At 53.2% G+C, this 122,958-nt stretch overlaps 2 protein-coding genes and 1 long non-coding RNA gene across 7 annotated transcripts; 2 read left to right on the plus strand and 1 right to left on the minus strand.

Annotated features, from left to right (window-relative positions):
• The first annotated feature begins 1,429 nt into the window (after positions 1 to 1,429).
• Positions 1,430 to 63,575, plus strand: LOC114660482 (Kv channel-interacting protein 1-like). 2 transcript variants are annotated; one of them, XM_051933961.1, is made up of 8 exons: positions 1,430 to 1,795; positions 59,607 to 59,731; positions 59,871 to 59,940; positions 60,015 to 60,085; positions 61,514 to 61,621; positions 61,700 to 61,804; positions 61,892 to 61,954; positions 62,052 to 63,575. In XM_051933961.1, exons 1-8 carry the CDS (start codon positions 1,708 to 1,710, stop codon positions 62,097 to 62,099), a joined length of 678 nt encoding a protein of 225 aa, XP_051789921.1. In that variant the 5' UTR covers positions 1,430 to 1,707; the 3' UTR covers positions 62,100 to 63,575. The 2 variants fall into 2 exon arrangements, with proteins under 2 accessions (XP_051789921.1, XP_051789919.1); XM_051933959.1 differs by lacking the exon at positions 1,430 to 1,795 and adding an exon at positions 54,034 to 54,487.
• Positions 54,735 to 55,694, minus strand: LOC127529660 (uncharacterized). Of its 4 annotated transcripts, none has more exons than XR_007936280.1 (3): positions 55,301 to 55,372; positions 54,955 to 55,020; positions 54,735 to 54,790 (listed from the first exon to the last, which is right to left on the minus strand). It is a non-coding gene; the product is annotated as an uncharacterized LOC127529660 (long non-coding RNA). The 4 variants fall into 4 exon arrangements; XR_007936281.1 differs by lacking the exon at positions 55,301 to 55,372 and adding an exon at positions 55,235 to 55,294; XR_007936282.1 differs by lacking the exons at positions 54,735 to 54,790; positions 55,301 to 55,372 and adding exons at positions 54,817 to 54,921; positions 55,669 to 55,694.
• Positions 63,576 to 64,459: 884 nt separating the features above from the next.
• LOC114661315 (kazal-type serine protease inhibitor domain-containing protein 1-like) lies at positions 64,460 to 74,968 on the plus strand. The gene is made up of 6 exons (XM_051934300.1): positions 64,460 to 64,481; positions 67,032 to 67,183; positions 67,293 to 67,815; positions 69,868 to 70,028; positions 70,113 to 70,260; positions 74,798 to 74,968. Exons 1-6 carry the CDS (start codon positions 64,460 to 64,462, stop codon positions 74,938 to 74,940), a joined length of 1,149 nt encoding a protein of 382 aa, XP_051790260.1. The 3' UTR covers positions 74,941 to 74,968.
• The last annotated feature ends 47,990 nt before the right edge of the window (positions 74,969 to 122,958 follow it).

Genomic DNA, 122,958 nt, shown 5'->3' on the forward strand with positions numbered 1-122,958 from the left:
ATCACAGGGCCACTCTAGCGTCACCAGTCCACCTGACTTACACGTCTAGGACACGGGGAGAACATGTGAGGTGCACACAGGGTGGTCTCAGGATGTGCCATTCCTTTTGTTTCTCCAGTTGGAGCTCAGGCAGGTGATGTGACCTGCTCAGGGTCACACAGTGGGGTCAGTGGTGAGATTTGATCCCACAACCTGGGGGTGTGCAGCCCTAATCCTTACCCACTGTGCCATACTGCCTGCAGTTTATTGTAGGAGTAACGATTGCCTGAAGCATCACGGCCATTGACCATTAGGTCCCAATATGAGAAAAGGTGGCACTGAAAGAGGCTGGCACCTCAGCGGGCCATGTTAAGACCTCTCTGGGCTGAATTGTCACTTCAGTTTGGGCACAGGTCCACCTTGAGCCCCTGGTGTGAGTGGGCAGGCGGGCCGCATAGCAGGAGCCTGCATTTGAAATCTGGCAGCGGCTGATCTCGCTGACCGGGCCTGCAGGCTGGCGTGTCACCTTCAGCTCTGCGCCGGCACCGTTGGTCGCCATCATGAAATATTCACGAAGCTCATGCAGGGCGGGCCGCTAGTTTTCCTTTAACCCGTCACTGCGGTGAATTCCGTTCAAAGCTCAAAGACTCTTTAAGTGTTTCATTCACACCTGCGGGCTGCAAGGAGGGACTCACTGCCCCTTGAAAGTTCACCAGCAGCCAGGAGACTCTTGGGGTCCTCCTCAGTTGAGATCTTCATTGTGGTGGTGGACATTTTCAGATCCTCATGTGTTTCCTTTGACATGTTCATTAAACTGATTCCAGGCTTGTCTGGACTCCTCTTTTGTCTTTGTAAGGCGCTATACTGGGCATCTGCACCACCATTGTTGGCTGTTGGCACCTCCGAGCCTTCCTGTATTTTATTTCCACCGATTAACCCTAAAAAGCCCACCTTACACACGTGCACCCCATTCGGCTCAGGGGTCGCCTCGTCCTTAGAAGCAGCAGCGCGCGTTCTTGTGAAGTCCACGGACACGCGCAGGAGCGCGACTCGGAGGGGTGCCAAAGGCGCACTTGTGTTTATTGATGAATTGATTTGTTTGTTTATTGATTGGCTGATTGATTTGTTTGTTTATTGATTGATTGATTTTTCCCGCGTGGTGTCACATATCCGCTCCACGGGTGAACTGCAGCTGCTCGTATAGCGCCTTCCCGCTGCTTCCAGTCTACCGGCACAGACAGTCGTATAGCGCATGGCCGCCCCTCGGCGTGCCCCTCAACTCCCCTTCGGGCTCTGCGTGGCTTTCGGAGCTCTCCCGGTGTCGAGGAGGACGCAGGCGCCGACAGCCGATAGCACCGCAGCCCCCCCACAACTCCCTCCCCTCACCCGGGCCGGCTCGGGATTCGCTCGTTTCCTCGTTCAGCGGGCACGTGTGTGCCAGGGGGCGGGGCTGACACGTCAGGTGGGAGGCTGGCGGCTGGCGGGAGGAGAGCGAGCGGAGCTGACGGTCAGCGGGACGGCGTCTCCTGTCCTGCCCTGGGCCAATCCGGGCACGCGGACAGATGGACTGGACCTCCGAAGTTTGGTGTCTTCCGCCGGACACGCGCATTGAGGAGACCCCGCTCTAGGAGTTTGTTCTTCTACTTCTTCAGCTTCTTCCAAGTCCACTCCTGGCCGGGCAGAGCAGGTCGGCGGACGCGGGGGGCTTCAGTTCCCGTCCCGGGCAGGATGAGCGGGTGCACGAGACGCTGCAAGCTGGGGGTGGTGATGTTCGCGCGCTCCGTCCATCGATTGGTCACCGGAACCCTCAACAAAGGTAAGACCCGCTGCTTCTCGGTGCCACGGTGCCAGTTTAAGTCCAGCAGGCGGTCGACGTTGGGCTTTGCAAAGTTTTCCTGTGGTGACAGCTGGCTGCGGGATGGCATTTGGGGGCTCGTGAGAATTGAGCTACACGCCGCATAGAGAACTGAGTGTGCCCGTCCGCGAGCGCCCGACATTCGCACCGGGAGGCAGCTAGCATAGAAACACTCGGACTGGGCACGCCACTAATATGTGCCAGTCGGGGTGCCCGCGTCTTTTGTGGCCAGCCAGGAGCTGATCTTTGCTCCTCGGGTCCCCTCATTGGCTCTGCTCTCCAGCCTTGCCATCCTCCCAAGATGCTAAGCCTCCCCCTTTACCTTCTAACCCGCTCAAGCCTGCTAATTGAATCCGTGGGGGGGGGGATGGGGGGGGCTTCGTCACGGCAGCCCCCCTCACACTCGTTCGTCTGCTCTTCTCGTTCTGGCCCCAGTGTGACCACAGAGGCGACTCAGAGAGGCTGCTGCGCGCGATAAGGCGAGGCGGTCGTCGGCGGGGGCAACGCAATTAGCGGAGTGGGCACAGGGGGCACCGGCGACTTAGCTGGAACATGTGAACAAGGAGTGGTGGGGGATGATGGGAGGAGAGGGGCGCTCACTGCATGCGAGCAGGTCTCACAATGAAAGGCACTATATAACCGAGGCCCATTTGGGAGAATGGCCGCAAGCTGACCACACGAACAGGCTTCATGGGTGTTCACCCCCGTGCCTCTGCTGCCCAGCGCCATTCCTGCGAGGTGGGCACGACACCTGGCAAGCCTTCTTGTAGGCTTCACCTGAGAGGGGTCCGTGCCAACTGACAGCACAGGGGCCAGGTCTTTATGTGCCCCTTGGGCAGCGGATCTCAGGGTCAGTCCTGGAGTCCAATGCTTGTGTGGACCCCCGCGTTTAATTGGATTGCGCCCTTCATTGATCTAAGAAGAGGATTTGATGGGCATCATTATAACGTCTTTTATTTGACCGTAAAAACCACAGGATACACAAGTTAATGACGATTACGAAAGGCGCTATAAACTGTTTTTGGATTTACTTAAATGTATTCACCCGCCTTGTATGACGTGAATTAAGAAAGGCGCTGCGTGTGTGTGTGTGTGTGTGTGTCTTCATTTCTGCCAGTTCGATATACTGTAGCGCCTTTTATACGCACCTGTTATAGCGCCTCGCGCATCGATGCTCTGCAGTCTTTCTTTCTTTCTTTCTTTCTTTCTTTCTTTCTTTCTTTCTTTCTTCTCAATTCAGAAATCACAAGCGGTATTGATTATTTTTTAGTGAGCGAAGCAGGAATTTCTTTTATATTTTCCATTTCATTTCTGGTATTTTCTGCCATCATTTCCTATACTAAGCCCACAGGTGCCCTTTGCTCTGGTGGTCTCGTCACTGACTGTCCTGATTGTCGTGCCCTCCGATGGTCACAGTATGCCCGTCTTGCCATTTGATGATTTGGCCGCCCGGCGTTCCCGTTTTCTTTCTCACAGCGCGGAGGTTTGGCGGTCAGAAGAAAAACTTCACAGCTTCGCCGCGAGGGGGGCGTTCCCTTATGCAAATATGCCAACTTTATGCAAATATCGCGCGTTTCATTTCAATATTTGAACCGCGATTGTGTTTTTCTGTTTTGTATTTTTACGGATTTTATTTTATTTTTTTGCTTTCTAACGTGTTCTTATCGCACTCTCAGACCCTTCGCCTTCGCCTCTCATCTTTGGGCACTCCATTCTGATGCCAGTCGCCTGATGTCCTTCACTTTGCTGTCTCGCTGTTCATTTTGCTCAGTTTATTTTTGTATAGCGCCTTTCACCATCACTTGTGTCCGTGCCCGCCCCCTCTGAGGTTCCACCAGTCCACTCTGAACCTTCCTCTTCTCCTGTTGTCCCACCATTCCCAGCCTCATATTTCATTTCCTCATTTTGGTGTTCCGGTTGTGTCCGCAGGTCGCCCCCCCCCCCCCCCCCCCCCCCCCGCTCTTGTGGCCCGCCGATGCGTCAGCACGTGACTCGCTCATTCACTTTTAATTCTTTCTTTCTTTCTTTTCTTTTTTTTTTGCTGATCTCCCGATCGTTAAAGATGCGCAGAGCGGCCGTTGCGCTGATTCTTCACTTTTGGTGCCCACACGGAGTCCCGTTAAATTAATAATTAACCCTCCCAGCTGAACATCCGGGCGCTCGTTGTGAAGCCCCCAGAGGCCAGTCGAGGGGTCCCATCTGTGGACAGTTGTGACCAAATCACTGACTGCTGATGGACGAGCGACAAACAGAGGTCGGACTTCACCTACACGTACAGCTCGAGACCACCAGCGGCCCACCCAAAGCGGTTCAAGACGATATCGACCAGACAAGGAGCGCTGGGAGGCACCTCGGCATTTACCGTTGAACTCCAGGTGGTCTCAGCGTGAGTCTCCCTCCTTGGGCTACTGTGGTGGACTGCAAGCCCTGAGGTTTGGGCTCAGATCCCACTACTGACACCATGTGACTCGGAGCGAGTCACGTCACCTGCCTGAGCTCCAGTCAGTATGACAATAGAAATGGAGACAGTTGTATGTGGCAAGTCAGCTTGGACAAACCCAAGTAAGACATAATAATCTAGAGCAGGTTCTAGGACCACCCAAGACAATCGGAGCAGTGCGCCCCCTGCTGGCCGTACTCCACAAGGTCCATTGTGCCCTCAGCACTCCTTTTACATGCTGCAAGTGGGGTCTGGCCACGCATGGTGGGCTGGTGACATGAACAGTGCCACACAACAGGTGGCACTCGCCCACTCTAGCTGTGCCCAGGAAGGAGACAATAAAATGACAGTAGGAATGACAAGTGTCCCAAAAATGTCTCGAAATGACTGATGTGTTAGGCCTGCGAATCATCACCATCTCTTTAGTGACAATGCTGAGAATGGTAGGGGGCACTCTTGAACCTGACAATGCCAAGGCAGCCAAAGGGGCACAAAAGAAGGACAATGGATTGTAAAATAAAAACAAAAAAGAGCAGAGAGGGACGAGAGAAGGGGGTGGTGGGGCACAAAGTGCCAAACAGATGAACTTCATGGGCTCTGAGCTCTGTGCTAACAGGACCTGCATCCCTGCCATGTGGTGGGGCATCCAGCCCACTTTCCCTTCTTGAACTGGCATCTCTCTCCCTCCTGCCAGTCGACCCTGTGCCTTTGACTTCACTGCCAGCTCCAGGAGTGGGGCGGCTTTACACTGCCAGGCGGGGGCCACTTCTGGGTGACTTGAGGACAAACATCCAGGGCCATGGGGCGAGTGTGAGAGCCATGGAGACACAGGTCCTGAGCGGCCTCTGGTGCCCAACTCTGACTTGCAGTGCAGGTGACATGTCATTCATAACCAGTAGGGGTCCATTAATGACATGCAGGAATTGACTGCCACCTTCTGAAGGACTGGGGACATCAGCTGATTTTCAGGGTCCTTTATGGCTTGGTGATTCATTCCACTGCCCAAGTTTGTTTTTTTTTGCTTAACATCAGGGTACCCTTCCTGCCTAGTTGTGCCCTTTGCTGTAGTCCAATGCCTTAGCCACTAGGGGGCACTGCACTGCCACTTACAGATGGCTTCATTCTGATTGTGACGTCCAAGGACACCTATGGGTGACACCATAGGACTAAAGCACTCTGAAGTCCCTGGTGACATTTTTAATGAGATGGTGGACCCCAAAGATCAGACCACCTTGGAGCGCCATATCTCTCCATGTTGTCTTGTCTCCACCTTCTGTCTGCTCTGTTTGCCTGCCCCCCTGTTAATGCAAACAGCCAATCACGAGGCTCCAGATGTGACCACAGCAGCTTGAGTGATGGTCTGACTGGGGGGATTTTCAAAAATGAGGTGATAAACCAAAAAGCTTTAAGTGACCACTGGTGGAGAGTGGCCAGACTCGGTCAAGTGACAGAAAGGCCACAAATCCCAAACTTAAGAGTGATGGCCACATGGGCATCTCCGACCACACAAGAGGCTGGGCTGTGAAGGAGATGAAGACCATGAAAATGAGGCTGTGGTGGGCAAAGTGACGAGAACTGGATGGCTGAGGGCTGGCGCCGGTCATGTGATGGGGTCTCAGTGTTTTCTTGGCATACCTTAGGCCATGTAATCCCATCTGAGGGTGTTTGGAGGGCCTAAGGTGGTCCTGGGTGTATTGCTTTGTGGCCACAGACTTGCATTTTTGTCACATCTTGTTCAACTGACCCCACAATCATGACGGTGACATCATTTTACTCTGACGCCTCACACAGCCTGTGGGTCTCAGTGCCATCTCAAGATGCCATTGAGTCACCATAGGTCAAAATCCCAAGGGGCACTTCAGGCAGCTGCTTGGAAACACAGAGCAGGGGAACCGAGGCCAGAGGGAGGCTGACCGGCCCGGACAGGGGGGCTTATTGGAGTGGACACCACCTGGGGAGCAACCGTCCATATGCACTGGAGCTGGACATGCTGAGACCCTCCTGAAACAAATTCACAGGCCAAGTGTTAGCATGTTTAGGTGGGGGGGGGGTCCACCACTGAGCCTGGGGGACCGAGTGGCCCACTTGACTTGCAGTCTTCATGAGGGGACTCACAGTTTACAGCCCAGGTCACACCAGCCATGAGATGAACGTCCAAGTAGAGGGTACGGTGACAATTGAGGGGACATTCACTCCAGCTGAGCTCTGACGGTCCACATACAAATGGGGGCCAAACACAGACAGAGGGCCCCCATCTTCAGAATTCTGACAAGAGGTGGCCATTCAGCCCAACAAGCCCACCAACAAGCCCACCAATCCCGTTCATTCAATCTGTCCAAAATGAGACTGAGTTGAGTTTTGGGGTCCACTGCTCTGCATGGTCATATGTCCCATGTGTCCACAGCACTTCCTAACGAGTGTGTGAAATCACCACAAGCAAGTCTCCACCTGTGCCCCCCGTGTTCTTTCGGCTCCATTCCTAAATTTCTCCCCCCTCTGACACCCCCTTACGCAGGTCACTTCTCATTGGTGTTTCCATCCCGCCTGTCCTCCATGTTCTTCAATCAGCCGTGCTGATCTTCTCTGGACCTGCTCTGGTGCTGCTATGGAGATGTCACCAGTGCGTTGCCCACATTAAGCACAAGCACCTTTGACTTGTAAGGGGGCGCCATGTGACCTAACAGACCACTTCAGTCCTGCGGCCTCCTCATCTTCATTCATGTCTGCCCCCCCCCCCCCCCAGTTGCTCTCGGTGGTCCTGACTCGGCCCCCCTGCTCTCCCTTCTCCAGTGCTGTGGTGTCTTTTTTTTCCAATATGGAGACCAGGACTGCACACCACTTAAATAGGACCAGCTTTGGTTTTATATGGCGCCTTTCACGCTGTTCCACATGCCTGATTTTACAAAGATCACCCTGTCACAATGCCCCTCAGTGTAATGGCATGCTGTGTCCTAAATGCGATGAAAGATTATTTTGTGCATGTGGCGCAGGGCACCATGCTGGCCCAGTGGTTGGTGTTGATGCCTCAGGCCCTTGTGGGTTTTTTTTTTTGTTTGTTTGTTTACTCTCACATCCTCAAAGGGGCACCTGGCCACTCACTGGGGTGATTGTGGCACACTGACTGGCACTGCTCTTCATGTGGAGTCTGCATGTTCTCCCCGTGTCAGCGTGTTCACCTTTCTTGGGTTCTCCATTTATCTTTCAACATCCCAAAGATGTGCAGCTTGGACCCACCGTGAACTCCAACTGAGTGTGCAACAGATTGGACCGGTGCCCCCCACAAACAGGTGCCTAATAGCAGCTGGGGGTCTCCTGGAATCTCCCGTTGGTCTCTGACGTTCAGTTCTTTTGTGAATCTGCTTAACCTGACACAGGGTGGCCAAGTCCAAGGTGGCTCCTTCATCCTGATTGGTTTGCAGCCATGAGGTTCCACTGAGGGCATTGTGTCATCTTCAGCATGGCAGCTCATTGATGTTACTCCCCTCCATCAGGCAGTCTGTCAGGCCAGCTGGTAGTGCCAGTCCACATGCTGCCCATCACGTTTCTCTCTTTTCAGATGAACATTTCTGATGACAGCAGAGGCAGGTGCCCTTAAAAATAGGCATCCACCTGACGCCTGGAGTGTCCACCTATGTGACTGAGAACTGAATGTGGCACAATCATTGGTGCAGAGTGTGCCACTCTTCCTCAGCAGCCTGGCCACGCACTGTCTGATCAGAGCTGGCATGTTCTCGTCTTCTTTGACAACCTGCTGACATGTAGGTTAAATCACCTGGTGGCGCTACTCTCTCCCCGTGTCAGTGAGTGTGCCCTGTGATGGACTGGCACTCTGTGGGTACCACACGGATGGCACTCCTGAGCTCTGTTCAACACTGGTAGTCCCTGCCTGTCTCGTCTGACACCATGTGAGGATTTTTTCTGCTCTGTGTATTGTATTGTATTGACCCCCCATTTTCTTTTTGACACCCACTGCACCCCCTACCTGGTAAGGGGTCTCTCTCTCAACTGCCTTTCCCAAAGTTTCTTCCATTTTTTCCCTACAGGTTTTTTTTTAGGAGTTTTTCGTTGTCTTCTTAAAGAGTCGAGGCTGGGGGGGGGGTCGCTGTCAAGAGGGAGGGTCTGTTAAAGCCCATTGTGTCACTTCTTGTGTGATTTTGGGCTCTAAAAACATAAACGGTATTGTATTGTATTGTGTGATGGCAGCAGAGAGGCATCCAGTGGGGGGCGCTGTTAACAGAAATGCAATGAGCGGCGCCATTAGTCCAGTAGAAAGTGCCGGGCGCTTTAATCGGAGGGTCTTTACAGTTTTAAAGATGGGGTCCAGTAATGGAGCCGCCCCGAGCCGTCGGGATAACAAAATAAGAAACAAAAGTAAAAGCCTGAAATGGGCGCGTTGTTTCCGGTGCTCGGTCCGTTATCTCCTGCGGTGAGACTTCGATTTTTATTCTTATTTTTTTTAGTCACATTATGGGCTCTTTGTGGGCATCTCTGTTTTTCTGAGTGTCCCCCATCCTTGTTTGTGCTTACAGCAGTCAGGATGACCCTCAAATGTCACCCGGTCCCCCTAATCTTGACGCCTCCCTGATACCCAATCCGATGTCAGTCGTTTGCAGAGGACGGCGGTGTCGTCCTGTAGGTGGCGCTAGGGTGCAGCATGTGCTGGCCTGCCATTCCTTCATAAACTGGCGCCCGTTTAAGCGGAGTGGCGTGCCGGATAAGACTTCAGACCCCGAGGTTGGGGGTTCAAATGCTGCTGCTGTCACTGTGTGACCCTGAGCACGTCACTTCACCTGCCTGTGCTCCGAATAGAAGACAAAAGACATGATGCAAGTTGCCATGGATCTTAATAATAATAATAATAATAATAATAATAATAATAATAATAGTCCAGTCATGGCCAGCAATCTCTGCATTGGGATGCCAGCGCATCGGAGGACACCCACTGTCACAGCAAACCAAACAAGTCGCAGCCACAGATTGACTTAACTGTGTGAGTTTGTTACGTGGATTGAAGTCACGCTCACGCGAGAACTCCATAGCGAGGCAGCCCGGGGTTCGAGACAGAACTGCAAGATGGTCACTGCGGCCCCGTGTTTTAAAGTAAAACCCTTCGCGAACTTCCACCGTTATAAAGCCTAGCGGGTTCAACGTCACTTTTGAGGAGTGTGGGCTCTGCTTCTTGGGGGTCTCTTCTCACCTTTCCCCCTTCTCTCACACTTGGCACTTCACAATTCAAGTCAGCCTGCCTGTCTGCCTGCCTGCCCGATCGGTCAACGCAAACCCTTCCAATATTGCGAAGTCCATTCATCCATCCATCGATTTTGTTAACCCGCGTATCCCGGGCAGGGCACCGAGCACAACATCCCGGCACGAGAGGCGCACGCCGCGTATTGAGCTGCTACCTCTACTGAGAAAAGGAGCCCACAACGGGGTGGGCGGGGTCGCTTTGGGCACGTGACCTGCACGTACGCGCTTCTCGAGCCTTGGTGGAGGCTGCAGGCTCTCTCGGGGCCTCCGTGGATTGACCTCCGCCTGCAGCTCGCATACATTAACTGGCAAACCAACTTTCGCCCAGTGTGTGTGTGTGTGGCTTGTGCGCGACGGACTGGCGCCCCGTTCTGGGTGGGTTACCGCTAGATAACTGAACGAAGGGGGTCTCAGAGCATTTGGTTTGGTGCAGCGCGCGCGGAGTCCAACTGGGGTACACACGCTGTGTGCCATGGCGGACCTCTTAAGCGTTCTTTGTTGAAATGAGCACCTTGTGACGTGTGAGGGGCACGGAAATGGAGTGGGAAGCGGGGAGGTTGTGGAGCATCAATCGGCAGTCTGTCCACGTCTTATATATTAAGCTGCAGTTGTGCTGCTGAACACGAGGTGGCGGTGTTTCTATTCTTCTCAGGCTCATCCCCATTCACCGCTTCGTTGTCCTGTTTTGCTATTAAAGCCCCTCCGATGACCACCATTAAAGCCCTCAGTCGACCGCCCGTGCGCTTTGGCAAATTTTAAATGTGAATTTCAATAGACGTTAGTGGCTGAGACAAACGGAGAAGGAACGACGAGCTGGCACCGTGAGACCACCACGAGCGACACACAGTGACACGACCACATCCCAGTGCCACGGGATTAGCAAGTGAGGTCACGTGCCTGCCAGGTGTTGCTAAGCGACAGAGAACGCCCGACCGCGGGGCGCGCGGCACGGTAACGCGGGAGCGGCTGAATCCGAACAAGAAGGGAAACGTGACGGCGCCTCCGCGGCCCGCTTTCTTACACAATGGCTCGTTGCCCCCGCATCTCCTCCTGGCATTTGTGGATGCGCCTGTACATGCGGCGTGGGCGCTTTGTTTCGCTGTCCGGTGGCGACTGAGCACACACGCCGAGCTCTACCGCCCCCTGGCGAGGGGCTTTGGTGCAGAGAGGCGCGCGCGCGGGGGCTCATCTCGTACCTTTGGATGCCAGTCATTAAAGAGCTTTGCGGTGGTGATAAGACGCTATAGAATAATAATAATAATAATAATAATAATAATAATAATAATAATAATAATAATACATTTTATGCGGAAACAGAACTTCCCCTCGGGAATTAATACCTGCGCGTACCAACCACCAAACAGACCCAAACGATGATTTGCGAGGAATAATAAAAGACAGCGACTTAAACAAAAAGCCCCCCCACCACACTGTGCTCTGGACCGCAGTCCTCCTCCGTCCACTCGTGCTTTTGTGCTCCTTGTCCACCCTTTGACCCTTTCTGTGTGCTCCTTGCCCGATGGGGACATACTTAAAATGTCACCGAGATCTACGGCCGTGAGAGGACAGGGGACCCCCGACTTAACGGTGACAGGCAGCGTGTCACCCAAAGAGCTCGACTTCTACTACAACAAAAGTCAATGGCGTTGATCGTCGCACAGCAAGATTCTAAAATAGACCCCCACTCCTGTGAAGCTGAGGTGTGAGAACCTCTGGGGGGATTCGAGGGGCCAAGGACAGAGGGACACCAAAACCCCAAACGCCCAATGAGGACAGCCAGCAAAGTCCAAGGCAGGCGACCTGAATGACGCAGAGCCGGAACGTCACCTGAAGCAGCGGGCACCTGGAAGTCTGATGTGACAGGAGTCGGATGGCCTAGCGGTGCAGTGCATAACGCCAGGGTCTGGTGGTCTCACCCTGGAGGTGCCCTCAGAGCTCCTCTCTGCACATCCGCTCTATTGAAAAAGCTGGAGTTCAACTGGTAGACCAATGAGAACATAATGGGGGGGGGGGGGGGGGCATCTAAAGTTTAACAAATGCAAGAAGACCACCGAGTCCATCAGGCTGGTGAGCTCAGCTACCCGGGGCATCAATAACAGAACGGCATGTGTGTCATCTCAGTGGTGTCTCCAGGGGGTGCTCTTGGTCTGTGTGCACATTGCATGTCCTCCCACATTCATCATCTGATTGGTGACTCCAAGCTGGCACCTTGTGAGGGTCAGTGTGTATGTGCTGCCCTCTCTGCACTGGTATCCTGGCATGTGCCCACTGCATGCTGGGATTGACTGTCACTGCCCACAACCTTAGGGATTAGGAAGTGGATGGATGGGCAATTAAAGCTGAGAACCTGAACCTGAACTTGACTTCCATTTTAAAACGGAAGGGCAGTCCAAGTGTGCCACTTTTCAGCGGTGTGCAATAATGAAGGCACCCTCACAAGATGGACACTAATGGCGGTCTAGCTGGCCTCGTACCACTTTAGTCCATGTGGCTTGAAAGATTCCTGAACTGAAAAGTACGAGGCCACTGCACCGGGACAGAGTGGGCGGTCTGCACAGACACCACCAGGTGACTGCACAGTGTGACACCAGACAGGTGACATGTAGCAGGGAATCACGAGAAGGCCACCTCTACACCTATGCATCTGATGAGTCAGAACTGGCCTGGTGGCCCTCATCTCAGGTGGTCCTGATCAAGTGAGGCCCATCTGCATGATGTGCCTGAGACAGGGGGCAGCTCTGTCCTGATGCCCTCTTGATATTATGGAACATCTGAAAGGTGGTGGCCACCCTGCTCTTGACCCACTGAGCCCACTGTCTGTCACTGTCATGCCCTCCTGTGGTCCTCATGTCCTTAAATTGAATTCTCCCTGATGCCACATTTTCCCATTTTCACTGATGTCACCTGTGTCCTGCTCCGCTGAGCTCAGTGACTGTCGCGGGAGCAGGTCTCAGATCATTTGGTCCTCCTGTCATTCCCTGTTGTGGCTTCCCTAATCGGGAGAACTTCCCTGTTGCACTGCAGTCACCTCAGTGTCTGTCACTTGTCACAATCTGTTGTCTGATCCTGTGTAGACCTCCTCCCGTGGTCCTCATGTCGTCTGCTTGAGTTCCCCCTCATCCCCCCTTGCACTGTGGTCACCCATGACCTGCTCCGCTGAGGTCCGTGACAGTCACGGTGACCTGAGTGTTACAGATGAGCCTCGTCTCCCATCATCCTCAGCGACAGTCCAGCTCTGATCGGGTGGGCTCTGTCACTCTGCTCTTTGCCATGCCAGTTGCGTGATGGTGGGAGCGCTACCTGAAATGTTACGCTCGTCTCCCAGTGGCGATGTGGCCGCCCTGCTCAAACGGTGTCATCCCGTGTGCCCTGAGCTCGGTGTCTGTCACTTCAGCGGAGTGTGGCCCCCGTGCTGAGCCCCCACAATTGATCTTCCTGTCGCTCAGATGCTCCCTCCCTCCCTCCCTGTTGTGGCTTCAACGATCACAATCTGGCACTGTGGTCACCTGTCCCCTCAGCGCCTGTCACAATTATCAGTTGACTAGCCCCCCCTCCCGCGGTCCTCGTGCCCCCCGATCCTGCAGCCTGCCGTGGCGCTCCTCCCGTCCAGCTGAGTGGCCAGTGGTGGCCGCCCTGCTCAGGAGCCGTCCCTCTGTCACCGCCCGTGTCGCCCGCTGACCGCCCTGGTCACCCGCCGCGGTAGGGGCCGCCTGTCAGCTCCGCGTGAGCGGCACCGGTTTGGAAGTGCACCGAGTCCCCGCCTCCCTCTCTCTCTCTCTCGCTGTCTCGCCGAGACCCTTTTCGCAGTGCAGACGTCGAGCCGCCGCCGAGAGAACAACGACAGACGGAGCCAGCGCCCCCCGGCCGCCATGGGGATCGTGATGGGGACCTTCTCCATGCAGCCCAAGCAGGGCGGCTTCCGCAAAGGTAAGCGGGGCGGGGTGGGGTGGGGGCCGTGACCCGTCGCGCACGAGCCTGCACGCGCGCCCCGTCGCCCCCTCTCCGCGCCGCTCCACGTGTCGCGCACGCGCGTCTCACTTGGAGGGCTTTTGCTTTTCTTTTGTTTTTGTCTTTCGGGGGCCCCGCTGCGCGGTGTGCGGGGGTGCGTGTGCGTGTGTGACGTGGCCTCGCGTCGTCTGCCTGGACTCGGGGGGCCGGCGGTTATGAAAGCGCATCTGTTCCCTGGTCGGGGCGTGAATCTGTTTGCGGTGCCCAGTGCCCAGTGCCAGTGCCCGTCTGCTCGCCTTCCGCCTCCCTCCGTGTCCAGTTCCCCGTCGGTCTTCGTGAATGCCAGCCAGCTGTCATTTTGGTCACGTCTTGGGGCTCTTTGGTGGCTGTGTGTGAGGGGGGGGGGGGGGGGGCAATCAGGTGCTGCTCTGCTCTTTTACTTGTGCCCATGTAGATGGGCAAACTGTCCAGGTGTCCACTCCTGCTTTATCGATGTCAGGGACCCACCGGCGGACGAGCGGTGTGGTCAAATCATTCGGAGCTCGGGGTCAGCAGCTCGAGGGGCTCCTCTCTCAGCTCTGCCCATGGGCTGCCCAGGGTCCACTCTCAGGTCACCTGCTGACCCCTCCGTCAGCTCTTATGTGCTCTGTGGAATGGTGGACGTGCCCCGCTGGTGGCCGTGGGCGTCTCACAGAGAGTTTGGCTTTAGAGACCCCCGTCTGTGTTTGCTGTTTCATTTTGTAAAAGTTAAAACTTCGAAGGCGCTTTATAAATAAGCTCAGTGCTTGCACCCGGGTTTGAATGTTTCTGTGTGGAGTGGGGATGCTCTGCCTGCCTGTGCACTTGGCTGTCCTCTGTGGGCGCTGGCATCGTAATCAGGATGGGGGGTCCGCCTCGTGCCAGCAGCTCACTGGAGATGAGAATCTGTGACTGTCACCTGTGTCCCCAGAGCCTCTGTTGGTGGTGCTATGTGCAGGCTGATTGCTCCTGTGTCCCTGCTGAGGTGCTTAATAATGGTCCTAATGGTGGCGCTATATAAAGATGTGTTGACCCCTTGTCCCTGTGGGTGGCGCTATATAAAGGCATGTTGACCCCTGTGTCCCTGTGGGTGACGATATATATATAAAGACGTATTGACCCTGTGTCCCTGTGGGTGGCGCTATATAAAGACGTATTGACCCTATGTCCCTGTGGGTGGCGCTATATAAAGACGTATTGACCCTGTGTCCCTGTGGGTGGCGCTATATAAAGGGTATTGTGGGCACAGGGTCAGCCCTGCCAGCTCGCTTGACAAATGTTACCATAGCTGCACTGGTGTTGGTGTCCTAAGTAGCCTCCCGTTCAAGTGACCACCTCTAAGTGATGACAGACCCCTTCTGATGTCACTCTTGGGCGGGGGGGCACAGTGCCTGCCAGTTTCTGCTGTGGCAGACCTCAGTGCTTAAGATGGCGTCTCTTTGTGACATTTCGTCACTCACCCCAGATGCTTGCCCATCAAATGAGAGATGGCAGATCCTGGCCACGGGTGCAAATGGCATTGAACACCTAAGGGGAGCGGCACCTTCCACCTGATCCACTGTGTGCCTCAAATTCAGCAGACAGCTTTAGAGAGGGGGGCCATGTGGGCCATGCTGCCGGAAAAGATGCCAACATTTAATTTTGGTAGATTTCCACAAAGAGGGATGATCAAAGGGAGCACGCCATGAGTAGATTCACCACAAACAAAGGCCTCATAATGGGGGGGCTCACCTCCAAAGCCCACCTCACCAAGTCCTCCTCCTTCTCCTTCTCTGTCTGTCTGTCTCTGCCAACTGTGCCCTCACCTCACCTTCAGAGTTCAATGAGTGGCCACTCTGGGGTTAGCCATGCCTGCTCTAAGTGACCCCAGCAGCTTTAAGCAGGGACGCCTGGCCACCCAGAATGAGTCCAGCCTCTGTGTTGTGGGCAGCCAACTCTGGCACTGGGAGGAGAGTTGGGGTGAAGGCTCAGCAGCCGGGTCAGGGCAGAAGGTCAGAATATGGGCGTGGTGCCTGACCAGGTGGGCAGGGGTTCAGGTCTGTGCCTTCTTCTTCTTCTTCTTCTGTGTGTGTAAATACTAAGCTCATCCATTTTCATGTGTCTAGCTGTCCTGGCATTTTTCTGGGTGTGGAGAGATGCCATGTGGGCAGCTCCCTTCATTCAGGTCTGTTTGGACCTTCTTTGACTGAACTCACTCTGCCTTACCCAGGCCAAGATGGCATCCTGCAGTGAGTCACATGTTCGGCATTGTTGGCACCCAAGCCACTTAATCGACTGGCAGCATAGTCTAACAATGGCATTAAAATACAGGACAGTGGCCTTTTTGGGCCCTTGAGTCACAGTGCCAGCCTACAGTTGTGTGATGGCAGCAAAGGACCAATTTGGGCAACAAGAGGACTGGGTGAAGATGTCAGGCTTGTGCCCATTGGTCTGAATTGGCACAGTGTGCCACTCTGTATTTCAAGGAGCTCTGATTGACATGTTGCTCCAGAGATTGCACACTCGCCAGCCTTCTATGTTTCTTTATAGCGCCTTCCCTCTTTGTTTGGTGTCACTTCTGCCCTTTCCCTCTCCTGCCTGACTTTCTTTTCCACCCGACTTTCCTGTTTCTTGTGTCTGACCCTCACTCTTCTGTCCTGCCTGGCCTGGCAGTGCCCATTTCTCCTATGTGCCCGCTCCTTTGAGCTGGTATTCTCTGCACTTCATTTTCACTGCTCTCTTCTTGATGTAGTGGTGTCAGTTCTCAGGAAGGTGCTGGAACCAACCCAGGATGGGATGCCAGTCCACTGCAGGGCACACTCATGCATTGGCTCAATTGAGCACAATTGGCACCTCTGGAATGTGAGAGGAAAAACAGAGCTTCAGAGAGGACATGCCAACTGCAAACGGGTAGTGAACCCTGGAGCTGTGTGATGGTGCGTATGCCAGTTACCGATGTGCCCCTACCCAGCAGGCACATCTTTTTGTGATTTTTATAATGCATTTCAACAGTGGCACACTGGCACAGTGCCCTGGGGTGCCACCTCACTGGTCCGATGGCCCTGTTGTGGTCTGTGCAGAGTCTACTTGTTAAATCAGACAGGGGGTGGCAGAGTGGGCTCCTGGGTGGGCTCCTGTCCCTGAATTGGGCTAAGCGTCTTTGGGTGTGCCCCTGTGTTTGTCCCCTTATATGGGGGGTCCGGAGAGAAGCCACGCATGTGAAAGGGCAGATGCAGGGACAGCGGCGCCCCCTGAGGTCACTCTGTCACCTTGGCTATTTGTCCCTTGCCGGTCCCTGTCTTTGCTCCTTGTCCCCTTGTCTCTGTTCCCAGAGGTTCCTCACTTCTTTCTCCATTGTCCACATTGTCACCCTGTACTTGTAGCCCCCCGAGTCTTTCCATTTTCTCATACGTCACCTTGGCACCCCGTCGCTTGCTTTTTATTTGGTCCCGCCGGGGATCTTCAGGGCGACACGAGGTCGGAGCTCACGCAGCCCGCCAGCTCTTCAGATGAGTCAATGACGAGACCCCCGCAAGGCACAGAGGAGTCGCAGCACAATGAAGTCTGGGGGCCGCTGGGCACGTGCTGATGGAGATGAATCAGCGAGTGCCCGCCTGCCTGCTCGCCTGCCTGCCTGCTGATAGGACATCAATGGTGCGCTTAATCTGACAAAGTGCGGGAGGACAGGAGGACAGAGGGACAGGGGGACAGGCGCCACTGTTCACTTCATCGCCACCACTGTCACTTTAAGGGCTGCGGTGTGATGAGACAACAATTCAGAAGAAAATGAAAGGCAGCCAGGGTGGCGTAGTGCTTAAGGCTTTGGGTTTAAATCCCCCCTTTGTGACACTGTGTGACCCTGAGCAAGTCACTTCACCTGCCTGAGCTCCAACAGCACCAGTGGGGGGTCCAGAGTAGCCAGTCACAAAGTCACCAAGTCATAACGTCAGGGCACCAGCTTAACTGGCTGCTCTGGCATCACACTGTCCCACGCAATGGCACTTGGCTTCCTCGCAGGTCCAGTACTCAATAAGTGAAGTTGGGGTCTTGAAACGGGGACTGACGTGGACAAAAGAGAAATCTGTCATGTCTGGTAGGCCACGTGGCAGACCAAGAGGAGCCCGTCGGGTTGTGAGCTGTGGGCGCCCGTTGAAGTCGGGTGGCACTTGCACTTCACAAAGCTGCAGGCATTGCCTGTCTGGGGTCCGTCATGGAGCCCACCACAGACCTGAGCAACAAGTGGTCCTCTGACGACGGGCCTTTTGGGGAACAAAAATGAGGCTCCCCCCTTGGCATTGGACTGAAGTACTAGTTTGGCCCCTTCAATGTGCACGGGGAAAGAAAGAAAGAAAGAAAGAAAAGAAAGAAAGAAAGAAAAGAAAAGAAAAGAAAGAAAGAAAGAAAGAAAGAATGCAAAATTCTCTCTCCATTTCTCAAGCTTGACAAAGTGAGAGAAAAGCAATGGCAGCATTTCTGTCCACAGAGGTGGGCACAGGTGGCACTTCTCTTCACTTTGTTAACTCAGTATGTGAACCCACCCACACGGAGTGAAGCCTGTCTGACTTTAGTATTTTATAATAATCAGGACAGAATTGAGGGTCTCGAGGTGATTGGACCACTAGGGTCACGTGACCATCATGTCATGCAGTTCTCAGTGTTTTCTAAGAGCGCAGATGCAAAGAATCAAATTATTAAAACTGTTACGTTGAACTTTGGTGGGGCAAATTTGGAGCAGATGTGGCAAAGTTTAAGGAGGATGGACTGTGATAAGAGAGGTGAAGGGCAGTGGAGCATTTAGTGCAGGGTGGGCACAGACCTCCATTTGGAATTAATAGGAAATGTAAAGAAAACTCAGCAGTGGGTTAATAAAGAGTTAAAAAAGAAGCTGCAAAGGAAAAAACAGACGAATAAAACATTTAAGATGAATAACTTCAAAGTGAATCGTAGAGCGTAGGAGAAGAGGAGGGCAACCATGAAGAAGGACGTCAGGGAGGCTAAAAGACAGTCGGAGAGGAATAAGAAGAGAAGGTGAGAGACGACCTGAGAGATCAGTGAAGGAGGAGGTGAAGAGCATCAGGATCAGTCAGCCACTCATCGTCCAACCCGCTATATCCTAACACAGGGTCACGGGGGTCTGCTGGAGCCAATCCCAGCCAGCACAGGGTGAAATAGCGGACCCTCTAAAGTCACATTTCAATGAGGTCTTCACAGGTGAGCAAGTGGATAACCTCAGAGCAGTAACAGGGACTACTAAGGAGGTGCTGAGGGATTTGGAAATTGTAAAGAGAGAGAAGAGCTGTGATGATTAAATAGGCAGAAATCACACAAATCACCAGGACCAGATCATATGGACCCTCAGAGGTCTTAAGGAGGTCAGCAAGTGCAGATTGAGACCCTTAACGCATATTTATAGGAAGTCACTGCGCACTGGACAGACTCTGAAGGACTGGAAAATGCCAAATATCATCCCATTATATAAAAAGGGTGAGCGGGCAGAGCCAAGTAACTACAGGCCAGTAAGCTTAACAGGCATCACAGGAAAATGAATGGAAGGAATTATTAAGGAGAAGATTGAGCAACAACACCTGGCAAGGACAGGACAGTCAGCATGGGCTCAGAAGAGGGAGGTCGCGTTTGACTAACAGGCTGGAATTCTATGAGGAGGCAACAGAAGGATACGACCAGCGAGGAGGAGATGAGATTATTGATGTGGACCTTCAGAAAGGATTTGATAAGGTGCCCCCTGAGAGGGTGGGCATCAAACTTAAAGAAGTGGAAGTTCAGGGTGTGAAGTGTCAGGAAACACAGGAAGGGTGACGGTGAGAGGAACCAATCAGAATTGGCCGATGTTAACGGTGGTGACCAGCAGGGGGCAGTGCTGGGGCTGCTGCTACTTTTAATATCTAGAAATGATTTAGATAGGAATATAAGGAACAAGCTGGTGAAGTCTGCAGATGATACCAAGATAGGTGGACTGGCAGATCACAGAGAATCCATTAAATCATCTTAGAGGGACTTGGACAGCAGACAGGGGTGGGCAGATTTGTAAACGATGAAGTTCAATGTCAGTAAATGTAAAGAATGAGACGTGTGAGGTCTGAATACACAATGGGAGGTCTGAAAATTGAGAGTCCACACCATGAGAAGGAATTAGCAGTCATAGTGGACTCTACACTGTCACCATCCAGATTGAGTTCAGAAGTCTTTAAGAAGGCTAACAGAATGTCAGGTTATATAGCGCCTTGACATGTGGAGTACAAGTCACAGGAGGTGACGCTTAAGCTTTATAACACACTGGTGAGGCCTCATCTGGAGTCCTGGGTGTAGATTTGGTCTCCATGAAGACATAGCAGCACTAGAGAATGTCCAGTGAAGACGACTCGGCTGATTACTGGGGGCTACAGGGGACGAGTTCTGAAGATTCAAAGAGCTGAGCCTTCTCAGAGATGAAGAGGAGACCTGACTGACTGAAGAGTTTAAGATGATGAAGTGAATGAGTCCAGTGGATCAAGACAGGGACTTTAAAAATGAGATCATCAAGAACATGGGGGGACACCGCTGAAAACTTGTGAAGGGTGAATGTCACACCAACATCAGAAAGAGAAGTACAGACATGTGGACTAAGTGACCACGCAGTGTGGTGGACAGCAGGACTTTAGGAACAAGAAACTCGACTTGATGTTATTTTAGAAGAATGAGGTGGACAGGACTGGTAAGCTTTGGTGGGCCAAATGGTCTCTTCTCGTCTGGATTGTTCTGATGTTCTCAAATCGGTGTTGGTGACAGAGACCCTCACATCAAGAACTATGGCATACTGAGAAGTTGGAGAAAGTGACACTTGAAGGATTTGACCATGAAAAAAAAAAAAAAAAACATCTTACTGTGACAAAAGTGCCACCAGAATCCCACCACACAGACCACACAGACCAGGAGGTCCTGAGCCATATTCACAGACTGCTGGAGCTCACACCTCAGCTTCCCCAACCATACTGTGCCTGCAGTGGGCTCAGGACGTCCCCCCTTTCTTCACACTTCTGACCTGACATGGAGACCCCTGCTCTCCAACCCACAGTCAGTAATCCCCCCATGACAAAGTGAAGACTTAATTGAATCATGAGGTACTGAGACCCTTTGCTGAAGCCCCCTTAACCGCAGTTCCATATTTTTGGCTCTTCTTGGCTGCGTCTCTACAAGCTTTGTAGCCCTGCATTTGGACAGCTCATCCCGTTCTTCCTCTCAGGCCCCATTAGATTGGGTGGGAAGCGTCTGTGAGCTGCCATCTTCAGGTCTCTCCACAGGTGGGTCAAGGGTGGGCTTTGCTTGGGCCCCTTGTCCTGAAGCCACTCTTCTTCACAGACCTGTCAGTGTTTGGCTGCGCTTGTCCTCTTCTCCCTGTCCCCAAGCCTGATGCTGTCCTTCACCGAGGCAGATGAGAAGCGGTGTGTTGTCTTCAGGAGATTCGGCACTTGGAGTTCTGCTCAGAGTCTTCCGTTTTGTCTCATGTGACCCGTCAGACCCTCTCAGAGTCCTTCAGACTGCGGTCAAGAGGGGCTTCTGTCTGGCCACTCCACTAGAAATGCCTGATTGATGGAGCGCAGCAGTGGAGCTCTATTAGAATGACCATTGGGGTCTCGTCAGCACTCGGTTTGGCTGGATGGCCACCTCTAGGAAGTGTCCTGGTGGCTCCAAACTTTCCACAATCCCTGAGGCCACTGAGCTCCTGGGACACCTCAAAGCTTCAGACTTGGATTGAAACTTTTCTGGTCACATGTTGTCACTTTGTCATTGTGGGTTGTTGGGTGTAGATTGATGGGCAGATTTATCAGCTTGAAGTGAAATCACCAACACCATGAAGTGGGCAGAAAGCGAGGGGCCAGAATCCGCACATAACCCACCGACAAAGTGACGAGCACATGAAGATCAGCCTGCAAGGCTCGCCTTAGGAACTTCATCAATGAGCTTCACAGACCACCGGAGGGGACGTTGGGGACAGGAGCCGACTTGGGACGAGACAGCCGTCCATCGCTGGGCACACAGCGGGCACTCGGCCCACAGGGGGTCTCTGAGACGCCTTTATAGTGCCTGACTGGGACTCAGGCTGCCCCCCTTATCCTTAGCCTTCTTGGTGTGTGTGTTGTTTGTTATGACATCATTTTATTGATTGATTGATTGATTGATTGATTGATTGATTGACTGGCTTCTGTAAAAAGCCACATTCTCCCCATGAAGACAAATAAAGATCCAATCAATCAATCAATCAATCAATAAAGTCACAAAGTGATTCATGACTCAGGCATTGTGAGACAATGACACTGCCTGCTGGGTCACCGTGCCACCCTGCATGGGACTAGAAAGGCTGTGGAGAGGAGTGGAGTGTCTTCTATATTTATATAGCGCCTTTCACTCCGTCTTTCTGGTATTTAGCACCTCTCGTGTCTCTCTCACTGTGCGTCTTGTATAGCGCCGTCTCTGTCTGGAGGGGGCGTGGTTACTTCATAGTCCAGTAGCAGTCTAAAATGTGAGAGGTCACCTCATTTGCATAAGCCACACCCCCTGCTGCCATTTCGTGCCACTGCCTCCACGTAGGGCATCTTTCACGGGGGTCTTTCTAAGTTCCTGTTTGGGGAGTGTGGCCTGGTGACACGCTGGGACATGCTGTGATGACAGTACCCTGGATGGTGAGGAGGAGTCAGAGTGGCTTTGATACGCAGTGTTGTTGGTCCATTTGTATCCAGGGTTCAGGCTTGGTTGTGGTCAGAGGGACATTTGCATGTTCTCATCAAGTCCCCCCATGGGTCTTCAGGTGCCCTGCTTTTTCCTCATGTGTGTGTGTGTGCCCTGGCACAGGCTCAGCATGATCTTTACTGGGCATAGAGGACTGGGAATGGCAGGTGTGTGGACGTGGTGTCTTCAGTGCCCACGTTGCTTCTTTAATCCACCAATGAGGTGCTCAAATGTGAAGTCGAATTCCTTTGTCTTTTATTAAAATGTCACATAGAAGTAAGTGGTGGCCCTTCAGCCATCACATTCTGAGCTCACTGGGTGACTCTGGCCTCCTGCAGAGAGCTGTGACCTCAGCATGTTAGTGACGGCCTCCTGCATTTTTGATTTTGTGACATTTAATGTTCTGTTGTTGTCAAGAACCTTATTGTTGTGCTGCATGAAAGGCGCTATATAACATAAAGCTTCCATTGTCTGTAAGAGGCGGTCGTGCACCGCAAAGAACAGGGCGAAGGGTGAGGAACAACAAGAGGTGCCATGGGATGAATGGGTGGCATGAAGTGGGTGCCATGGCGTGCCAAGATGGCACCCCTTTGGTTTTTGTTTTCTCTTTAATTTCACTCACCAGATTAAGTGACGCAGTGAGCTGAACCTCAGGACCAAACTGGGGAGCTTCTGCCTTGAAGTCCGATGGTGCCACTGCCAGGCCAGTCTCCCCTGCCTTTACTTGGCACTCTCGGGGTCTCCAGCCGTGTGATTGTAACCCTCAAGGCTGGCAGTTCAGGGGCTCACCTGACTGAGGCGCTGCGTATGGAAGTGAAGACGAGCCCAGCGTTTGGCTGTGATCATGTGGTCACTGCAGCCCCCTAGTGGTCACCGCGTCCACCTGAGTCTGAGGGGGGACGTGACTCCCACACTTTCCTTTTGCATGAGTTTGGATGGTCAACTGGTAAAGTGACAGTGGATCACATGGTGGAGTGACGGAGGGTCACATGGTGGAGTGACGGAGGGTCATGTCATCCTGATGTTTGGTCGAATCCCACCACTAAGAAGGTGTCGTTAAGTGCAGTTCTAACACAGTGAATGACAGGTGGTCTGTCAAGTGCTAAGGGGGGCACTCAGGACAATCGCAGAGCCTTGACTTGTATCAAGGGGGACCAGGCCGGCTTAACAGGCATGATGGGGAAAGTCATGGAAGAAACGGTTAGGGCAAAGATGGTGGGACGGGCGTTGAGCGCAGGTTCAGACGGGCCATTCGCATGTAACTAAAATGGCGGCCGCAGGAGCAGAAGAGCTGATTGGTCTGGATTGTGATGCGTTCACATCGGAGGCTTCTGATTGGTGGTGAGTGAATCAGCCAGGGTTCAATACGCTTACAGCTTTGCAAACTCGAAACGCACTCAAAGGGGGACCTTGAGGTTTTAAAGACCACCTCCTTCTCATTTGGTGTTTGCCAGCGTTTTTCCACAGTGGTGCGGCGCAGGCAGGTGACCATGTCACTTCTATTTCGGCCCCTCGGTGACACCAGATTTTTATCATGTGACTGCGCACCACATGGGAACCTGCCCCCCGTTACCTAGCAACCACCATTTCCTTTTCCCTGATTCCCACAGAGAAGGTTGAGGGCATGTGGGCGGGTGGCACTGTGGAGCTCTCTGATCTCCAAGTGGCAAAGTGGGCATTGGACGACCAGAACCAACACGTGACAGGAGACGAGTCTGGTGATTTCTCTTTCTTTAAACAGTAAATTACAGGCAGACCCCCCCCCCCCCCCCGAATTAATACAGGGGGACACTTCAGGACAGGAGCCGAGGGGCTTCTTCTTGTGTCAACGTCATGAACTTCACTGGAATTTTGTGAATTTCTCTCTTTTCTTTGAGTTTTCTTACATTGATTTTGTGTGAATCTCTGTGCTCATCTCTGCTTGTGCTCAAACCAAGAGAAGTGGCAACTCAGGGCATGGTGTGGGCACAGGGGGGCAAACACTGGTAAACAGTTATGGGGAGTGGAACTTTAAAATAAACAGGTGGCATTGAAAGTGGTGTCCAGCAGGGGTCAGTGCTGCGCTTCTCAATGTTCCAAAATGATCGGACAAGATTGCCATCAGCGAGGTGGCACTGAACTGGCAGGAAGGGCAGAACAAGCTGAACCATCACAGAAGGGCATGGACAGTACACAGCAGTGGGCAGACACAAAATGCGATGATAATAAAGGACTGTCACCATCCACATCTGGACAGGGCTGGGTACAAGCAGGTGAAAGGTGGCACCGCCACAAAACCCAAAAACGGGATCCGACTGACGGTCTCAAACACCTTTCAGTGTCTCAGCTGTGTCACTGACCCCCTGAACAAAATCCGACCAGCACCCATCATCAGATAATGACATTGGGTGGCACCACAGATACGGCTCTGGACTTGTGGGTTCAAATCCCGCTGCTGACCCTGAGCCACTCGCTTCACCTACCTGGGCTCCAAGAACCGAAATGAAACCCGTGGTGTGCCAAATGTGCAATATGGCCTTGGATAAAGATGCCAGCCTCTTAATCATAACAACAATATGTGACAAACGCCTGGCAATAAGTGCCAGTAGAAAATCAAACAAAACCGTGGAAAGGAAAGTGGCAGCACAATGTCGTAATAAATGAAAAAGCACAAACGTTAAATCAAATCATTTTAAAGGACAAAATGTCCTCTGATGTCACCCATAGACGTGTGCAGCTCTGATCCTCCCTACGCCGTGTGACACGATGGCCACTGGTGAGGCCTCAGCTTACAAAAAAGACAAAGCAGCACAGGAGAAAGTCCACTGAAGAGCAACTGGGCTGATTCTGGATGGCAGGGGTTCGGTTATGAGGACCGATTGAAGGATGCCAGGTTATAAAGCGCCTTGACGTGTGGAGTGGAAGTCACGGGAGGTTCTGCTCAAGCTTTATAACGCACTGGTGAGGCCTCATCTGGAGTCCTGTGTGCAGTTTGAGTCTCCATATTCAGCCCACAGACGAGCCACCAAACAGGAAGGACTTAATGGAGTCTGCCACCCAATGCCACTCATCCTGCGCTCATGGAAGACGGAAGGCGGTAACAACATCTTCATACAAAGGGTTTCAGTGGGGCCAGCAGGGGTCAAAGCTGAAGAACAGCAAACCACACGGAAATGTCCAGGAAGAAATGCCTGGTGTCTCTGTGGCATAACGCAGATGGCAGTCACATTGCTCCTTTCTCCTGCTGTTTTTGATTAAATTTTGTTAAATAAAAACTTCCAGAAGGTCAGAGCAGGGCACCAGTGTGACACACATTCAAATGCGTTGGAGTGTTTGAACTGAAGCCCCACCTCCCATCACTCATTGGTCAGGAGCCCTGTCTTCAATTCAAAAGCTCAAATTCACTTCAATGAGCTTCCCTGATCTTCTGGACTTTGGGGGGCCTTCCGTTATTCTGGAGAAATGAGGAGAAGACGACATGTTGGTCTGAACTGCCCGTCCTCGTCCCTATTGGGCTCTGGAGTAGCGGAGCCGCTGGCACACCCTAATTGAGAAGCAGCTGGAGAGCGTGGGCACCAGCTGGACATGGCTGTCCCACCCCCTCTCTGACAGGTTAGGCCACCTCAGAAGGGGGCGCTGTGGTCACAGGGTTCTTCGGCCCCCCCTCCTTCTCTTGAAGGCCTCCGCCTGCTCTGCTTGTCCTCCATCAGGTCATTTTGAAATGATGTGTGGAGACAGCGAGGGGCCGCAGGCAGATATCCGGCCTCGAGAGCCTCACTAATAAGCTTATCAGGCGCCATGTGATTTGTGTCTTAATCAGGCATAACGGAGCGACGCTGCCAACCACCATCAGCGGGACATTAACCCTGTGGGCCGCCAGACGGGTGCCAAGCAGCTCAAAAATAACAGAAGGAAGAGTTGGAGGTTCAAAATCCAAGCTTCTGTAGCAGGAGCGACACGCAGGGACCCTGTAGTCTGTAGATAGCCAACCTCATCATCATCATCATCATCCTCATCATCACCAAGCCAGAGGGATTTGCAAACAGGGCATCCACCCAGTTTGTCACCTTCTTTTGCCATAGTGACATTGGTAAAGGCAGTTGCCATCCTTGAGGTGGGCACCAGTCCAATCACTAGGCTGAGGTGGGTGATGCCATTGCCCCTGCTGTCACATGGATGGCACGGTGAGGTGAGTCCCAGTGACACCCCCTTTGGTTTTGCGTTGTTCACCTCTGACTTTAGCTCTGAACCCGGGATCAAGCAGCCCAGGACCACTGAGCACTTTAACAGTCGTCCCGGGGGTCATGGCACTGGACTGTAGCCCCCGAGGTGGCCAGTTAAGCGGCTTGCCCAATTGAGGCGCTATGATCCTGTGCTTCCATTCCAACTCTTTGGACACAAAGTCTGGGAATGTGTGACAAAGTCAAGAACCTCCACAAGGCCAGCAGGTGCCAGTGCTGATAAGCCACCACACCTGCTGGTGTGCCAGCCTCAGATGGCTTCACCCGGGGGGGTCGCTATGTAAAGGAGAACTGGGATTTGGCGAGATATGGACAGTGAGAAAATGGCCACCTGATACAGGTGTTTAGGACCCCCATGTTTGTCACACGCCTCTTTGGGTGCCACTTCTCTGAACTGTTAGTACAGCTGAAGACAAAGTGACCGTCACAGTTCCTGTCCATCCACCCACCCAGTGTGGCCAAGCAGCTAAGCTACTGGCCTACGAAGCGCAGGGTAGCAGGTTGCCCACCACTGACCAAGTCTGCCAGGGGAGTGTGTTGGGTATGCCGAAAGGCGCTATATACAGGAGGGCTGCCTTCCGAGTCATCTTTCACTGCTTGCAGTGCTGTCATGGCACAGTGAGATCAAAGCTGCAGCCCCCGTGCCCCCCTCCTGCAGCGCCTGCTGCCCCACAAGATCAGCTTGTGGTTTTCTGCCCCCCATCCCAGGTGCCCCTTCTGCTGACTGCTTGTCATTCACTTTTGATTGATTTAAAACGTAAGGCCGGGTGGGCGGGCAGGCAGCTGTGAGGGGGACGCTGATGGGGTCCATGTGAAGGACACCAGTAATCTGGACGACTACAAGCAGGACGAGGTCACTCCCTAGGCAGTCAGTCCCATCTGTTTACACGGGCACAACTCTGTCCCTGAGGTGGACATGGGTGGGCATTTTATCGAGTTGGGGTGCGCTGATTATTTCCACTTATTTATCGACAATGACACGTTGGCCGAAGTGGACACCAGCTGTTACTTTACACTCATGACATCAACGAGACTACAGGGGGCACTGCTGGACATGTGGATGAGGTCTTGAGTAGAGGTGAGGATGGCAGCTCTTCGGGGTCATTGTGTGCAGTCATTATTATATAGCACCACTCTGTCACAGCTGAGTCACCCGTGTAATCTCCAAGTCATATAGTGCCCTTCACAGGGAGCTCCGTGCCACATGACAGCTCACAATGTGATGTGCCAGGTGGCAATAAGCGCCAGCTTCATCTCCACATTTCAGATTTGAATGCCTAGCCATGTCAAGCTGGACATGCTCAGTTGTCTTATTCCTCGTGGTGGGCACTTGGGCATTCTCACCCGTTTTTGTGGGTGACTGAGGTGCATCACAGATGGAGAGAGCTGAAGGTTACACTTTGTATGGACGTGGAAGGTGGGCTAGCAGCTTCAGGTGGTGCCACCTGTGTTAAACAGAATGGAGCCAGGCCAGCGGGCAGGGAGCACTCCACCCGGGCAGCCTCTGGGCATGGTGAGGAGGGCTGAACTTATTTACAGTCACCAGTGGGGTCTTCACTCTGGTGGGCACATGAGCTCAAGGCAGTGAGGACCATCCTCACCAGAAGTAAGGTGAGCAGAAGACCTTCCTGTGTGCAGGCGTCACCTCGGACCAGGCAGGACCACAAAGTCGAGGTGGTCTGGGCGACCAGTGGGCCACAAGTGGCTCTGGTAAGGCACAGGGCTCGTTGTGTGGACAGCAGCGACCGGCTGCCCATCTTTAGGTGCCCATTAAATGAGGCACCATGCGACTGAACCTTCAGATTGGCTGAGGCTGATAGCAAAAAGTCCAGTTAGGCTGCCAGAGTGTTACTGCTGGGTGCCCATGGATGCCCATGTCTTGGACCAGCAAGTTGGGTTCCTCTTTCCTCAGATCCCACATGATTCTGGTGACCACATGACTTTTGACACTTAAATGAAGACCCCTAAGATATGAATGCAGGCTGTTGTGTCTGTGGCACACTGGCAGAGTTGGCACTGGTAGGTACTGAGACTGGAAGGTGTGCCAACACATTTCTTTTATGGATAGTTTATTTTTTTTATTATTATTTGAATTACACGTCAGATCAGATTGTCCTTCTTTGGTCTGAAGCCTTGGTGGATGCCAGTCACTGTAGGCCTCACCCCTTGAGGTCTCAGGAGTATCCAGATGCAGTGGGCACCTTAGTTGGCCTCTGGTGATGTGTGAGGACTGAGCCACTTTATATGACTGGCACACTATGTCAGATGGCAGCACATGAGGGTGCATCATGGTGACATCTAATGAGGCCTCCTAATTGGCACCATTGGTTTCTGGATGCCCCTCTTTCTGAGCGGGGCTCAGTTGGTGAGCTCAACACCATTCAATAGGTGCCATGCATGGGGTCTGCCTCCTGTGCCCCTGCACACCAGTAAGTCCATCAGGTCAGCCTTTCATGTTTAATGGGCATTAATCCTTTAACAGGAAAGTCACTGGGAAGGAAGCCGGGGTGTCATCTTGCTTCGTGCCTTTGTGTCTTTGTCCCTCATTGTCTGAAGCTCCGGGCGCGTGGTTGTAACTTGGCAGCATAAAGTGGGGCTGAGTGGCGCAGTCCTCACAGAGGGCACCCCAGGAGCGCTTGGACCCAAGTTCTTTTTCCAGCTGGAGTTGCACCAGTCATTGCCTTCCACGGTCCTCTCATCCAGCTCAGAGTTATGAGGTGCCAGGGCTTGTTCTGGCAGCTTTGAGGACCTTGAATGGCTGGCAGTTCAGTGAAGGGCACACTCCTCAGGCGGTGTGATTGTCAGGAGGTGTGAGGCTGTCGCACCAACTACTGTGCCACCATGCTCCTCTGCTTCTACAGCCCCATGAAGAGTAACACGGGCATGTAAGGTGTGCCTGGCATTCTGTCCAGGTGGGCTCCTGCCCCTACAAGTCGAGAAGGAGTGGCGTAAGGCCGGTGATCGGCCAGCGTGAAGTGACGCGATAAGAAGCCGAGACCTCAGGTCGCTGACGCCGCCGCCTCTGACACGGATGAGACACGTGCGTGCGCGCTCACACACACACACATCTGTCACACAGGCGGGCGGACGCGCACGCGCACCTCACACATCACATATCATACACATATCACACACACACATCTGTCAGACAGGCGGGCGCACGCGCACGCGCACGCGCATATCACACACACACACACAACACTCGCCTCCTTAGTCATTCAGAGCACACACTCGCATCCTCGCGCGCTCCCGCGGCCCCGCGCTCGCGCTCTCTCTCTCTCTCTGCAGCACCGGCGGCGGCTCGCGGAGCGCACGTTGCCCGTTGCGTTTTTAGTATGCGCAGGCTGCGCCGTCTGGGTGCGAGGCGGGGGGAGACGCGGAGCGCAGCGTACGCGGCGGCTTTGTTTGTGCACGCAGCCCCGGCCATGCTGCCATAGAGGAAGGAGCGCGAGAGGGCGGCCAGCTTGGGAGCGAGCGGCGGACAGCACGAGAGAGCCGCGGAGCAGCGGGGGCGGCAGACACCCGCGTCCGAGCAGCAGAGCCCGCGTGGTGCAGGCGGGAGGCGGGGCCGGAGCACACCTGAGCAGGTGCAGCCATGGGGGCGGTGGTGGCCTCCTTATCGATGCAGACCAAACAGAGGAGGCCATCCAGAGGTAAGCGCCGGCCAGCCGGGGGTCTCTTTGGTTTGGGGACAGACAGAGGAGCGCCCACCTGTTGTTTTCGCGCCGATTCTAGCGCTACGTCGGGCACCTCTGGGTTGGCACCTTGGCACTCTGCAGAGCGCGGCACGGCTCCCACCTGTGGCTGCTGCCTTCATGTTGGTTTTCAGATCGTGAATGTCGACGTGGAGTCCACCTGCGCGTTTGGCTGGCACGGTCCACCTGTTGTTTCTGACAGCTTGATACTCGTTTATTGGGAATGGGCAGCGTTTGGGAAGCAAAGGGAGCCCGACTGACAATGGGGAGTGTGGCACAGAGCCACCTGCTGCTTCTTGTGTCAGACTGGTATTCACTGGGTGAATGGAGGGTGGCATTGAATCGCTGGGGCTGAATGTGGGTTGTCAGACTGATCCACCGCAGCTGCGCTCTGCTTGGCATTTCGCTTGAAAGTGCAGTGGGGTGTTTGGCCAGCAGAATGCAGAGGCTTGTCCAGGCTGGCACAGCTGAGAAAGGGTAGCTTCGATTCACTGGCACTTCACTCTGCAGGCTGGTTGCATTGCCTTTTCTCCGACCATGGCGTGTGGTGTCAGCTCGCTGTAGATCTGGGCAGCAGATCAATGACCGGTTGGCATAAGTCCTGTGGGCAGTGCTTGATCATCTTGACTTGATCTGCTCAAGGCTGGCACGGGAACCCCTCTGTCACAGTGGCACTTGTAGGAGGTGCGCGGCTCTGATCCATGCTTGGCTAGATCTCCCAATGGCCATGGTCTAAGACTGGTGACAGTTGAGCTGGGGACAGTCCTCAGACAGCTCAGAGTGACCTGTGAGTTTGTGGCACACTGTGCCAGTGACTCGGCTTCACATGGTGCAGGTGAACAGGTGTTTGGAAGCCTTCTGAATACTGGCACTGAACCAGTTTGTAAATTAGCATGCTCATATGCCCACATTGTGCCCCTCCATGCCCATGCCATCCCAGAGTGCCAGCCAGTAGCGAGCACTTGAACACCCCTGGCAGTGCCCGGGTCGGCTTTGTGCCATCTCCGGGGTCACTGATGACGCTCAGCTGCGGCTGTCAACAAGTCGAAGGAGAACGTCACCGAGTCAGCAAATTGATTTCGAGACGCCTCCAGCTTCTGTAAATTGCGCTCACAGCATCTTACGGCTTGGCGACTTCGCGCTCATTTTATTAGCGATGTGTTCAGCCTGCAAAGCGCTTGGCAGCCCTCATCGCTCAGCCCTGGGTGGGCCGCCTGTCGACGTGGCGAGCTGAGGTCCCACTGTCCTCTCGCACGTCGCTCCCCTGGGCCTTGAGTGTCCCGCTCCTCTTCTGCCTGAGGGACTGGCATTGTGGCGCTGAACTGAGCCCCCCCCCCCCCATTAGTGTCCACAGCACATCATTTAGCTAAAGGCGCTATATCGGTCTACAAGAACCAAAGCCATGTGGTCCTTACAAAATGGCCACAAAGTCCAGTAGAGTTTTGGGTCACCTGTCACAAAGCCTACGTGCTGACTGGATGACACAGAGACTGCCAGGTCGGTCCTGGAGAGGTTTGATAGACCAGATGGACACACGTGTTTTGAAAGCCAGGTTTGGACACTACAGGACTTTCATCTGCAGAGGGGACCTTGGAACGTCTGTCACTGACCTTACTGTCTGCTCGTCACAAGTCACCTGCCAGCGTCAGTCAAGTCCAGTCAGTCATCTCAGTAATAACACCTGCTTGTGGCGGCTCTTAGTGGCCACTAGGGGGTGCTGTCTCATTGGTCACCTCAGCCCCGGGTCACCCACCTTCTAACGAGACAAACTTCAGAGGACCGCGATGTCCTTGTCACAGATGCCCCCCCCTCCCCAGATCCTTAGTCATCGAGGCCTTGGCCCGTCTGGACTTCCTGTTTGTTTTGGGCCTGAACTGGCCAAGTGACACTCCACCTTCTGTGTCCATCACTAAGTGTTGGCACACCAATGCCCGGTCGGCATCCCTTTCCCAGATGTCCCTCGCCCACTCCCTGCAGGCTGCCCTTTCTGGTGGGTGTTAGTCATCCATCAAAATCCTCCAACGCTGCTTGTTAGTGAAGTGAGTCAGTGCCAGAATTAGCCAAGTGGGTGATGGCAGGGGGTCGTCCTCCAGTGCCACCCCTTGCCCTCCCCATCTTATCTCAGCTCCGAGTGCAGCTGGCAGCACCTCAACTTAATAAACGTGAGTCAGGATCACAAGCTTGCCTTGGCGCCAGACAGGAGAAGCACCAGAGTGCCAAGTGAGCCAAGGCCTTCGGTGGGCACGCACTGAGTGTCTCTGAGGGCAACCAGTTGAAAAAGCAGAGTGGTGGTCAGCAGTCCAGGCACATGGTGGGTGCAGGTATGGTGAGGGTCTGCCTTGGCATTTTGGCTTGTCATTCACATCTTGTTAAAGCCTCAGTTGTGCTGCCACTCACCAATTCCAGAGACCATCTGACTCACCAAGCGGGCATCACCAATGGCAGGCTATGAGAGTTCCTGTGCCCTTTGGAAGTATTCTTTTTATTTGGAGACCCTGGAATGATGCGTGGCTCTCTTTCTGAGGAACAGTAGGTGGCACTGTGGAGACCCCTACACTGATGTCTAGCTGTACACAGCCCACTTTAATCTTGATTGCAGGCCAAGACTGTAAGAGTGTAATCAGCAGCAGGTGCCAGGCGAGGGGCTGAGTGTGAAGTGGTCACTTTGTACGGACCACGCTAGGGGCGACTGAGGTGGGCTTTCCCCTTGTCTCTGTTTGGCAAGTTTGAGTGAATGAGAAGCAGATAAGCTGTCCACTAGAGAGCGGGCAGTAACACGTGGGCTTTACACTTTATATTGCAGTGCTGGGGGGCGGTGGCTCTCTCCTGTGGTCTCCCCCACACTTTACACGCAGGTACTGAAAGCACAGACGTGATTATAGCGCCTTACCTTCCTCGACGTGCTGAAACCTCACCGACGACACCAAAGCCACTCAGTCTGTCTGATTAAGCTCCTCCCACTCAAGTTAAATCCTGCCCACATCACAGAGCCTTCCATATAATAGGCTCCTCCTACTCACTCTACACCAAAGCCCCTCCCACCACCTGAATAAGCCCAACCTACTCAGTATGAAACTTCCCCAGCAATGAAGCTCCTCCCACTCCAGGGAGGAGCCACCACCAAGGCACAGGACCCACCTGGATGTTGCAACGACAGCCATTTTGTGCCAGTAAGCCAGCTACAGACAGGATTATCAGGGGGCCAAAATGACCAGACTGTGGTGGGCAGTTTGTGGTGTGCACCCAGCTCTTTTCAAAGGATGCCCAGGGGATCTTTAATGACCATGGCGAGTCCGGGCTATGTGAGAGATGGTGCCATTTTATAGCCCAGGGTTTCTGTCACTGCACATAGGGGGACATTGGGATGCACACACAGACTGCAGGGTAAGCGCCCCCTGCTGGCCTCACCACCATCTCTTCCAGCATCAACCCAAGCTTTTCCTAGTTGGTCTCCCACCCAAGTACTGGCTGAGCTTCAGGTGGGCTACCTGTTCTGACAAAGCCTTCTAGGCATAAGGCCCCACCCTCCATCAGCTTGGTGCCCCTCCCTCTCTTGTTGAGGTCCCTCCCAGCAGCTGCGTAAGCCCGGCCAATTCCAGTTGATGCTGCACCAATGCCCCTCCTGCTCTCTTTGAAGCCCCTCCCATTACATTTGAAGCCCCTTCCACACACTGGTGACATTTCATCCTCGTTTGTCCTGCAGACCACCCAAATGAGCCACTAATGGGCTGTGCACGTTTTGTGAGGTTAAGAGGTTGGCATTCCACTGCCATCTGGTCTGCCCACGTTTCTTAGCGTTGATGTGAGTGCCCGTTGGTGTGTGACACTTGATCTTCATTACTTATGTCCATTGGCATAAATACCAGACTGTGGCACTGCATGGACACTGAGCCAGTAGGTCCTCTGTAGACTGTAGGAGAACTGCTAACATGCAAATGCAGCCCACCTCCTACTGGGGTTGGAATCAAGTGAACACAAGGAAGGCTCAGTGTGAGGGGAAGACCCCGGCAGCAGACCCCCCTAAGATCTTGACAAAGGCACAGAGCTCAGGGCCTTCATGTAGGCGCCTCCTGGAGCTGGAGGGGGTCCTTATAAAGGTCTTTTCCTGGGTAGGTGACTTCGGCCCAGCAGGGGAAGTGGACAGACACTTGCACCCCTGGCATCTTCTGCCATGTCTCCTGTGGCTGCAGTGTGAATCACCCCCTCACCCTCAGGGTGCCAACTGCCTTGCACTCAGTGCTGACTGCAGGAGCTCTCCTCTGTGGAACCTCGGTGGGTTTAGGTTCGGGTGAATGGCCGTTCTTATGTGTCACTGTCCCTGTCAAGCTGCGTGGTCTCGTCTCCAAACCGGTTGGCTGTGACCCCGGGGTCCTCAATCTCGCGCCATGGGCCTCGTGCGGCCGATTTGCATTGCGCTCCTAACCTCGGGTCCTTGATGCCATTTGACCCCCTGTGCCTTGAGCGTTGTGTCTTTGAGTTTTTGGTCCCCTTTCTCCTCACACATTCTCATGCGCCCACTGCTCGTGTTTCTGCTGGTTGTGACATCTGCTTGGCATGCTATCAGTCAGTGTGCCCCGGGGCCCATGGGCACCTGATGTTAAGCTGCTCCGACAGCAGCTGCGCTCTCTGTGACTTGAGGGGGCATTCCTTATGCAGTTCAGTAGCAAAGTGACCAGTCTCCCCACCCCCCACCAATGCCCTAGCAGCCTACTAACCCCCTCGACTCTGACTGGCGCTGCCCACGTCTCGCTGAGGCTCTAAGCGGTGGCGTCTCTCAGCATGTTCCTCAGCTGAAGTGAGAAAGTGTTAAATAAACATTATGGCTGCGCTAAACCCGCTGTTCACAGCTCCTGTGTTTACAGTCGACAGTGGCGGCAGTGCCAGGCAGCCCTCCTTGGTGAAGATTCGTCTGTGACATGGCACTGGCATGGCACTGGCAGGCCTCATTTTCTTTGCTTTGCCCAGCTTTCTCTTTACATCCTCTTGTTCTCGTGTTATCCTTGCCACCCTCTGTGTTAGCTGCTTACTCGTTAGTGCCCTCTCGATGCCCGCTTACCCTTCTTTAGGCAGTTTATTTCCTTATGATTACCACCTCACATTGTTACTCTTCATCATCTCTCTTGTATGTACCCTTCTCTCCATGGCATGTTGTTGTCTCCTTTCCCACTCACTAATGCCTGCTCTATACCCACATGCCCTCTTCTTTGCCCCTCCTTCCTGTTTTTCTCTTTCATCCTTATTTCTCATCGCTGCCTCGCTCTTTTTTGTCTTTGTTATTATTTTCTTTCTTACTTGCTGATGCCCACACTGTGCCCTCTCATCCCTCATTGGGACTCATTTTCTCTGCCCTCTCTCCTTCTTGCCCACCCTTCTACTTTTGACTTTGTGCCCTCTTACCCTTCCTGTATCCACCCATTTCTTCGTGTCCTCTTTCTGCCCTCATTAATGCCCCTTTGTGCCCAGGTTCCCCCTGTGGCTGTTCCTTGTCCAGCTCTGTGCTCATCTCATTACTGACCCACACCACGCCAACAACTTGACTTGGCATCAAGCCGTCTGGTGCCCTTTGTTTCTTTGCCATCTTCATCTCACGGTCCTTCCCATCCTGCGCTGCCTCTTGTTGCCGTGGCAGCAGGTTGTCTTCTGCAGTGCGCTGGCAGACACTGTGATCTGCTTGAGGCCCCGGGCACTGTATTTGTACCCAATCCCTGAGCACACTGTTTGTGCCACCTCGGGGTGCAGGAAGGGGGTGTGAGCAGAAGTGGGAGTGGTGCCAGGCCTGACCCTGGGCAGGTAGGGAGATCAGACTTGGGTGGTCTGTAAGTTTACAGTAACTGGACCTTGGATCATATACTGCCTGTGAATGGCTGGCACACGTCTTTAGGCTGAGAAGGTCTGAGGGACACTCTGTTTCGGCCAGAGCCCTGGTCAGTAGAGATGTGTCTGCTGGACACTGCTGCCCGATACCTCTGACCCACCAAGGTACATGTAGATGCCCTCCTTACCAGCCATGACTCAGCCATGATGCCTCATTAGACAGAAGGGGCATCAAATGAGAGAGATCTGGCACATCAAGCTGGCAGTCAAGCACAGGGCACACTCACTTTTCATAATCCACATTTCACTGGTGTTTGTCCGTTCACAGAGCGGGGTCACCCGCTGTCCTGCCCACCCCAATCTCGACTGGTCTCAGCCTGGTCCTCCTTGTCTCCGTATGACTTTATTGTCATGTTGGATGGTGGCCTTTCTCTCAAGTCCCAGCTGTTTGGTCCACCATAAAGTATCTATCTATCTATCTATCTATCTATCTATCTATCTATCTATCTATCTATCTATCTATCTATCTATCTATCTATCTATCTATCTATCTATCTATCTATCTACCTGTCTGTCCTCACCTATCTTTCATGCCCCAGCACAGACTGGCACTGCCATTGCTTCACCGAACGTGGCACTGCACTTTGTCATTTGTGTCTTCACTGCCCACTAAATTCTCCCCTTCATCTGCCAGCCTGTCACCTTGAGGTGAGCTGAGCTTTCTTGTCCAGTGTCCATCAGACTGGCCAGCTTTGGCATTGACATAAGCCTGTCCAGGGCAGTCACTTTGGGCAGCGTTCTCTACAAAAGGCGCTATATTATGATATAGCACTGATTGGCACCATCTTATTGAGGATGAACTTCACTCCACTTTGGTGGGAGTTTTCTTCTTGCTGGGGTTTGCTGCTTTTTTGTGTTTCTGATGCCAGCTTGGTGAAGAGCAACTGACTTGTGGCCAACCAGTTGGTCACACCAATGGCCCGGAGTGCTGACCCTTCCATCTTTACCTTGTGAATGACAAAAAGTCATTTCTGCTGTCCACCTCGCCCGGTGACTGCTGGTGCCCAATGATCGGCTGTGCCTTCCTGTCTGTTTTAATTCCCAGCAGCGCTCCGCCACCTGACCCCAAATTCTTCATTCTCATGGTCCACCTTGTGGGGGCGGAGATATTGAACCCCTGACTCCCTCGAGGGGGCACCTCAGGGGGTACTGAGCTGCTCGTTTTAACACATGGACTTGGGGTACCTTAGGCGACTTCCTCAGAGTCCCACCTGGATGTCAGAGTGCCCATTAGTGGATTATGGGGAGCACTGGCAGCAGCGTGGGCACCTGCTGTTGGTGGACTGGCCCTGGCACTTACCGGGCACAAGGCGTGTGCCTGGCACGTGCACAGAGCCAGTCCCCTGGGAGCTGTAAGCGGAATAAATTGGGCAGGAATTCAACTAACAAGGCGGCTGATGGCGCGCGCAGGTAATTAACGGGGATTTATTGTTGTTCTCCTTCGATTTGATGAGCTTATTAAAGCGCCAGGCTTTGTTTTATGGCCGTCCTGCTCGGAGGAGGACAAATGGCAGGAAATCTCGGGCCGTTTGCGCTGACAGCCGGAGATGATTGATGGCCGTGCGTTTGACAGGCTCCAAATGTTAATCGACCAGGCTGACAGTGAAGGAGGAGCGTTTGTAACACCACGTCCTGGGACAGCGGATTTTGAGGAGACAAAGGCATGGATAAGGAACGGTCACGCCAGACCCCATCCAGGAGCGGGAACGGGAGAGAAGAGCGAGGCGAATATCTGGACATGCCCATGTGGTCACCACGGCGTTACCACTGTGGGACCTGTGTAGGGATGCAGTGACTTAAGGGGCCACAAGAGGGCCCCATCGTCCTTGTGCTGTCCTCTCATCATCCTGGGCAGGGTCACGGGGCCGAGAGACACATGGGGGTCCACCTTATCTGTAGCTGAGCCCTCACTCTGAGACCCGAGTGCCACCCTGTTCCTCGTGCCAGTGATGCTGACTGTTGATGTTGTCATCTCCTCTTCTTCCTCTTTCTTCTCCTCCGGTGGCTCGTGTCACTCTTTCTGCCCCTCTTGTCTCCTGATCCTGTTGTTCCTCCCCATAATGCACTCCTCTGTCCTTCATCTCTTGCTTATCTTCTCCTCCTTCTTCTTGTTTTACTGTTCCTCCATTTTTGTCCTCCTCCGCCTGCTCCTTCCTCTCCACATCTTCTTCTCTTCCTCTTGCCATAGTACCCATCCTGCTCCCCTGCAGATCATCCCACTCATTCCTCGTCGTCTCCTTTTCCTGTTGCTACCACTTTTCATTTTCCGCCTTCTTGTTTTGTTTGTTTCCTCTTCTTCCTCTCCCTGCTCTTCCTCCTGCTCTTCCTTTCCCACCTTTTGCCATCTTTGTCTGCTGGTTTTGTTTTTCCTGTTCCTTCCTCCCCTATTGGTCTACTTGCTCTTCTTCCTCTTCCTCCTTCTGTTCCTGTCCTCCTCTTCCTCATTTTTCTTTCTCTCCTCCAACTTCCTATCCTTCCTTCACCCCTTTAATTTCTTCACCTTCTTCTCCTCACGCCTCTCTACTTCCTCTCTTTTACTTCCTCTTCCTCCTTTTAATCCCCTGCTCTTCCTCCTCTTGCTCTTTCTTCAGCTCCTCTTCACAGCCCACCACCTTCCTTGAAGTGTCCCATCACTGGCGGTGTCATCATCATCATCCTCATCATCACACGCTGTGTCTTTCTTCCTGTCTGCTTCACTGGCTGCACGTGTGACGTGTGTCTGGGTGTCACCCTATAAGCTGGTGACAGATGCCACTCCCTGATGCATTTTAGAAATCTTACAGAGTGTCACTTGAAATGTCAAACTGTGACCTGGTGGCCTTGGTCCTAAACCAGTGAAAGTGAAGTGGCTGTGGCCAGGACTGTGGCACCGTCATAACAAGTCCACTTGTGACCAATGACAGATGAAGGCCACCAATGGGACTTCGGGATTGTGGTGTGCAGTCCGGCGCCTTAGCCACTGGGCCACACTTCATGTCAGTTTTTATCAGCTTGGAGTCTCCCTCAGTTTGTGAAGTTGGCAGCCTGTCCACATGTCACATTGTCCCTTCCCAAAGACACAGGTCCCCATAATATGAACAGTTTGAGTCCACTGGATGTGAAAAGCTAAAGACAAACTGGAGCACAGAAGGCTTCTGGTGTCCCCTTCTTGTCCCGGGGACTGGGCCTCATGGGCCTGCTGCCACATGCATTGCCCACCCTCATGCCATCATGGACTGTTATGGGGTCACACCTCAGTGTTATGGGGGTTACGGCTCAAATCTGGCACTGCCAGTAACACACAAGTCTGAAGTTACCCCTGGTGGCAGCCAGCCTTTGTCACTGACCATCCTCCGTGTGACACTCTCAATTTAAACACTTCACTTTGGGGCAGCGTAGGAGTATCTGTGCCAGGCCAAGAAACACGGGCACTGGCTGAGAGGGGCAAAGTGACACGACCTCCTGAGGGCTTTGCTATGGCTAATCCAAGGTGACCTGCAAATCCTCCTGGCTGCCAATCTTCTGGTCCCACTTCAGCCAGTTATAGGGTCACCTTGTGCCTCTCCTGGATGGGACCTGGGCACCTTCCTGGGCAGAGTGGGCATCTCCAGAAAAGTGAGAACAAACGCAGTGTACACAGAAGGGTTTGAACCCAGGAGGTGGCACTAAACCCTGCTGTCCCCAGATGTGTACTCTAAAGTACCAGGACTGTGTGACTGAAACATTTGGACTAGAAGAACCCACCATTCCAGTCCGCCATTAGAGCATTCGAAATGAGAGACGTAGCGCCTTGCAGCGGTGGAGAGCAGGCGCCGCCCCCTTTAATATGCGAGCCCCTGACGTCAGCGAGGGGGCGCAGCCGCGTAGATGTTAAGGTTGTATATAGCGCCTTTCAGGCACTTGCGGATAAAATGACCGTGCGGCGCAAGCGACGGGGACACGGACTGGGGGCGGGGCTTCACACACCTGCGCTCACGTGCGCGCACATCGCCAGAGGAGGGTGGAGGAGACGACGAGAGGGAGGAGCTTAGCGCTTTGGTTCTCGCGCTCTTTTCTTCCTGTCCTCCTTCTTCCTCTTTCTCTCTTTCTTGCTTTTTCGTTTCTTTTCTGCTTCTGTCCCCGTCGTCGTCGTCTTCTTCTTCTCGCTGTCTGTCCTCCCTTTTTTCTTTCTTTTCGTTTCTTCTCCGTTTCTCTTGCTGCTCTCCGTTGCCATGACAACACATCTTCGCTGGGAGCCCCCCCCCTTCCCCCCCTCAATCACGCGACGCTTCAATAACAACGATCGGCGAGAAGCGAATATCCCCGGAGATCGAGCGCGGACCCCCCTCTTCTGCCGTCCTCCGCCCCCCGATCCTCCCTTCTCTTTTGGCCCCCTTTTTAATTTCCTGTTTGCTGACGCAGTTGCTCTTCTCAGGAGTTTAATGTCGGTGGGCGACCACTCGGGTGGCCTTTTTAAATCTCCGTGTCCTTTTCTGACGGTGTCGCCTTTCAGGTGTCATGGATTCAGGTCCCGATAGTCCTGGGATCCGATCTCCCCCTACCCCGTTGGTCACCCCTCTCTAAGTGACCTCATTATGACCGTGACGTTTTGTCAGAGTCCTCAATCTGAATGTCCCCGTGTCTGTCACCACCACGTCTGCCCCTCAGTGAGACCTCATAGGGGCGATGCGGCCTTTCCTGTGTGGTCCTGGGGCGCCCCCCTGTGGCTGCAGCCGTTTGACACTCACTTTTACTTTTTGTCGCCTTATTGTCACCAGTGGCGTGCGCTTTGCTTTCCACCATCCACGCGGCTTTCGGCCCTTGACATTAAGCGTTTAACCCTCATGCTCGGGTCGCTTTGTGCTCTCAGTTGAGTTGGCACACTGAAGGGTAGAGGTGGCACACTGGCAGCGCTGCTCCCCCTGCGCGGTCTTTGCATGTGCCCCCCGTGCCCATGTGGGTTTCCCTCCACATTCTTAAGATGGATGGTTGCCATGGTCTGGTGCCCGCCCTGTCCGGTGTTGTGCCATACGTCTTATTTGGCTGACGTCCTCATCCTCATTTTATTATTTGCTTCCATTTCTTTTCTTTTGTGTCCTTCCACTGAAGCGCAAGTAGGTGAAGTGACGTCCTCGTGGTCACATGGTGTCAATAGTGGCATCTGAACCCACAGTCTCAGGGTCCGAAGTCCTCCACCACAACATCACCTGCCTGCTTGAGGCGTGCTGCTCCTGCCTTGCACCCGGTGGTCTCTCCGATTGGCTCCCGTGCCCCTGCCCTGGACAAGCGGGTTATGACGACAGGGCAGGGTGGATATTTTGGACAATTTCAGAACACACAGAGTACATGTGGCACACTGGTTGGTGCTGATGCCACCTCACAGCTCCACCTTTGTATGTGTGTAATTTGAATGTTCTCCCTGTGCCCACATGGGCTTCTTCTCCCTCCACACTCTATGGACACAGAACTGGGCACACTTGCCAGCCATGAGTCAGTGTGCCCATGGCCCAACACTGAACAGGTCAGAACATGACGGATGGTTGAGTGAGTGTGCCCTGTGATGGACTGGCATCAACGCCGCAGTGGGTTTGTGTCTGGAGAGGCTCCAGAAGGGTAGCAGCCACCCGAGTGTTCAAATGGCTCAGATGGCGTGCGCCTTGAAGAAGACCACCAGCTTAGACGGGCAGACCTCCATGAAACAAAGCCACACAAACGTCTGCTTCATGAAACTGGAAAGTAAAGGCAAACACCTGCAGCCACAAGAGACCCCCACGTCAGGGCACAGCTCAGTCGAAAGGTGCCCAGGTGGACCAACACTCACCTGCCCCACCCACTAAAATACCAAGGTGGTGAGGAGTGGAAACACTCGAACCCTGTGTCTCCGTGGCATGCAGGGATAAGCGGGGGAGTTCTGGGGGTCCCACACCTCTTTGAAGTTCATTTGTCTTCAAAGTGCCATGGCAGGCTTTTAACTGACATCTGGACAAACCGAAGGACACCCACCTGGGTCATCGCTCCACCACCAGAGCCCACTTACTGGGTCACTGGAATCACAATCCGTCATGGTGGTAATGCCAGCGTCAACATGAGGTGACACGCAGGTAACAAAAGATACATGAATATAAAACACAAAGCCATAGCAGCTCTGGTGTCACCACACTCCTGAACGTCCAGGTGCCACTCGGCCCCCTCACACTGATGCCACTGGGAGACCATCGTTTTAAAGGCCACCTTCATGAAGGCTCCAGAGAGTTTTATTCATTTAGGACCCCATAAATGCATGTGAAGAGAAGATGACAGATTTGGGGACTCCCAACGGGCTCCTGATTTTAAAAGGACGTCCCACCGGTCACTTCAGGTGTCCTCATGTCCTGCCGGGTAGCCCACTATACCTCACACGTTTCTGCTTCTGCTATTTAAATCCTGAAGGACCAACTTCACCTGCAAAGAAGCCCCCCAGAATGTGACGATTCTTTGTGAAACAAGGCGCCAACACGGACCACAACCCAGCAAAGTGCCACTTTGGAACCTCACATGACAAGAAGGTGACAAAAGACAGCGCAGGTGACGGCAGCTGAAGCCATGTGTTGGAATTCAAACTCCGTCTGTTTGTTTCTTCTGTGACTGTGGTGACTTTGAAGCATTGGGGACAAGAGAAAGTGACCCAGGATGACATGCCAATGATGACAACGGTGACAATGACGATGGCATGGACTACATAAGCAGAGCATGAGGTGGCGCTCAAAGTCAAAGATAACAAATTAAAATGAGATGAGAATAAAGAAAAACAAATGGCATACAACATAATAATAATAATAATAATAATAATAATGCATAAGACCCTGACGTGACGTAAATCAACGTGTCACAAAAGTCGAGTCCTGGCACAGAGTCGAGTCTTACGAGAAAAAAACAAAAAAACTGCTGAAGAAAAAAACACAACCTGCAGGGGTTCAAGGGGGGGGGCAAACCCCCCCCACCAGCCACACCCCACTGGTATGCCCGTCCAGAGCGGGACACACCGTTTCCTCTCCATTTGGGTGAGTAAGGACGTGTGTGGAGTTGGCATGTCCTCCCCCCCCCCCCCCCCCGCAGCCCAAAGACATGCAGATGAGGTGGACGGGCCCCTGATGTGTGTGTGTGTGTGTGTTTGCCCTGTGGTGGGCTGGCCCCCCCGTCCCGGTGTTGTTCTTCCTCCCCACCTGGTAGTTGATAGGTTTGGCTCCAGCTGCCCCCCGCGGCTCTGCCCACCTTTGAGGGCTTTTCCCTGCCTTGAACCCTTGTCTCACATTCTGGGCAGACCTTTGTGCTTTGAAAAGGCAGGCGAGGTGGTGAGGGTCTCAGAGGTGGTGGTGGGGGGGGGGGGGGGGGGGGTTGATTGGGGTTCAAATCCCACTGCTGGCCCAAAGACCACGAGCAGGTCACTTCACCCCCCTGGTCTCCTGTTGTTGAGAAATGGAGCCAATTGTACCTATCAGATGTTGTGAGTCCGTCTGCCAATGATGATGATGATGATGATGATCTGACATCTTCAATGTGCAGCGCAGGACTTTGACACTTCAGGACAACCTGACCTGATCCTCTGTTGTCCTCATGTTAACATCAGGGGCCCATCTGAACTGCGCCAATCTACCTTCGGCCATTCATGAGCATTTGCAGCCCCCATTGTTGATCTTTTGGGGGCCCGATGGCGTCAGTTTCACTTTTAAGGGTGAAGAAGATGGACGGACGGTTGGATAAAAAAGAAATTCAAGAATGGTGTCGTCATGGAAAAAATCACTTCGGTTATAAAACACTTGGCGTGTCGCACTTGAGCTCCGTTTAACAGCTGCTGCTGGCCGTCTGCTGGATCAGGTGGCGGTGATGATGAGGATGGTGATGAGGAGGATGACGATGATGGAACATGTCAGCCGCCGAGTGATTACCTTAACTAAACGTTTCGCGTGTTCATTTCGGATTCGTTTAATCTCGACGGCCACGTCAGAACTTGAAGGGGGGGGGGGGGGGGTTGAGGGGGTGCAGCCGGAGGAGCGACAGGACCCGAGCCACCGGAGGGTGCAGATGCGCGCCTTCCGAGCCCCTTCTTACGGGACTTACGCAATGGCGCCTTCTCGTTCACACGCCGCCTTCTTAGGTCGCCTTCCCCTTCTTTCTGCTCCTCATTTGATTTTCTGGCCCATCGACTGAGTGTTATGGCGGTCTTTATTGTTCTCAGTTGGTAAAGTTTCAGGGCGGAGTGAACTGAACTTGAGCGACAGACAGACGGACAGACACGAGCGCAGCGGGGCGGACACTGCAGTGGAGGTGGCGGGCTGGGAGTAGCAGGACAGACGGACATTAAGGGGAGACGGAGAGTGCGAGAAGCAGACAGACAGACAGACAGACATGCAGCGGGGGTTACGAGAAGACAGAGAAGGCGGAATCTGAGCCACCGACTGACTTACAGAGAGACACGCCCCCTCACGCCGGCTCTCTCGGCTCGGACCGGTGGTCGCTGTCTTTTCGTTCAGACCGCCAGAGAAAACAAAGCGCGCGCTCGCGCACAGGGGCCCTGCCACTCAGGCGCGCTCCCGTGGCTCCTGCCTTGTGACGTCCTTCATTGGCTGTCCATCCTTCGTCTCCGCCTTCCGTACGTCCGAGGCCACACCTCCTGCGAAAGGGTTTCGTGCGGAGTGTCGCACTGCCATCTGCCGGTCGTGTGATTCGTTGCTTTGTGTGCGTCAGTCGCAGACTTGCGGGTCTGTGGGGCTCGCCGATTCATTACTGCGGCTCAGATGACACATCAGAATGACGGAGTGACGCTGATTAGCGCCGCTGTCGCCCGGGTCTGCTTAGAGCCCCTCATTAATCTCTGACTCGGAGTGATTGACCTTTTCAACGCTAAGCTTCATGTAATGGATGGTGCGGCTCTTTCGGCGCTCCGTCTGCGGTATTCGTCCCTCCATTCATTTATTCATTCGTTCTTTTGTTTACTGGACCCTCTTTGTCAAGGTTGTGGAGAACCGGAGCCCCTTGTTCTGAAGTCATGAGTGACTGGACATGATGCTAGACTACCCTCGGGCACGTGCCCAAAAATGGACGGAGCTGGCATGAACTGGAAAGTTAAGCGTTTACACGTGCAGTTATGGAGTGAACTGGTGGTTCACTGACCCGTCACAAAGCACGACTGCGTTTAGTGAAATGATTCAAACAATCCTTTAGACCAAAACTGAGTTCACCTGAGTGGGCAGTGCCCACTTCTGCCCCCGGTGACAAGGTGGCAACGTGTTTAGCTCTGCAAAGACTGACAGCCTGCTTGGATAAGGTCTGCATGCTCTCCCTGCGTCCATGTGGAGTTTCTCTAGGGCTGCTGGTTTTCCTTCCATATTGTCTGAGTTGACTTCAGCTTCAGGGTAACCGTAAACTGGACAAGTGTCTGTGAGTGTGGCCTGTGACAGAATGGGGTCCCACCCAGGCCTTGTGCAGACCCCTCATCTCCAGCTCTCCTCTACTGCTTAGCAAATTGAATGGCTCTGGAGAACAGACGGTTAGTCGAGGGCTGTGTGCCGAGTGGCCGTCCTCTCTGGGGTCCTGCTGCCTGCTGATGAGGGTCTTCTGAGATTTGACACCTTTGGCCAACACACAGCACAGCCCCCAATAGTGGGTCTTTGTGATCGATCTATCTATCTATTATATAGTGCCTTTCATCTATCTATCTATCTATCTATCTATCTATCTATCTATCTATCTATCTATCTATCTATCTATCTATCTATCTATCTATCTATCTATCGTATAGTGACTTACTCTCTATCTATCTATCTATCTATCTATCTATCTATCTATCTATCTATCTATCTATGACCATCTCAGTGAGGTCCTGCACCTTCAGCGCCAACCCTCAGGGTAGGAAACCCACGTTATGTCTATGTTACGTTGCTACTGCTGGCCACACCACTAAATCTTTACATTGTAGTATAGTGCCTTATAGTTGGCGCTGCCCGCTGCTAACACACAGATTACTTCATTAGTGCAGTAAGGTAGCACCTGAAGTGGGAGCTCCTGGGCCCCCTTCAGACTGCTGTCCAAGGGTTCCCCTCAAGCTGGGGTTGTCCTGGTTTGGTTCTTTCCTTTGGCCTCCATTTCTTCTGGTTGTGCTCCAGTTTTTGTTCCTTCTGCTCCTTCCAGGTTGTCCTGCCAGGCGCTGGATGTCCCTGTGGCTAGCATGGGTTGTCACTTTTTCCCACCTTAGCATAAGGCAGCACCTGGTGACTCAAAGGGCATCTTTCAGATAGCACATGAGATGCCAGGCTTTCTGAGTGGCATCATTCACGTGAGTAGCCTCTGGTATGTGGGTTCATGCCCAGGACTGTGTGGTTGGACGTTGGCAGGAGACCAGTGGAGGTTTAAGGGGCACCATAGGCAGTGTCTGTTTCCACAGATGTGAAGGAGTGGAGCAGCAAGCCCTTAGAAGGACATCCACACTTGGTCCTTGTGTCTGTGGGTGTTAGAGGACCTGCTCTGCTGGATCACCACCGCTGTGGTGTTTGGGGGGCTCCGACAGGTTCCACAAGGTCCTTGACTCTGATGAGTTTGTGTAAGTCGGCCACACTGCTGTTTGAGGAGCCTCAAGGTGGGGATGAGCGCCGCAGTTTGAGCCCCCAAGAGGCCCACACGTCACACTTGGTAGGTTATGAAGTTTTATTTATAAATGGAGCCAGCAGGCAAGACAAAGATGAATGAAGCGCTTAGAAGACAAATCCAAAGCACTAGCTGCTGTCATTGTCACCTAGTATTCAGGCCCCACCCCTCAACACCTCTGGTCCCCCTGTTTCTACCTTGTGGCTCAGTGGCCTGCCCCTCAGACTCCCCCTTAGGCCCACTGACCCCCATGACATCGGGGGCTTCTTGATGCCATTCCTCGTCCGTGGTTCCTCATTTTGTGCCCCTCCTGCTTTTTTCTTATTAAATCTGAATTTCATGGCAGACCCTTCAAGGAGAAACTGACATGCCAGGCTACTGCAGCCCCGTCCCCAATCCCCTGGGCTCCTCCAAAAGTAGGACATCCAAATGAGCCGCTACCATCGTGGTCACTAAAGAAGGTGGACAGCTGGAAGGTACATGCGCTAAAAGTGCCACGTGGCATCTTATATAGCGCCTTTTACACACACACACACACCAGACTGCAGTCGCACTGAGTCACATCACAGAAGTGGTGGACGCCATCATCAGGACTGCTGGGGTGGACCACCTCTTCTGTGTCCAGCTGCCCCCCTTTCTCATTTTCTCAGTCATCCTCTTTGTTGTAAAGTCATGCTGGGGAGCGTCCGGGCGGCACCGGGTTCAAGACAGGATGGGGGTCTCTTTCTAGAGCTCAGGCCGGAGCTCAAAGATGTCAAAGAAACAGTAAGAAGAAAAGAAAAGCAAATCAAAGTCAGGTAGGAATTGGAAAAAATCAATTGAGTCTCACGTCTGTCCATCTGTCTGTCCGTCCATCTGTCCATCCGTAACACATTAGTAGGCAGGCAGGACATCAAAGTCTCTAAAGAGGAGTCCCATAAGAGTAAGGTAAGATGAACAAAGGGGGGCTGAAACACCACCCGGCCAGCAGACCCCATGGGACATTCCTTAGATTTACCCTGAAGGATTCATTGCAGGGGGTCTTGGGCAGTTTTGGGGGGGGGGGGGTTATGGCCGCGTTCATTCAGATATCACAGGCAACTGCTCAGGAGCCGAAAACTCCACCCTGGAAAATCGGAGTAAAGCGGAGCTCAGGGACGTGACTCCGAGCTTCTGAAGGGTCGGACTGAAATGTGGCCTCAGAAAGTGAAACTGAAGACGCGGGAGTTTAGGCGTCGTGTGAAATGGAGTTTCTCTAGCAGTGAATGGCCACCTCATCACGTCATTGATGCTGGACTCCAGGAATAATAAGCAGACCACCACTGGAAGAGCTCAGGCCACGACTGGGAATGGTGGAGGGCAGCCACTCTGAAGTGTAGGAAGGTCCTTGAGGGCATTGAGGGTCGATCTAAAGGACACTGAGACTGGGCTGAGGTGTTCAGATTTCAAGTTCTGGACACCCACTGATGCTCTTCTTCGGTTAGGGTGCGCCTCGCCCGCTTCCAAGGGGTCCAGCATTCACAATGGCCCTTAAATGGAAATCTGTTCAGAATTCTTTACCTCCACCTTCACCCTCAGAGGCCTGATTTAAAGTGCCAATCATGGAGGAGACGAGGCGCAAACCCAGCCAGGGTCTGTGGTGGTGCATCTGTGAGCCGCCTCACCGGACCACCAGGATGAGTTAAGGAAGATCAGCATCCCGTCCTGCAGTGGTCTGCGTGAGGTGACAACGAGGCATCAGCCACAGGGAACGCCACAGGGAATCCCAAATCGTCGGCGCACAGCAGAGCAGCGGCCACTGCCAGGGTTATCGGGAATATTCACTCGGCCTGAGGAATGGGCGTGGCATTGCCACTAGTCACAGTAACAGTGGCACCTGGGCATTTAACGGTGTGCCAATGCATTCAGCGCCATGTCAGGCAGCCTTCACGTTGGACTGTCATGTCACAAAACTGCCACAAAGTGCCATCTTTAGAAACTCCACAGTTAAAAGAAACAAAATGGAACACGTGGAGAGTCCCCTGGACCCCTGGTCACACACCCTAATGTCGTCACCCCTTCCTTTGACCCCTTTGCCCACTCCGTAGGTAAAACAGAAGATGAAGACACGCGGCCTTAAGAGCACAGCCGAGGTCTTGAGCAGCGTCCATTCAGACCCAATGTCCCCAAACTCGCTGCACTTGGGACAACTCTGAGCCGAACCCTCTGAGGTGGGACTTGAACTCATCATGAACAGGAGCCTCAAGGGCCTTCCCAGGAGATCATGGCCACCCAGGGAGGTCTCCCTGCTCTCCCCCCTCGCCACCAAGTGGTGCTCAGTTGACAGCCCCTCAGAACGTATAAACGTCTGTCGTCAACTTGGGCCCAAGAGGCTCCGGTGCCAATCCACCTACTGCCTGAGCCCCCCGTGTCTGGCTGCCTGTGTGACAAGTGCAGAAATCCAAGAGCCCTTCTGGTTCAGGTCCCTCCCCGCCACGGCCCCTCAGGTGTCTCCGTCATTCCCGACGTGAGGACTCTAAGGGTCCCATTTAGGCGGCCCACCCACCTTCCCTGAGAAGGCTGAATGCTCCTGATGGCACACACAACACTCAGAGGGTTCCTCTCGTGGCTCTTAGGGGCTTGTGACCACCACCACACCCTCCCCCATTGGTACTCCAGAGTAGGAAGGAGACCACCCTGATCACGAGGCTTTGGTGCCAAAGCATGTGCCATGAGTGGAGGTGGCACCAAATGTATCTAGCTGGCACTTTTCACCTCCCCCAGAAGCTCAGGCTCCTTCCCCACCACAGGTAACATTCCAAGTTCCCAACACTTGTCTCCGTTGCCAGGGTCCAGCCCCCCGTAGATCTTTCCTGCCTATGCCTGCCAGCAGACTGGCATCCCAGCCAACCCTCGCCCTACTTGTCCTGCAGGTGGTGAGCCCAGAAGACCCATCATCATTCTGGGCTGGTAATAAGATGCTCGCTGGCCGACTCATTAAGGAGATGGCGGTGGTCCGGTGAGGCATGACGTGTGCGAGGTGTTCAGACCCCCAGTCGCATACACCTGCGGCATTCCTCATGGCATAGCTGGCCAGGCTGCCTGGGGTGCCCCTGTGAGGCCCTTTAATGGCGTCCGGTCGGCTCGTTTGCCAATCTCTTTGTTCTCCCTTGGGGACTAGCGGTGACAAACAGGGGTCCGTCAGTAATTGGCTCGCTCGCCCCTCTGACATTTGCCTGCCGCTTTGTTTCATGCCAGGATACTGAGCCGCCGCACTAATGAGTGGCCGCCGTGGCTGTGGCTCTGCCAGGCCTCCTTTGAGGACACCGCTGCCACCACTGCTGCTTTTTAGTTTTTATGTCCGACGTGAGGTGCAATGCGAGAAAATCCTCAAAAAGCAGAAGGGCGTTGTGAATGGGAGATCGGTGGTCTCTCACGACTCTGTTGTCCCTCCATGGCGTCTCGGCCCGGCTGCCTCAGACTGCACCATATGTGCCCCTAATCATAAAGTGCCCTTGTCTCTTATGACATACTCGGTCGCTCAGTGTCACCTGTGCATTCCACTCTAGGTCACATCTTTCATGCCATGTGACATCTTTGGTGCCCTCTCAAGTACACGCCTTCTGCCCTCTTTGCCATCATCTTTATGTCACCCTCATGCCACCTCCATGACTTCAGCTTGCTGGCCTGTGCTCCTTTGAACCCTCACCTCCTGGGTCCACATGTCTTTCATTCGCCCTCCATGGTCCCCTTGCCACGGTGGTCCATTTCCCCTCTTACACCCCTGTGCCAACCTGCCCATCCTAGTCTCTTTTAATTGATTCCCCTGTGATCTGGTGATCTGCCTGAGCTCCGTTTCCCATTGCGTCTTTGCCAGTGTCCTACTTTTTCCATCCACTGCGCTGAGTTTCTCCTGGCAGCTGCACTGCAACGTCTACAGAGAGCGTGGAGCTCCATGGGTGAGTGGATGGCACCTGGGAGGTCCTGGCATGCTGCCCCACTGCTTCCCATATCAGACAAGGAGCTCATCATCATCACTGCCCCTTGTGCCCATCCCTCTCAAGGGGCCATGAGGCACATCAGCAGGGAGGAGACTTTCTCATCTTCTTGTGTGCCACCATCCTGGGACTTTGATGGCATACACTGAGGCTTTAGTCTCTGGGCACTCAACCTAAATGTGGGCTTCACATTTTTTACCCACTTCAATATTCTAAAATTCACGTTCTTCTTCTTCTTCCATGCTGCCTGTTCTCAAGCCAAGTGGTGACCTAGGTGACACTGCTGGGACACGTGTGCTGGGGGAGAAGACGTCAGTTGAACCAAAAGTCCATAAATGACAAGAAGCTCAGCGCATCAATTTCAGTGAACAGCTGCTTGGTTAGAGTGAATGGCCGCTGCCCATCCTGTGCCCTTGACATGCGACTGTGTCCTCACATATGCCCAGTGGTAAACATGCTGTAGGTGACAAGTGACACTGATATTGGACCTGCTCGTCTGCTCTTTTGTCTGCCGCATTTCACTGTGATTCAGAGTGACCCCCCCCCCCCATAAAGAGGCTGGCACAGGTGGCACATCATGTAGTGTGACTATATCACAGCACGTGGACCCCCAGTGGTGTGTGGAGTTGGCATGTTGACACGCTTTTGTGTGTTCCATTCAACATTCCCACATCATGGTGTGTGTGTGTGTGTGTGTGTGTGTGTGTGTGTGTGTATGAATGTCCTCAGTCATGAGTGGCTTCCTGCTGTGTACCCAATGCCACTGGCTTGTGCTATGGCTCTCTTTGACATGCATGGCCGGGTGAAGAGTGTGTGTGAGTGTGTGTGTCATGCAGTACACTAGCATCCCATTCAGGGCTGGCACCAAAGTACGCCCGACAGGCAACCCACTGCAACTCTGGCAAAGACCACAAACAAACTGTGAGAACAGCCAGCAGGTGGCAGCACACGCCAGACAACCTGGACCAAGAAGCTGCCCAGTGCACCCATTTAAGATATAGAGTTGCAGTTCCACCAGAGTCCACTAGAGGCCACTGTGTGCTAGTGTCCATGGTGCTGCAACAGGCGCCCCCTACTGCACAGATGATAGGTTTACAGGCCGATGCCACCAGAACCCCAGTGAGGCTGAGCTTGGGAGGCTCGACAGCCAGTTGAGGTCAAGGTGACACAGGAAGTGAGAGAGGAAACTTGGGATGTGTTTTGGGGGTCCGGCGTGGGCTGGTCTAGTTTGGAAATGGACTTCCTTCTTGTGGCCAGCTCCCTCATAATTTGTCTTTTGATATGTGGGGTTCATTAGTGCTGGGGGCAGCAGAGACCAGTAGCTTGTGTGGCTGGTCTGTCCTCTGGTGGACTGGCACCAGTCCCGGGTTGGCTCCTGCCTTGTGACAGATGCTGTCCGGGATGAGCCTTGGTTTCGCTGAATTGGATTAAGCAGGTAATTTAATGGATAAGTGGAAGAAGGGGAGGCATGGTGGCACAGTGGCACAGCTCCTGAGTTCAGATCCCACCCAGGCACTCTGGGGCACTTGAATGTGTCTCTGTGGAGTTTGGTTTTCCTGTCACGTACCACTGACATGTGTGTTAGGTTGACTGGTGACTCTAAACTGGCCCAGTGTGGCTATGCCCTGTGCCAGACCGGCGTCCCATTCTGGATGGTTCCTTGCTAGGTGCCCATCAGCACTCGGTCTCAACTCGGCACCACCTCGAGTTGAATTTAGCAGTTCAGTGCCTTGTAAGCCACTAGGGGGCGCACTCAACTGAACTTGTCACTTTGCAAAGGGCGCTATATAAGAGTCCCTGTTCATTTGGGTTCTGACTCTATCGTTGTCCACCTTGCCCTGCCCTCTCGTCGGTCTGCCCTTCAGATTCCACGGTGGATGTCATTGTGTCATTTGACAGTGGCTTTCAATGTGGTGATTGGGCCAAAGGCGCTGCCACCTGCCCATCACTTCAAGCCAATGAGGTGGGCCGTTGTCACTCATCGGTAAACAGTAGATGTGGAACTGAAGGTTCAAAGAGCCAATCAGAGACAGTGACTCTGCACGACCCCACCCACAAGCTCTGGCTCCCTCACTTCAACGCCGATGACGTGTTTGCATAGGCAGAGGGTCAGAACCCTCTCGTTTGTGGTGCCACAGGCCAGGCTGGACTACAAGGGCACATTTGGCCACTGGCTCAAGCCAATGCCCGCCATGTACGTGTCACGCTGCTGCCTCAGCTGTCTGTGATTCCCCAGGTCCCCACGTCACAAAGTCTTAATGTGCCAACTTGTGCTGCCTTGACAGCTGGCGCTGTGCCCGCGTTAATGGGGGATGAGTGCACAGATTTGTCCGGGTGATTTCTCTTTAACGTGTGTTCAATCACAAAAATCGCCGTAGTGTGGCTGTGACTCAAATGACTCAAAGCCAACTTCTTCGCCATCCAGCCAACCGTCCGTCCCTCCTTCTGTTTGGTGCTCCACCCCCAGAGCCACTCTGAATGACATCAGCCTGAGCGGGTCACTCGGTTACTGTTGTCACCGTTGTGATGGGAGGAGCCTCTACTCCTTGGACACTGATGATTCTGCTGGTAGGCGGCACCTTCTAACATGCCCGATGCTCATTGGATGGCTTCCAAATTGTAAGGCGGGTCTCAGACATGGGAGCCACCCAATGAGTGTTCAAGCAGGCCAGGTGACGTGTGTGTGTGTGTGTGTGTGTGAGGGTGAGCGCTGCTGCCAGCGGAGGTCACAGGTGGCACAACATCACGCAAGGTTGGTGGTTTAGCTGAGTTGACAATGAAAAATGGAGCCCTAAAGTGGCCGTTGGTCAGAGCGAACGTGAAGAAAACCCACTAGGGGGTCAAGGGGTGGCTGGCGTCCCCTTGAACTTCAGTCTGCTCATCTTCAGGACAGTCTCCATAATCTGCCAGGGCCAGGGGAGTCACCATTAGTGGCCCCTGGTGGTCAAGGGGGGTGATATGCAAGGTGTGCCCACCACTAACAATTTGTGTATCAGGGTCAGTGCAGAAAGGTGCTACATAAAATCAGAAGGGTACTGTGCATTCAGTGCCCACCACTGACCCCATATGCATGGCTCTGAGTCAGTCAGGTCATCTGGTATTGTGCCTACCTTGGCATCCAGGTCATTAGAGAAAGGCGCTATATAATATCAGAAAGGTGCGGACACACCTGCTTGGCTCCCCCTGAGCTTATCACACAGCTTTGTGTCGGGGTCACTAGAGAAAGGCGCTATATAGGTGTGTCCGTCTGCTGGAGCCCACATGGACAGCCAGATGGTGGCTGGCATGGAATGGAGAGCACCCAGGATCGAGATGCTTGTCTGCACTGGTTTGACTGGTGGTCTCACCTACTATGAAAGGCACTATATTAAAGCACATCAAGTCTCGTACTCGGTCACCTGCAGATCTCTTCACGGCTTGGCGTTGTTGATAACTGGGACAAACGTGGCACGGCAAGCCAGGCTGGACGCTGTGTCCGTGGTGGGGGAGGGGCACTGGAGAAGCATCCCACCTCCTCCGCTGTTTAAAACCCCCCGAGAGAGACGCTGCCACACTGTGCCCTCTCAATGCCAATGTGCCTGATTTTACAAGAAGTCATCGCCACTTCCAGAAATGCCAACTTGGTGTAAATGAGTCACAGGGCAGCTGGAAAGAAAAGGAAAAAATAAAAAAGGGAATCCAGCTGGAAGTGCTGAAGCCGTCTGGGATTTGGAAAACTGGCAGAGAGAGAGAGAAAGCGAGTGAGCGAGTGAGCGAGCAAGAGGGTCCGCAGGAGGGATGGAGACGAGGAGGAGGAGGAGGAGGAGCTCCAAGGGGACGAGAACTTGAGGAGTACGAAACAGCCAGGGAGACGACGACAAGGAACATGTGGAAGGAAGGAGAGTCCGAGGGGCTCCAGACGCTTGGCATTGTGGTGGTCCTCTGCTCTACCCTCAAACTGCTGCACTTCCTTGGACTCCTTGACCTCACAGACAGTGAGTACCCGTCCAGCAAGCCTCCAGGGTGGACATCGGCAGGACAGTGGGGTGTGTGCAAGGGACTGTCCTGTCATGGCGGGTGTGCATGTCCAGTGGGTGAGGACAGGGCATACGCCTCAGGGTCAGGCCAGTAGAGTACAGGGCACTGGGTGAGTAAGGTAAGAAGCAGCTGTGCAGGGGCGCTGTGAGGACACAAATGACGTCACCTGTAGGCGTGCTTTAGACAAGAGGTACCTGTCCAGCCGGTGTGTTCTACATAACGAGCACCTGTCCCACAGGTGTGTTCTATGTAATGGGCACCTGTCCCCCAGGTATGCTGTATATAATGGGCATCTGTCCCCAGATGTGTTGTATTTAATGGGCACCTGTCTCCCAGGTGTGTTCTATGTAATGGGCACCTGTCCCCCAGGTGTGTTCTATGTAATGGGCACCTGTCTCCCAGGTGTGTTGTATGTAACGGGCACCTGTCCCCCAGGTGTGTTGTATATAATGGGCACCTGTCCCCCAGGTGTGTTGTATATAATGGGCACCTGTCCCCCAGATGTGTTGTATGTAACGGGCACCTGTCCCCAGGTTTGTTGCATATAATGGGCACCTGTCTCCCAGGTGTGTTGTATGTAACGGGCACCTGTCCCCCAGGTATGTTGTATGTAACGGGCACACCTGTCTCCCAGGTGTGTTGAATGTAATGGGCACCTGTCCCCCAGATGTGTTGTATGTGTATGTGTTGTATATAATGGGCACCTGTCTCCCAGGTGTGTTGAATGTAATGGGCACCTGTCCCCCAGATGTGTTGTATGTAACGGGCACCTGTCCCCAGGTTTGTTGTATATAATGGGCACCTGTCTCCCAGGTGTGTTGAATGTAATGGGCACCTGTCCCCCAGATGTGTTGTATGTAACGGGCACCTCTGTCCCAGGTTTGATGTATATATGGGGCACCTGTCTCCCAGGTGTGTTGTAATTAAATGGGCCATGTCTCCCCAGGTGTGTTGTATGTAATGGGCAACTGTCCCCCAGGTGTGTCTGTATATAACGGGCACCTGTCTCCCAGGTGTGTTGTATATAATGGGCACCTTGTCTCCCAGGTGTGTTGTATGTAACGGGCAACCTGTCCCCCAGGTGTGTTGTATGTAATGGGCACCTGTCTCCCCCAGGTGTGTTGTATATAACGGGCACCTGTCCCCAGGTGTGTTGTCTATAGTAACGGGCACATGTCCCCTAGGCTGCTGTTGTATAACCCCACCACAATGCCCAGATCTGTAGCAGGCTTACGGGTGCATTCCATGTGTGCACCTGTGTGCAGGTGTGTCTGTCTCAAAGGTGAGTTTGGGGCTTTGCCCTAAAGCTCTGCCAGACATTGTGTGTTTTCCCAGGTGAGCCCCCTGAACCTGCACTGCAGGTGTTCTTTGTCCTTGCAGGTGTGTGACAAGTCACACGAGCGTCATGTTTGGGTCAGCTGATTGGACGCTGAGTACCTGATCTGCTGACTTTGTCTCAGTGCCACGCGAGTGCCGTTGTCTGAGTGGCGGTGGGCAGGTAGGTCATGAGGACTGCACACCTGTCCTGGAGGTGAGCTCTTCTACAGACTCGTGCAGACCTCCAGTAGGTGTCTGGTCGTTCAGGTGAGAAGTGCACCTGAGGGGCTTTTGGTGGGCATGATGTCCGTTTCACTCGCCCCAGGTCTCTCATTTTACTTGGTACACGATGAGTACCTGTCCTCCAGGTGTTCTTTAGAAGGAGCAACCATCAGCCCTTCAGGTGTGTCACTTTGTCTTTCATGATCACACCTGTCAAGTGTGCGGTTTAAGAACATGCTGCATTATGTGGGCAGTGATGTGCCCACAGTGCGGGTACAGAGGGCAGACTTGTGTGTTGGGTCCCACAGGTGAGATGTTGATTACGGGCCTCATAGGACATGATGGCTGACCAGGCACCAGGCTGAGGTGAGCCCTATGGAAGCCTCCATTCAGGGGAGACCTTTAATAAGTGGGCACTGACCAAGGGGCCATGTATAGTACCCTATACTTTTTACATCCCAGAATTCATGGTAGCCATGCAGGTCAAGCGCTGCTAATGATGCAGACGTGTGCCGCTCAGGTGAATCCCAGCTGGCGAGGATGAACTCCCTGTTGGCAGCTTTGCCCAGCTGTCACAATGGCATTAAACAACTGGAGCGCATCGCCTGGGGCTGCACGGCCAAATGGGGCCTTAACGGCTTTCACTGGGATTTTTCTGCCATCGATCAGCCCAGGCGAGGAAAAGACGGCAAAAACTGTGAATTCTGCACATCTGGGAGAAGAGACACGGGAAAAAAAATGATGGAGAGGACATGCTGGTGGGGAGGAGGAACAAAAGCAATTTGTGTGCCCAGTCAGTGACCGCAGCTCTGCTCATCCAATGAATAGCCATCACACACTCCATCCAGTTTCAGTCAGTGGCCACAGCTTCCTCCAGCCAGTCATTGACCACAAGTCATTCCATTCAGTCAATAACCACAGCCTGGTCTGTCCTTCTAATGGCCACAGCTCAGTCCTTCTAGTCAATGACCCTACTTTAGACCATCCAGTCATTGTCCTCATTTCATTGTGCCCGTCAGTGATGGCACCTCTGTCCATCTAGTCAGCGACCAAACATCAAGCCAATGTCCACCAGTAGATGCTGCACAGTGTCCAGGCCACTGACCCATTGAGGCCCACCTCTCCTGCTTACCGAATCAGGGTGGTCCAGCCCCTTGAAGGCTATTGGCTACCAGGGTATATAGTGCCTTGATATGTTGCAGAATTAGGGCTCCACCTTGGACATTTGACCCTGATCACATGTGCCCTTCACTCTGGTACCCATGGCACACTTGGAGAGTCAGTGTCCTGTAGTCCTCTCATGTCCTGCAGATGCCCACCCTTTTCCATTGTCTGATTATTCCCAACCCCGCACAATTAAAGAACTCAAAGGCCTGGTGCCAGCCACCATGCCACTTGTGAGAGACACCTGGCTGCTGAAGTTCAGATCTTCCAGTGGAAGGCCAGTGCCTGCGTGTGCTGCCACCTAGTGGATGAACTGGAGCAGAGGGAGCTGGTGACAGGCCACTGATTGGCTCTGAGCTCTGTGGTACGGAGTCAAGAGGCGTGTCCTTTTGTTATATGGCGCCTTTCATTAGTGGTGCAAACATCAGGCGAGTCATGGGGATAGTGCCATCTTCAGGTCACTTTACTTACAGACATACTTTGGATTTAAAGCCTCAGCTCTTGAGCAGTTCCTCGTGTTATAATCTCCTTTTCTTTTTATATAGAGCCTTTCTCATTCAGCATTATTTCATTTTGCCTGTGGTCAAAAACAACAATTTAATTTCTATGGAGCTTCAAATAACGACTGGCAGAGTCCAAGATGTGACACTCGCTGCCAGTTTATATTGTGCATCTCATTCTGAGTGAGGTTCGACTTTACAAGCGCCTGGCGCCTTCGTTCTTCTACTTCTTGGAATCTTCATTGTATATGGCGCCTTTCTGTATTCAAACCAGATTTCCTTTGAATGGTTAATTTGTGTGGAGCTTTACATAATGACCAGTATGACACAAACGTCACTGAGGTCATCGGCTGTTTATATAGTGCCTCTCCTACACGCAGACAGAGAAGAGCAAACAGAGGCAGCTGAGCGAGGCTGGCAGATGAAGAGCAGGGTGAGGCTGAGGATGAGACCTCAATTAGGGGATGGAGACAAATCAAAAAAATGGAGAAAGTGAAGTGAAACGTGGGGGCACCGAGGTCAACATCCCAATGAGCCGAACAAGGCAGAGTACAAGCAAAAGAGGGTGGGCGTGGCCAAAGGGGGGGCACCTGACCTCTGGACCCGTGTGCTTCATTGGGCCAATCACAGGAACCATCACGGCAACTGAAGAATACTGGTGAAGCCTGAGACTGTGGGCGTGGCCAGAGGTGGCACTGCACCAGTGGGTGGGGCGTTGTGTGGGTGTGGCCTCATCACACTTCTCACTGGGCCCGCCTACTCCAAAGGGCACTTTCTGATCACAGGAGCCATCACTGCCACTGATGAATGCTGTTACATGGCCACTGGATGGAAGAAGCACATTTGCATATTACCCAGCATGCCTCAAATGGCCTGCCTATTAGTCAGATGCCTGGTAAGTGGCTGCCAGGATGCCAGAGACGCTGCTTTGTTCTTTTGCTGTATTATTTCTTTATTGTTTTACATTACCTTGGCGTTGCCACTTGTGCCCATTCAGTCCAAGGGCACCTCCATGTCAGAGATGCACAGCTAGTCACGTAATGATGGAGATGCCATGGCAGTCCCATTGATGAAGGCTGGTGATGAAGACTTGTGTAATAAAGGATAACAAAACAAACTCGTCTTTGAGCACTCATTTTTAGTCAGGGGGCCGCACAGCCATTTGTGTCACTTAGACTCTGCTGAAATGTGGTCCAAAATGGCACCTTCACTTGCTTGCGAGTGTCTCCAAAGGCAATGAGCTCCTGCTGAGCTGGGTGGGTGGAGTTAGGGGCGGGGCCACTGCTCTTCATCTGAGGTGTAAGTGGCTGTGCGGTGCCCTTCTTGGGTGATGTCCATTAGATTGCTGGTCACTCCCAATGGACACCTGTCCTGGTCCTGGACCTGCAGGCTCGGCTTTGTGGCTCTCTCAAGGTCCCCTGTCCTCGATGTCCTCCTTTCGTTGTTGTTTTGCTCATCTCGATGTGCAGTCGTAGGTTCGCACAATTCACTTCCGATGTTGGGTACTTTCTAAAAGCCCCTCACGATTTCTATGCCAGTCTCCATTTTTTTAGTTCGGTTGCCAGGGGCATGGCCTCAGAGGTCCACAGTTGTCACACTTTGGCAGAAGAATAAAAAATGACAAAACAGGGCAGCGGGCCTGTCACTCGAAACCCCCAAGCTGGCAGCCCTGATTTGGTAAGAATGAGCTGCGGGATTGGCCCCCATAACTGGACAGACGGACTCGTGGACCCCCAAATGTGTCCAGTTAAGTGCCACCCCTGGCTGCCCCTTGATTCTTACTTGGGTCGTGTTGTGCCACTCTTTCCTTTAACCCTTTCTCGTGTGACTCAACTGACTAACCTCCCCTCCCATCTCCCTCCTGCCATTACAGATAAGGCCGAGGATGAGCTGGAGATGACGGTGGTCTGTCACCGGCCGGAGGGCTTGGAGCAGCTGGAGGCCCAGACAAAATTCACCAAGCGGGAGCTGCAGATCTTGTACCGTGGATTCAAAAACGTAAACGTGTCACTGTCTGAGCATCACCTCATCGCCATCAGTGTCCCCCTGTGGCCCCTGCCATCCTCCATTGTCCATGTGTGCCCACCTCGCCCGCTGGCACCTCACTGGCTCTTTCTTGTCTTTGATCTCCTGGCAGGAGTGTCCCAGCGGACTGGTCAACGAGGATACCTTCAAGCAGATCTATGCACAGTTCTTTCCACATGGAGGTGAGTGCAGCACTGGAGGGGCTCACTTGTCCCCAGTTTGGGACCACCTGACGGTGTCGCTCTTTGCATTACAGATGCCAGCACGTACGCACATTACCTCTTCAACGCCTTTGACTCAGGCCAGAACGGCTCCGTCAAATTTGAGGTGAGGCCCCCGGCTACGGCACACCGCCGTCCTTGTTACTCTTCACTTGTCTTCAGTGTCCCCTTCTTGTCAACGTTAAAACTCTTCTCTGCCTAACTGGTCTGTGCGTCCCGAGACGGGGGGGACTGAGAGGGCGAGGCGGTCACTTTGAGCCATCGTGCGTGTGTTTGTGTGTGTGTGTGTTTGTGTGGCACACCCGCTCCGTGTTGAACAGCCCCTAGTCTGTGCTGTAAATGTCAAATGACTGGAGCTGAGGGGAGCTGTTGGGACCCCCTGAGCAGGGTTATGGTGCACCAGGCAAGCAGCAGGCATGGATGGAATGCCAGGCCCCCGCATGCCAAGTTCAGCCTGCCTTAAGGGGGCTCTTTCTTGGCTCCTCACAGGGCATGGCAGGATTTGAGGCCCATGCAGTGTTGACCCCTGTGCCACTAACGATCCTTCTGCCAGCTCCTCCTGATCCCTCAAGGAGGGCACGAAGGGTCCAATATCTGCCTCGTGATAATCGGGGGTCCCAGTGCCAGTCTTATTCAGACAGTTACTCAGCGGCAGGGAATGTCCTAAATATCAGCAAACCAAAGCCCCGCCGCGCCGGACCCCCAGATGGCGGTGACACGCATGCGCTTCCCTGATTCCACAGACGCTCGTGTCGAGTTAGCGCTTCTGCGTTTCGGACGTTTCCGTGGTTTGCTTTTCCAGTCGTTTGACTGAATCCAAAATGTCTGAGCCGAGGGCTTTGGGTCCCTCATTTCAGAAGCGTCTGTCCTGCTGATTGACGGTCACGGGGGGGTGGTGGGCTGATTCGCCACTCACTGGCACAGCAGCTCAGGGGTCTTCTTGAGGGTAAAGCAGCTCAAATTAAAGGAGCGCCCCTGAAGAGGAATGGGAATGTCAGCCCCACATACCCCGTTGAAGGCGATTTATAATTTTAAAATGTCAATGAGGGGGTCCCTGAGCCCACAAGGGACCCTGCATTTTGGGACTGGACAGACGGAGGTGCAGTTTCCATTTTCAAAGTTTCTTTTCTTCTCCCGGCTCCCTGATTGGCTCTCCTCTCAGGTCTAATTTGACAATCGCGCCCCGCCTTTATAGTGCCATTCACACACCCTCAGCACAAAATGTGTTGTCATGACAACAAGTCTGTCCCCTCCCTTTGCAATTGGAAAGTAATGTGACGTCCAAATTGGACAGGAAAGAGTTAATGGAGCGCTGTCGGGCGGGGGCGTGGTTAGGGCATACTGGCGTGGTTTACATAGCTATGCAAATGTGAGCAGACAGAGGGTGTGGTTTGGAGATGTGTGGGTGTGGCAGTCAGCGAGGGAGGGGTCTGGATGGACTCCAGAGACCCAGGCCATGCGTTTGTGTCGGTGCTACAGAAGTGGGTGGCAGTGGGCAGAGAGACACTCATTGTACCCATTCCCTGTCACACAGGATTTTGTCATGGCGCTGTCCATCTTGCTGAGGGGCTCCATCAGAGAGAAGCTGAGGTGGACATTCAACCTCTACGATCTCAACAAAGATGGCTACATCAACAAAGAGGTAAAGTCGCCGTTGGGGGTGCCCCCTGAAGAGGTGGCAGGCACATTCAGGCTCACACACTCATGCTGTTGTCCGCAGGAGATGACTGACATCGTCAGGGCCATTTATGACATGATGGGCAAATACACCTACCCGGTACTGAGGGATGAAGCCCCCCGGCAGCATGTGGACGCCTTCTTCCAGGTCAGGAGACGTCCTTCTGGGCAGTGAGATGGCCATTGGGTGGGCACCTGCATCTGACTGCCATCTGTTTCTTCTTCTTTTTCGCAGAAAATGGACAAGAACAAAGATGGAGTGGTCACGTTAGATGAGTTCATCGCGTCCTGTCAGGAAGTGAGTGGTGGCTAACACTGCGGACCCCAAGATGCCCCCCCCTCATCTGTTAGGGCCACCGTGTCACCTCTCTGTCTTCTTCTCTTTCTCTCAACAGGATGACAACATCATGCAGTCTCTTCAGCTGTTTGAGAATGTCATTTAGGGGGGCTTCGCAACGCAGCCTGCCGGCCAGGACCCCAAGTTTAGGGTCTGCACCCCGTCACCCTGAGTGTTCCCATTGTACAGCCCGGGGGAACTTGAGCCGGCTGGAGAGTTGGAGGGATCTGCTCAGCGGATGAGTGCGGAGGTGGAAGAGATCCAGATGGGGGGGTGGGGGGTGCCAACAGGGAGGGTGCCCCTGCACCCCCCCGCCCCCCCCCCTTTGTTCTTATACGCATGCTGTTGTTTTTATTGTGCCAGATGTTGGGCAGCGGTCGGGGGTGAGCTGGAGGGATGCCACAAAGGCTCTCACCCTTCTCTTTTAAGATGTGCCAGGCCTTTCAACTGAGACCTCCACCCATGTCCAGGTTGGCAGCATGGGTGGCCAGGCCACAGGACAGAATACCTTGGCAGCAAACATGCCACCCAAATGCCTGTCCAGCAGTCCATTTTAAGTCCGGCCTACCCAGCTCAAGGTTGCAGGGTGTTGATGCCAATTTTGACCCTGGTCAGGGTGCCAGTCTGTTCCAAACACTAAAGTGTCGATCCAATCTATTTGCATTAGCAGGGCCCCTGTGATGTCACCATCTTTGGAGCCCTGTCCCCCTTGGTCACAAATGGAAGCTTCTTTGCCTGACATTTTTAGGCAGCTTGGGTGAGTCATTGGCTGCCAGTGCAATGCCCAACAAGTGAGTCACGTCACCTAGCGGTGGCTGGCATTGTAGAAATATAAGAGATAAGCCGCCCCTTTGTGACAGACTCACATTTGATGTCACCCAGTCACTGGCCCTCGCGGTGTCACCTCGTGTGAGTCCCTCGCTGCACTTTGGGTCAAGTACACATGCAGAGAAAGGCACTATAAAGCTCCGTGCCCAGGGCTGCCACTGTATTTTTGTCCTCGTTGACGCCTGGCTCAGATGCCCCCGAGGGGGAGTGACCTCAAAAGCCAGGCCCCGCCCACTGCCCAGCTCCCGTGTGATCTGTCGTCGGTTTGTGTCACTTGATTCATTCTGCGTGTTTCGTGGGGTCCCGTCTCTTGTTGCTGTTTAATATGGACGTCCAGCTGGGGCGCGAGCCGTTCGGTGGGCTCGGACCACCCAAACACACAGCGGAGCGGAGGGGGCTGACTGGACTCCGCTCGACCGACTCCGGCGATGTCCGCCTGCTTGTGTCTCTGTGCAAGTCTTGTGTTCTGTCCCAGGAATGAGCCATTCAGCTTCTGTGAACAAACAAAAAAACAAAAACGACTCGAACACTGTGACCCCGAGGACAGGAGAGCGGAGGTGTGGCGCGAGTCGGGCGCAACGTCCAGGAGTCCAAGCCATGACCGTCCACACTGAGCCCACAGAGAATTCAGATGAGTGCCGCCATCGTGTCCCACGCTCATCGCCGCCTCTTGGCATCGATTCGGATCTCTGTATCTCGATTTCTTTTTCCTCTGTACAAAGAGATTTGCTAGTAAACTTTTGACAAAACTCCAGACTTGTGGGCGTCTCCTTCCTGTATGTCGCTGTTGGCGCAGCGCGTGGAGATGGCGCAGCGGGTCAGCGCACCCTGCCCCTCTCTGTCCTCAGGGGGCGCTCTCGCCAGTTCAGGACCACCGCACAGTCCACAATGCCGTCCACAGCTGCGTTATGCTGCCCCCTACAGGACAGTCCCACTTGCTTTCGAGACACGAGGCAATAATAATAAGCGGGCAACGTTTGAATACGATTAAAGACCCTCCTGCCATGTGACTGCCCGGCCGGGGCGGAGCCAAATCAACATACAAACAGCTGGCCCCAGACTGACTGTGGGGCGGGTGGCACATGAATTATATAAGCACCCCATTGTAGTTTGTGCCCAGCATGGGGTGCATTCTTGAACCTCACAGTTCACTGTGTATCCGCAAGCCGCACTATGCTGCCCCCCAAGAGCGCCGCTCCACCAGATCTGTTCGGGGGTCTGACTGGGGATGGTCCCAGTCCTCTGCTCGTCCCTTCATTCATAAGGTACTCGTGAGGCTCAGCAGCCCAGGTGGGCATGGCCTTGTAGTTTCACTGGAGGCCACTGGGTGGCACTCTGGAATTTCAGCACTGGGTTTCTGTAGGGTTAGCAGGGCAGGAGAAGAGGAGGGGCTGGGTGTGGGCGAGTGATGAAACACAAACTGACCCCCGCGTCTCTCAGGCCCCCTTTGCTGTTTGCTCTTCCTCCCTTTCTTTTAGCGTTTAGCTTGTCTTGGTCCAGAATGGCCACTAGTGGGCGCCAGTTGATTTTCACAATGGTAGATATTCACACCTGTTTATGGTCCCGGGATTTCCAGGCAAATCGTTTGGAGGAGAAGTGAATGTGTGGTCAGGGGCTGGGGGCCATGTCATGCCCACGATGGCCCATTATTCTCCAGGAGGTGAGTGCCCACTTGGCACACACCTCTTGAGCTGGCCCCAGTAGCGCAGCCCTGATAGATAAGTGGAAGATGGCACCCCATCATGGTCAACCAGTCACATGAATCAAAGAGAACACAAATATTCTGATGGGCACCAGTGGAGGGCAGCATAACAAAAAAAAGGTAAGTGAATGAAAATGGGCATAGCTCAACAATGACAGGGTGACGTGGCGGAGTGTGGCCCCCTGTCATGTGACTGATGTGAGTGAGTGATGAGGCAGGTGGTGGAGCCAAATCAGCTGGCCCTGGACACTTATGGGGCTGTGGGGGGGGGGGGCGGGGGGGGGGGGCATTACTTTCTCACGTCACCATAAAAGGTAAAGAAGCCTCACAATACAGCATGTGACCTGCAAACTGCATTGGCACAGCCACCAAAGCCAAACATCAAGGAGGGCACCACTCAGCAGCTCCATTGTGCCACTCTCAACAGGTCCAGGTCTTGTGTGCCTGCTGGGGTGGCTGGACCACTCCCCACGTCTTTGTGCCCCCTTGTCCCTCTGACCTTTCATCACCCCCCCATTCTCCCCAGTCCATACTCACTGGCTTGATGACTGGACCACCCTAGAGCTCCTCCTAGTGCCCTACAGTCCCTCATTACTGTCCAGTGAGGTCCTACACTGTCACCCCCTGCTGGTGGGCTTGTATCGCTGCCTCCAATGCCACTGGGGATCCTTTAGCTCTTACTTGAGGATTTTCATTTTAATGGCTGTCTTTCGTTGAATGTGGCATTTAAAAAGCTTCAGCAAATGTCCAAGGGTTGTGTTGTACTGAAGAGGGCATTTCAGGCTACAGCAGCGCTGACCGAACGGCCAAGAAATCGTATGGGTGTACAGTAAAGATGGGCAGGTGGAACACCGAGGGGCTGAAGTCCTAAACGACAGACCACTCGACAGAAATGAGGACAGGCGATGGAAAAACACTGAAGGCCAATAAGGTGGGAAAAGGAGGGCAGTGGTGCCAACAGCCTGGAGGGAGGGGGTTTGGTGGGGCAGGTGGCATGGACGCCATAAAATCCCAACAGCCCAGCAGGGCTCGCAAATCCAAACTCGTGCCCTGACAGAGAAGCTTCATGAGATCTAAAAACTCGCAGATGATGGGCACAGAGATGATGGGCACAGCGATGACGGGCACAGCACCTCCTGACTCTGCTGGTGGCCTCTTCTTTCTTTTTCTTTATTTATTTAGCGTTCACAACTGACAATACCTGATATTGTGACATTAATGTGGCACCACAGTTTTGTCCTTAAATGTGTCCCCGGCCTCACTCTGCTGAGGGATCGCTTGCCGTTATTGTGTTGTGCTCCGAGTTCTGTGACATGAAGGCAGGGTCAAAGCAGAATGGTGTGGGACCACAAGGTGGGCAAGGACCACCAAAGGGTAGCCAGCCCAGAAGAGGCTCACCCAAGGCAGCAAGTCCCCTAACTGCCAGCTGCAGGCTGCGGCCTACGCCAGTCTGACCGCAGGGCGCTTAAATGTTCGAAATTCGGAGAAATTCCCAAAATATGCAGAGGGAACCGTCAACCTGTGGCTGGGAGAGACGAGTCAAAGAGAAACAAGGAATTCATTTAAAATGGCAAAAAGTGAAAAGGAAATCGGATGAACTGATGAAGAGCAAAGCAAAGGAAAAGATGAGAAGAAAACTCGAAATACGAGCACAAGACGGGGGAGGAGCCAACGAAAGGGACGCCAACGGAGCCCCGCCTCCCGAGCCCCGCCCACAGCAGAAAGCAAATAAAACATAAAAAGTAAGCTGCAGATAGGAATAAACAGCCATTGAAATGAAAAAGAGTGACACTTAAGTGGTGACGTGACGTGACATGATGTGACATGATGTGACGCGGCCTCCTCTGTCTCTGCTGCCTTCACAGAAAAGAAAAGGTCAGAAATGAACAAAATGCTATAAGATAATCAGATGGAAAAACACAAGCACAACAGACAAAAAGACCACCAAAGAAGGGAAGACCCTTGAGGCAGGCTGGCATAAAAAAACGTAACCCAAATCCAAATAAAAAATCAAACCAAAAGCTGTAAACAAAGATGGCCAAAAGACCGAAAACACAGAAGAGCTGGAACATCGAAAAGCTGAGCAGAGAGCGAGACCACCGGCCACCGGCGCGGACCTACAAACACCACCACTGGACCGGGGGGCTCTCTGCTTTACCCTGCCAGCGTCCCTTTAAAAGCAGACCTGGTAGGGCGGGTGGGTTGCCTTCTTGCAAATTCCTTCAGAGACCCCCGTCTTGGCCCAGCAGAGGCTCCTCTTCCCTTCCATGTCTGCAGCTCCCCCCGACGCGATCAACAAGTGGGCTTTGCAGAGCCGTTGAGTAAACACAAAGTCCTCCTGGCAGGACGGTGAGGAATGTCTCGTCTTCCTCACACGCCGTCGAAGGTGCCACTGATGAGGAGATGCCCTGATGAAGAGCCTTGCAGAGGTCACGTCACCTCAGAACGAGTAGCATTTCTGCAGAGGCTGATCCGTGCAGCCCCAGCTGCCCTCCGTTTTCCACGCAGAGTGCCAGCTTTCCAAAGCCGGTGCCAAGAGAGGTGTGCCAGGCGGAGCCTGTGGGCAGAAGTGCAGGGAAGAACCATCAGTCGTACTGGCCACTACTCAACTCCAATGCCTCTTCCTCCCCAAACCCGCACTGAGCCGACAGCACCAGGAGGTGGGAGTGAGGGGCGGAGACAAAGGGGGCACCAAATCAGCGGCATATCTGGGCTTCAAAACTGAGAAGCTCTTTATCGTGGGCTGAATCCTCGTCTCGTGAACTGCAGACCCCCAACCAGGGATCAGACTGTGGCACCAAAGCAGTCGGCTACAGGAGGATGGCACCACCACTAAGGCCTTGGGGCTTGCTGGCACTCAGCCACATCGTCCTCTTCATGGCACCTTCTCGATGTGCTCCAGGTTTCTACCATCGCGGCTGGCTGAGGCTCATGAAAGAGGGAAACCTCTGCGGACCCTGCAAGCCCGACCTGTGCCCCCCGACGCCCCCTAGCTGTCCAGCGGGTACGGTGCTCGACGACTGTGGCTGCTGCGAAGAGTGCGCAAACGTGGAGGGGCAGATGTGCGATCCTGATGGATCTCAGAAGTTCTACGGGCGCTGCGGGGAGGGCTTGGAGTGTCGGAGGAAGACCCCCACGCAGTCCGCTGAGCCCCAGTGTGTGTGCAGCTTGAGCCACGTGGTGTGCGGCTCCGACAACCGCACCTACCAGAGTGAATGCCAGCTGCGGGAGGCCACCCACAGAGACGTCTCTGGTCTTCTTCATCTCCAGCGCCAGGGGCCATGTGCAACCGGTAAGGCTGAGACAGGTGCGACCGTCTGTGAAATGGGCCGAGGGCAGTGCCAGCTGGGCAGATGGGTATCGTTCGGGAGACACCAATGGGCTTTTAAATGGGGATGCTGATGGCCGCCATATTTACCACACACCTGCGGCACCCTTAGGCCCCGCCCCTCAACACTGACTGGAAGAAATTAGCATAATTAATAGACAGAGAGAAAGGTAAAGGTGAGAAAAGAGCAAAGACGCGGTCAGTAATAAAGAGAACGAAATAAAGAAGAAGCGAAGAGCGGGGAGGGAGCGCCAGCTCAACCACAGGGCACCGGCGTAGCACCATTAACAACACCATAAGTCTGCTGCCATTTTGTCACCTTCCCACGTTGTTAGGGGCGTGTCCTCAGAGGTTGGGACATCCCGTTAATGACACAACAACCTAAAGCACTTCCTGGTTGTGACTTGCGCCTGTCAGTTTGAGTCTCGTTTGGGTTTGGGGGACAGGACGGTTGACCTCTGATGGTTTCTGACCTTTCAACGTTCGATTGAATCTGAATCCAAGAATCCCAGCGAGAATCAAAGAGCAAAACCAGAAGGGAGTGCCAGGGCAGGCCTGGGGGCGGAGCCACAGCTGCAGAGTCACCTGGACATGCCCCCTAGGGGGCTCAGCAGACGGGACAATGAGGTGACATGGACAAGGGTGATAAATGAAGCAGCAGCGCATTCCTTAATATGACACAGCAGTAAGCTGAGAAAAGGCCAAAGGACACAAAACGACACTTGGGGGACCCCGGGTACCAGTCATGGCTGTGCCCCCACCCAGACACCAACATGCACAAACACGAGGTGCCCAAATTCAACATAAAAAAAAACAATACGGCTGGCAGGGCAAACACAGACGGACCCACCAAGTCCACCAAAGAGTGGCGCACAGAAGACAACCTGCACACTGAGGTGGGTGGTGGTGCAGACCCCCAGTGCAATCCTCCTCCCTAAGACTTGCCTCCCCAATAATAAAGCGGTCAGAGGAGTCAACGAGGAGTGCACCCCACCTTTCGGTGCCCGTGCCAGGGTTGCCTAATCTGCCTTTGTGCCCTCAGTGTTCCTGGTGTACACAGCAGTAAATAGACTCAAGAGTGCAGCCCGGTGGCACGGTGGGCACTGGGGTGCCCTGAGTTTGAATCTCGTGGGTGGGTGTTGCCTGTGCAGCGGCTGCTTGTTCTGCCCGTGTCCCTGTGGACTTTGCTCAGGGGAGTCTGGAGTGGCACCCACATCCTCAAAGCCAATCAAAGGACGGTTTAAACGTAAGGAGGACCCCCAATGGCTGATCAGCTGTTTGCGTGTCTTATTGTTGTGTTGGTGTCTTTGTCCGAGTCGTCCTTTGTTAGTTCACCTCATGTGTGTTGTTGTAGTTCTGCTCCTTGTCGTGTGTGGGTGGAGCCACGCTGAAGTCACCTCCCCCAGTGCCTGCCCTCTCTTAGTTCAGGTCGTTTGGTGTTTTTTCGGTTGGATTTTCTGCTTTGTTGATTGGTTGAGGTTTTCTTTCAGGGACCCCGATGACTGGGCTGTTTTTGGGGACTTTTGCTGGTGACATTTCGCCTCCTGTGTGCTTCGCTTTGCAGTTGGACATTTCTGAGATGAAATTCTTTGCTTTCCCAGTAGATCCAATCCCATGGCTGACCTCGTAGGCTCTCCCTTCACACTTTGAGACTGTCGACCATTTCTGCCATTTTTGGAGTCTGGTCCAATGGAAGCCAGCAGGTGCCCTGGACATCTGGGCAGAGCAGGTGGGATTCTCGCCTGCCCCCCAGCTTGTTTTTGGCTCATTCTGCCTTTTGTGAAATTCCATATCATGGGACACTTTAACATGCAAAGCACACTTGGGGTGCCACCCCCCCACTACTACCCAGACCATACAGTAGGTTAGTCTGAGGCCCGGCAGATCAGCTGACTATCAGGGAGATGTCACAGGCCATGGGTCAAAGGCCACAATCAGCACTTAAGGGACACACTGGCACTTTCAATGGCAAGTCAGCTTGGCACTGTCCTTGCATCTCCATTTTCCTCCACACAGCTCCTCAGATCTCTCGACCACCCAGAGACCTCCAGATGCAGGCAGGAGGTGACGTCACGTTCGGTTGCGAGGTCACAGCCTACCCCGTGGCCCACCTCGACTGGAAGAGGAAGGGGAAAGAGACGTTCCTCCCTGGAGACGATGTGAACGTGTCTGTTCAGGTAGAAGATCAATGATCTTTCTCGATTCCTTCATCACTCGGGGGTCCGGACTTAAGTCTTTGACTTCCTGTGCCCTCCCTGCAGGTCCGTGGGGGTCCTCGCCACCACGGGATTACCAGCTGGCTGCAGATCCACTCCGTCAAGAAGTCCGATGAAGGGGTCTACGTCTGCTACACTCGAAATGCTTACGGCGAGAGCTTTGCGTCAGCAGAGCTGCAAGTCATCGATGGAGGTGAGGACGATGGCATGGGAGTCTTTCTGGGGGGCTGCTAAAGGAGGACCACAAACTGACCTGAAGTCAATGGGCTCAACTCCAGCTCAGGTGACTCTTACCTGGACAGGGTGGCTGGTGTTAGGAGTTTGCGGTTTTGCACCCCAGCGGCTCCTTTTGTAGCTTACAGTGCCAGCCTTGTTTGCTGTCATTAGTTTGGTGGCCCATGTCACAGTGCGGTCACATGGCACCAAAAGCCCCTCTGCACTGCTCAGCCAGCATGACAGCCACTCTGGCTGGTACATTTTTTAAGCTTCCAGTTGTCCATCAGGGTGCCAGACTTTCACAGTAGACTGTGTGGTCACCATCTTGATGGAGGACTTCATGCTGGTGGCTCAATGGGGCGCACAGGGTGGTGAGGAGCCAAAGTGCCAGAGTGGGTGAAACAGAATGAAAGAAGCCTTTGATACAAGGGTGACAGTCACCTGCTGTGTGAGCCTCAAGTCCCTTTAGAAAGCAGCAGAACCTTAGTGGACCACATAAGAAAAATCAGCTCAGCCCCAGGAGAAAAGTGGACACGGGCACCCTGCAAAGTCTCCAAAGGTAATCAGGGGCACCTCTGGTGGTCTCTTAGCCTGGTCCTGAGAAATAAATGCAGTCAGTTATCTCAGGTAGCATCCCAAATGAATACGCAATCAAAAAGCAGTTGGACTCGTACTTCTGACCAGCGTCACATAGGGTGACCCCCCCATTCACTGGTCAGTTCAGTAGGAGGGCACCGAGCAGTTTGCCACCCTGCTACAGAGCGGTGCTGCATCTCCAGCAGTTATGGGACAGGGGAGGAACGCCAAAGAGGCCATTTGGGGGCTAAAGCAGTGCTGTCAGGGGGTCAGTGGTCTCGACATCCACTATGGGTGGGCTACTCCATCAGCTCTTATCAACATAAATACAGAAATCATGAATGTTCAGGTGGGCCTGTGCGATTGGTGGGTTTACGATTCACAGCTGTGCCTGTTCGTGGGTTTGTCTTCGATAATGAAATGGACTGCAAATCCCAGCAGCCCCGGGAGTACGGCATCACAGGGCACCATCTGTAAAAGTGACCCACCAGAGGTGGCAGGCCTGCCATCGCTGGTGTCTTTTGTGTCGATGCTTCACTGCACAATCGGATGACAATCCCACCCTTCGGATTCCGCTTTTCTCCGGATTTGTATTCTTGTCCTGAACCCGCGGGTTCGTGTGACTTTGTCTCAGTTGGATGACATTTGTGTCACAACAACTGCGACTCTTCACATACGCCAGCATCACGGTAGGACAACACCTTACGTTACTCTGTGGGGGGCCGTTTAGGGGGTCCATCTGTGACGCTGGTGGGTGCTTAGCGCCTTGTTGCAGTTCTGTTGTAGTAGAAACCATTGTTGTCATTTATTACCATAACACGTTTATTACCAGACGTTCCATTGTGTAAAAAGTTACGCTTGGCTAAAGACCCTCTGAGCTACACGCAGCCCACGCCACCCCCACCCAACACGTGATTCGCTCATCTCGCGTTTCTCGCTACTTTTATATTTAGTGTAATAAACTTGGAATGTGTATGTGGGCCCAAAACGTATTTGTGGATTTTCACAGTTGTGGGGGTCCTGCGCCCCTAAACCCCACCAATTGCAAAGGGTAACCGGAGGTGAAGTGAATTTTGTTCTATGAAACACCAACTTTTTGATTGTTTTAAGTTCCACTTAATGACGTCTTTGTCAGAAATGAGAACGGGGTGGTCAGGCGCAGCATGGTCAATCCGTCTGCAGGTGGCGCCCTCTGTGGCCGCACAGAAGAGGGAAGACCGTGAAGAGTGCGCCTCGTCCAATCAGGTGGGGGCACAGCACACATATGTGACTGACGCGTCACCCACAAGATGCCAAACGTCCCAGGATGTGTGCAGTTTGATTGGCACACTGGAGGTCTGCAGCTGGACGCTACTGGCGATGCTACTTGTGACGGACCACCACAGCTCTACTGGCTGCTGGGAACTGAAGCCCTCTCGGTAGCCCTGCAGGGCTGCTCTTCTCCTCCCACACAGCGAGTTCCTCACATCAACACATGCTTCAGGGGTCCCACTGCTTAACATTTAAGTTTTCCCCTACAGAGTTGAGCTGCAGACCTCCACGTCTCTGCCAATCAAATTGTGTTCTTCATCAGTGGAGTTACGTGACCCGCTCGGCCATTGGCATCTTCTCCACCCGCCCGGCCATTGGCGTCTTAAAATGCCCCCACACTGGGGTTTGATTAGGGTTGTGGGAGGAGTTGTCTGAGGATGGTTGAGTGGGCGTGGCCTGTAGGGGGCGTGTCACATAGTCCCTCAGCTCCTGTGATTTCCCACTGTGCAAACCACATGACATAAACGTGCAATCTGATTGGCTGTCCAGGGGGGCTGGAGGTCTGCAGCTGGACCATTCTCGCCATCTCAGTGTGTGTGTGTGACAGAAAACGGACCCTCTGCTTGATGCTTGTATTGTTTGCCGAGTGTGTATCCGTGTTTGATGCCATTTGTCCACTGTCCTACATAAGAACTTCCTCCATGCCACAGTACCAGAGTAAGATTTCAGTGCTCACCCAGTGCCAGGCGGTGGTGGGACCCCCTAATCAGCTGGCAGTGTTTTGTGTTCTCTTTGAAATTCCACACTTTTAAAGTCATATATGGAAACTCACAGGCTGCACTGACTACGCTGCCCCCCAGATGGCACCACTGTCCGTTACTGGTCACTACTGACCACACTCACACCACATCCACGGGGGCTCCTCTGAAAGGCTTGTCCCCCAATGTAGGCCCCTAATCGGATAGGCTGCTGTCACTCCCCCAAAAGTCAGTGAAGCCCTCTTGGACCACCGCCTTTCCACTCTGCCAGCCTTGTGAACCCAGCAATGTCTACAACACCAGCATCTGTTTCACTTTTAGGGGCTTGTCCCAGACCCCCCAGCACAACCCATGTTCCTCCCTTTGGAGCAGGGGGACAAGTGCCTGGAGTCTTCGGCCCCTTCACTGGGTCACACACTTCGTTTTGTGCTCACATCGTTTCTGTTCGTCTTTTTTCTCACCAAGCAACACAAGACCACCCAGAACGTCAAGAAAAAGCCGAAGTCGAGGGATTTGGGCAAAAGTATTCCAAATGACAGCCTGGCATCTCCCACTGAGCCAAGTACCCCGAGGCTTCACTCGGCCTGGGACTTACCGGACGGCTTCACCCACCTGCAGACCCTCTCAAGCCCGGTCGTGATGGATGGCTGCTGCCTGGCCTCTCCAGAGCTGTGAATTTGGGCCACTCAAGGACGGTCACAGAGCTGTCCCCAAGCCACTCCTGTCTTGTTTGAGGTCCAGGGCGCTCTGAGCAGCTCCTCATTTAGGTGGTCTCTGGTCTGCCAGTGCCTGACGCTGCCAGGTGATGATTGGCTCCTGGTCTGCTCCCGAAGTGACGCTCACAGGTGACATTTCAATCTCAGCTTCATCACACCAGAGATTCTTCTTTCCCACAGTCTGAGGGTCCTGCAAGTGGGCTTCCGTGTGTCTTGCACTGAGAGGGGGCCTCTGTCTGGACCATCTGTCACAAAGCCTAGATAATTGCTTGTCCTTCTGGAAGTTTCTGTCATCTCCTCATAGGTTCTCTGGAGTTCAGAGTGACCATCTAACTGAGGGCCTTTGCTCATTCTGGCCACCTCTAGGAAGGTTGTGGTTGTCCCAAAGTTCTTCTGTGTAAAAAGGATGGAGACCATCGTCCCCTTGGGCCCTGTCAATGTGGCTACCCTCCCCAGGTCTCAGTCTCTGAGCTCGGCAGGCCAATTCCTTGGACCTCATGGCCTGGTCTCTGCTCACCTGTGGACCTTCTCTTGACAGGCCATCGACTGAAGTGACCACTGACAGACGTCCAACACCTCAATTTTATCAGTAAAGTGGGACACACCTGAGCCTATGCAAAGTCTCGGACCACCCGTGTCTGTGTGAGATTTCAGGGGTTCATCTTGAATAAATTTGTAAAAATTCCTTAACTCCTACATTTGCTTTGTCATTGGGGGGTGTCGAGTGTTCCTGGAGGAAGGAAAAAATGAACTGAAAAGATTTTAGCAGAAGGTGGCAGCAGAACAAAATGTGACAAAAGCGATGGCATCTGAAGACTTTGTGAAGGCTCAGTAGATCTTCACTCAAGGCCTCCAGAGGAGTTATGGGAACCTACTCTGAATGAAAGAAAACTGCAAAGTCAGAACTTCAAGCAGTCTGCCACCCGCAGGATGCCTGTTATCAGATTCATTTGTGTGCCCGCTTTGCCCTCTCTGCCCTCACCTTGGCTGTCCCAGTCAGTCCCAGAAACCTGGTGACAGAGGTTTGAAGCTGCCCAAGATGGAGGGCCAACACCTTTCCTTCACCCGACAAACCCACATGGACTCTAAGAAGGCATGCGCCATTGGCACAGATGCCAAGCGCAGTAACACCTCCTGCTGGCCAGTCCTCCAGACCTCTGGCTGCTCACTTGACATTCTCTTTATTTACTCAGTGATTTCTTATCTCACGCAGGTCCTTCCCGTCCAGTGATGAAGACCATCATCAGCAGCAGGATCTCCAGCCTCCTCCAGATAGAAGACGATGAAGACTACGATGAAGACACAGAAGGGGGAGATGATGATGGCGACCCCGAGTCAGGGATCGTGTCCCCCTAACTGTGAAGAAGCTGCAGGAATCAGACTGCTTAGAGCCCCCCTGGAGGTCGCACCGAGGTTCCCTCGCAGAGTCCCAATGGCCCACCCTGAGCTTCTCCCCACCTCCGTCTCCTGTTAGTGTTCATCGTCGCTCGCGCCGGCTGTGCCAGTGCGGTCGTTCACCGGCAGATGGCGCCAGAATCACGCGCTTCTTTTACAAAGGGAGACGAGCGTCAGAGCGAATGGCGCAGTCCTGCCGCGCTCAACGCGACAAGAGCGAAGGTGACACGAAGTGACAGGCACCCGCCCCCTCAGTGTCCACACATTTGCTCCTTTACATAACTTACTAGTCCAGTGCAGGGTCGTGTGCGAGGCTAAAATAAGACCGGGACGGGACGCCGGCTCAACGCAGGGCACACACACACACACACACACACACATACGCGGGGCCAGTCTGGGGTGGGAAGGGACACCCAAAATAAATAAAGGGTGCGGACTCCCAAAATCAGGACACAGCACGACCCAGGACCACCGGAGTGATGAGGTGCAGAGGCTAAGCGACCCCCTTCGAGGAGGACATCTTGACGACTCGGCATGGCAGGTCCGGACTCTGTAACGTGTGTGTGTGCGTGTGTGTGCGTGTGTGTGTCCTCGGGTGTTTTGTAAAGCACACTGCAATCTGTGACAGTAAATGGCAGCATATTACACAAGGACTGGTGGTCGCCTCATGTCTCCATATACCTCCAGAAAGCAGAAGAAGGCCTCACGGCGGCCTCACCGGGTGCCCCCTAAGCAAGTCACTCGAGGGGTCTGCTCATCTGTGCTGTCCCGAGCAGAGCCGAAGCCACGGCCAGTTAAGACGGAGAGCGCAGAGCACAATTTGTCATAGTGGGCCCCTCGATGGCCGCAGAGGACCAGCAAAGCCAAATAAATTAGGGGGCCACTACGATGTGGCGAAGGGTGGTGGTCGGGTGCGCTTCTACCCCACCGTTGTCATCAATACGCTGAATACCCGCAGGGGACAGAAGAAGGGCACAAGCCGACCCGAGTCTCTGCTCTGACCAGCTGCTGGGCGCTCAAAGAAAAGCCCTTTATAGCGCCTTAATGCCTCGGCCTTCCAGAATGTCCCAGCGCTCGGGGTCCGAAGCATTCGAGGGGCTCTGGAGACAGAACAGATCGGTCTACTCCGCCTGTGCTCCGTGAATGTCGATAGCGCCTCCTATAGGCCAGTGTGCTGCCACCTGCGCCCGTCTGAGACGACAAAGAACGAGAGAAGCTCCGAGGCCAGCGCTCGCACCGGTGAGCCGAACTGCGCGACAGCAAAGTGTCGCACCGGCGAGGCGGGGGCTGTGTCGAGAAGTGCGCGACCCCTTGGAGTGGAACACGGAACTGTCAGGTGAGAGATGGGGGCGTGCAGTGCACCCGCAGGTGGAAGTGGAATAAATAGAGAGATGTGAAAGGCACTATATAGCAGACACATAGTCAGGAAGACATAGCTAGAAAGGCACTACAGTATATAACAGGTAGGGAGATCGAAAGGCACCACATAGCGCATGCGTAGAGATAGAAAGACAGTACATGATTAATAGCTACAGTATGAAAGGCACTATATAGCAGACAGATAGACATGAAAGACAGACAGACAGATAGTGGCGCGCTGTATAATGGATAGCGACATGTAAAGCCACTGTGTAACAGAGTGGCTCCGGTGAACGGCACTATAAAACAGACACATTGGTACGAAACACATAGACGTGAAGGCCCGGTGACTGCACTCTCAGAGACTGTAAGAGCAGCCGCATCTGAGTGCCGCATCTGAATGTATTTCCCATAGCTACCCCCCCCCCCCCCCTTTAGCCGGTGGTTCCGCCTTTCCTGCTCCCGACTTCTTGCTGACTCTCACAATTAAACTTGTGCCCGCTCGATGAGGACACTCAGACAGGCCGGTCGAGGCGGTGACTTGTCCGGTGTGTTGCCCGGTGTGCCGTTTTTTTACTCCTTTATTGGTTTCTTCTTAACGGAGGTGCCTGCTGATGCCACTCGAGTGCCCTTCTCTGTGGATTTCATTTCTTTTTTTTTTTCTTGTCGCCTGTCACGGCAGCGCGGGGCTGTGACGGATGAGTGCCGGGGGTGTCGGGGGGACTCCAAGCGGATTTGGCCGAGTATTGCGGGACGTGTCGTGTCGTGTCGTGTCCTCGTGGCGCACTAATTGAAAGTTAAGCGGCGGTGATGAATGGCGCTAATGTGGCGCTGGTCACCGACGGCTCACCGGCCATGCAGTCCCGCTAATTGCGCTCAATTAAAGAGTTGAACAATCGGCGATTACGCGTTAATTGCTTTTAGTTTTAATTTCTATGCGTTTAACACAAACCGACTCGTCCCGTTAATGCAGGCGGCTCGTTTTAATGAGTTTCTCTAACCTGCGGGATCGGTGCACAGGCGGCTTTCTTTTTATTATTCGTATTTATTATTTTTTTTCTTTCTTTCTTTCCTTCCTTCGTTCTTTTCTTTTCACACACATTTTAATATCCCCGCTTTGCTTTGCGTTCCGCCGTCGAGTCCTCATTAAGGCGATCAACTGGCATTTCCGCGGCGCCTCGGGGTGGCTTATTCTGCTCAGCACCAATTAATTCTAATTGAACCGAAGCCCGTTTCTCCTTCTCGCCCCCCTCCGTTTATGGGGGTCTGCTGACGCGATTCGCTTGTTTGTTTGTTTTTTTTTTGGTTGTTGTTGTTGTTGTTGCAAATTTTAATTTCGTGCGTTTTCTTCATTTCTGTCTGTGAGCCGAGCGTGAAGCCCGGCGATTAATGAGATGAGAAATTAGCAGGAAAAATATGAAGAGCCATTACCTGGTGGTCTCCTGAGCCGACTCGGGGGGCTCTGAGCGCTCATACACAAAGTCGAGATGAGCTGGAAAGGCAGACGCGTCGGGGGGTCCTGGGCCGGAGTCCACCCGTGCTGTCGCTGTGCAGTGTGAGGGGCTTCTCCTTCCAGCATTGGCCGCCTCTCACACGTCCCAAAGATCAAACTGGGGTCCCGACAGCCCCGGTGAAGTCGAGTCGATAAAGGAAAGCCATCGAGTGTGTGACTGGCACCTCGATCACCCCGATGATTGCTGGGGTGGGCTTCAGCCGCCTCATCACCCTCATATCGAGCTGAATGGCAGTCAAGTGCAGGACAAACTGACCACAACTTCAAGGGGTCAGAACTGACGCAACATCTCAGGGGTGGTCTACCAGCGTCCATCCTTCCAACCATCGATGAAGACCCCGTGAATTATTCATTATTTCCACTTCATGCCCATTAGGCTCTCTGTGTCTTCCTGTGGAGTTTGCCCACTTGGTGCCACTTTTGACCAGTAGAGGGAGCCATGCTGCTTCAGTGACACCAGGTCTCTGACTAGTGGTGTGATTTGGTGACAGTCACCCTTAGTTACAGCTGTGGACTGGTGACAGAGCACCTAAGCCCTGCTGGCATTGCAAAGTCACACTTGTCTTCACATACAGTGTCACAGCAGCCAGTTGAGATGACTTTGGTGGTGAGGACTCAAGTGACAGCCTTGTATCTTCTATGCCAAGGCATTAGGTATCGGGGGGCTCCATTGCCTGTCTTACTTGATCCCAGATGAGTCTTTGGTTTGAACTGAGCCCTCATTCACAGATATTTAGTTATAGATCTGTGTCCCTAGAAGTCACCAGAGGGCCACTTCAGTATGAAGTTAGTGACACTGAGGTTACAACAGGTGCCCACTGTCACGGCTCATAACACACAGTATGGGGCACAGGCAGAACCTCGAGGTCGAGATGGGGACGTCAGATGCCATGGCACTTGTTCTTCTTTCTTAGAGAGAAGGACGTGAAGCTCTGGGACAGGTGACACCCAGTGAGGTCAGGAGGCCAGGTCCTTGGTTAGCCCCGTCCAGTGAGGTCCATCACAACTTCTGGTCGGGTGACCCTGGAGGGTTGGAGTGAACCTCTGGGAGTCCACTGATGGTGGAGTTCAGCTGTGGCAGACATGGGCATAACTCTTAACAAGGCGGCCCTCCAATCTGGGCAGAACCGAACAAGAAGGAGCTTCCAGAAGGTCTGAGCAGTGGGCTCAGGTTACAAAGAATCGGGGATCCAAATTGATATGTGAAGTCATAAGCAGCAGGTGGTCTCGGCTTGTTTCACCGTTCACACAAACGAGACAGAGGGACCCCCTAGACAGAGGCATGCAAGGCTTTGTCAGGACACTAGGGGGCAGGCGTCCAGCCACAGTAGGTGGGCAGCAGGTTACAGCAACTCCTGACCAATAGGGAGCAGCACCTGATCTCAAGCCACCAGAAGGAATGGGGGGGGGGGTTTACTGGCAGTGCCACCTGATAGGATGATGGGACCATGCGACTATGTTAAGTGACCCAGGCTGTAAAAGAGGCCTTTAGATCAAAGCTCAGGCCAGGGTGCAGGAGCAGAAAGGGGAGCCCCCACTTCACCAAGAAATCATTTGGGGGGGTTAAAACCAGTCCAATCCCAGTGACTGTCCGAAAGAGGAGTAGTGGGAAGGATGGGAGGAAGAACAAGCATCTGACTGGCAAGGCAAGAGAGCGAGATGGACAGGAGGTAATGGAAGACAAGGGTTCAAGAGCCAGTGATGCCATCCCAGAGAGGCCGCTGGCGTACGAGTCATGCCAGCTGAATGACCACTTCAGCGCCACCTACTGGAATAGCCAGCCATACATGTCAGCCTCGGAAGAGAGGACACAAGCAGCAGACAGGAGGAGCTGAAGACCCTTAATGGAGGCCTCACTATGGTGGCCTGCAAGTCTGCTGGTCTTTCTTTCTTTCTTTCTTTCTTTCTTTCTTTCTTTCTTTCTTTCTTTCTTTCTTTCTTCAGTATAGTGCCTTTCACATCTGCCTATGATGTGTCGTTTCTTTCCTTCTTTTCTACATATTCAGTATAGCGCCTTGCACCCCCCTCTGTAATGCGGTTTCCTTTATTCTTTTACTTATCTGATATAGCGCCTTGCACGCCTACCGGGGCTTTGACAGACTTTTCCCCATTGCTCCCATTGTCTTTCATTAAGCGGCCCAGTGAAGTGCAGCCGAAGGCGTTGGGGTCCGGTGGGGGGGGGGTTCTCTACAACATGCTACATGTACATGCTACAGCGCGTTGAACCCCCCCCCTGCCCCTCCTTTGGGGCTCGTCGCTTGTCCCCGCTGTCACTAATCGCTGCTCAGTCTGCCGCGGCCGATGAAGACGCCATGAATATTTAATGGCAAAGCACTTTGAGCTGTCAGGACGCGCGACCTCCGCCCGCTCGAGGCTGATGGGAAGTCTTCTCCGACAATTACGAGGGCGGGCTGGGGGGGCCGGGCTGGGGGGCGCTTTATACGCTGATGGGAAGTAAAGTAAACAGCTTTTTAAGTCCTGAGCCACAATCGATGTGCCATTTAAAGATGAGCGATGGCCGTGAGCCGCGAGGAGGCCGCTTAAAGACTTCAACCTTTTACCGGAAAACGCGCTTCTGGACGCGTCAGCAACTTGCCGCTTTGCCTTTGAGTTACGGCGGCCGAGTAGAAGGAGCCCTGCGATGATCACAATGGATGGCACGGCATGGCAAGGCTTGGGCAGGGTGGTGGGTCTTTATGCTGGCACTGACGAGCGCCCTGTGGTGCCTCCTGTCTCAGCCTTGGCAAAGGGCACGGAGGAGTGAGGTACAAGGCTTGCTGGGTTCCTCCTCCTTCCCAAAGGTGAAGATGGCTCATTGTGCGGGCGCTCTGCAGGGCGGCCTCCTTCGCTGTGCCCAGTTCTGCCAGGACAGCTGCAGGTCTCATTGACTTGGGGGGTCTCTGCTGCTCACTGGAAGACTGGCAGTCTTGAAGTTGAGCAGCCGCCGTGACTGGGAGCGAGGTGACCACTGCTGCTGATCCAATCACGGGGGCCTTGAGAAAGTGGACAGCTGTCACCTGACCATACTGGACACTGTAGGAATAGCACAACTGGCACAGTGTGTGTCACCAAAGTCTCAGCTGGCACCTTGCCTAATGAGGTCCAGTCACTTTCACCCCTTGAAATGCCATCTGTGGTGCAGTCACATGACCTCTTCCTGCCCTCACCCTGACCCCCAAGGCTAGGCGGCTTGTGCCCATGGTGCTGTCTGTAACATGACTGGGCACTGCCATCACCCTCCATGGAGCCCATCTGCTGTCTGAGGACACCCTCAAAAACCCTTCTGCTTCTGTGCCACCTTGACTTGAATGACCTGTGGCAATGTGCCAGTGGGGTCTTGATGACAACAATCAGGGTGGCATCCTTTCACACTTGGGCAGCAGCTAAAATTGTTTTGTGGTTTGAGCACCAAGAGAAGGAAAAAAGAAGAAGGACAAACCACAGGGGCACCATGCCAGCCTGGACTTGAGTTTGGGTCATCTCTACAGCACTGCAGCCTTAGCTTGCTGAGTACCACTGCTGTGTGTGTGTTACATGCGTGTGACAGATTCGTGTGTGTGTGAGCATGATTAGTGCCACACTGTAACACTGACTGCCTGTGCATGGGTGTAGTGCACGTGTGTGACACCGTGTGTGTGTGTGTGTGACACCGTGTGTGTGTCTGTGTATCTCAACACTCCATGTGTGGTTTGTACAAAATTACAAACAGGCCATCACCTGATGCCCAGGCCTGGATGCCCCAATACCAGCAGTGCAATGCCAGCTGTGCCAGGCAGGGGGTAATGTGGTCTCACGCGGAGCACTCTGACCCCCAGCCTGTCACTTGATGGCTTTCTTCTGGACGCCCAGCCACTCAGCCCTGTATGGTGAGGCTGACCTTCTGCTCTGTCCCCCAGCACACTGGTGCCCACCTCCTTTGTCATCTCGCACTCTCCTTAATTACACACACAATCAAAGGGATGAGATGCCCATGTCCTTTGTCTATCTGCCAGGATGGCTCATCCACCTTTCTTCATGTTCTCTCAAAGCTCTGTAAGCCATTGGCAAGGGGTGCCCTTTAAGCCACGCCAAGTCTTAACTCTGGTGTGCCCTCCATATCTGCCCTGCAGATGGCCTACCAGAACTCAAAATGCCATCCCATTCAAACTGGGCACTTTGGGGTCACTCGCGTAGCCAGAGAAGCACCATGTGGACACCAGGAGAACATACCAACTGCACCAGGACAAGAAGCAGGCGCTGGGTTTGAGCCCAGGACACCTGAGCCGTCAGGTGGGCAGGACCATCCCTGGGGAGGGATGCCAACCGGGCACAATGGGGCAAGCTGGTGTCCACCAAGGAGAGACGCAGCAGCACACATGCAATGCCCACAAGGAGACCACCCCAAATAAGCTGCATGGCACCTGTGGCGGTCAGTCCCCTGCGTCCCCTGCCTGGAGTTGGGGGTCTCTCCCGTTTTCATGGAGGATTACGTGATGAGTGGTCCTGGAATTGGACGTCGTGCATGAACATCTGTTGCACGCCCCCCCTGTGCCCTCGTCCATGTGCCATCTGCCGCCTCGATGACTGGAATGTGGGCTCTCCAGGGGCTCAGCTTACAGGATTTTACGACGAGGCCTCCTCCGTTTGACCTGCATCAGCGATTTTGGCTTCCCTGACGCGGCTCTAAGTGTTGCGCCGGTGCTTTCTGGCGGTCTTCACTAACGATCGGAGGTCTTTGGCAAATTGCATTTGATTTAGGAGGGCAGGCGATGAAGAGTGCGGGTGCCATTTACTCCTCCCGCCGTCCGTAATGCTCTGCAGGGTGGCGGCGGGGGGCTTTGTGGGGGTGCGGGACGCACTTAAATCAGACGCGGCCGTCAGCTTTTATTATGCCAGCAGCTGATGGCTTCTCGGGGGGCTGGCTGGGGGTGTCGTGAGGCTGTGCGGCGCAGTGACCGGCGCAGCGCCCCCTAGAGGAGCAGACGCACACACGCCAGCCCGGGAGCTGTGAGCCAACCTGAAGGTCTGCTAGGCCCCCCTTCTGCGACTACCCACCCAATATAGCGCCTTTTGCATCGGTCTCTCGTTGTGACTCCATTTTTTTCTTTCCCTCTGTCTTATCAATGCTCTGCAGTTTCTTCCACACGCTCGGGTGCCAACACATCTCCCACATGGTGCCCGCTCCAGACAAAGATGCCTGGCGAATGGCGTGGGTGGGAGTGGCAGGCCCAGATGCCCCATGGATACCCCTGTACCCCATCATTTTTGGACGTGTCCCTCCATGGCGAATCCCCACAGCCTAATGGAAAAGGTGGGCTGGTGCCCTGAATAGGAGCACCTGCTGTCGGTGCCCCCTCAAAGCCAGTGGGAAGCCCACCCACCGCCAACACAAGCCCATTTGTGTGTGACACTACCACAGGAGCAGCTCAGCGAGTTTCTTTAGCCCCTCGAGGTGACGTTTCTTTAAGTTCATTGACATTTCACAAGTCTGGGGGGGCAGACATGTCTGAAACTGGGGGCCATCCCATTCTACTAACTAAGGGCAATGAGCATGCCAATCCAAACTTTAATGTGGGAAAAAGTTAGAGACCACCAAATGGAGCTGAAAAGAGTCGTCAGATAACTGGCAGAAGGAGCAAAAAAAACACAAAACAAAAGTCCTGCCAGTCCTGCCCAGAGCCGTCTTACCAGCATCAGACAGAGACCCCCGGGCAAAGGAGTGCACAGGATGGCAAAGCACAAACACACATAGGCATCAGAACCATCGCGGTCCCCATTGCTCCTGGTGCCCTGGCTAATGCCCATTGTGCCCATTGTGCCCATATGTTAACATGGCCCCAGAGGTCCCTGCCACTAACTCATCCTGAAAGTTGGATGGGGGGGCTGCCTTTGTCTATGCCAGCCTTGTGATCCTAATGGCAGACAGCAGTGCTACACACAAAGTGGCAGCAGTCAGACTAGTGACACGTCACCTGGCCTTCCAGTGACCTCAGTCCAACTCATAATAACAATAAAATAAATAAAGGACAAGACAACACAAGTGACAATTAATAATCAGGATGACATGGTGACAAGTGTCCGCTTTAGAGGGGTGCAGCATGGCTTCAGTACCACCCTCGGGCACTGCCTGATAAAACAGCTCTGCCCATTGGTCAGAGTCACCATGGCGACGGAGTTTTGTACCTGACAGGTGACAAGGCCAACATCCACCTCGAGGGCCAGTGGCTCTGCCCACCTCATCCCTGGGCTTTATCTGGAGACGCCTCACTTACAGTACGTGTCACCAGAAAGTGAGCTGAATATTCGGAATGTCCCATAAGCTCAAGCCGACTGTCCCATACGTGAAGTGACTGACCAACATGGCTTGGCACTGATGGGCAGGCTGCAAAGGGCAAGGAACTGAATGCCACACATCTCTGAACCTCAACCAATGGGCGGGGTCATGACATCACCCGAGACCGCCCCCAACACGCCCCCTAAAGGACACAGGATTTGAGCTGAAGGCCTGCAGGGGACCCCCACGTCTGTACTGTGCTTATGCAAAGGGGGGCTGTCTGAGTGACCCCAACTCTGAATACCCCACTTGTGCCCTCGTTCTTCTGTAAGATGTCACCCAAAGATTGGGAGACAAAGTCAGAGAGGCGAGATGGTGTTGGTTTGGACTGTGCAGAGGAGAGATGAGGGGTATGTTGGGTGAAGGGTGCCAAGGATAGAGCTGCCAGGGAAAAGGAGAAGAGGAAGGCCTAAGAGAAGGTTGTGAGAGAGGACATGATGGTGATGGGGGTGACAGAGCAAGATGACGAGGACAGGAAGAGATGGAAGAAGATGATCTGCTGTGACAACCACTAAGAAGAGCAGCCGAAAGAAGAAGAAGAAGTCAAGCCATCCATACACCGCTTGGCAGCATACAATGGCACGAAATAACCGGACCACCAGCACAGGACCAGTGCAAGGCAGGGAGAGAACGAACTTCCCAAAAACAGAGAAATAAACCCAGAAATCAGAAATGGGTAACAATTTGAACCAAACAGTCACAAATAAAAATGCCAGCAGCAGAGGCTTGCCATCCCCTCATTTTCTAAAATGCCAGCAGCAGAGGCTTGCCATCCCCTCATTTTCTGTCCTGTGCCATCTTGTCTTTCATCTTGGTTGGCTCTACTGCCACTCCCGTAAATGCCACCTTCCACACCCAGATGTCCTTCTCTGACATTCTCCTCACCCCATCACACCCTTTGAACACTCAGCTGGGGTCTTCCAAAGGACCACCTTGGGTTAGGGTGCCAGAGTGTACTTCCTCCATTGACACCCCCTTGCCCCCTCACCATACTTTCCTGTAATTGTTTAATAAGTCTCTGAGTCCCAAAGGGCACTATATAAAATGCAATGTGATGGGTGTCATGCTGGCAGTTGGGGTTTGGCAAAGAAAAGGTGGCACAGGGCAAGGCCTTGAGAAATGAGGCATTGACTCTATTGGCTGTCATGCCAGGGCAGAGGAAGTGGCACTTTGTATCTGCATGTTTGCTGTTTATGGCCGGGGTAGCCAAGGGTTTACACAAAGAGGTGCAGCCTGGGCACACATGCAATGTCACAACAGGACACTAGAGGGCAGAATAGCTGGCCTAAAAAAAGAGCACAAGACCAACGTCAAAAGACCCCCAGGCCACCAGATGGCAGCACACAGTCACAGACCGTCCTGGAGACCTGGCCTCCAAAGGCAGTGGACAATCTTGGCACACCAGGGGCACACAGGGGGCCTCTAGCCTGGTGTTCCTGTCACAAGTGGGGGCCCACTCAGGAAGTGACCCCCAGGCGAGGTCTGTGTTGGCTCAGACCCACACGGGGTCATTGAGGTCAGTGGCAGGTGGAGAACTGGACTGAGGGTCCAACTGGCAGGAGAGGCAAGAAAGGGGGTACTTGGCACTACCTTGATAGGCAAATGGAAATGCCTGATTGGCTGCTTTGACTTCTCCCTGTGCCCATCCCTCCTTTGTCTTTAGTGCCCTCCTTGGTAATCTGGTAAGTGACAATGGGTGGCACAGAGCACCGCTGCCCCCTCTAATCCCAGTTCTGGGTTTGGTACGTTGGCAGGTACCGAGAGTCCCCCCCACATGATATGGGAGAGCACAGCTCGGTGGGCACCGGGTCATAAAACAGCCGACACAAAGGCGTCTTCACTGGAGGCGGCAGAGCGGCGGGCGGCAATCGGTGCAAACGACATTTGGCGCCTCTTCCTCTCGGCTACGGCGCGTTGCTTTTCTCTATTTGTTAGTTTCCCCCTCTTTTTCCCTCAGTTTGTGGTCATCTTGGGATTTAAGAAGCAATAAAATGAGAAATCCTTGTTGCTCCTCTTCAGGATTAAAACTCCGGTTTTAATTTTGAGGAAAGTAATAAGATTTGAAGGCGTCTCGAGTTTCAGCACTGCCGGGCATGCGGCGCTCGGCCCTGTTTGGGCTTATGAGCTGACGGAAATGAATGGCACTCCTCCAAAGTTTGGGACATGATGGATTGGGCTGTCGGCCTTTGTATCGAGACGGGGACCGCGGAGACCACCCGGGGGGGGGGGGAGGGAGGTAGTGTGGCCAAGGAGAGGAGCCGATAAGGGCAGTGAGACTGGCACAATGGGATGGGTAAGTCAGGAGCGGCATAAGGGGGGCACAATGGGGTCCACCGACTAGCTGGTTACCACCAGAGAAGAGGCAGCTGGCAGTGAGACAGTGCCACTCGTGGCTGAGAAACACACGCGGGCAAAGAGATGAGCTCCAAAAACATGGTGATCAGAGAGGATAAATGGGGGGCACTCGGGGGCACTGGAAGCCTGGCACCATCTGAGAAAGGGGACAGGGATGACAGTGAGGGGTACGATGTGCATGTTGAGAGAGAGGAGCCCCTGCTTGATTGGCACAAGGACTGCGGGGAGAGGTGTGGGTGACGTGAGTGGGGGGGGGGGGCATCGTCACGAATGAGCAGCTGGTGCGGTCCAAAGACCCCAAGCCGGTCACTCACAGAGGACTCAGCTGGCTGGCCAGCTCCGTTTGACTGAGACCCGGACATGAAGGGGTTAAGCCTTCCCTTCCCATATTACAGGCGATTTTTGCCCGAAGCGGCGCTGAACTAAATTATTACTGCGGGAACGGAGGGGATAAGCGCTTTAAATATTAGTGGGGCTCTAATAAATCACAGCGCCGATCTCCCGAGGACAAAGAGACGGAGGAGAGACGGGGGACGACAGGCTCAGGCTGAGCGGTGGGCATCACACCGCCCACCAGGCGGGCAAGTCCATCGGCTGATGCCTGGAATTCCACCAGACTTCAAGGAAAGATGGGCCACCTGCAGCACCGCTCAGTGACACAAAGGTGACAAAAAGGAGAGCCTCTGAGTGCCACACACAGCAGGCAAAAATGAAAAAGACGCAACATGAACGGGCAAACGTCGAAGCTGTCGTGTCTGAGCGGGTCACTGCCCATCGATGGGTCACACACACACACACGGATCTGCAACAACAAAGACAAGTCGAGGCATTCAGTCAGTCATCGTGCGAACCTGGGGGGGCAGAGACCAACCCTGGAGGGGACATCTAGGTCACTACAACAATCTAAATGTCATGAATGAATGAGTGTCTGGTAAACAGTGAGGACGCCACGCGTTAGAAAGGATCAGGGTATTGGGGGTTTGGGAAAATAAAGGCCTGAGCTAACAGAGTGGGCCGCATAAAAACGGGGGGTCTGCTCCTAAAAAAATGGTGACGGGCACCATACTGCGAAAGGCTCTATATAATAGATAGATAGATAGATAGATAGATAGATAGATAGATAGATAGAGTGAAAGGCGCTCTATCACAATACATATTTTATTTCTTATATATATAGTGCCTTTCACATCTATGTTATGCTATGTCTTTCTTTCTTTCTTTCTTTCTTTCTTTCTTTCTTTCTTTCTTTCTTTCTTTCTTTCTTTCTTTCTTTCTCGGATGCCCATCCTCCACATTAATAATGGCTTTTCCCTGATGATAATGAGCGCCGCTCTTACAGGCGGCTGGAGGGTTCAAATGCACGTTTGCTCTTTGTGGCTGTCCGGCTGTGCCCCCCGTCTTTCCTAACGTGACTTGCAGAGGGTGGTGGTGGTGCCCCCTTCTCACCGTGTGCTTTGCCTGCCATGGACTCTGATGAGCTGCCAGTCTTCTGTTATTAAAGTCCCAAATCCCCTCTAATGAGTTAATTGGATTTGGCAGACGTGAGTGGCGCTGATTGCGAGTTCCTGGTTACGGTGGTCTCGGCAGAGCAGTGCCCATGGATGGCGTGTGTGTGGACTCCTTGTGTTGCTCATCTATTTCCACTTCCTAACGGAGGTGTCCTTGAGGCGCTGACACAAATGGCCTGATGGATGAGGAGGAAGTGCCCCCCATGTGACCCACTTGTCATTAATGGTGTGACAATCAGTCCCACCAGACCCAGAGGGTCCCAATTCACGTATGACATCAGTGGCACGTGGTACAGCTGCTAGCAGACTGTATTGGAACAGACATTCCTGCATACAGAAGTGCAGCTCACCTCAGTGCCATTGGAATGTCATCTGTGTGAGCGGGCAGGAGATCCAGCGAGGGGCAAACTAACCAACTGGAAATCAGCAGACCTCACTGAAGACCAGGTGGGGGTGCAGGCCGAATTCAAACAACAGGGGGTCCTGTGAAAGGTGGGTGGCCCAGTCAAATGGCAGATGAGGAACAGGGGTGCTCTGCAGCGCTCTCTTGTGGCCAGAGGACCTCACTTGATGTGCTTCACATGAGAGGACTAATTGAGCCACACTTGGCAGGGCTGCTGCAGCTCAGCTCCAGGGGTTCGGGTTCAAGAGCCAGACTGGTCAACACCGTTGTGGTCCCCTTGACAATGTTTATGGTGTGTTAATCGATGGACGTCACTCCTGTCGATGGTCACTGGACACGCAGCAAGAAGCACAGACATCCAGGTGGACTTTCATGTGCCACTCTGATTTGGGGACAATCGGAGATGGGCAGCCAGAAGACCACGTGACTCGCACACAAGTCCACTTTGGAACAAGTGAGTCAGTAAAGCCACACGTGTTTGTGGATGTGGTAGGAACACCAAACTGGACATGGGGAGAACATTCAGACTTCATACACACCTCCACCTGCGTCTGGACACTGGATCAGTGAGGCGGCAGCACCAACCAGCTATGCCACCCCAAAACAGAATAGAATAGAATGGTCAATAATGCCCGACAGGTCCAGGGTCCTGGGTTCAAGTCCAGTCCTTTCCTTCATGTCACCCTTGATCTCCCTTCCGGTTCTTCTTGTTTTGGCCATTCCAGACGGGCCGCTCCAAGTGGTCCCAGTAACAGACTGACGGCTCTGTACTGGACGCTGTCAGGGTTGGTCCCGGCTATTCCCCCACCCCGCCCCGTGACCCTGAGATGGGTTGTGTCATGTTATAACAGAATGTGGGCTTTAATCCCTGAAGCCACTTAACAGGACTTCATGGTGGATGGCTGGCTGGCACCTCCTATTGCACATTAAGGATTTGACCCCATGGCTAGATGCCCACCAAGTGTCCACTTTCTTTTGTCCAAATTCCAATTAGGGCAGATGACCCAGACTGAAGATGCAGGTGGCTTTTGGCACAGCCTCCTAAGGTGTGCCAAGTGGGTTTTCACCCATGACAACAAACTGGTGGTATCAGCCTGCGCCAAAGCCCCTAAGAGTGTTTGTCCAGAGGATGGCCAGGACATAAATATCAGGATGTTTAGTCCTCCATCCCTCCATCCTGCCAGCTATCATTCTTCTTAACCCGCTTGTTGAGGGCAGAGTCGCAGAGTGGGCTCTGCTAAACAAGATGGAGGCTAACCTGGGAAGTCGGGTTACCTTCAGACTGGAGACACTGAATGTGACCCACAATGTGTGCCCGTCTTCATCCCTGCCAGCCTGCCTGACCAGGCCCATCCGCTCTCCTTTGGACTTACTTCAGTCCGTTTTGTAACCCGAATGGCCCACAGGAGTCCACCCTGCATGTGTACCCACGTGTCGGGGCACCATATAACCTAATGAGGTGGGCTCTCAGTCTTTCCAACTTCCTATACACAATAAATGTCTTCTGCCACCAATCATCCTGTGCCAGTCTTGTGCCCGGGTCCCTCAGTAACAATGCCCACCTCTTGGGCATCACCATCAGCAGGCTTGCCTGGCTTGTTTCGGTCCTGTATGGTGGGGTGGCGTGGTGCTCACTGGCGCCGACCTGCTGGAACCTCGCCTGGGTGGCTCACTGCTGCCACACTCATTGGCGGTGGACGTCTTGCCCGCTTCATTGTGTTTTCTGTTTCTGGTTTGATGTCTTTATGACATTTCTATTTTGCTCGGTTTACGTCTTCTTTATGATCCAAAGTGTTCTCTGATGTTCCTTGTATTTCCTTGGTGGAGACCCCAGGAGACGGGACCACCCTCAGCCTGTAAATTGCCTTGAATGAATGATGTGCAAGTTCTGAGTTGTCTGCTTTTGCTGGACTTGTGTCCTTTGGGTTGTAGTTCTTTTTTCCATAATTTCTTCTCTTCACAGAGACCACCAGAGTTTATTTCTGTCCCTGCTAAGACCCTTCTGGATCATCTGAAATATCTGCAGACTCCTTGTTCACCTGACAGTCCTGAGCCTCATTTAGGCCTGAATAGGCAGAGGCCTCCCTCTTGCTTAGGGTCAGGCCAGCCTGGAGTGAGAAACTCCGTGGGGTTATGGCCCATGAGCTTTCTGGGCTGTTTCTGGGGGTCTTTCTGATGGCATCTCCCATTTCGCTATCCTGTGGTGCCAGAATCATAACAGACTGGCACCTAAGTTGATTTCTCATTGGCAGTGCCAGCGGCTGCCCCCACCACCCGGGGCATGTCAGAGCTGCCCCATTCCAGTTTATAAAGAGCTGCGGCCTCAGCGCTGACCCCTGCTGGACGCCACTTCAGATGTTTCCTAAGAGCCTCCTTTGGTGTTCAAGCCTCCCTTTCCCAAACGCCACATCAATGCCCTCACCTGTGTGTCTCTGTCCTTCCACTTTGGTCAAACCCGAGCTGCCTGCTCACTACCACGCTGGTCCTTGGTGTGTGATGCCTGGGGTTTCCTGTACTCCTCCCCTCCATAATCACAGTCAGCTCAGCCGGAACTCCTTCTTCTGTCCTCTTAGGAGGTTCTCATCCAGTCCTGGTGATCGGTGCCATGCCAGCCTCTGCAGTCTTCATGCATATAGCATGAGTGCAGTGCCTCACCCTGGCATTTCTGCCCACGTCATTGCACTCTCAGTCATCCTGACACTTCCTCCCGAGTGCCTTTCAGCTTTCCCAGGGCCCTAATGGACGCCATCTCCGCACTTGCCCTGCAGTCAGCACTGGCGTTTCTCATCTCAGTTCAGGAGGGTATTCATGGTGAAAGGCGCTATATGAAACTCCGACAGCTGTGGTCACCTTGGGTCCGGGCCACAAGGCTGGCGTTGGACTTTCTCGTTTATCTCGACTTAAAATGGACAGACGGACGGAGAGACGGATGGGAGTGGCCGCCAGGCTGATGGTGGCACAAACACGTCTGACTGGGACAATAAAGGCACCGGTGCCACCGCATTCCTCAAGTCAATGCTCCTGGTGTAATTAGGGGGAGTTAATTAGCAATTTAGGCTAATGGGCTTAATTAGTGACGGATAATTTCATGTTAGGTAAACTCCGCTTTCTAACTGAATTAAGGGAGTATTCTGTTTAGTAAACAATTATTAAGATAATACAAGTTAATTGCCTACATTTGCATAGGCAAATGAGCTAATTAATTACAATTAAGATCTTACTTCTCCTTACGATGATGAGAGTAATTAGCGCTTAGAACAATGAACGACGAGAGAGACAAGCCAGGAGGGCACACACAATTAGGAGGAATGACGACAGTGCGGCCGGCCCCTCGATCTCGTCTGGCCTGCCCACCCCAAAGCTCCTCCTGATGGCAGGTCATTAGCGTCGAATCCCGACGCGGGCCTCACGATGACAGCCGGGATTTTCCATTACCTCACTCAGCTTGTGCAGGGAGCTCCTGGTGGGCTCGGCCTGCTGGGTCGGCTTCAAGTGGGACCCCCGAGAGGGAGACAGGGCTCGGATGATAACAGAAAAGTGAGGAAGAAGGGTCTGAGTGCCAAGGCAGGGTGACAGTGCCCACTGCTGCCATTGTAAAGAAGTGGCATTGCAAAATCAGTCTCACTTTGGACGGTGACAAGCATCACATGTTGGGGGGCAGCCGGAACTTCACCCCTAATTTCAGCTCTGTTACTGTGCCCTGCACTCTAATGCTGGCCGGGCAGGTGGCATGGCAGTGGGTGAGTGAGGGACTGTGGAGAGATGAGCTGCTGACTGAAGATAACAGACAGACGGACAGGTGAGCTGATCAACAGACTGATTGGTGGGACGAGTGATGGATGGGCAGATGGCACAGAAGCTGGCTGCATGGCTGGCACATGCCCTCCAATTCGGCACTTTACTGTGCTCAAGTCCATCTCCAGTGAAAGGCGCTATACAAGAGTGAACTGAACTCAGCTGATGGCTGGACAGATGGACAGACAGTGCGGCTCCTTGTCACCCCCTCTGCCCCCTTAATTTGCAGGCCCAGGTCCTCACATCACATCACTTCCACGTCTAACACACCAATGTCATCTACACGTGTGAGGCTACCGGTGATGTCACTTGCACAATGATGTCACCGGCCGCACAGACAAATGGTGTCTCCTTAAAGCCATCTTTCTAGCTGCTTGAATCCAATCCACCTCCATGGTGGCCTGCAGTCTGTGCCCATTTGGTGCCCACATTCTGTGTGTGCATTGGCATCACTTTTAAGCTCACAGATGTTTCAGGTTTTCTTGCTGACGTGTTACTTGAATAATGACATGGTTGCCCGGGAGGTCGTGGACTGTCGGTGGGAGGCTGTATCTCACTTTCGGTCAAGTCCCTGTCCCCACAGTCTGGTGACATGCCCAACGCAGACTATTTAAAGCAGCACAAATACAACGAAGATGACACCCCAGTCATATGTCTGGGTAATGTGGCTGACCCACCACACCCCTAAAGACTTGAGTGTTTGGCCAAGTGGCCGTGCCAAGCTGACCCTTGGTGAGGGTGAGTGTTTGTGTGACTAGGCCTTGTGTCCAGTGCTTCCAGGAAAGGCCACCACTCCTTGTGACCCCTAACTGGGTTAAATGGACAGGAGGCCACATCGGTATGAGTAGCCTAATGACCAGAAGGTAACATGTCCTGAACGGTGTGTCAGTCACATTTGTTGGCAACTTCACCATGCTTTGTAGTGCCCTGTAACCCTGGGCTGAACTGGTGCCAGCATAATGCAGCCAATCCGAACAGACAGAGACATCAGATGACAAAGACCCTGCTGGGCCTTCTTGCCGATACCCAAGGTGACCCACCACATCTGAAACTGCAGACCCTCAGCACAGATTCATGTCTATGAGTGGCTCCTTGGCTTAGAGAAGCTGGTATTTGTGCTAAGCCATGCCAGCGGGCACACCTTTCTTCTCTTCTGCAGCTTGTCTCCCTGCAGTTGTTGATCAGGCCTGTGATGCATCTGGACATGTGGGCACAATAGCTGGGGTTCCTCTGTTAAAGATCAGTGGGTAGAACATGGCACTGCCAGGAGCAATAGTGGCAATGGCCCATGTACAGAACACAGTGAAAATCACACCTGCCTGCCTGTGCTGGGGTCTGCTGGTGACAAAGCTGAGTCTCTTCATGGCAGTGGCCACACTTCAGCAACAATAGTGGGCACTGACTGGCAAACTGGCAGGCACTGAGCCAATCATCTTCTGGCTTCCTGTCTGCTGCCTTCTCACTAAACAGAATCACAAGACAGAAAGTGGTGGCATGTGATACAAGAAGGAATCTCAGGGTCTGCCATCCTGTTCATGCCAGGGCTACTTAGGTCCAATTTAGTTTGTGTTGTTGGTTTAGGTAACTCCGTCCATCGATATTCTGACCCAGTCCTTGGAAAAGACAATGCTGGCAGCACTGGGCACAAGGAGTGCCACAGTTGAGAATGGGGGGAACCTGTGGACATCATTACAGAATAAAAAAAGGGAGCTGCATGTGAACTTGGGTTCAATCCACGCTGGCATGAAGGCTGACTGGCACTGCCCAACAGGCCAAGTGACCAGTGTTTGAACAGGCCTCATCTTTACTGCAGGGGGCGCCCAGCTGAATAAGAGTCTCTGCTCGTGACATACGCGATGGAGCCCCAAAAGGACAAAGAGAGAAGCCGGTTGGGGCTCAAGGCAGAAGGGCCGAGCGCAGGCGTCGACCCCCGGGGGTCCTCCGTTCACATGACTTTCCCGTGAAACCTGTGGAAATAAAATGCCAGTCACATTTGTTGGCAACTTCACCACGCTTTGTAGTGCCCTGTAACCTTGGGCTGAACTGGTGCCAGCCACATTCAAATTGTTACCAAAATTTTATTATCTCTCATGTAATTTACAAACTTAAAAATGGAAGGTGAAAAGGCCTCATAAGTGGAATAGCCTAGGGCCTCTTTTCATATAAATCCGGCCCTGCCGGTGACTGTTTATGAATGGAGTCCAGCGGTGTCGTGGTGTCCAGCAGAGCCATGACGGGGCCCCGAGGTGTCCCTTAGCAGCGCGGCCTGAAGTGACGCCAAGTGAGACTCCGGGACTTGGCCAGGCTGGCCGCTCCTACCGCCGAATCCCAGTGGTGACAGTGCCAATGCCGCGCCGTCACAAGGCGCTATAAAAAGACAGTTGTGTGGTCACATTTGGAAGACCTCGCGAGAAAGAACTTGAGCGTTTCTTGTCAGCAAATGGCAGCGACTTATTTTGGACAAAATTAAAGAAATAAATGTACAAAAATATTAAGAATTGGATAAATAAATAAGTAAATAAATAAATAGTAAGTGCGTGTTATGTGAACCAAAGTAACGGAGTGTGTCACGAAAACTCCGAATTCTTTGCTTTTTCTTAATGCAGCGACGTCACTTTTCCTTTGTTGCTTAATTTGAGTGACATCTGAAGGCGCCACCCATTAGCGTTGAGGGGGCGGGCTCTGGCCAGTCCTGTGTTTTAATTGGCGAGTCTCTGGCAGAGGGGCGGCGCGCTTCGGCCATCAAGTGAAATACATTTAAAAAAAGTTTTATAAGTTTTAAGTTTTATAAGTTGCTGTCAAGATGAAAACTTTTTAAAAATCTATTGTACATCTTACAGTATACTGAACAGTGTTATTGGAAGTTACATTTACTATATTGCAATAGTTTGTAAATATAAAAATGTATTATTACTATCACTGCGGTGGGTTGGCGCCCTGCCCAGGATTGGTTCCTGCCTTGCACCCTGTGTTGTCTGGGATTGGCTCCAGCAGACCCCCGTGACCCTGTGTTCGGATTCAGCGGGTTGGATAATGGATGGATGGATGGATGGATTATTACTATCAAAATTGGGGTTATATACTGTAAAGCATTCCTAATACTACATCATTTTAAATATGCTCAAAATTCTTGTTATAACATTCTGTACAAATTATTCCGATTTATAGATATTTTAATTTTTTTAATATATATATTAATTTATTTTTTGTATAAGAACTTTCTACTAATGGAAATTTCGCGTAGAAACAGGTGCTCTGATTTGTTAGATGCATTTAAAGAGAAAATTATTAGTCTGACAGTCGATTCATTTATCTCAGATTCTTAGCTCTCTTTTTTAACAATTTGACCTGAAATGTCGAAGAGCATTCAACGAGTCTCAGAGCAGAATACTCGACACTCCCGTCTCAGCTCGAGAAATCCCGCAGAACCGCAAAAGCGGACAAGCCACCGTTACAAAGAAGGCGAACGAACGTTTAACTGAACGTCACACACACCGTGAACTCTCAGCGCACCGCCGTTACCGTGTGAACCGTCGGCGAGCTGAGGAAGGTGTGTGCGTGAAGGCGCGTGTTTAACTTGGGAATCAGCCTTAGGATCAATAAAGTATGAGTCGAGCTGACATATAGCGCCTTTCACAGCCACCCATCCACAGTGCCTATCTATCTATCTATCTATCTATCTATCTATCTATCTATCTATCTATCTATCTATCTATCTATCTATATAGTGCCTTTCATCTATCTATCTATCTATCTATCTATCTATCTATCTATCTATCTATCTATCTATCTATCTATCTATCTATTATATAGCGCCTTTCACATCTATCTATCTATCTATCTATTATATAGCGCCTTTCACATCTATCTATCTATCTATCTATCTATCTATCTATCTATCTATCTATCTATCTATCTATCTATCTATCTATCTATCTATCTATCTATCTATCGTGCCTTTCACTCTATCTATCTATCTATCTATCTATCTATCTATCTATCTATCTATCTTAGATTTGTGTTATAGTGTAAGAGGTGCCCACATATTTTCGAGTATCTTCTCAGGGGGCTGACCGCACACAGACCCCTTACTGACAGAGGATGCAGACCTCCTTTAATTAAAGCGGCCGCTCCACTCTGTAAGTCTCCGCCGCGCCTCCCGAGGCTCACCTCCTGATTGGTTTAAACTGTGGAGGCGGGTCTCCCAGAGCTGCTCGACCAATCGTGAAGCCCCACTGTGTGCTCGTTTCACGGTGGGTTTCATTGTTGATTTCCGTGTCTTTCGAGCAGATGAAGAGCTCACTTTACGGGTTTGCTGTGAGTGTCGCTTTGCACGTGTCGTATTTTAAGACCATAGAGACATTAGCCCCTCAGACCCCCATGCGCTGCCGTGATTGTCACATTCAGGTGCCAAGTTGGACTTTCTAACATTTTCGGTGCCACCAGAATGGCTGCCAGCCTCCCTTGCGTGACTTCACTCTGATATTTCAGCTCTTTCCACAGCTTTTAGAGGGCTAACGACGAAGGTGTCTTCATGTCTGCGCTCACTGGATGCTCTCATGGCGTTCGTTTCTTTAATGGTTGACCAAACTGAAACTCGGGGTCCGGACAGACAGACGGGGGGGGCAATGAGAAGTAGATGGAGACAAGCAAGACAACAGCATCCGCTCGACCGCACGCCCGCCTGAATTTCCGACTTGAGTCACCAAACTAAAGGAGACGAGGACATCGGTGACGACTCTCAGTGTCTCTTTAAAGCGCCTTTTCTTTTTGAACGCCAGCTGCTGACCAAACTCCTCTGGCCGTTGAAATGCCAAAGTCCGCCATCAAACTCCGGACATGCAGCCTTGACAGCCCCTTGGCGCCGGACTGGACCTTCAGATGACTCGATGAGGATGAGGGTGGTGATTATGGGAGGTGTTACTATTGCTGGGCACATCGAGTTTCGACTCCTGACTGGAGTGAGCCACCAACGTCCCTTTTGTGCATTTCATCACCTCAAAGTTTTGCTGTAATTGTGTCACTAAGCAGCAGGGTGACAGGAGCGGCCAATGCTCACATGTGACTGCAGTGACCGCCGTAGGCAAAGACGACGCATGGCAGCACCAGTCCCAACATGGCCAACCCGACAGTGTCACCGATGCACCTCCCCCAACTTGTCACTGAGGTGTGTGGCACTGACGGTGACACCGTAACATTGGTCACTTTGTCCTGCTGTCCTGCTTGTTCGTCATCTTCAAAGCTCGGGGGTCCGGCTGCTGTTGGTCTCCTCCTTCCACGCCGCTCTTCAAGATGGCCGCTGCGTTTAGAGAAACACGAGAGCTCGGCCCACTTGATGACGTCGGGCAGTTGGAGGTCTGTATTTGTAGCCAACTGTCAGGCCCTTAATGTGTTTGGAAATCCCACCGCCATTCCACAGTGCCACGCAATGCAGAAAGTCGCCTTAATGGAGGCTGAATGGCAAACACATATCCGAGCCGTGGACGCAGACTTGTGGGCTGCAGTGAAGACCACCCGACCAGTGGTGATAAGAGGAAGAGGACAGTAAGTGACGGGCACGAGAGCTTAGCAGGCCGCTGGACTCAGTGGAGACGTTCACCAGGCTCGCCGTCTCCTTCCTTTGGTTTCAATGAATACGGGCATCAAAATGTCAGATGAGGGTCCTCAGCAGCCAGCAGTCTGGGGACATTCTACACCCACCATTAAACACCTGGGGGCGAAGACAAATCCCAAGGAAGTCCACCTGAAGCTCAGAGCGGCGCATCCCCAAAGGCCCAAGAAGATCTCGAGAAGCCGCTCTGACCTGCCGTTGTGTGGCAAACACCTCAAGTTCAGCCGCTGGACTCAAGGACCCAAGTCCTCCTCAGTGCCAGTCACACCAAATTGCGACATGGAGGAGGCCATTGGAGGAGGCGACTTGCAGTACAAACTCCGAGCCACCCTGCCAAAGGGTGCCAGGGTCTCGAACGGTGACAGACTGCCTGTGTGGTGCCAGTGTGAATACTTGACGTGAAGAACTCCGAGACTATTGAGAAGCCCCCTCAAACGAGCAATCAGAGAGCAGAGCGGACAGCTAGCATTCACGTGAAGAGACCCCAAAAGGGAAAACATGAGCACAGCCGGAAGGGAACAAAGAGAAGACGCTCATTGAGGACCACCGGTCACCTAGCGGGGTGACGTGGGGCTCCGTGATGCCCTCAGCCAAAGACGCCATCCAAGTCCAAGTGGTGGTTTGTTAGGCACATCTCCAGCCAATCAGCAGAGGACAGCTTGTGCCACCTCTGGGACGCGAGTGGTGGGACTCCCTGTCACAGCATGGAGACCCACGAAACACCAGCCAGTCATCCCTGTCGCCCCATCTCCCCACAGCACAGGCCCTTCTTTCTTCCTCTCTCGTCGCCTCTACTCCTCCTCTACCTCGCCACTCTGTTTCCTCGACTGGATTCAGGCGGCTCCTTTTCTTGCACCCCCAGAAGTGTTCCAGGTGGTCCCTGACCTTCTGCCAGCAGTACTTCTGGGTGTGGCACAAACGCTGTAGCACCCCCTGGTGTTGCCCACGGATCCCACCAGTGCTGCTCTCGACTTCAACTCCCAGCATGCCCTGCAATAAAGCAAGGTGCTACAGCAACCCAGAGGGGGGTGTCCTTTAGTGTCCCAACTGTGCTCTCCCCCTCGGTCCTTCCACGTGGCTGGCGTCACAGGCTGGTAACGGTCCCGGCCATCTGTCACACTGTGTCACACACGGCTGTCATCCATGCACAGAGCAGAAGTGAAACTAAACCAACGTCTTCCTCTCTGTGCTCATTTAGACGGCTGCCCCCTGAGAAGTCCACATGCGCCCCACTTGCTTGTGCCCCTCCAGGACTGGGCAGTGATCATCCCACTGACGACGTGACATCATCACATCACAGCTAATTACAGAGACGTCGCTCCCCAGCCCCTTAAAGAGGCCTCTGACCCCAGATGACATGTTGTGTGTCCGCCGAGGACATTCCTGCTGATGACAGAATCCATAAACGTAATTCTTCTCTGGACTCTGGAATTTCAGCCCAAAAGACGAGAAACAACTCTGAAACCATGGGGGGCACTTAAGGGGGGCATCACCAAAGCTCATAGCCCCCCGAGCACTAAAACTGAAAAGGGACATTAACATCTCTCAGAGACCCCAGAAGGGTGTCCTGCGCCCACAGACTCCGGATGTGTGTCTGCCTGGTGCTGTGCAGGTGGAGGTGGTCCGGGACTTCTTGGCCCCTTTTTAGATCCTCACATCCAAAGCGTTGTCACTTGGCGCGGTGGGCTTCATGTTCTGGACTCGACACCCCGTTGCTCTCCCAAATGGCGACCCTTTAACCCCGAAGGCGCACTTTGTAGACTCGCTAGACGTGCGTCACTCAAACGTGAACCTCCTTCACTGACAGTCCCCCATTAAAGTGGTCCGCCGAGTGAATGGACGGATGTCGCTGCCCCCATTTATGTCGCCAATCCGTTTCTGTTTTGTTGTCTTTACAGGCTGGCATTGTTATGATCGCTAATTCGGTTTCCTTGCCTTTGTGTTGTCCGCCTTGCCCCGCGATGCTCTGGCACCCCCTCCAGGATTTGTTCCTGCCCTATGCTGGCAGAACCCCACGACCCTGTTCAGGACAAGAAATGAGCGAACAAACGAATGATTGCCAGTTACGTGACTGGCATTGCCCTCTGCTGCACTCAGCTGATGTGTTGGTCTGCTCTGTCTTTACACATTTGACTGGCGCCGTGTGCCCTCCAGGGTTCACTCCATGGCATCAAAAGCCACGGAGGGCGAGTAAACTTTGAGTGCAACCATCAAGCCCACCATACGTTACTTTCTGTTCAGCCACAGTAAGGACATGAGAGGCATTATGAGGTTAATGGACTTGCTAAGGGGCACAGTAGCCGCTGCCAAGGGGTGGGCACTGGAACCGCAATGCCCAGTCTTGAGGGAAGGGGGGCGCTGATTAGGCAAGAAGAACAAAAAAGAGAACATCGAGTTTACCGTCCATAAGAATAAACCTGAACAAGCGGCAGAGCAGAAGAGCGAATGAGAATCCAGGATGGGCGCCACAGACTCAGCAATGGTGTGGTCAGCTGGCCTGCGAGGACAGAAACAGACAAAGAAGCAAATGTGCGGACCCCATGCGTGGGCAGCCCACCTCACACGGACTGTTTAGGCTTTGTCCTCGAGGGTCTCTTGTACTCCCAACACCACGGGACGAATCTGGAAAAGAAAGAAAGCCAAGTAAAGTAGATGGACGGCAGAAGCACAAGCACCATGCCACGCCATACCACGCCATGCACTTCTGGGCATACAGTCTGCTAGGAGTATGGCAGAGTCTCGCGCCGTTGGCTTCTGTATCTTCATGGGTGACTTTTCAGTGCAGAACAGCAAATGTCTCGGCTCTTGGAGTAAAAGGCAGCCCACCATGAGAAGCTCTGGGGTTTCAATGGGCACTGCCAGATACAGAAGGCTTAATACGCCATCAGCAGGTCGAAAGGACCCTGGCAGCCAGTGCAGTGGTGCTGAGACTGCAGTGAGGTGCTCAGATGTCCAGTTGAGACACCAATCTACTGCATTCTGAGCTCCCGGACGCCGATGGCCGCTCAGTCATCAGTGCCAGGGACTCTGGCCGAGCCGCTCCCACCGTGTCTGCCAGCCTCTGTTCATTGCCAGCAAATCTTTTGTGGTTGTGGACTTCACTTTGCCTTTTCTGGCAGCTGCTTCATGGGTCCTGGTGGAAACAAACTTGAAGACAGGGGGCACTGTGTCAGCCCACATAGTAGGACTCAGAAACAAATCGGCAGGTCCTGTAAGAGGCGGGCAGCGACTGAAGGGCACAGCGTGAGAGCGCAGGCCTGGGTCTGTTTGTGACCCCGAGGAAGGCGCCTGTGTGCCTTCCGGGCACTTCACTGGTTCAGATCCATAATGACCCCGACGCAACTGGTCAGCACTGTGTAGGTTTCCACATAAGTCCTGATGCCCATGCAAGTGTCTGGCACCCCATTTTTTAATGACATTTTTGGAGGCAGCTGGCACCATTGGTGGGCACACCGACACTTAGCCAGAGTGGACCTGGGTGAACTTTACACTGGCATGGACTGTGCCAGCAGTGTCTCTGGAGCTAAACACTGCGCCACCCACCCCAGTAATGATGACTTTTTTTTTAGGTTGCAAAGAGTTCAGGAAGAGAAAAGCAACAGCAATGGCACCACACAGCGGGCACTAACAGTGCCAGTGGCCCACTAGGCTGCACCTGCTGACATGACTGCCACGGGCACACAGAACTGTATGCCAAAGAGGAGTGCCCAGCATTGGCTGCTCTGAGCACTGACCCAGATAAGGAAGGAGCTGTCCAATCCAAAGTGAACATGGTGCTCAACACATAAGTTAAGACTGGCAGGCCTGGCAATGGGTGGCACAGGTGGGAAAATGAGGGCATGGCAGCTGGCATGCAGCTTTGGTATTTTCTGAACCCGGTGAGTGGAACAGCATTGGCTAACTGGGCAGACTGGCACGACTCACTCACTTCCAGGTGTGGGCTATGCAGGCACATCATGGGCAATCAATTGGAGGACAAATTCACACACATGCCCAGTCAGTGTCCAATGTGTCTCTGTGGCCATTCTACTGTGAAAGGTGCTATATGGACTTATTGTTGGTGTCTCCTTATCTCAGAATGTGCCCAGTTTAAAACACAATAAATAGCAATAAAAGGGCACCAACAGACAGCGCCCCCTGCAGGCTTAGGCAGATAGTGAAGAGGTGGGCATCTCCAGTAAGAGACCTGGAAACGTGGAGTCAAGCAAGGGGAAGGCAGAATGGATACTGGGCAGGGGCATGCATGGTAATGTAGTGAGCAAGTGGCACCAAGTGGGCAGCAAAGACTGGCCATCGATCACATGACCGCATGCCTGTTCAGAGAACAGAGGGCATGGAGACCAACTGAGTGCCACAGTGACATGTTACAGTTCAAGACAAGGGTCACTGGCACATCTTCACACAAATTCTGATGCCCCGTCAGCCAATGCTTCCTGGGCAGGTCACATTGCTGTCTGGCTGCCATCATGGTGACCACCCAATCTTAAACCTTCATGCCACAGCTGCTTCAGCAGAATAATGAGGGGGCCCCGAGTGTCCTCACCGGTTAGGTACCCTAATGGCCATCTGCAGTCCTGGGCATGGGATGGACGGAGGGGGGCCTGATGGCCTCAGTCCACTAAAAGATGACCAGCAGCCTGGACCCCCAGTGGACCACTTGTATTTATTAATGAATTCAATTATTTGTATTATTCTTAATCTGTATGTCTGCTGGTTTATTTACGTGTTTGTTTGTCTGTCTAGTGCAGTCGCCCGTACTCTGTTACTGTATGTAGCGCCTTTTACGTCTGTCTGTCTGTCTGTCTCTTTATTTGGTGTTGTCCTATAACGGCCTGTTATATAGTGCCTTTCACCTATACATCTACCGTGGCCACCGGGGGGCGCACCCGACACACTCAGACCTGGACACGAGTTCAGCAGAACACAAGGGGAGGCGTATGGAGCATAATTGACACGTGGGACCCCAATTATTACGAGTTACTTTTGACCCTCATGCCAGAAGAGCTCTTCTCCGTCGTCCCTGCGCAGTTCTGAAGCACAACTCACAGCACAGCCATGTCTTTACTTCTTCTTCTCTTCTCCTTGGCGTCGTCCTCTCCCTCCCGACTCTGGCACCCAGAATGAGGGCGGGTGGCTCCTTTAAGTGGTGCCCGGAATTATTTCCGGTGTCCCGAAGGGCTGGCCCAGGTGCACTTCCGGCCCCGCCAAGAAGGCCAGGCCCACCCTCCCCAGTCCCCACAGCACTTCCACCAGGGCTGAGTCACAGAACTCCAATTCCCATGAAGCCCTGTGGGAAAGCGCGGCGCTGCTGCCATCTAGAGCCCAGGGGTAGGAGGTAATGCCCTGAGGCGTCCGCTCGTCCATCTTTATTATTTCTTATTGATCTTCTATTGACGCGCCTTCGTGTCTTGAGTGTCCGCGTTGCGTTTCGTTTTTTTCACGGGCAGAGCCGCCCGTTTCTTTTCGTTTTTTTTAAATTGTTGTTTTATCTTTGCTTTATTTTCTCTTCAGCTCGTTTGCCCGTCCTCAGTCGCCCATATGAAGCCCCCGCCCCCCCCACCCGCCCAACTCTCCCCGGTCTGCCTGCCGCTCTGCGTGCCGCTCTGCTCGGCCCCGCTCGGCCCCTCGGTCCGCTCCTCCGTCTCTCCCGTTCGTCTTAAAGGTTAGCAATGTGATTTGTGACAGACACGCGGCCCGTGCTCGAGTAGCTGGCACCTACTTTTCTGTGTCGGAATTTAATATGCAACTTTTTATTGGAAAACAATCGGACTTGTCTGGCAAAATCCCGGCTGCAATATATCTGTTAGAGCAGATAATTGGATAAAGGCAGGGAGAGCTATTTATCACTGCAAATTTTCAGGATTTCAGGATTCTTTTTATTATTTTAATATATTTCTTTGGTATTAAATCACAAAAATGATGAATTACACCTGTCGCGGCTGTTTTTCCCTCCCTGACAGAAAATGATGCACTACCCAATTTAAGTGGTCATTTGGACTTTTAAAGATATGTATTTTTTTTCTATTAAAAAAATCTTCCAATAGTTTTTCTCGGGCTTTTTTTCTGTTTTTAATAACGATGTGTAAGTGGATTTTATTGTCGCCGTAGCCGCTGCTCTCCCGCACCTTTAATATCGCGCCAATTACCGGCGCCGGGCTCTCCGTGAGCGCCAAACCCGCCCGGCGTGCGCACCGCCACGGGAAAGGAGCCGCGCGCGCCGGGGACTGCAAAGTTGGGCGAATGTGATGAACACGACGAGACCTGATTACACTTTATTAGTTGGCATTTCATTAAAATCTGGGATCTCTGTCTAGTTGATACTTTTACACATCAATAAAGTAATCGCGACATGCCAGGCAAAGGCCCAACTCGCGCCTTTAATTATGTGCCTGGCACCGCGCAGACGGGCAGGCGTCCCCCGCGATGCCCTCCGTGCCAGGCCAACCGGTGCCCTAGCGCGCTCTGCACGGCTTCTCGTCATTCTGCCGAGGAGAAACCTGCAAGACTGCGACGGCGGGGAGAGGCGACCACCCGCAAGAAACTGCGAAATGCGGCGACGTCCCCACACAGGGGTGCCCCCTAGTGGCCAAGGAAAGGAGCGCGGCTCGAGCAATTCACGGTCAGCCCGTCAAAGGCGGACCCGGCTGGACGGTGGCGACCACCAAAGAGAGGCGCTGGGCTCGGAAAACACGCAAAGAAGTGCGCGGCGCCGGTTTTATAGTGCCTTGAAATGTAAGACTCGGTAAGGAAGAACGAAAAGTGAAGGGGCGAGCCTGCAAGAAAGAAAGAAAATGTGAAATGCGCTATATAGGATAAGAAAAGAAAAGAAAGAAAGAAAGAAAGAAAGAAAGAAAGAAAGAAAGAAAGAAAGAAAGAAAGAAAGAAAATGTGAAATGCGTTTTATAAGATAGAAGGAAAGAAAATGTGAAATGCGTTATATGATAAGAAAAGAAAGAAAGAAAGAAAGAAAGAAAGAAAGAAACAAAGAAACAAAGAAACAAAGAAAATGTGAAATGCGCTATATAGGATAAGAAAAGAAAAGAAAGATAGAAAGAAAGAAAGAAAGAAAGAAAGAAAGAAAGAAAGACAATGTGAAATGCGTTTTATAAGATAGAAGGAAAGAAAATGTGAAATGCGTTATATAGGATAAGAAAAGAAAAAAAGAAAAGAAAGAAAGAAAGAAAGAAAATGTGAAATGCGTTTTATAAGATAGAAGGAAAGAAAATGTGAAATGCGTTATATGATAAGAAAAGAAAGAAAGAAAGAAACAAACAAACAAAGAAAATGTGAAATGCGCTATATAGGATAAGAAAAGAAAGAAAGAAAGAAAGAAAGAAAGAAAGAAAGAAAATGTGAAATGAGCTATATAGGATAAGAAAGAAAGAAAGAAAGAAAGAAAGAAAGAAAGAAAGAAAGAAAGAAAGAAAGAAAGAAAATGTGAAATGCGTTTTATAAGATAGAAGGAAAGAAAATGTGAAATGCGTTATATAGGATAAGAAAAGAAAGAAAGAAAGAAAGAAAGAAAGAAAGAAAGAAAATGTGAAATGAGCTATATAGGATAAGAAAGAAAGAAAGAAAGAAAGAAAGAAAGAAAATGTGAAATGCGTTTTATAAGATAGAAGGAAAGAAAATGTGAAATGCGCTATATAGGATAAGAAAAGAAAAGAAAGAAAGAAAGAAAGAAAGAAAGAAAGAAAGAAAGAAAGAAAGAAAGAAAGAAAGAAAGAAAGAAAATGTGAAATGCGCTATATAGGATAAGAAAGAAAGAAAGAAAGAAAGAGAAAGAAAGAAAGAAAGAAAGAAAGAAAGAAAGAAAGAAAGAAAGAAAGAAAGAAAGAAAGAAAGAAAGAAAGAATGTGAAATGCGCTATATAGGATAAGAAAAGAAAGCGTTCGTTAAGTCCGTTCGTTCGTTTTTCTTCCGCCCATTATAACATTTCAATATTCCGCCCGTCTCAATAACATAAAAGCGAAGCCTTTAAGGAGTCGCAGGACCCCGGGGGTCTTCTCGAAGCCGGAGTTATCCTGTGTGGTGTGGTGTCCTCCGTGGACGGGGGGCTGCCAGCAGCACAAGTCATTCCGCGGACGTAGACTGCGCATCTCACGGGGGGCTGCAGTTTTATTAAAAGATTTCTGAAGCCTGTGGCCACTGCGCCATTAACGACCATCACTGTGTTGGGGGGTTGGGGACCTAAAAGATCATTAAAGAGCCGAGGCAGGCCACTTGTCGGGGGTCTCGGTCAAGTTTCTCACGTCACGCGAGTCGCGGATTGACTTGTCGCCGATTCAGATCCTGACGCAGGCTCATCGCCCACAATTTGATACAAAACGTGATATACGGGGGTCTGGACTAACACAATTAACATCAACAACAATAGTAATAATAATAACAAGGCAGAAGAGCGTATTAGTCCTATTGTTGCTGGCTGTACACCCTACTGTATATACATGAGAGTAGCCAGTTATGTACACTGGACTATGGGCACGAATCTAGGGGTACAAGTGCCAGACAAGTATTAGGGACACCAGCGGGGGTGAACATCAGCGATCTCGCCGTCATGTCGGATGTTCCAATAACAACAGATAGAACAGTCCGAGCGAATCGTCCCGATTTTGTGCTGCATAATAAGAAAGAGAGGACCTGCCTGTTGACCGATGGCCGTCCCAGGCGATCAGTAAATACACGGATTTGGACATCGACACTAGCAGGATGTGAAACTGTAAAGCTAGAACTGTGCCAGTTATAGTTGGAGCACTGGGTTCATTAAAGAAAGACCGGGATGAAAACTCCCAGGAAGCTCCCAGGTCATCCATCAGCTAGTGAAGGGCAGAAGATGGCACTTGTGGGCACTGCGCACATCCTTAGAAAGGTGTTAATGTAAATCACTTTGGCATCTTGTTGTGTAGCCAGGATTTACCAGCTAAAACCGGAAAGACATCATGTGAGAGGAAACAGACACTGAATAATAATAATAATAATAATAATAATAATAATAATAATAATAATAATAAGCGCAGGGCAGTCTCCCGAGGTGCCAGGGTGGATGTTCAGATGTTCAGGGCGATGCCACAGCAGATCCATTCCCACGTCTCGTTCACTTGAAGGTCCCTTTGTTGTTCAGACCCCGCACGTTTTGTAATCGAAGTGACACCTGAGCTGCCAATCATTTGACCCACCGCCGTTGCTGGTGTTTTTTTTTTTTATTATTTGGGGGGTCTGCTCTCCCTTCATATGTGACGGTGTGCACGTGTTCAGTATATGAGTGCCAGCCACATTCCGCCATTCCTGTCATTTGTGTGCCACGTTCGTTTCGTGTGCCATTATTGTCATTGTTTATTGCATTAGAACTTTTTTTGTGAAAATGTGCGGCGAATTGAAGATTTGGATTGGCAGCCTGCGGCCACCCGGAGGTCACCGGTCTCGTAATTCTCGCTGTAACGAGCGCCACTCGCATGCCCGCCGGTTTCAGAGCTGATATCATGAGTGGGTGAGGCTGGCACGGGACGCGCCTTGCTGAGGTGAAAGACCCCATATAAACTAAAGTCCCCGTGCCCTCCTCCAAGTCTGCCATTCAATTCTTTATGCTTCTACAAGTTCTAGAAGCTTACCCACGAGTGCCAGGTGGATACCACACTGGCACAGCCTTGGCTTAAGTCTCCCGAGCAGAGAGTAGTCACTCACTCCGGCTTGGGCACATGGCGTGCGGTGTGCTGTGACACGTAGCCCACGCACTGGGGATATGAGAATGGAAATTTTTTTAAAAGACCGACAAGAGGAAGACGAAGACCCCAATAGCGGCTTTCAAGTCATCTCGCAGCACTGGCGCGGTGACAGCAGCAATCAATAAAGTGCCACCAGCGGACAGCAGCAGCCACGTCCCCCCAAATGTATTCCCAGGCCGAGCGGCCGCGCGCGCGCTGCACTCCCGACTTATTTCAATTATAAATCACCGTGTCCCTCGCAGCCAATCACACTCATTTCCTGCCAGTGTATTTGCATACGCAGAGTGATGGATCGCCGTGCCAGCGCCGGCGAATCCCCGATCAGCGCCCACGGTGGCCGCCAGTCTCATTCCGCACATTTCGTCTGATTTGCCGGGCAGTCGGGAAGTCTCTGCCTCTAAGCACTCGTCTTGTCGGACTCCACGGCCGCGTCCCTGTGTCCCCAAGCACCTGTTGCACGTGTCCCCCGCTGTCGCTCGGCACAAATGCTTAGGTCACTTTGTTGCGTTCTTCATGCACTTTTATAACGGCCTCTAGGGGGCGCTAAGGCGTGATGTTCGGAAGCAGTCAGCCCACCAGGTGGCGCCATTCTCCAGATCTTAGGTCTCCAGGGCAAAGGAAGGCCCGTTCCAGCATTTTCATATTTTTAGGATTTTTATTTCATGCCGGGATGCTTCGGTCTTCGGATGGTGTCTTCAGGGGCCACCTCTTGGTCAATTGGACATCCTCATGAAACACTGGACATGTACTGTGCCCTGCGTGCCCACAGGCAGTATAGGGGACACTCTATAAGTACTCTGTCCCACAGACACTGAAGCACTTGGGTCCTAACTGTGCACTGCTGTTCAGTATGGAAAGGCGCCATATAGAGGTGACTAGACTGAGAGTCATTATACGTTTGGAATGATGCGCTATATTGGCATACCACTGCCATGCCATTCCCTGTTCAGGTGACATGTAGACAATTTTATGATGAAGCCGTACTTTAAAGCACCTTGGGATGGAAGGCACTATATTAGCCAAACCATTTTAATCTGTGCCCTGGCTTATGGCTGGCCCCATGGAGTGAGGCCGCTGTGCCCTGCGTGCCTCTTCTTTCCACCTCAGCGGCTCACCCGCACGACTCTGCCTGCTCTCCTCTCGCCTCATTTCCTGTCTTGATTGGATCAGAGGTTGGCAGCTGTGGACAGACCAGGTCCTGGAGAGATAGATGCCACTTTGGCAGTGACCTCCACACACAGTGCCATCTGCCCGCAATGCAGGGAACCTCCTGTCTGACATTTAACCCTTGCTGTCCTGTGGAAAAAGCAGTGTGGGTCATCGGACCTCAACGCCGACACTCAGGCTGGAAAAAGAGTACAACGACAAGGGCGCAGGTGGGCACCACTGCATCACCTGGCACAGGTCAAGGGGCACCAGGCTGTGTTAACAGGCAGGTCAAACAGGAAATAAATTGGAACGGGGCAATGGAAGGGTTTGGGTGACCAGGGTGCCTGCTGCTAGAAGAGGGTCAGGCTGAGGTGGGCACCACAACCTTGGCACACAAGCGAGAGACCAGGTAAGGGAGTCAGGTGAGTGTCTGTTAAAGGAGGAGGTGGACGGCTCTCACTCTTTCTATGGAACTGCACTTCAGAAGCCATCTGGTCTTCATATAGCGCCTTGCAGAATCTCATTGCTGCCATCAGTCCCACATCGAAGGACAACAATTAGGTGCCCACCCTCAGCTATACCGTACTATATAAGGTGCTATATCTCACATGCACGGATATGAGGGGATGCTTCAGACCACCAAGCACACCTGCTCAGCTGGCACTGCTCACTCACACACTGTCACCGTCACCATCTCTACAGCCCCCTTATTAGCTAAATGTCATTTGAAGAGCGTGCAGCTTGAAGGCCCCGAAGTGACCGCCGCGCCATTGATTTGTGCCATCCACCTCATTATCGTCTGATTATCACTCCATCTGCTGACTGCTGACCTGAAGTCAATTACTCAGCTAGGCAGCCACTGCCGCCGAGACACTTGGGCCATATAGCGCCTGCACTTGCTGCCCACATTGTCGAGGTCTCTCAGTTAAAAAGGACCGAGAGGTGAGGGCACCAGGCTGACATTAATGAGGTGGACCCGACCCGTGCTTCATGCCTCCTTCATGGCCTCACTCTGGTGCCCGTCTCTCTTGGCAGTAATCAAACTCAGAGTTCACAATCAAAAGGCGCTATATTGAATCACGGCCCACCACCGGGGGCTCCTTTTTAATAAGGAATTGCACTGATGAACGCACGTGCAGTACTGGTGTCCCCCACAGGGGGCGCTTTATGCATTAGATGCCTGGTCATTTTATTTCACTCCCAGAATGCCAGAGCCCCCCATGACAGGCGCTGTATTTAGTGGACAGTGGAGCTCAGCCCCCCCTCCCGCTCCATGGCCCTGACCTGCCAAGGCGGACATTTGGGATTGTGTCCCGGTCACCCTGCCGGTGTCGCCTTGTGCTGTGGCCCACCAAAGATGCTCTGTTGACCTCCCCAGTGCTCTCAGGTCCCCGTCACCATCCAGCGGCCGTGACTTTCAGATTCTGGCTGTCATTCTGCTCCTTACCAGGGAGGCGGGGCTCACGGCGCCATTTGTTCATGCGTGGCACCACAGCTCGGCCCGCTCGTCAGGCCGCTAATCCGCCGGGAGTCCACTCTGCGAGGTGGACGCAAATCCCACAAACCCCCGGCAAGGTGTTGATGAGATGAGCTTCTGGGCCCCTCGCTCAGCCAGCCCCTCCGCCGCGGCGTCTGGAAGCCGGTGATGAGACAGCCGGAGCCGAGTGGTCACTTTGGCCTGGCTGCCTGCCGCCTGGCAGGGAGAGGTGGCAGATCTTGGCGGTGCCAGCTGGGGTCAGCGGGAGCGGCCTTAGTCTCCAGCGAGGTCAGCGTCCCCCTTCAGACTGCGGGCCGATTCATCCCCTCAGGGGTCAAACACATTAGCACCGTCTGCCCAAGCGTGCCGACTGTAACGGTGTGGCCATCTGTGTGTGGGGCACGCTGTGCCCTCCCACTGGCGCCTGCAGGTGCGCCTGTCCGCTTCTAGGAGGTGCCCTCGCCAACCCTTATTGTGCCATAAGAGGTACGCCAAGGGGCCCAGGCCTTCTCCTCCATGGCTTCTGCCTGGGCTGGTGGGGCTTCGTGCTGCAAAGCCTGCTTTTCACGATTGCTGTGCCCAGTCCGATGCCAGTGGGCAGACCAGGCCCGGGATGTGGCGGTCAAGTTGAGATGGCAGCTGTAATGTCTGTCGCCCTCCGTTCTGATGTGCCCAATGAGTCAGGCATCGAGTGTTCAGAGTGCAAGTGGCAGCAAGCATCACATTGGGCCAGCAACAGCCAACCAGTCCAGAATCTTCAAGTACAGAGGAACTGGGAGGAACTGGGAAGGGGAGTCTATGCCTAGTGTTGGCACAAGGAGCCCTGGCCAACCCCTCATTGGACTGGACGGATGGCAAGAGAGGCCTGGAGTGGGCACACTTGACAAATTTAAAAAGCCGGGAGACCAGTGGGTTCGAGACGTTCTAGAGCAGTATGGGCCACAAGGACAGCACAGCAGAGTGCAGACTGGCACAAAGGACCAGGCAAACTCGAGAACTGGACAGGGGGCAGTCAGCACGTTCTAGCCAGCTCAGGACGGCAGCTCAAGGACAGAAGACAAAGGAGAAAAGGGACAAGTTCTAGTCCACAACAGCACATTCTAGATGGAAAGGCCAGTGAGTTCTAGAGCAACCAGGAGCAGATGAAGGAGAACTGGGTTACTCTAGTCCTGTTCTAGATGGCAGATCATGGCAGCATGGCAGGTTCTAGAAGGTCAGCTCAGGGCATCGGGACCTTCTAGACTCGGCGTTGGACTGACCAGGGTGAGCTAGCAAGTTCTAGAGCAACGAGTCCCTTTCTGGGCCAATGAAGAAGTCAGACTGCCAGGAGGCCTTGGTCACCAAGACCTTCTAGAGCAGCAAGCCCCTCGAGATCATGAGCCCATTCTAGGGCAGTAGTCCGGAGGGGTCTGTCCATTAAAGATGCCAGCAGCCCACCCGTAGAGGGCAGTGCCCTGCAATGGTCCCACCAGCAGGTGGCGCCCAGCCCGCTCGCCGGCCCCCGCGCCACATCAGATGCCGAGCTCCTCTTCTGAGAGCTAATTGGGTTTTCCGTTGGCAAATTGAGTTCCAGGCAGGGAGAGGGCCAGGGGCTTTTCATAATTGTATCGACAAGAAAATGAATATGATAAATGGCATTCATTCAGCACAGACAAGATTTATAGCCGTCCTCCGGGCATCTGGTGAAAAATAAAGAAGCAGGTTTATAAAAGTGACCGGCGCGGCGTGCGCCTCGCGCCCACTTGTCTTCGAGACGCCTGACCTGGCACGGCCTGTCGACACGGCCTCAGCTGTCACTCACGGTCGACCTGGCGCGCTTCACACTTCGAGTCTGTGCCCGCCTCGCGCTGAGGTCTGAAACGGTGCCCCCCAGAGGCCTGACCCCGCTTCGCCGCGGCTATGAATAAACATCTAATAAGACCCGGTGATATGAAGCCATTTGTTTTCCCTGGGAAGCTGAGGTGTCAAGGCACGCGCGTGGCACCCCGGAGTCGAGTGCGGGCACTGCATCGGGCATAAGCAGATCGCTTTGTTCTTTTGTTGTCATTGCTCACTCACACCTTCACGTGACAGGCGCCCTGGCAGTCAGTTTGTGGCAGGGTGGCACTCAACAGGCCTTCAAGTTTTTAGAGTAGGAGAGCAGCTGCACGGACCCCATCTGGATGCCGTCTTGTGGTCGTCACCCGCGTAGGGGTCCAAATTCAGTGACACTGCCGTGAGGACCCAGGGGTGCTAGTGACAAGTGTCTCAATGCAGCGTCCCAGCTGTCATTTGCTCGTCTTGACACGAGGCAGTGCGGGTTCCTGAAGGGATGAGCCTCGTCTTCTCTGTCCACCTCGGGCATCACCACAGGGGCACGGATTTCCACCCGTCACTTTCTCGTTTCTCCTGAGGATCTCCGCCATGTCCCCTGCTGGTCCTCACACTGTGGCACTGACATTGTGGTGTCCAAGCCCTCATGGCTGGTCTTTATGTCATCTCTTGGCTTATCGACTGGGGCATCGGACTGTAAACCAGGAGGCTGCGGGTTCAATGCCCACTTAGTCTGCCGTGTTGGTGGGCGCCATATCACAAGAAGTCATTGGACAGTCCTGCCCTTCTTCTTTCTTTTGGTCCTCTCGTCTTCCGTTATTCCCAGAATTCCATGTGCTGCCCATTCCAGTCCTCGCTCTTCCTGCTTTAAGTGATTGGCTGACTCTTTACTGCTAAGGCTGCCCACTTTGTCCACCCCCTCCCCTGTTGTCTTCCTCTTTTCCTTCCCTCCTCTTCCTCCTCTTCCAAATGCCCACCTTCCCCTACCTTCTGCTCATTTCATGTCCGTCATTGTCCCACTTTCCTGAAATTTGTCCCCCACCAGACCGTGGCGCTGGGCCTCAGGCAGAGAGCTGCTCCCAAGCTTCAAGATGCCCGATCCTCCATCCTCTTCCTCATTCTACCCAGCTTTGCATGCTTCAGATCTCCAGATGCCATCTATTTGTGCTTCTCTGCCATTCCCATGTCCTTTGTTTCAGTTTTTGAAATAAGCAGCAGGACGCACAGTTGTGGGGTCACCACCGTCTAACCCGTGACTTTCTAGTGCCCTTCTGTGCCAAGCAGTTGCCCAAGCTGTCCGATGTGGCCCTCTTTACTGTCTCTGCCCTAAAGTCTTGCCTGACTATCAATCTCCTCAGGTGGTCACCCCATGCTGGCACTCTTTTGGTCATATCTCGAAGCTCTAGAAGTCCCGCTCCACCTTGGTCAACATCAGCAGTCATGCCATCCCTGCACCAGTCCACTGATCAGTGGCACCCAGTTTGGCACAGCGAATTTGGAATCAGCCTGCAGAGCACATGGCTATGAGTTCAATCCTCACCTCTGACTGCAGGTTCTCTTACATTCTCTCTACTGGCATTTGTGACCACAAACTTACAGTTTCTACTCTGCTGCAGCCCACCCATGTGACACTTAGGCACCAATTTGCCCATGGGTGATGCCCAGAGGGAAGTGGCACATATAAACTGTCCGGCCACAGGCTACCAGACCATGGACTGACCCCTATAAGCCCTGAGTGTGCCTTGGTGCCTTGGGCAGGTGGCACAACCTCAGAACACCAGTTTTGGCAAATTCAACAGGTGAGAGGGGGGCTCTTTGTTGGACCCCCCCCTCCCCACTCCCAGATTTTCAGTGAGGGGCCTGAGGGGGAGCAAATCAACTAAACAAGTTTAAGAGTGTGTTGGCATCAGCTGGCATCCGCGTTCAGCAGGATTTAGTAGAGAGATCTGGGTGCCCACTGGAGGCTACGTCTAGGGACACTTTGTGCCACCTGGACTCCAAAGTCTTGGGTGGTGTCTCGCTGGGAGATTCCCATCGAGGCTCCAGTGGCCTGATGGGTGGCTCAGCGTTCAGATCTGATTGGCCACAGGAGGCCGTAGGACTCCCAGTCCTCGTAGGGCATGCATGGCACTGTGGAGGGAGAGCAACTGAAGCCCCTAAGCCCTCTGGGCCATTTCAACTGCTGCCATGTTCACTGCCTGAAGCAGGAGCTCTTGGGATGTGGCCTGTACCCTATGGGTGTCACCCAAATGCCAGGGTCACATGCCTCACTGAAGGTCAGTTCTGAAGGTCCCGCCGCTGTCCATGGGGCGCAGCTGTGCCTGTCCCAAGGTCCCCTGTAACCCAACCTCGATGGCTCCATTGATTTCGTTTTGGGACCTCCAAGCTGTAGCCGGCTGAGGAGTCCTCAGAGGCACAAATCGATGTTTGTCCACCTGAGGGTCTGACACACACACGCACACACACACACACACACACTGGTCCCACCCCTCCTAACCCCTGACTGTGACCTTTGAACTTTGAACAGCCTTAATAACGATGCCATCACATTCTTAATCTACAGCGATGTCACAGAGGAGTTGCCACTTGAAACAAAGGGACACTCTAGACGCTGGTGGCCTGCTGCCTGGCCTTTGATCCACGTGTCTCCACCCACAACACTCCATCCCCATTGGCAGCCTTCCTCCTCCTCCTCCTCGTCACCAGCTGAGCCCTCGTCTCCTCCCCTGTCTCAGATCCAGCTTATCACATCACCAGTCCCGGGCACACTTCCAGTGTCACCGCCAACTTCCTACATTTCCCAGGAGCCTCTAGAGAGCCGTAACTCTTGTAGCAGACAAGTGCTGCTGCCCACTAGTGGCCTGGGAGTTTATTGCTCATGTGGAGCTCAGCCATGTCAAAGAACACATTGGCCTGGCATCCCAGCTGGGTCGGGAACGGGCATGTCCAGGTCATATGCTGCCTTTCAGTTCTCTCCATCCACTTGCTCCTCCTTAACACGGGCTCAATGTGCCAAGTTTGTTCATCTCAAATTGGCAGTGATGTCTAAATATGTTGGGGGCACTGCCACTTATGTGGGCATATTTGCCATTTCCACTGTGCCCACTCATTTCCATACATTCAGGTGGATTTAACTGCACAGTCAGAGCAGCTCTTCTCAAACCTGAACGACTCTGAAAACGATGTCGCAGCCAACATCTTTTTACATACCCAATTTGATGCCCGTAGGGATGTGTTTGCTGGCTTTATAACACATCGTGCCCATTTGGAAGGGGATGAATGTCCACTCAACACAAATTCTGATGCCACGGAGAAATGGAACTGTGAGCCCTGGCATACAGTCAGCACCTCGGGTATTGCTGCCCTTCCCAGTACAAGACAATCCGCAGTCAGAAACGTGGCAAGGACTGCCATCATCAGCCACGTACCCAGCACAAGGTGCGTCAGAAGTGTGAGCGGATGGCTGATGGCAGCCATTTGGCTTAAGACCAACCCGCCCCACCCGTCACAAATGACTACCACCTCATGCCACGTCTTCACAGCCGACTCTGCCCCTGTTAATAGGAGCCACATGTGACCGATGACATTAGAAACCAGCATGGTAGTGGCGCCAGCTGAACTGGGAGGTCATAGAAATGGGCACCAGCCCTTGTCTGCCCAGGTGCCACTGTTTACAGGTGGTAGAGACCCCTTTAGTGTGCCCCCTTCTCCTGCCATTTCCATATGTGCTCTCTCAGTAGGCGATTGAGTGTAAAAGCCAGGGCGGGCACATCAGATCCACCATCGGAGTGTGCCACCTCGGGTCTTCAGGCTCAGCACTGCCACCTCCTAGAGAAAACCTGGACCACCACTGGAGTGTCGAGCTGCACCAGTGGTCACATGAAATCCACCATCCCAATCACTAAAAGAGAGGTCACCAGGGCCACAGGTGGCATTGTGGAAGACAATTCCAAAGCTGCCTGGCTGAAGCAGTCGTACCTTGACTGGAAATCTCCTGCACTGCCCAGCGGTCCTTCTTAAGGTTGTTGTTCTCCTAGCGACCACTAGCTGCCACTGTTAGTGAATTATATAGCGTCCCCCGACCTTAGAGGTCATTCTGGGCTCCACATTTACAGGTCACCTGGTTGAAGGCTTGTGCCCTGGCAGGACGTGGAGGTGAATGGATGCCAGGAGGCCCCCTGACTGTGGGGTTTGCTGATGGCATCTTTTCATCATCTCAGCTTTGTTTCATTTTGGGAAGGACCACCACTCGAGACCTCTTTGTCGGCTATGACTACATCGAGGGTCTTCCTGTGGTCCTCAGACCCCTCACCTCACTCAGCCTGCTCCATGCAGAGACCAGTAGGGGGAGCCCTACCATGTAACTGAGACTTTCAAGGCCACTGGTCACCAGCAGATGTCAGTAAAGGTCCCAGCTGGGCAATCCGTAGACACTAAGGGGGCCCTGACCTGGACTAATGCCACGATGGCACGGAGATGCCACACTTGTGATGCCATTTGCTTTCCGGATGGGTTCAAGTGCTTTTCTAAATTACCTCCAGGCCAGCAAAGGCGGCGCCTCCTGTGGGTTCAGAGGGAAGTGCCCCGGGTGCCCCTGATTGGATGGGACAAGCTCGACATGAGCCCCCCACCGGCCTGCAATCAGAGGGGTCACCTCATCAGCAGCACAAAGTGGATGGCGTCACGGGGGCTTCTCACTCATGCGGAGAGCAAATTAGCTGATTAGCCTTAAATGGCAGCAGACTCGGCACGCGGAGCAGCCGGGGCCTCCATGCTGGCCGGGGGGCTCAGCCACCGAGTGGTGCGAGTCCGGGGTCGGGCGCGGCTTTGAGACCCTTCTGATGCCATCTGTTTATCTCCTCATTACACAGTTGCAGCAATTGTACTGTATGTGCCAGCTATGCCACACAAAAACGTAACTCCTGATGAGGAGGGGCTCTCAGGTATCAGAGGAGGTCCGGGACACAACTGGGGGACAAGGAGACCGAGTGACCAGTGGTGGACAAGGCAGAAGAACAAAATGGGACTGGTGAGAGGCACAGGGAGTGGTGGGAATGTGTTTGGGAAGTGCAAGACTACAAGGGGCCACATGGAGGACAAAGTGGGCACACAGATAGTGAGGGGGCTGCTGGTACCTTCTCACAGGAGGAGTGTGGCGTGGGCCGAGACAATATGGAAAAGTAAGGTGGGCACACTGGCAGCTGGGCACAGACTTGTAGGATAAGGTAAGCACAGAAGCTGGCCAGTATGACCGGGGGATGCCTGGGAAGACCAGTGCCAACATGAGGACTGGTGGCAGAGCCAGGGTGTCTTTCACGAACAAGCAGCCTGAAGCGGGATGGGAGGTGGCACAGCAGTTAGGCGCGGCCTCCAGGCTGCAGCTGCAGCTCACACAAATGAAATCGAGAGCCACCCGACGCCATAAATAAAAGGCAGGGGACAGAGCGGAGACTGGCGCAGGATGGATGGCTGCACTTAGCAGTCATTTGAAAAGAAAGCAGTTTATTAATTAAATCGGCCTTCAAGACAGCCGCGTCGCCCCGGGCAGAGCAGGAGAGGGGGCGGCGAGGGGGGGGGGGGGCGGAGACCCGGCGTGTCGCTCGGGGGCAGGGGGGCAGGTGCAGGCGGCATAGGCGGCCCGCCGACTGGTGGCTCCGTCCTCTGGGGGCCTCTCTGACTGGCACAAAGTGAGGATCGCGGTTACAGACCTGCCAGAGAGGGCCGGCCGGGCTTGTGGCAGCTGGTCACCCCTGCTGAGAGCCAGCAGGCGGGGGTCAGGGGGTCAAAAGGCAGCCGTTAGGAAGACAAAGAGACGGCGAAGTGACAAGCAGGTTAATCGGCTTTTATTAACTCGGAGTCGGTAATCTCATTGAGACGCTGCCAGCACGCGTCCCTTTGTACGGCGAGGCGAACGATCCTCACGGGCCTGAGGTGCCCTGCACGGCAGGCTGGCAAAGAAAGCGCACGGGCTCCGAGTGCCCACCCCAGTTGGGCCATTGAGCCCCCCCCCGGTAAAGAAGTCAGAAGCTGTCTTTATTTAGCAAAGGCATAGTAGGGCGCTATATAATCAGAGCAGTGGGCACAGCCTCCCTCCCTTTAACAAAGTGGCATTGGCCTGGGACAATGAAAGGCACTATATAACTAGAGTGCCGGGCACAACCCTTTCTTTAATTTGCAGGTGATGCAGCATGTGTACCCAGGCATGCTGGCACCAGGCTGACCTCCCCTAATCTGCACGGCTGCCAATCTTCTTAGTCAGGAATGGCTGCTGATTGGACAGTAAAAGGCCACCATCACGGCTGTGGCAACGCGGGAGCCATCCCAGTAGCGTCAAGGATATCCAGTGGGCAGTTAGTGATCAAGAAGGGTGACCACTGGACTGATCTCAGATACCCCACCCAACTGTCAGCCACTGAAGTGGTCCCTGGGCTCTTAGGGGCCTGTGCCTGCCCCACATCGGAGGCTCCTTTGAACACTCGGCCCGCCACCCACTGTGGCTCTTAGAGCCCCGGGCCGTGTCCACCATCGACGGTCAGCTCATCTCGTGTTTGATCCCTGCAGACCCCCCTGCCCAGCGCCACGGAGGCCCACTCTGGTAATGCTGATCCTGCTCTCTGTGCTTGGCAGGCTGAGCCTCTGACATCAGCAGCCTTGAACTCCACTCATGCATTCAACCATCAGCAAGCGGCAGCGGGCAGCTGTGCCCTCCTGGCAGAACAAACATGCAGCACCCTTCTGATCAGAGTGGGCGGGCACCTCAGCGCCTAAAAAAGGCTGCCCGGTGCCCACCGGACCATGAGGGCGTGGCAGCCCAGGGAGGCCACAGAGGTCTGGGTCCACATTGGGATTACTTTCCCTTCGGAGGGGGGCTTGCGGCCAGTGGCAGATCATCATTTGTGCCCAGAAGGACTTGGCTGCATGCCAAATACAATAAAACGTCAACAAGGAGAATCCAGCTGGATAAAAAAAGAAACATGACATGGGGGTCAGACTGGCATTCCTGAATATTTGGGGAGAAGAAGAGGCCGACCCACAAAGTAACCAGCTGGGGGCATCCTGCATAACCACCAGCAGCTCTGGAGAGGCGGCCATGTCACACGAGTGTGCCACAAAATGACAGGTGGACCCCAGCCTGGTGGCAGAATGCCATGTCATGTATTGACTCTGAGGTGCCCACATGACAACGGGCACCGTGCAAGGCACAAGATGACCAAAAGCCATAAAAAGGACCCTCATTTAATAAGGATTGAGTTGCTGAGGTGCCCCCTGTGATGGACTGGCCTTTCTGCCCTGCTCCTGCTGCCCGCTGGCATAGGCCCCAGTGCCCTGTGACTCTGCCCTGGACACACTAGTTTTGAAGATGGATGGAGTGACGGGTTTTTGATGCCCATGGAGCACTTGTGGGTGATGCCCCTCATTAAAGGCGCCTTGACTTCTGTGAAGTCACTGGGTGTCCTCGTGTGGTTGTCGTTATCCGTGGAGTCGGTTGCTGCTCGACGATTCCCAGCTTTTCCATTTTTGTGTTTCCGATTCCAAATCTTTTAATGTGCGCCGCCTTTCTTGTGTGTCGTGCACATCAGTGATGGCTCCAAGTGCCGCCATGTGATGGCCGGAAGTCGTGTCATGTGACGGTGGGTTGCTGATGGCGTGTGTGTTTTTGGATGAAAGACGCCTTTGGAGGTCAGCCACTGGGGGTCTCCTCAACATTCCGGGTCTGTCTTGCCCTCTGTCTTTTTGAACTCGGGTTCATTTGACTTTGTCCCTTTCATCTCCTGGTCCATCGCGCTTTTGAACGCAAATCCTCAGAGAGGGGGTCTCGCCCACCCTGTTCTGCTGGGAGTTATGGCCTACTTCTAGAATCGGCCAGTGGGGCGTCGATGAGTTTTCAGTGAAGCACCGGTCCCATGATGTGACTGGCAAAGGGGCTGGCACTACCGGTGACCCCACAGGGTGACCACTTTGCCAATATCATGACATTCATTGTAGATGGAGACCAAGTGGATGGACTGCGGCGCTTCTGGTGTTCTTATGGGGCGCATCGGGTGGTCCGTCCAAGTAAACAACTCCCAGTTCTGCCAGTTGTGAGATAAGAAACAGAATGGCACTGTAGTGTCTGAAGTGGGCCACTTGATTGTGGCCATGGTGACCAGGATGAGGCGAAATGAGAGTGGAAATTCAAGGGGGCTGCTTGAGTCTGTCGGTGTGCCCTCTGTCCACTCAAATGAGCCAATGGATGGCGCAGTTTCACAAGTGATGACTGCCTCAGCTACTGTGGTGGGCAGACACTGACACACTGAAGGACACGTTGACAAAATGTGACAAGGCAGGGGTGGCGGCTCTCTGAGGGTGTTTTATATAGCCCCTTTACACCACAACGTGAGGATTGTTGAACCCGGGGTGCCCTCCTCAGCTCCTGCACTTTCAGGGTCATCCTCCTCATGTCATCCCCATGTCCTCAGATACTCATCCCCCAGATGTCCAGAAGTGTCCCTTTTGTCATTTCAGGGCAGAGCTCAGACCTTGGGCACCTTCATGAAGGCTCAGGCTGGCATCAGAGGCTCAGTGGTATGATCACAAGACACACATCCACTAATGGCTCATGTCCACATTGAGGGGCCTGCCAGGCACAACAGTGACTGTGGGTGGACACCCGGACTACTGGGGCAGAATGCCACCCTTAAGATGGAGGAGAGACTACAGACCAAAAGGTCCTGGAGTTAAATGAGGACCCAATGAAAGCATCCCATGGTTGTGCCTGGCTGGCATGGTGGGCACAGGAGTTGGAACACAACAAAGAAACAGACAATATGAAGGAATGGAAGTTCAGGGATGGAGCCGGGCTGGTGGCCTGTTTGGCCCCCTGTGACCCCCTCACAGACAGTAAGCAGAAGGCCAGTCAATGTGGTGACCAAGATGTCATGGTCCAGCAATGCCCCCCAACTGGCGGCTCTAAAGGTGTAGCAGATGCCCGGTGGTCTTCTGGTAGGAGAGTCTGAAGGGTGAACTCTGGACGGAGTACTGAAGTTGTAGACCCCTGAAGACGTTGAGACATCAGGCCAGCAGCATTGAATCTTCATTGTCTTGCGCTGTCCCAGCTGCTGTTACTCCCCTTGTCACTTTAAGGTCACCTGAGAGATCCACCAGCCTAAATGGGACCAAGTGACATTGGCCACCATTCAGATCTCAATGAGATGTGAATTCAATTGAATGAGAAGGTGCGACTGAGTGGGGGCGCTCTGGAGCAGACCTGGAGCCCCAAATGCCTTCTAAGTGACGTCACCCAACGAGAAGGCCCCGACATGACACAAGGTGGCAAATCGATTCCCCCAGCCCGGCTCTCAGACTGCGGGTCAGCTTTCCTTTACCAAACCCACCCACCACCTCCTCCTCCTCCTCACCAGGGAGCAGTGAAGACCCCTGTAAGGTGACGGCACTTCCTGGTCACCTCGGTTCCCATGGTGGCTTCAAATCTCAAGAGCCTTTGTGGGGACCCTTGATGCTGCACCTGCCACCCACTGGTGGCTCCCATAAAGTTCAATCTCAGGCAAAGCTCTATGAGTGTGGCATCCCAGCCAGGGTGTGCCCTGCCCTTCTGCCATCTCTGTCTCCCTGCTTGCCCTTATAAATGGATTGTACCGATGGCACATTCACCATATCGATGTTGAGACCTCAGAAGGGGCAGCGCCAGCAGACCTCCATAGTGTGCTATAACACACAGAACCCCCCACATACACACACTGTGGACAAGGGAGACCCAGAGCAGAGGAGCCTGAGCAGGACCTCCACTCCAGGTGCACCGCTGAACAGTAGGGGGCGCCACACCCCGCAGAGCACACGAGTCCAACGCTGGCAGTGTGAAGATTCTTTGTGGGCTCCTCGCCGGTGCTGCCAGATCATTCAGAAACGTTAACCTGCTGACGTCACCCGGTCCTGGGACCCCAACTCACATTTCTGGCCATGTGAGACACCGTCCCGTGCTAACTCTAAACTGGCACGTGCCCGCCACACAGCACGGCCCACCCTGCCACAGCAGATTTTCTCCCCGGCGGCCACCCACTTGGATTTGAGAAATCGGCAGACGACACGAACGGAGGAGCCTTGCAAAAGGAGTAAATAACCGTTAGAGGACAATTTACACCGAGCGTGAGGTGACAAACGGATTCGATTTCATTCTTGTCGTTCGGCAGGGCGTAAAGCAGCTTAATGTGGACGTACGGCGGCAAATTATTGAAGGCGATTGATGTGGAGAAGCGCCGAGTGGGGGATCAAAGGGGGGCGAGCGGCGTGCTGACGTGGCGCTGCACCTGCGGCTTGGACCCCAGTTGAATTCCTCTGAGGGCAGCGGTGGGCGCCCAGCTTGGGTGTGCCCCGCACTTACTTAAGGGTGGGAACGAGTGCAGCGAGGTCTGCCGTGGCGGTCGCTTTCGCTTGGGTCGCCAGTGGGACGATCTTCGCGACATTCATGCAGCCATCGATGACATCGCGCACGCGGATTTTGCTGGGAATCTAGCTGTCAAGAAGCGCTCTGTGTGCACCTTGCGAGCTTGTCATGGTTCTTGGCATGCGACCCTGGCATCATGGCGCGTCCTCGGTCACTTGCACGACTCGGAAGGAGAAGCTGGACCCCCGGGAACACCTCGTCATCAGCAGATCGACACACTCCTGGATTTGGAGTCTGCAACGATTTGAGTTTCCCAAGGCCGTGGGGTCGACCTTGATCTGACCTGCGCCAGCCGCGCTGTTTACCTTATATAGTGCCTTGCCTTAGTCATCGTGGTTCTTTATATGGGGGATGGATTCATAAAGTTTTCAGAGCCCCTCACTTTATTAAGCTGTAGATTTCATGTTAAGTGGCTATACATGTGGCATTTGTGCCCATCATGTCTGCCAGAAGGCCTGCCAATTTATTCCAAGTCTTGCATTCCTGGAAGAATTCAGACTCTTCACTGTGGTCGTCCTGTT

Source organism: Erpetoichthys calabaricus, chromosome 11 (assembly GCF_900747795.2).
Source record: "Erpetoichthys calabaricus chromosome 11, fErpCal1.3, whole genome shotgun sequence".
Taxonomy (NCBI): domain Eukaryota; kingdom Metazoa; phylum Chordata; class Cladistia; order Polypteriformes; family Polypteridae; genus Erpetoichthys; species Erpetoichthys calabaricus.

Coding starts and splice junctions, on each gene's coding strand:
- LOC114660482 (XM_051933959.1), top strand. CDS start 54,379: ATGTGGAAGGAAGGAGAGTCCGAGGGGCTCCAGACGCTTGGCATTGTG. Junction 60,086..61,513: donor ACGGCTCCGTCAAATTTGAG/GTGAGGCCCCCG, acceptor CCTGTCACACAG/GATTTTGTCATGGCGCTGTC. Junction 61,805..61,891: donor ATGTGGACGCCTTCTTCCAG/GTCAGGAGACGT, acceptor TCTTTTTCGCAG/AAAATGGACAAGAACAAAGA.
- LOC114661315 (XM_051934300.1), top strand. CDS start 64,460: ATGGCCCATTATTCTCCAGGAG. Junction 67,816..69,867: donor CCAGGGGCCATGTGCAACCG/GTAAGGCTGAGA, acceptor TCCTCCACACAG/CTCCTCAGATCTCTCGACCA. Junction 70,029..70,112: donor ATGTGAACGTGTCTGTTCAG/GTAGAAGATCAA, acceptor CCCTCCCTGCAG/GTCCGTGGGGGTCCTCGCCA.